General features: G+C 40.6%; 3 protein-coding genes across 3 annotated transcripts in view; 2 read left to right on the top strand and 1 right to left on the bottom strand.

Annotated features, from left to right (window-relative positions):
* Positions 1–44,749: 44,749 nt before the first annotated feature.
* Positions 44,750–66,217, top strand: CLDN10 (claudin 10; the record flags this gene model as incomplete). The annotated part of the gene is made up of 5 exons (XM_083363081.1): positions 44,750–44,969; positions 62,624–62,785; positions 62,932–63,013; positions 63,904–64,011; positions 66,097–66,217. 5 exons carry the CDS (start codon positions 44,750–44,752, stop codon positions 66,215–66,217), a joined length of 693 nt encoding a protein of 230 aa, XP_083219207.1.
* A 2,687-nt stretch (positions 66,218–68,904) lies between these two features.
* On the bottom strand, positions 68,905–96,512 carry DZIP1 (DAZ interacting zinc finger protein 1; the record flags this gene model as incomplete). Its single annotated transcript, XM_083362568.1, has 19 exons — positions 68,905–68,987; positions 69,427–69,586; positions 69,841–69,854; positions 71,696–71,829; positions 72,648–72,701; positions 73,333–73,462; positions 75,536–75,728; positions 76,513–76,658; positions 77,738–77,797; positions 80,827–80,910; positions 81,184–81,237; positions 81,407–81,458; positions 82,449–82,589; positions 83,658–83,720; positions 84,657–84,794; positions 84,943–85,104; positions 86,584–86,711; positions 93,643–93,727; positions 95,946–96,512. 19 exons carry the CDS (start codon positions 96,510–96,512, stop codon positions 68,905–68,907), a joined length of 2,448 nt encoding a protein of 815 aa, XP_083218694.1.
* Positions 96,513–110,522: 14,010 nt separating this feature from the next.
* The window catches only part of DNAJC3 (DnaJ heat shock protein family (Hsp40) member C3), a 31,474-nt gene continuing 16,119 nt past the window's right edge, over positions 110,523–125,877 (top strand). The window contains exons 1-4 of the mRNA XM_083362239.1: positions 110,523–110,674; positions 119,469–119,579; positions 122,560–122,684; positions 124,301–124,375. Coding sequence (XP_083218365.1) covers positions 110,593–110,674; positions 119,469–119,579; positions 122,560–122,684; positions 124,301–124,375 — 393 coding nt within the window. The 5' untranslated portion in view covers positions 110,523–110,592. The remainder of the gene's footprint in view (positions 110,675–119,468; positions 119,580–122,559; positions 122,685–124,300; positions 124,376–125,877) is intronic.

Genomic DNA, 125,877 nt, shown 5'->3' with positions numbered 1-125,877 from the left:
AGGACTAGGAAATTCTTTATACAAATTGTGACTGTCACATTGCAATCACAAGGGCTGTGTGTTTTTAACCTCAATATCCAGAGGACTCCTGTATCTTAATGTGATATGATCCAAAAACTTTTATATTTATGTTAACTCCTGTCTTATCTAATGGGTTCTAAATACATCTGCACTTATCTGCCTTTTAGAATATCAAGACTCCATCAGACATCTTGCAGAAGTCCTTAAGATACTCCATTTCCCACCTAACAAACCTCCAAGTGGCATCAGCGACTCTCTACAAGGATGCAAATGACCAGCTGCCTGCAAGGAATATAAATCTTTCCATTCACCACCATCCAGTCAGAGCTGAAGAAGCTTTTGGATGAGAAGCAAAACGTCTTCAAAGAAAAACAAGAAAGTCCAGTAGCCTCCTGAAAAAGCATCTTTGGGACAACCATGACCTGGATGATTGAGAATGTCCACAGACAACCATTTTTAAAGAAACTGGCCAGTTTGATTTAAGGTGGATCCTATACAAAGACTACATTTAGCCAGAAGGACAAAGCTGATGCAATATTTATAAGCAGCATAATAATATAATATTACATGGGGGTGTCATTGACTTTTCAAGACTAGTGCTAATTTAGGCAATTATAATCTCTGAAGTTAATGGCTTTATACCACAAATATATGCAGGTGTTTTAAACTTGAGCAACTTGGAATCTAGCCCAAGAGGTTGCTCCAGTGGGCCTGTGACGTGAGGAATGGTGCTGTGGGAAGTCAGCCCCCCAGAGAAGGAAATATTATAAGGGCAGAAAAATATATTTCCTAAAAGGATCTTAAAGAGGCAGAAGAGCATGCCCAGTTTTTCTTAATAGCCCTAGGTCTCCCTCCCCCAAGTAGAAACCTGCTCTGTACAAATGCAGATGTAAATCCAGGAAGGTTGCAGCTCCCCCAGCTGGAAGATTAAGAAGACAAAGACCTAAAATCTAAAAGCTCCAGCCCCAGGAAAGCAGGATATGACCTTTGGGACATAATAGGATTAACTCATCACCATCAGAATACCAGAAAGGCACACTCAGACTCGGGTCAAAATTCAGGCCACAGGAACAACTCCAAACGAAAGGCTCCAGAGGGTATAAAAACCCACTCCCTACATGTGCTCAGTCCTTTTTCTGCCAAAGCCATCTTTCTGTCTGGCTCTCCTCTTCAATAAACTACAACCTTCTTCCTAAAGCAGTCGCCATGTTTATTCCCAGCTTGGACTGAACCACTTTTCTTGGACTTTTCTTCCAACAGTGCTTAAAGGCCAAGTGGAGATAGTCATCAGTGGTGAAGAACAGGCAGAGTAGGCCTCTTCTAGGCTTTACCAAGCTAGATAGGATTAAGACTCTGAGTCAGAGGTTCTCCACTCTGCTTTAGAGGTCAAAGTATGTCAAAAGTGACCACGCTTGCTCTGCTATGTATATATTGCTTCCAAGTCCTGTCTTCAAGATACTATCACTATCCCCACCTCTTTTCAGTTACACATCTTTCCCCAGAACTAGAAACTTGAGCCCAAGGAGGTGCTCTAGTGATTGTATTATTGAGGACTATTTCATATTTCCAATAGCAGTCTTCCAGTACTCGAAGACCTGTCATAGGGAAGAAGGGGCTGATTATTCTCCATAGCACCTGAGGGCAGGACAAGAAGCAATGAGTGGAGGCTCATTAGAGGGAGGTTCAACCTGGAACTAAGGAGGAATTTCCTAACTGAGAATGGTTAATCGAATTGAACAGCTTGCTTGCTGGAGTCATGGTTGCTGCATTACTGGAGGCTTTCTAAAAAGATTGGCCAATCTCCAGGATGGTGTAAGGATTCCTGCCTTGGGCAGGGGTTTCAACTGGAAGACCTCAAAAGGTCCCTTCCAGCCCTGTGATTCTATGATTCTATCTATTTTCAATATAGGATTTCCACATGCAACAGTATCCTGTGTTTGATAGGTCCAGTCTAGTAAGACATCTCTTATGTAAGCGTTGGCTTACGAAGTCTTCTATTAAAAAATATTTAAACACATTTGGTCAAACAAATGCCAAATGCTAAAGTGACATTTGGACTCTGCACCTATTTCTTTCTCTTTTTTTAGTTAGAAATTTGTTATGTTTCAGATTAACAAAAAATTAAGCATTAACTGAAAGCTAGAATACAAAAAACATAAAAATATTAAAGAATAACATTCCAGAATTACAAATTAATGATGCTATAAGTTAAATTGGGGGCTGCAACTGAACGATCCCAGTATCTTGTACTCATTGTCTCACAGAGGTACGTGGCTCATGGTGTTAGGTATCAGTCAAATATGAAGAATGACTGCATTTACATCGGCCTTGCCACTCACTGAACACTTGTTTTCATGTAATGTGGTAATGTTATACTAGACAGGCACAAGGGCTTGCTACTTCGCGTTGCAACAGAATAAGCCACTGGAAGTTGATTGGCATCTGTGGAACATGTCGGGAATACAAATCGTTGCTTTCCTCTTCTGTTTCTGTGGGATAGGGGCAATTATTGCAGCCACAGCCTCAAATGAATGGAAAGTCACCAGCCGAGCATCTTCCGTGATAACAGCAACTTGGGTCTTCCAGGGTCTCTGGATGAACTGCGCAGGAAACGCAATGGGTGCTTTCCACTGTAGACCTCATCTGACTATCTTCAACATAGAGGGTAAGCTACCGAGCAGTGCCGCAACAAGTGAGGGGCTCATGAATGCATGGAGCATGATCTCTAGGAACCAATAGAGTTTTACTGGTGCCCTGATATTTTGTAGGCTTGGATCAGGAGAGAGTTCTGCAGGGAACAGAAGCCGAATTCCAGACTGTTTATTACTATTGTGTGTGTGTGTGTGTGTGTGTGTTATATGTGTGTGTGTGTGTATGTATAGATAGATAGATAGATAGATAGATAGATAGATAGATAGATAGATAGATATAGATATAGATATATAGATATATAGATATAGATATATAGATATATAGATATATAGATATATAGATATATAGATATATACATCTTTTGTTCCCATAATCTTTAACTGGGCAAAACAGTGCATCTAGGGCAACAGTTTTTTAACCAAGGTAATTCAAATGGGCTAATTTACAGAATGCATTCAAAATCCAAACCCTATAACTGTGGAATTGAAATTATGGCAAATGTTATAAATCATTGTGATATAAAATTATCATTAAACATTTTATAAATAATACAAAAGATCATAAAACATTTTCTGTAGTCAACTTCTGATGTTTGACTGTGTTATTTAGCTGAACAAATGCTAATTTCAAGGCAGATACATCTCTGAATAACTCCCTGAGTTTTTAGGGACTTTTCAAGTACTTTAGAAGCGCTGCCATTATTGAAGGCATTGAGGAATCTGGTAAAGAAATACCTCTAAATTGATGACCGAAAGGATCACCTGTTGTCTAGTAACTTTTATAATTTCCTCCATAAAGAAGCAGCACATTCAATCTCTTGACCTCTTACAACTGTGCATTTTCTGTCTTACTGCTCAGGATTCAAATGTAAACATATTCAGTTCCATGTACCCTGTTATATTTGCATAGGTTCACAAATGCATATTAAGATGGATTAATGTTGAGGCAGTTGGTAATGGCAGCTAAAAAGTCCCAACAAAAATACAGGTAGCTGTAGTAGAAGCAGACTGCAGTTTAAAAAGAAAAATTACATTCCTCCAAAGTGGTCATTTTGGAAAAAGATTCCAGAATGCACATGCATAATTTCATATAGTTTCACTTAAGGCTCTGGAATCGCTCCACCAATCTTTGCAGGATAGTTTTCTTTGAGAAAATGGTAGCACAATAGACAATACATTAGCACCGAGCTTGCATTAGGACAGGTCCCTTCATGGACTTTCATCAGAATGAGACCAAGAAAAAACAAAAAGAATGGAAATTCATTGCTGGAAGTACTTGGACCCTTTCATTGCATTAAAAGTGTATTGAGGACACAACTTATCTGTTCTGTATTTATTATATTGCCATACTACTGACAGAGTCATAATTTTATGAATCAAATTATACTGTGGCACCTCAAAATTTGACATAATTGTAGAATATGCTTTTGTAGATAAGAAATGACTTTGTCAAGTACATGTACTGGGTCAGAAGTGCTATAAGAAAAAGAAGATAACACAGGTGATGTTTTGGTTCAGAGGGGGTTGAAATAGAAGATGTAGATCAACTTTCCTTTCTCAAATCAATGTGTTTCACAGTGTTGTTGTAGTGGAGAAAATACAGGTAGTCCTCGATTTACGACCACAACTGAGTCCAAAATTTCTGTTGCTAAGTGAGACATTTGCTAAGTGTGTCTTGCCCCATTTTACAACCTTTCTTGCAACAATTGTTAAGTGAATCATTGCTAAGTTAGTAACATGGTTGTTAAGTGAATCTGGCTTCCCCATTGACTTTGCTGGTCAGAAAGTTACAAAGGGGATCACATGACCCCTGTCATAAATATAAGTCAGCTGCCAAACATCTCAATTTTGATCACGTGACCATGAGGATGCTCATGAAAAACAGTCATAAGTCACTTTTTTCATTAAGTGAACGGGCCGACAAATAAAATGAAATGCTTAATTTGCAAAGTACTTATTATGAGTGTCTATTAATTCGTGGGACGCGGTGGCTCAGTGGGTTAGGACGCTGAGCTTGTCGATCAGAAGGTCGGCAGTTTGGCGGGTCGAATCCCGAGTGCCGCGTAACAGAGTGAGCGCCTGTTACTCGTCCCAGCTTCTGCCCACCTAGCAGTTCGAAAGCACGTAAAAATGCAAGTAGAAAAATAGGGACCACTACGGTGGGAAGGTAACAGCGTTCCGTGCGCCTTTGGCGTCTAGTCATGCCGGCCACATGACCACGGAGACGTCCTCGGACAAACGCTGGCTCTTCGGCTATGAAACGGAGATGAGCACCGGCCCCTAGAGTCGGAAACGACTAGCATGCATGTGCGGGGGAACCTTTACCTTATTAATTCGTAGTTTGGTTGGTTGGCTTACTGAATATGGCCACCCATCTCACTTGCATGTACAATTAAAATGGAAGTAAAAATCACAATGTTCCACCATTAAAACCAATTTGAGAATAGTTAAAAGCTACAGCTGAAAAGTTAAAAGTTCGTTCTACTGCATCCAAACAGTTGTATTGGAAGATGAGAGTGAAGATTCGTTCTTCAAGAGTGTGGGTGGGTTTCAAAACATTTCGTTACCAGGCTAGGTAACATCTTCAGCAGAGTTTAGGGGATGTCAGTGTTGGTGTTCTTCTGGAAGATTTATAAAAATGAAATGAGGCTAGATTTTAATTAGTTTTGTCCCCATTAACAATACACAAGTACGTTGCATGAAGATGATAAACTCTGCATAGAACAGGATAACCAGCAACATAGATAGATCACTTATTGGAGTTTTCCCCAAGGAAATCTTTCCTTCCCATTTCAGCCCATGAATAAAAGAAAAGAGCTGTATTTGGGGACAACCTTACAATGGCAATGTTTGTTGCCTTTCTCTGACTCAAAGGACCCAAGCATCTACAGTATAAAAGAAATCCATGTCAAGTCAATTGGCTTCCATTCATGGCACTTCCTATGTATTGAACCTGATACTATTTCCAAAAGTTTCTACTGTTTCCCTATCACGTTCTGTCTGATCACAATGGACTTTTTGCCAGTTAGATAAGAATGTCCATGTTGGCCATAACCAAACATTTATATATATTCTTAAGTACAAGCCTCTGGGAATGAGTTATATATAAAAATCAACATTATGAAGAGATATGCAGCATCCTTGTCTTTCTTTTAAAGTTACGGTATGTAACTTAAATTAATAGTAAATACTATTAATACAACGGTATGTAACTTAAATTAATAGTAAATCATAGATTTAATAATAATGAATAAGTAAATATCCCACTATTCATCTAGAAGGCCAAGGCAACACAGATGGAGATTTTATCAACATCATAACAGTTCTTTGAGATTGGTTGGCTGTTCAGTTAGCTTATTAGTTCCATGTTTAAGCTGGTACCTTTCTTTTGCTTGAGTAAAAACTGGTTTTAACTAATTCAGTAGAGTCATGATTTTATTTCTATTATTTTGGGTAATAAATAATGCTTTCTACGTCATCTTTTCCACACCACTCAAGGGCTTACAAAGAACCTCCTTGTACTCTAACATTTCTGAGACAATGCACTTGGTTTTATCTTTGTTGCAAAATTAAGCTGATGCCGTTTTCTGTAAAACTAGTTATGGGCAAGCTATATCAGATGCTTTCTGATTCTGAAATAATATGGGAAAACAACAGCAAAAATGATTGGCAATACACAAGGCTCATAATCGCAGCCATTGTTTCTGATTTTCTAATATAGTAACAGTTGCCACAATAAAGGAAAGAAACCTTGCTCAACAAATTTTGGAGGAAGGAAAGGTTACAAGTTTTGTGAATAAACAAGAGATTAATTTCTCCTCAGCTGAAGAACCAGTTAGCCCCTTGACCCATTGGAGTTTCAGGGAGGGCTCTTATTTGAACGCAATAATTTATGTCTTCTTCTGAATTGGACTGGAGTGTTTTCCTTCTAGAAGTTAGAATAACATAGTTGAAAGGCATCTTGGAGGTCTTCTAGTCCAAGCATTGCATAAAGATGGGGAATAATATGTGAGGACAGAATGTTTATTGGAATAAACAAAATTGGTTCTATGTAATAACAAACTTGGATGGGAGAGTGGGTCTATTAGGAAGGAAATAAGCTGAAGGTGTGGGAATGGGTTACTTGGGAAAAGTGTGTAGTAAAACAAAAGGATAGGATTGAGATTGAATAGATATTGGATTCGGTGTGGACTAAATAAAGAATTGAGTGGCCAGTGAAGAAATATGCACTGAGCTGGTTTGGTCACACAGAAGTGAATGAGGTCACACAAGTGAATGAGGATAGAATCACAAAATAAATATATGAAGAATGAATGGATTGAGAGGGAGAAAAAAAACAAGACATTCATTTTGGATGGAGTTTAGGTGATCTTCATAATGAAAGCAATGAATGAGGTAGATGAGAGAATTTTGTCCAAGGACAAGAAAGGAACAGAGAAGTAGACCATAGAATTATACATATCGAGAATCCTGTAGTGTAAAAAATCTTAGCTACATTTCCTTTTATTCTGTACTAGACTTAATTTCTTTTGTTTACTTTTTTCCTACGTTTCGTCAATGTTCTTATATAAAAAAGGAATAAGGCAATACTTAAATTTCTGTGAGTTATCTAAGCTTAAATGTGCCGTTACAAGTTAGTATGAGTCTTAGTATACATATCAAAAGTTGAACCAAGCAATTTTATAGCTGGTCCTGCTTTATAGAATGTCCAATCCAATGAATGTTGGATAAGTTAGAAGGACTGCTTTGCCAACAAGATGTTTCTCTCCTGGAGGGCCTTCCCATAAAGCACCTTTTATAGGCAAAGACCTCCTGACATACTCTATTTCAATGTCAATGCCCCCATTATCCACTGTAGAAGGACTACCTTATTTCCAAAACCTCTTTTTCCAATGCAATACTGAGAGATGTTCCAGGTATTCTAGGTAAATATAGCTGTAATATCTAAAGCAGAGAGAAATTTGTTTCATCCATACTGGAGGCAAACCCACCTTTTGTACCCTTCCTAAAGGAATCAGAATGCAGTTATCTGCTGAGCATCATACATTTCTGATTTTGCAATAGTTGACAAATTGTAAAGAATTAGTACATTAAAAACGCATTGAATTGTATTGGCAAAAATAGTATACAGAATCCTCTAAATTTTGTAAGGAAAAATGCATACAAAAATAGGTTTATTCAGGGAATTCCAGACCAAGTGTTACTTTTTAAAAATGTGGGCTGAAAAACTTTCTTAAGTGTTGTGGAAGAATGGGAGAGTCCAAGTTAGAAAAATGAGTCATCATCATCAAATCTTTATTTAGTCATAGACTAGCATGGAAAAGTGAATAATTGAATTTGACCTTCTCAGATGGTTTATTTTTCATTAATATGTATCCATGTTGCTTTACATTCAATAGTTTTATAAAAATTAAAAGGAAATACGTCAATATCAGCAAGTATATTTTTCAATGGCCTACATTTTAGCGAGAGTAGAATAAAATAATATTATTTCATTCAGATGGATAAGAGATTATCTGGACTGGACTGCATATTCAGGACATACCTTCATGAGATATGTGTTGCATAAGAATGAGGGTGTATAGTAGTGCAGGTGAGAGCATGGAACTCCTACATGGTTTTCTGTTGTCCAGCCTGGCCAGACTCTTGTAGCATTCTATGGACAAATATTTTGTGCAGCTTTTATCTTAAGATGTAATATCTGATTAACTATATTAACACACGGGGTGATGTCTTTATAGACTTCAAAAATCAGGGACAGTGGACTTTGTCTACTGTTTTTCAAGTGACAATGATAAACAAATTGTTCCTGGAATTGTATGTCATTTTGAAATGGCCCATTTGTTCAGAAGGTTTCCAAAGGAAATGAGAACTCAAGACTTTAATATTTCGTTTTGCTAATGGAGACAATCCAAAACACATACCTTTCAGGATATAGATATAGATATAGATATCTGGAATAATTGTTTTGTTCTGGAAAACATTTTCATTAAAAAAAAAACTAAAATGGGCCCATTTAGAGAGATTGGAGATATCATGGGTGTTATAACCCTTTCCAATTTTTTTCCCTTCAAAACTGAAAAGAAAAACAATTCAAAACTTTTAATTCTCACCTCTCTATTTGCACTGTTGCTATAAAGCTCTGTGTAGGAAAGACCTTTGCCCAATTTGGATCTTACTGAGAGTCTCAGTATTATTGGTATCTTCTCAAGTAAATGCTTCAAAGCAATGTATGGTATTATCAACCATGCTGGCTCACTGAAGCATTTGATAGTAGCTGAATGCCCACACACACACACACACACACAAACACACACACTAAGCAACTCAAAACATGGGCAATGGGTTTGGAGAAAAAGATTTAAGTTAATCCCATTCTTTGTTACGTATTTAAGACAAAGCCTGATTTACGGGACATTAACTCAGATTTTATTGTGGCCATATAGTTACAGTATCTAAAACTGCTTGCTTATGTCTGATTCTCTTCAAATCCACTGCACTTGATGATGATAATGGTGAAAATTTCCCTTATAGTGTAGGACAATGTTTCTCAACCTTTGCAACTTTGAGATGTATGGACTTCAACTCCCAGAATTTCCCAGCCACCATGGCTAGTTCAGGAACTCTGGAAGTAGATGTTGCCAAGGTTGAGAAACATAGGTGTAGGAGAAATTCTCACCGTATACTCTGTTTCTAAGCAACCGTCTCTGTGGGTCGAAGTTGAACCTGCCGAACATTGCTGAATCTCATATTGTAACATGCCTTTTTCCTTTTCTTTCCAGCTTCTCACATAATCAAGTTCAGTCTTGTTCTGCATAATTTGTCCCAAACTAAGCAGTAGGATTAGATGTCTCATTAAGGAATTAATTCCAGCAAATACATTCCGAACCTGACTTAAAAAACAAACGGAAACTTCATTTCAGATGGGCTAGGTATTAATTAAGTGGCCATGGTGAAACCAGAGGCACTGGCACAAAACTGAAATTAATCTTATTCTAGTGCTTTTTGCCTCTGGGTGGTGAGAACTAGCATCCATAAAATTATTTTAGTGACAGGGAGATTTTTCTGTCTAAAATGCTCCTTCATCACCTGCTTTAAGATTAGGATTTGAAAGTGTGATTAGAAATATTATAATACATTAGGTGAAACCATCTCGAAGATTTTAAATCCTGAGAGCTACACTAGTTAAAAATTATGTAACATACAGTGACTCTTGCTTTCCCAAAAGTATACATATTTGGAATTAGTCATGGTGATGCCTAATGGATCATTAAATTCCTTCCTCATACAATAAAATGCATTTATTTCTGAGTCAGCTATAGCTGTCGGATTCTCTTACTGAATTTACACTTCTTCTACAAATCAGATTTCCCCTAGCCAGACCCTTTCCCCTGTCTACTCATCAAGTGCTTCTGTTTAGGCTTGGTTCACTTCAGCAGCTGGTCAGGACTTTTCTAGTACTGAGCAATGATTGGGAGTAATTTAGAAACAAAGTTATTAATTAGATAATTATTAGGGATCATTTCCTTTGGTATAGTTCTTTTTTAAAAGCCATTAAATATAATGAGCCTATTTGTTGTAATCCCCTGTATTACCGTATTTTTACAAATAACTCAAGGTGGCGAATATATCCAATACACCTTCTTTCTACTTTCTCCACAATAACAATCCTGCGAGGTAGGTTGAGCTGAGAGTGAGTGACTGGCCCAAACTCATCCAGCTGGCTTTCATGCCTAGAACTCTGGCCTCCCGCTTTCTAGTCTGGTGCTTTAACCACTAGACCAAACTGGCTCTCCATTTTATGATTTTGGTGGATTCTGCCAACTTACTCTCAATAAAATCCATGATAATTTCTCTTATATTCTAGAACTCCAATAGCGCTCTGGTCCTAAAAAGAAAAGTTCCATACATGTCTTTAGGGGTGAAAATACATTATTATTATTATTTTAAGAAAACCATGTCTTTTAATAATGTTTCCAGGATTTGTTGGCCTTCTAATCTTTAGAACTTCTTAAATCACCGGATCATAGACACTTTTATATTTTAAAGTACATTGTGCGGAATGTTTACAATTCCAGCTTATTTTGATGACTGTAAACTGGGATGTGAATGAAAAAAAAAACCCCTCAGGATTTGGAATTTAAAAATCCTTTTAAGTCAAACTATAAGAGATTTAATTAATTCACGTATCTGATTGTTTAATCAGTAAACTTGAAAGCACATGTTGTGATTTCAGCTGAACAGTATCTCTGGCTTCCCAGCTACATTCCAGCTTAAGAGAAACAGAATATTTCTCTTCTTAATACACCAAGTTGCTAACTAACTAGAAAAAAATGAAGAGTTGGGAAGGCTTTCTACTACCTCTAGATAAACATTATTATCTTTAGAAGGAAGACAATAAAGAGCCAACCCTATTAATAAGCCAAAGCTTTGTAGGCAAGTATCCCACATATCTCTGTGATGCCCAGTTTGTCAGTTTGGGATGCTTGTTTGCACACAGCCATTCTTCATTCCTGCCAGAATATTTAGATTAAGGAATGACTTTCCAGAATGTTATTTCTGCCTTGATGTTCTTTGTTTTAAAACTGTTTCCACTTTCAGCCTCCTTTTCCCTAGTTTAATTAAGCATTGCAGTATTTTGACACCAACACGTTAACGTAAACTGTACCAGAAAATGTTCTTCATACCATTTTATTTATTTAGTTATATTTATATACCGCCCTATTCCCTGAGGACTCAGGGCGGTTTACAGGGAATTAAAAATCCAAAATACAAAAATTAAGAACCAAATTAAAAAATATTAAATTGACCCTGTACTCAATTAAAAAGAACCCCAAATTAAAAATTTCTCCTCAGTCTGGGCCCGAGAGCTCGAAGAGCCAGGTCTTCAGGCCCCGGCGGAATGATCGGAGGTCGGGGGCAGTTCTCAGCTCCACCGGCAGCTGGTTCCAGAGGGCAGGCGCTCCCACCGAGAAGGCCCTATCCCCAGGTGTCACCCGCCGGCAATCTCTTACCGGCGGGACCCTGAGCAGACCCTCCCTGTGGGAGCGCACTGGGCGAAGGGCGTTTGATGCCGGCAGCAGGTGTTCCCTCAGATATCCCGGACCCAGGCCATGTAGGGCTTTATAGGTAATAACCAGCACCTTGAATTTCACCCGGAGGGCAACCGGAAGCCAATGCAGCTCACGGAGTAGAGGTGTTACATGGGAGTATTGGGAAACCCCCATTACAACTCGCGCGGCCGCATTCTGCACCAGTTGAAGCCTCCGAGTGGTCTTCAAGGGCAGCCCCATGTAGAGAGCGTTACAGTAGTCCAAACGGGAGGTCACAAGCACGTGAGTAACTGTGCGTAGGGCGTCTCAGTCCAAATAGGGACGCAACTGGCGCACCAGGCGAACCTGGTGCACCAGTTGGCCCATTTTGTGGGCCAAGCATTGCTTGTCTTTTCTTAACTATTGTTTAAATAATACAAAGTGTGAGGAGTTTTCTGTGCCTTTTTTCCTGTCATCAGGCTTATCTCTGCATCTGATTCCACGACACAGACCTACAGTTAGCTTAATTCCATGTTAACTACTACCTGTATTAAGTGAGGATTACTGTTATTCTTTGCTTTATAGCATACGTGAATTATTCTGCAGCCTCTGTATTTCAAAGCTAACCAGATGTTTCACATAGGATGACCACAATAATGCAATTAGCCCCTTTTTCATGTGATGCTGTTAAAAAAAGCAGCAAGGGTTGGTTGTGTGGCTGTGGCTGCTATCTGACTTGACCTAACAAAAGCTATTCCAGTTAAATACTCAATTTCTAAAGATCTAAGACTGTCTGGGAATTTACAGACAGGCACTGCTGAATAGGAAGAATGAGCTGTGGTGGCGGAGTGGTTAGAATGCAATATTGCAGGCTACTTCAGTGGACTGCCAGTTGCCAGCAGTTCAAGTCTCAGCAGCTCAAGGTTGACTCAGCCTTTCTTCCTTCCGAGGTCAGTAAAATGAGGACCCAGATTGTTGGGGGCCATATGCTGACTCTGTAAACCGCTTAGAGAGGGCTGTAAAGCACTGTGAAGCAATGTAGAAATCTAAGCGCTATTGCTATTGATACTAGCCCAGTCCAATGCTTGCAGCAGAAGTAACATTAAGGGCAATCTACTTTTAATTAACTAATATTGAATAATAGATCTAAATAATCAGACTCAACAGAAAAAAATAATCTTCATGAAGATATAGGTGAATTCATATCAACTGATAGCATTTATAGAAGTGGCAGCAACTGGGATGGATTTTCAACAGAGACCTAATAAGTTCACAGAAATTCTCAGCAGTTCCTAATTCTTACAGCTGTTTTAGAAGCAGCAAGTCTGGAATCACTGGGCACTTTCCAAATGCATCCAGTTGGACATGGGATTCAGCAAATAGCACTACATGGACCAACAGGATATTTCAGCAGTCCTGTGTTGTTATGTCCAGATATATACTGTATGAAAGGGGATCTAGTTTTCTTTCCCCAGTAATCAACCTTTAAAATGGGAGAGCTGTCTTAGAATTGCTGGGAATACCATGATGCCACAAATACCGTGAAACAACTGGCCAATCTCATCTTCAGTTCAGAGCTAACATTCCTGTCAGAGGAACAAAACATTTCATCTGGGTTCTCACACTGCTCTGTGCCAGATTACAAACAATATATTAAAAGATATAAACCATGGTGTACAAATTGCAATGGCTGTATAGTGGCTAATTATACACCCCCAAGTAGATTAATCTTTAGTGTAATGAGCCCAGTGCATTAGTGCATTTTCACCATAAGGGAGAATAGCTTTTTTTTCCCTCTTCTGGACCAAAACAGGAGTTGGGTCATACCCTGAGATGGGTTAAACTACAACTCCTGTAATTTTCCAGGAAGGAGAACACTGACTGGAAATTCTGGGCATGTATTTCCACAAAATTGAAGAGGATTCAGTGAGCCAGGCTAATAACATAATATAGAATACAATAGCAAAAAATGTGTTGTCTATCTCTCTATCTACACATACCTGCCCTAAACATGAGATGGTGCTATAAAACCATCCTTATGGTGCTCTTGCTGGCAGGAGTGCATTATTCTCAAAGAAAAAGTACCTAGTTTCTTCCTTTCTTCCTTATTTAATTTAGACACCAAACGATTCTAGGCAACTTCCATCAAAACAGCTATAGAACTGGGGAACAAACAGCCAGGTGTGCCTGGGAATCATTTGACATAACAATGGGCTCAGCACCCACCATAACTCCAAGGATGGGAGCACAGCCAGTCTTCAGGACTTTTGGAATATTATCAGAGTAGGAGCTTATGTGGATCTCTGGGAGGATACTGTTCCCTGCGGCAGGTGCCATGATAGTGTGGTCCCAGCAAATGACACCGCGTAATTGATAGGACCCAGAGTGCACCGGTTCTTCCTAACACCACTGGCAGATATTGGGAAGACACAGTTCTTCTGATACTCTATTCATTGAAGGATTTTACAGGTGGCAACAGCACCTTGAACTGCACCCAGAAACAAACTGGCAAGCCATACAGAGGCACAAGGGTGTATGGCCCATTACTGTATGGCCCATTACGCAACATTCTGGATCTTCCAGATGGCTCCAGATGTTCTTCAATGACAGCCCCACGCATTTCATACGGATTCAGGCCAAACCATAATACTTTCTTCAAAGGTTTCTTCAAAAAGATCTTTCCTCATTACTATCCTTTAGATTCCAGACAAAGCCCCATCCTATTTCTTTAGTCTTATCTTAATTAAATTATTTTTGTGGTTTCCTTTAATTTAGTAAAATATTTCATTATGAGTTTTGACAATTTTAATATGTGGATCTGCAAGCAAGTAACTTATAGGCTTAATGTTTTATTGTACAATGTGCTTTTATTATTTATATTTTAATTAATGTTTGTTAAGCCACTTTAGAAAAATCATGCAGAACTTTTCAACAAATGAATAGACCGAGAAAATAAATGAGCAGAAAATGAAGTTTACTTATGTGATTATTAAGTACTGAATACTACAAGTGTGACTGTTAATTGCATCCCTTGAACCAAGTTACAAGGATAAAATAATGAAAAATAGGTGGAGAAAGGAATGAATAGCCAAAATGCATAATCTTTTTTTAATATGCAGAAATCTAGTCAGAAGCATATTCTTTGGATTTGTTGCCCTCTAGTGGTTTTATTGGAAATGTATTTCTAGACTTTATAATTTAAGATTTCACACAGGGACCACATAAAATGAAATGGACATTTGTTAAAACCTACAATAAGAGTAGTGAGATAATCTTATTTATTAAAATACAGGTAGTCCTTGACTTATTACCACAACTGATACCCAAAATCTGTGTTGCTAAATGAAACAGTTGTTAAGTGAATTTTGTCACAGTTTACGGCCTTTCTTGCCACAGTTGTAAAGTGAATCACTGAAGTTGTTAAGTTAGGAAAACAATTGTTAAGTGAATCTGGCTTCCCCATTGACTTTGCTTGTCAAAGAATCACAAAAGGTGATTAATGACCCCGGGCACTGCAACCGTCACAAATATGAGTCAGTTGTGAAGCACCTGAATTTTGATCACATGAAGATGAGGAAGCTGTAAAGGTTGTGTGAAAAACAATCATAGGACACTTTTTCCAGTGCTATTGTAATTTCAAATGGTCACTAATGAAATGTTGTAAGTCAAGAACTACCTGTGCCTCCAGAACAATTTGCTGAGTTCACTTATTTATTGTTGTAGCTGCTTATGGTATCTGTAGGGCATTCTTTTATTATTATTATTTTTAAAAGCAATTACCAGAAATTATTACAGTTCTTTCTAAATTACAGTTACTATTTCCATATATCCATACCATCATGACAATTTGTGCTGCCTGCAATGTGTTTCATCATGTTCTCAGTTCCTAAAAAAACCTTCTTCCCACCATTCTTTCCTACAGTGAATCATCTCAGCCTTCTACAAATATATATTTTTTTCTTTTCTGACATTCCTTGGCTCCTGAGCAGGCTTGATCTTAATGCTTTTGTGGGGACATGATCTCCTTTTTCAAAACCTGGGATGATGGTGATGGTGGTGGTGAATGAATGTAATGAAGAGATAAGCAATCTAGAACTAAGGAGAAATTTCCTGACAGTTAGAACAATTCATCAGCGGAATAACTTGCTTCCAGAAATTGCAGATGCTCCAACACTGGAAATGTTTAAGAAGAGACTGGACAACCATTTGAAATGGTATAGGATTTTCTGCCTGAACAGGAGGTTGGACTAGGTTGTTATGATTATGATACTTCAGTATGTTTGATGGCCAGTTTGTCTCATTCTTCTTCTTTTCTTCTGCATTTTTGATGTGCCCCTTGATAACCTCTTTCTGTGCTAACATGCTATTTTGTCGCACCCTACCAGGAATCTTTCATTTTTCCTGCTGTGTGTGTGTTATTCATCTGCACCAGTGTTTTCTCCATTCACTCCAAATAAAATAGAATGAAGATCTCTGAGCACTCCCAGCTTTTAATATCCCAATGCCTCTCCTTCTGCCATTTCACAGAAACATCCCTTGTTAAACATCCCCAGCAATCTCTTTCATAACATTATCATGTCTCTTTGCTTGATTCTTCTTATTTTGACATCTTTAGTTATTTTTATTACAGTGGAACATCTTCATGCCTCAGTGACTGTCTTTAGCAGGTATCTGTCCTACATGCCATTTGAACATTCTGTAATTTCACTGTTTTCACTTGCATTCCCTCTACTTGGTTCCCTGCTGTTTCTGACTTCAGAATGTCTGTCATCCCACACCCCACCTATCTCATGACTTCTCAGGATAACAACCATAGGTTTTATTTCAGTAACTGCTAAACCTAGCTCTCCACATCCTCAAGAGAAGTTCCACTTCAGAAAAAAAAATAAAACTGTAAAAATAAATAAACGGTATGCTAGTTATAGCTTGCAAAGTTCAATTCAGCAATAACCAATAAAACATTTGAACAATCTCTAAAAGTTTTACACTGGTGTTAGAAAGTATGAAATTATTTTTTTTTCCTGAACTTTTCTGCAGGAACTCGGCTCTTTCCCTTTCATTCTTCTCTGCCCAGTCAACCCATCCTGTTTCTTCATCTTAGGAAGAAAAAAAACAAAACTCTGCTTGGGTAGAACTTCTGGCTTTTAATCAAATCCAAGACAGAAGATTCTTTAATTTTTTTTAAGCTTCCAGTGGTTGGGGATTTATTTAATCACAGTTTGCTGAATAAACTTGAAGGGCTACATTCAGGCAGAACCCAAATCATAAATGAGAATGGTGTCTGCAGGACCTCAAAATCAAACATATGCCACGTTAAAATCTTGTAAAATCTTGGTAATGAAGATCTTGGCAAGTATTTAGGGTGTTTGTTACCACATCATTACATGATAATACTCAACAGTTGCAAAGATATCTGCCCTCCTATCAATCAGAATTTATAGAAACACTAAGCCAAAATCAAAGCAATCACATAGGTTTAACCTAATGCAGATGATCTAGGTTTTGTGTGCTAGGAGATAACTATTAATTTCTTTGTTCGGAATTTGTTTGAATGTTCTTTTACTTTTTGCACAATTTTGTGACAACTTTGCTACTACTACTGGATACCAGTATTGCCCTACGTATCTAAAACACAACAGAGATGGACACCGAGCTTAGGGTTAACCTCCAGCCCCTTAATTCCTCCACAAAGATAGAAAAAAAGGCCTGCTGAAATGGAAATTGGAGACCATTAAAAGTAAAATAGATGCCTCTGCAGTTTTGCTCCTTAAATTCTCCCAAAACAAATTCTGAAACGTTATGCTGCCCAATCCAGGGATATTTACAGATACAAAAGGGATATTGCCATCAACTGGAAATAAAGTGAAACATAGTTTAATAAATGTGACTATGGGGGCCTGTATTTGTGTTCTTGTTATTTGCCTTATAACATATTGCAACTTATTCTACCACTTATTTCATCTTACCTTTGCCTTCAAAAAGGCATTAAATTGTATGTGAAATCTGGGAATTCACTGTTTCCTAAATGGATTGGTGTTTTTTTCCATTCAATCCTGTCCGATTCTCAGAGAGTGCCTGGACAAGTCCCTGCAGTTTTCTTAGCAAGGTTTTTCAGAAGTTGTTTGCCACTGCCTCCTTCCTAGGGCTGAGACAAAGTGGCTGGCCTGTGATCACCCAGCTGGCTTCATATCCAAGGCAGGACTGGAACTCGTAGTATCTTGGTTTCCAGCCTGATGCCTTAACAACTACCTCAAATATGGTCTCAAATGGGTAATATCAAATGATGGATCTCTTAATTGAACTAAAACAACATGCAAAAATTGACATTTTATGGAACATCAATAGAATTAGATTGATAAACAGCCTTCTGAGGAGGCAATTGTAGGAAAGATTCCAAAAGTGAAGCTTTACCTTCAACGAAATAAAATCTACCAACACCTGGTAAAGCTTAAAACATTGAGACAAGATAATACTTTCTATTTTTTAACTCTCAGGGTCTCAAGTACCTTAGTTAGAACTGCCCATAGAAGAGTAGTTTATGGCCTTAATGGTGACTGTCTCTGGCAGATGCTTCCTTGACTGATGGTTCCTCTTAGGGTGTGGGCTTGGTGTCATAATTGCTGTTACCTTTGAACCAATTCTGCTTTTGCAATATATAAAAATAAGATTGCTCATTATGTTCCCTCTTGCTCTAGCTTCCGTATATCTCACTGTAGTTTGATCTGACATTAAATCAAACTCATTAAATAAAAGTCTCCTACAAATCCAGACAAACTATAAGTTCAGGAAACAAAATGAACCCCGATAGCAACCATACATCTGGCTTGTGCCAAGCTGAGAAATAATGAAATGGACTGTCAATAACAGAATAACAGAGTTGGAAGGGACCTTGGAGGTCTTCTAGTCCAACCCTATGTTCAGGCAGGAAACCCTATACCATTTCAGACAAATGGCTGTCCAGTCTCTTCTTAAAAGCCTCCAGGGATGGAGCACCCACAACTTCTGAAGGCAAGCCCTTCCACTGACTAATTTTTCTCACCACTGGGAAATTTCCCCTTAGTTCTAGGTTGCTTCTCTCCTTGCTGAGTTTCTATCCATTGTTTCTTGTCTTGCCTACTCTAGTGCTTTGGGAAATGGTTGTCCAATCTCTTCTTAAAAACTTCCCGTGTTGGACCATTCACAACTTTTGAGGGCAAGTTGTTCCACTGATTAATTGTTCTGTCAGGAAAAGTTGCCAGGGACTGAGGGCACCCCATTTAATATATGCATTCTGAGAAGTTGTAAAATAGGTTAAATTTTGCTACACCCAACTTTTTCAATACTTAAAAACAAAAACAAATTCTTTAGGTTAGTCGGGTTTTCTTTGGGTTTACAGCGCAATCAATAAATAGTTGAGGTTTTTTTTCTATGAATGGCTGCTTGGCTGCAACACGTGTTTAGATATTTCAGTTGCCAAGACACTGGAAGCTGGTTTCAGATATTACCATGCCTGATGCAGCAGTTCCTGGTCTTTTGTACCGACCTATTCAGGAGACAACTTATAAAGCATTCCATTATTCACGTGCTGGTCCTAGTCCAGGTATCAAAAGTGAGCACATTCTGTTCTCTCCAGTAGGCCTACTGTTGTGTATGTAAATAGTTAGCAATAAGCCATAGAAGATATTGCAAACACTGTGCAGCTTTGCAAGGTTTAAAGCGGGAAAATAAGGTGCAATCATTGGACGCCACAACCAAGGAGCGGGAAAACAGACAGTTTGTATTGGTTACAGTTCAAACGCTTTCTCTATAAAAGGGTTGCAACATTTGACATTTGACAGTTGACTTTGTGTATTCAATAAACTCGTTCAGTGTTAACCACTCTGAGTCCTCGTCAATTCGAACCAAACAACTGGCGACGAAGGTGGGATCGACAGAAGACCAGAGATTAGGAAGAATTGTCGTGAAGGCGGCAAAGTCTGAGCGAGTCACAGTCAACCGAGCGGCCGCGGCAGAATAGGAAAAAAAAATTCTCCGAATGGCGCAAATCGGGTCATTGAAGGAATTTGACCCTAACTTCCCCGAAGATTGGGAAGAATATATTGGTCAGGTCGAAGGATTCCTGTTAGTGAACGGAATCACCGACGACCGAAAAAAAGCGGCGGCACTTTTGACAATTTGCGGCACACCGGTCTACAGAGTCGCTGTCGGGCTGTGCCAGCCACAACCAGTCTCCAGCGTGCCCTATGCCGACCTCCTTGCAAAACTAAAGGTGCACTTTACTCCCCGAAGGTCCGAACTTTTTTGGCGGCGCATCTTCGAGAAGAGAAATCAGAGACCGGGGGAATCCATACAGAAATTCGTCGCTGCCGTTAGGGAAGCCGCAGTTCGTTGCAAATACGATAATTTAGAAATTAGGATTCGGGACAGAGTTGTGCTAGGCTTACGCGATGAACAATTACAAAACAGAATAATCGCCAAACCTACTGGCGATTTACAGGAAGTGCTCGACGAACTCCTAACGTATGAGTCTACCGGGTATCGCGACCCCCCCCGCAGTAGCATGGCGACAGCACCTGAAATTAACCAAGAGGGCTATGTGGACTGCGGGGAGGTGGATCAGCAGTGGGAGGAAGAGATCGCCGAAGTCTCCAGGCGATTTGGGAAGATGGCACCCAGACAACTTAGAAGCGAAGGGCCCGAACCCGGCCGCCGGCAACAACCCGCAACACCGCAGAGACCACCGACCGGGGCACAACGACCGTGGCGGGACACCGCAACCAGACCGCGCGACAACGACACCCAGAACCGATGCGGCAGCTGCGGCGGCAACCATCCCCGCGCTTCCTGCCGATTCCGCACCGCCAAGTGCAGGGCTTGTGGCAAGACCGGCCACATCCAGGCCATCTGCAGAAACCGCGTCCGGGACTCCCGTCTGAATGAAGTCGATGTGTGGCCAGAGGGTAAGGTAACCCCCAATGCTAGTGGCAAGGAGACCCCTAGATCCCGGGCGAAATTTTCAAACCCAGGGGAGGTGGCCCGAGTCAATCGGAAAAGGCAGGGAAGGGGGCACAATTTTCCGGACGGAAAATTAAAAATCACAGTCCTTCTGCAAGGGGTTCCTTGCAGAATGGAAATCGACTCTGGGGCTTCAGTGTCGATAATTTCCACTGAAACCCTGAAAAAAATTGAACAACTAAGTGGAAAAAGAATTCCACTTAGCCCAACAAATATTCAATTAATGGACTTCCAAAAAAGTCCAATAATCGTAAAGGGAAAGACCAGCCTTAGAGTTAATTTTAAGGGATTTAAGGGGGTCTTAGATGTGGTAGTTACGGAGGGGAATAGGACTAGCTTAATAGGGCTTAATTGGTTTCCTGCCCTGGGAATTTGGATAGGGGGAATAAATTCTGTGATTAAAAATAAGACCCTCGAATCCGTCTGCAAAGAATTTGCAGACGTATTCGATGGATCTCTAGGCAAGTACAAAGGGCCCCCCATTAATTTTAACCTAGACCCCTCAGTAAATCCAATCAGGCTAAAGGCCCGGAGGGTACCTTTTGCCTTAAAAGAAAAAATCGAGGCCGAGCTCGACCGGCTTGTAGGCCTCGGAGTTTTAGAACCCGTTGAGGGCGGTTTATGGGAGACGCCGATCGTCACACCCCTCAAACCCAATGGGGATGTGAGGATCTGCGCCGACTATAAAGCGACCCTCAACATTGGAATGAAAAAGCATGCTTACCCGGTCCCGACGGTGAAGCAGGTCCTCGCCACGATCCAGGACGCCGCCATCTTCGCCAAGCTCGACTTGGCGCATGCGTACTTACAGTTGACTGTTTCCAAAGAGGCTGCAGAGGCGCAAACAATTGTTACCCACAAGGGGGCGTTCCGAGTCCACAGACTGCAATTTGGGATTGCAGCTGCTCCAGGCATCTTCCAAGAAGTGATGGAGAGGACCTTAAAGGGCATACCTGGAGTATGCCCTTACTTTGATGATGTCCTAATAGCTGGAAAAGATGAAGGAATGTTAGTAGAGCGGCTGGAACAGGTACTGGGTAGATTTAGAAAGGCTGGATTAAAATTAAAAAAGGAAAAATGTAGCATAGGGGTTAAATCCACTGATTTTTTGGGGTTCAGGATTGACAAAAGCGGGGTCCACCCTACCCCTGAAAAAATTAAAGCAATAAAAGGGGCTCCTGAACCAAGGAACAAGGCTGAGCTACAGGCCTTCCTAGGCTTGGTAAATTTTTATCACACTTTTGTGCCACATAAGGCTGCCATTGCAGAACCACTGCACAGGCTTTTAGATAAGAAGACCCCTTGGCATTGGCAAGACAAGCACAAAGTGAGTTTCCAGACCTTAAAAGATATCCTTTCCAGTAGCTCAACTGTAACCCACTTTATAGAAAATAGACCAATCTACCTGGCGTGCGATGCTTCGCCTTATGGCGTCGGGGCAGTAATCAGCCATTTAGACACCCAGGGAATGCAAAGACCCATTGCTTACTACTCCCGCACACTAACCAAGGCAGAGCGGAACTATGCTCAAATTGACCGGGAAGCTTTAGCCATAGTGGCAGGAGTTAAAAAGTTCCACGACTACCTGTATGGCAGGAACTTTACAATCCTGACAGACCACAAACCCCTGCTGGGACTGTTTACCACAGATAAACAGACTCCCCAAATTATGTCTCCCAGGATGCTGAGATGGTCCATTTTCCTCTCAGCATATTCATTTTCCCTCCAATACCGACCAGGTAAAGACATGGGTCATGCAGACGCTCTTAGCAGATTGCCCCTTAGCACAACAGAGGAGGACCCTGCCCCAGTGGGACAAGTAATGTCCCTACAAGATATTCCTGATCTGCCCCTAACTGCTAAAGACATAGCGGAGGCAACCAATAAGGACCCCATCTTAAGGAGAGTAATGGCCTGGGTCATGAGCGGTTGGCCCAACGCCAACCCAGACGTAAAATACAGTCCATTTTTCCGAAGGAAGGATGAACTATCAGTTCATATGGGTTGCTTACTTTGGGGAACTCGTGTAGTAATCCCAGGAATCCACAAATCAGCTATTCTATTTGAATTGCATGAAGGACACCCTGGAATAGTAAGGATGAAGGCCTTAGCTAGGAGTCACTTGTGGTGGCCAGGATTGGACCAAGACATTGAGGAATGCGTTGCCAATTGCCATCTGTGCCAACGTTCCAGGCCTGAACAACAACACATCCGCACACATAAATGGGAGTTAGCTAGGAATCCTTGGTCCAGGATTCATATTGACTTCGCCGGACCTTTCCAGGGGTTAACGTTCCTTGTAGTGGTCGACAGCTACTCTAGATGGCTAGAAGTAGTACCGGTCAGTTCAGTAACGGCAGGCAGAACAATACAGGCATTAAGGGGCCTCTTTGCCACTCATGGGTTGCCGGATTTAATAGTGTCTGATAACGGGCCACAATTCACATCTATTGAATTTCAGGATTTCCTCAAGGCCAACTCGATTAAGCATAAGACTTCTGCACCCTTCCACCCCTCCACCAACGGATTGGCTGAAAGGAACGTGAGGACCACGAAGGACGCGCTTAAAAGAATTATTCGAGGTGACTGGCATCAGAGACTAGCTGAGTTCTTGTTGGCCCAACACACAACCCCTTGTTCGGCTACAGGGAAAAGTCCAGCTGAAATGAGGTGGGGAAGAAAAATCTTGACCAAGTTGGACAGACTACACCCCGACCGACTCCAACCAAACATTGAATTTGACATTCCTAACAGAACATTTGAAGTGGGGGACTTGATTTGGGCCAGGAACTACGCCCAAGGGGATAAGTGGATTCCTGGGGTGGTAACTGAAATCTTAGGTCCCTTATCATACATCATTGAGGGGGAAGGGAATAGGGTCTGTAAAAGACACATAGACCAGCTGAGGAAAAGATCTAGTGGGTGTGTGCCAGCTGAGGGGGACCAAAGCTCAGTTAGGGCAAACAGTACAGATAACATTAGGCCTGAAAGTGGTGTAGTGGTGGGGCAAGATGACATATTTCCAGATGCCCATCAACAACAATTCAGTCCAATTGATTGGGAAATACCCCTGCGAAGTAGGCCAGTGACAACTGAATCCCAAACACAACCTAATACACAAGGCAGTACATCTGAAGCCAGTAACCCTGAGCCCAGGTCCAGTAGTAACCAGCATAGTAACCAGCAGCCAAGCAGTCAACCAGGAAAAGGGGCCCCTAGCAGCCAAAGTAACAGATACCCTTCTAGAATACATAGGCCACCAAAATACCTAAAGGACTTTGTAAAGAAATGACACCAACTGGGGGGTAAGGGGTGTTGTGTATGTAAATAGTTAGCAATAAGCCATAGAAGATATTGCAAACACTGTGCAGCTTTGCAAGGTTTAAAGCGGGAAAATAAGGTGCAATCATTGGACGCCACAACCAAGGAGCGGGAAAACAGACAGTTTGTATTGGTTACAGTTCAAACGCTTTCTCTATAAAAGGGTTGCAACATTTGACATTTGACAGTTGACTTTGTGTATTCAATAAACTCGTTCAGTGTTAACCACTCTGAGTCCTCGTCAATTCGAACCAAACACCTACAAAACCTGTGCCTACATTCAGTAGAAGGAAATGGCAAGAATATATTTTCTTACCCTGCTCTTGTGTCTGGCAAAGGCATATGAAAGGGGTGGGGATTTCCATGACACCACAAAGGGAAAAAAAACATAATTGCTGGGTTTTTTTGATTTTGTTATGTGTGAGATTATCGCTAACAGCCCAGACACCGATCCAATTTAAAACAAAGCAAAATAAAATATGATGGCAATATTATTTCCCAAAACAAAGGGCTTGTGATTTTGTTTTCTTGCACTGCTTAATACATTTCACAGGTCTAGCATGTAATCGATTTGGCAAAAGTATATGAAATAGCTATAGCAAAAGTAGCACTCAGAACTTCTGGTTACACAAATATCAGAGGAAGGAAAATAAAGTTGAATATTTAGAATTTTGCATGAATCACCATCCCAAGAAAGACAAAATAATGAAGACTACAAAAACCCTTAAAAGTGATCCACCCAGTTCCTGATCCAAGCATGCTTGAAGTTTGCAAATTCTTCTTCATCAATACAGGTAGTCCTCGACTTACAACAGTTCATTTAGTTACAACAGCGCTGGAAAAAATGAATTATGACCATTTTTCAGAGTTATGACCTTAGCAGCATCCCCATGGTCATGTGATCAAAATTTGGACGCTTGGCAACTGGTTCATACTTATGACCATCATGTGATCCCCTTTTGTGACCTTCTGACAAGCAAAGTCATTGGGGAAGCCAGATTCACTTAACAACCAGGTTGCTAATTTATCAGCTTCAGTGATTCACTTAACAACTGAGGGCAAGAAAGGTCGTAAAATGGGGCAAAACTCACTTAACAAATGTTTCAGTTAACAACAGAAGGCTGAATTGTGGTTGTAAGTTGAGGACTAACTGTACACTAGGTAATTGAATGGAGTTTTTAAAAACCAGTGGATTTTTTTTTTAAAAAAAAACTATCAGTGCTTTAAAACTAGGTGGGGGGTTGCCAAGGAAATGGGTAAAGGAGACAGATAATCCTTTCCCACCCACTTCTATCTCCTTCCCACTTGCCATTTTTCTCATTCAGGACAACCTATTTGCTCCAGGCACTTTCTTCAGCCTTTTTCTAATCTTACAGAGGGGTATCGTGCACTGTTGCAAAAATAAAATACCCAAGTTCAGCCTTAAGCATAGTTTTGCCCATCAGGAGATTTGGTTGAATTTCCTATGCTGAGGGCACTTCCCTATGGGGGGTCTTTGCAACAATTTGGAGTTAGTTCTGGAGCAGCCTGTTCTCATATTGGAAGAGGCCAAGAACTTCAGTTGGTTTATTAACAGAGCCATTGCAGTGCCTACAAAATTGCATCAAAGCTAATCTTTTTTTCTTGAAGCCCTGCAGAGCTTCAGGGCAGCTTATTCTCCCTTGCTGGGAATTTGCCTCACCCCTTCTCTGATCACCCATGCGTGGGGACTCTCCTTTCTCTTCCTTTAGCATTTAACCTCAGCTTGAGGTCAGCAATCTTGAAGATGGTTGTGAATTGGCTGTACGCACCTTTTGAAGATTGGGGAATGGGAAAAGTTTATTCTACCTGAGTGTTATCAGCTCCACACAGTTTAGGTTGCTTGATGGCTCTCCTGGGGATCTTTCTTTACAACAGAAATTAACTAACATTGAAATGTCTTTCCTGCCAGGAATGCTAGTCCCTTACAGTATTTCATCTTTTTGTTTTCTTTTTTTTTAACTTTACAACCTAGCCCATAGTTGTGGGATTTCCTGATGGCATCTCATCCAAGTGCAACCAGATCAAACCTGATTAGCTTTTTTTTCTTTTTAGATCAGCTAGATGCTACTAGGGACGTGGTGGCTCAGTGGGTTAGGACGCTGAGCTTGTCGATCAGAAGGTCGGCAGTTTGGCAGGTCGAATCCTGAGTGCTGCGTAACAGAGTGAGCACCTGTTACTCGTCCCAGCGTCTGCCAACATAGCAGTTCAAAAGCACGTAAAAATGCAAGTAGAAAAATAGGGACCACTACGGTGGGAAGGTAACAGCGTTACGTGTGCCTTTGGCATCTATTCATGCCAGCCACATGACCACGGAGACGTCCTCGGACAAACGCTGGCTCTTTGGCTTTGAAACGGAGATGAGCACCTTTACCTTTACCTTAGATGGTACTATCTGAGCTGGGCTCATATAAATTAAAAACAGAAAGGACATATATTGATGTTTTCAATTTCTAATAATTAAGGGTGAGCTCAAATGAGGGTGATATGCTGTAAATTGGTATAAAAGTAATACTTTCCTTCTCATGCAAAGATCAAGACCTTCATTATGTTTAGCTGCTTATGAAATGATGAAGGGTCCAAACATGGAGTTCCTAAACCAGGACAAAGAGAAGGTAGGGTTTGCTTTGAAATCAACACATGATTTCTTTGAAGTCACTTCTCAAACACTTTTTTGATTTGGCTAAAAACAACTAAAATTTCTCAACTGAGAGGAACATTCTTGAGGGAAGAGACTGCCAGATGTCTTCTCGGTTCTGTATATCAAATGCCAATATTTATGTAATTTCAATAAATAGGTGTTTCACTGTACCTAAATTTATTTCTCTCTCATTTTTTATCATACTGGCTGGGAATTCTAGAATTGTAGGGTCACACTGGGAAAATTACTATCGTGCTAAGAACTAAAATTTGAATGTGCAGCTTACAGCTGCCACATTTAAGCCTCTGCCTGACATGTAACAAGATCTTTGCAAACTCTCTAACCCAGAGATATAATGTGCACTTCATGCAATTGACAAATATCAAGCACAGTTCTTATATGATTGTACTGAAATCATAATTCATCCTTTTTGGAACAAGGGATACGTTCAAAACAATACAGGTCGAGAGGTTGAAATGGAGCCCAGTGTTTTTTTTATGACTAAAAGCCAAAATACTGGACTTTGGATTTCATTTGGCTCATTTTGCCTATGTTTATTGGATTGAACTGCTGAAATACTGCTCCTGTACTTGTACTGACACGATAGGCCCCTAAATCATTTTAAAGGACGTTTTTGCAGATCTTATCTGCCCTGTACTTATCATCAGATTACAACCAACAAGATTTTATTTATACTAACTTAATGTAAATCTTGCCAGTATTGCTGAGCCATCAGAAATTAAGAAGGAAACGTTAAAGAATTGCTGTAGCCTTAGGTGACTCTGAACCATAAATATATTAACAATACATTAGTTTTTATTTCTTTCACCTTGAGCAATTTTAGACAGTTCAGAAACCAGTGAAGGTTTTTATGACAGGGAAGTGATCACGTGAGAATTTCACCATTGTTAAGTCACCTCAAATGGCTTATATCCTAGAATAAAACCTAGTTCCTGTGCAGAATTGAGTACAGATAGCCCTCAACTTACAACCACAACTGAGCCCCAAATTTTTATTGCTAAGCAAGACAATTGAGTGAGTTTTGCCCCATTTTACAACCTTTCTTACCACAGCTGTTAAGTGAATCATGGCAGTTGTTAAGTTAGTATCACGGTTGTTAAGTGACTCTTAACTTCCCTATTGACTTTGCTTGTCAGAAGGTCGCAGGTGATCACATATTTCCAAGATACTCCAACCTTCGTAAATATGAACCAGCTGCCAAGCATCTGAATTTTAATCACGTGACCAATGGTTATGCTGCAATGCTCATAAGTGTGAAAAACAATCATAAGTCACTTTTTTCAGCATGACTGTAACTTCAAACAGTCACTAAATGAATGGTTGTAAGAAGTGGTGGGATTCAAATACCTGAAGAACCAGTTCTCTGCATGGATGCCACTTTCAGAAGCCCATTCTGAGCTGAGGAGGCTTCCCAGGCCCAAAATGGACTTCTGGAAGTGGCATCCACACACTTCTGGTGGACCTGAGAGGCCTCCCCAGCTCAGAACAGACTTCCGGAAGTGGTGTCTACGCACTTCCAGCGGTCCTTTCTGGGCCTTGCGAAAAAGGGCTAGGGAATCAGCTGTTTCGCTGAAGTCAACAAAAAATTAGCTAGCCGTTCTACCGAACCAGTGTGAACCAGCTGAATCCCAGCACTGGTTGTAAGTCAAGGACTCCCTGTATTTGCAATCAGAGATTTTTCAATTTTGCATAGGACTACTTTCTGAAACTAACTACTGTAAAAGCAATAATAATTCCCAGGATAGGAAGATGAGACTAATCATGGGTTGATGATTGTAGAAGTGTTGCTATTACCATATTAAAAGTTCAAGCTTGTGGGTGTTCCGTCACAACTGGAAAAATCTACATTAAGCTCACAAGTAATTCCTAATTCTTGTAGTAGAATAGCTTGAGAGTTGAGCACAACAATTTACCTTTCCACTTTGACTTTCAAGGGGTTCATACCTTGATTAGATTACCCTGTCAATCCTTATAACAAGTAGAAAAAGGAACATCTAATAAATACAGTGCATACTGGTTCAGCTTTTCTTCTTGCATAATTTTTAAAATGTGCATAACCAACTCTGGGAATACAGTATACTTAGCTGTGGTTTCATGGTTGTAGATCTGAAGAAGCAAAAGAATATTTTTATTCAGTTTTATATAAAGCTATACAAAGCTATACAAGCAGGTTTGTTTGTTTTTTGCTATAGTGCCCATTAAATGTTGTTTGGGAAAGTATTAACTATGTACCATATCAGAAATCATTTACACGCTGGTCCATGTTCCCTTTTATTTATTAGTTGTGAAAGCAAATGGAGAATAAACTTTTCTTTGTCACTATAAACTCGTTTGATCTTGGCCATCTCAGTTTCACTTCAAACTGGTCTTGAGAAATTGATTTGCTCCATGTTTTCCATTAATAGGTTTGGCTTCCCATGATATGTGGCTTTGTTGATATATGCCGAAAACACATACAATAAGGCTTCAGGCAGTGATCATTAAAAGAAATATAATTCCTAGAATTTGAGGAGTGTAGTGAAGTGGCTAACGCTGATGACAACATCAGTTTAAACGGATAATGCTTAAAGGGATGGGCTCCCAATTGGAAAAGATATTCAAATATTGCATATAATTCATTGTAAATAAGCATAAAATGATCTAAGCTGTCTATAACTGACCAGGGGGAAAATACTGGAATTGTGGTGGGTTCTAGTCACTGAGCTTCAAAAGGGAAGAGACTGTTGAGATTTTTATAATGTAGAGATAGAAAACATGCAAGAATAGCCAACCACCATCAATTTTCTCCTAATGAGAAAAACTTACAATATGCTTGGATTTTTTTTTAAGAAACAAAGGAAGTAAAAGGGAAGTATAAGATTCAACATTCCTCTGTTATAAATTAAACTCCTGGATTATTCATGGATGCTAAAAGCATAAAAATAGCACATAAATAATCTTCATACAACACATAGTTAACAATCATTCATATTTTACAAATCGTAGCAAAAACCGGGAGAGTTTTAAGTGATGTTACACAAATTCATGGAAAAATCTGCTGATGTCTGAAGATCCTGAGACAGAAGCTAGAAAACATGAATAGAAAATGCTATCATGCATTCACATCTGCTTTCTGGTTTCCCAGAAAACATCTGGTTGGATGTTCTGGGAACCAAATATGGAACCAGATATGGCTTCAGCCTATTGTAACAATTTCATTTTTTACTTTGTTTTGGATCAAGAAACTGGACTTCAGAAAAACATTTTTCTTAAAGAGCTATGGAACAAAATGGGAGAAACAAGAGAGTCATGGAGGGAGGGAGCTGCTACCATACAGTTTATACAACCAGTATTTAAAATAAGCATTTCCTTAATATAATTCAATAGCGTATCTGTTCTACATTGTAGCGGTAAAACTAAGATACAAGCATTTATCCTTCCCCTTTAACCTCTACATGAGATGACAGGTCATCATGCAGCATAAGATGCATATCAACAGAATGCTGATAATAGTCGTAAAACCTCTGGCCAACCAATCACACTATCCTGGCACAGACCGAGTTTTTGAAAGCTATAAGGGTTTGGATGGGAGGAATCGGCTTCAATTCAACTCTAGAAAAACAGACTGGCTCTAGGTCTTTGGTCCACTTGGCTCAGATTAGATGCCATATTTGATTTTAGCAGGTGTTGCAGTCTCCTGGACAGGGTTGAACACAATTTGGGAGTCCTCCTAGACTCAAAGCTCCTTCTCAAAGAGATTCATCTAGTGTGCCAATCAGAATCATGGAGTTGGCAGGGACCTTTGAGGTCTTCTAGTACAGCCCTCTGCCCAAGGCAAGAAGACCTTACACCATTCTGGGCTAATCTCTTCTTGAAAACCTCCAACGATGGAGCAACGACAACTTCTGAAGGAAAGCCATTCCACTGATTAATTATTCTCACTGTCAGGAAATTTCTTATTAGTTCCAAATCTGATCTCTTTAATCAGCTTCCACCCACTGGTTCTTGTCCTGCCCTCAGGTGTTTTGTAGAATAGGTCAGTCCCCTGTTCTCTGTACTGAAAGGCAGCTGTTGTGTCACTGCTAGTCCTTCTCTTTATTAGACTAAATATACCTAGTTCCCTCAAACGTTCATCGTACAGTTTAGTCTCTATCATCTTTGTTGCTCTTCTCCATATTCTTTCTAGGGTCTCAGCATCTTTTTTGTATTGTGGTGACCAGAACCGGATGTAGTATTCTAAGTGTGCCCTCACTAGTGCAGTATAGAGTGGCGCTATCACTTCTCGTGATCTTGGTGCTATCCTTCTGTTGATGCAGCCTAAGACTGGATTGGCTTTTTTGGCAGCTGCAGCACACTGCTGGCTGATGCTTAAATGGTGGTCCGCTATGACACCACTTAATCATTTCTTACATTGTTCTGGATCAAGAAGCTGGGCTTCAAGAAAATACCTTCCTAGACTGGGAAGCCTTGCTCATGAGCCATATCATTTCTCAGTTGGATCACTGTAATGAAAGTTGCTTTTCGAGACTCCAAAAATTAAAACTGGTCCAAAGCGCAGCAGCATGCACTGGTTTGGGCACCCCTACTTTGCCAATGTTACACCACTGCTACAAGAGCTTGCATTGGCTTCCAGTTTCTTTCCAGGTGCAATTGAAGATGTTGTTATCCCCTTTAAAACCCTAAATGGCACAGAGCAGAATATTTGTAGGACTACCTCTCCCTGAGGATATCTGCCCACTTGAGATCTGACGGTGGGACATAGGCAGCGCACTTCCTCAATAGCAGCCCCTATTCTTTGGAACATGCTTCCCTCTGAGAACTAGCAGGCCCCCGAACCCATGGCTGTCCAAAACAATGTAAAGACCTGGCTTTTCTTGCAAGCCTTAGTGTGATGAGAATCTGCAGCTTAAGGAAGCTCTACAATTGTTAAATCATTTGTCAGTGCATGCTGTATTTGGGGTGTCAGGAATGTTTTGTTCATTTTTATTACAGTCGGGAGCTACCCAGGTTTATAATGTAAGATAGAGGAAGGAAGGAAGGAAGGAAGGAAGGAAGGAAGGAAGGAAGGAAGGAAGGAAGGAAGGGAGAGCGATAGAACCACCTGATCTTATTTCCTGTCTCTATTATCCACAAATTACATATACTGTATGTATATTACATATTACTATGTATTACATAGAGTATACTACATATAGTGTAGTTGTACATGCAGTTAGCTGGAATTGGTGTGCAGGTTGTATCCCATTGCAAGTGATCTGAAAAATAAATTAGCAAAAAATTACGACGGTGGCAAAGCTGTGCCACTGACCATAAATCCCAAATTGGAATTTAGGATTGCTTTATTAAAATATCCAGTGAATTTAATTTAATAATTAAATTTAATTTTAATTTAATTTTATTAGATTTATATACCGCCCTTTCCCGAAGGACTCAGGGCGGTTTACAGGGCATTTTAAAATCACACCAATACAAAATACAAAAGTTAAAAGACAATTAAAAAGATTAAATTATCCCTGAAAATAAAAACCCCAGTTAAAAATTCTCAACCTGGGCCGGAGAGCTCAAAGAGCCAAGTCTTCAGGTCCCGGCGGAATGAACACAGGTCAGGGGCAGTCCTGAGCTCCATGGGCAGCTGGTTCCAGAGGGCAGGCGCACCCACAGAGAAGGCCCTCCCCCTGGGTGTTATCAGCCGGCAATCTTTTACCGCCGGCACCCTGAGAAGACCCTCCCTGTGTGAGCGCACTGGACGAAGGGAACTTGATGCTGGCAGCAGGTGCTCCCTCAAATATCCCGGACCCAAGCCATTTAGAATATACATCCTGATGATCACAATGACAATCATGCAGTGTGTCCATGATGCTAACAGTAAACACAGTATTTTTGTTGTTGCAACAAAAAGCATTTCTACAGTAAATAACTGAAGAATCACTGCTTTCATAAATGGCTTTTTTTTCAAATAGTGGCCAGTGCATAAATTTATGGCACAATCCTGGGTGGGCTTCAGAGATTAATCGGTACCATGCATTACTACGGTATTTTCTAGTGCAGCTTTTCAGAACTGTAATTTGAAAACTTGACTCGGATGCTTTGAATGCAGAAAAGATGGTTCCAAATGATTCCTACTGCTGTGTAACTATTTGTCCTAAAATTGAACTCCTCAGCTGAATAGGCCAGAAGTTTATTTTCCCTTTGATCTGGGTTACTTAGTGTTGTAATGTACTATATGAAAACACCCATATGGTTTTTCCTCATTCCAATTGCTTCTTTGCCAATTGAGTCTAGCAATTTCTCACCCCATATTGCCAATTAATCCATCAAGTCACATTACAATTACTGCTTTCATGACTGCGTTCAGCTTGGCCAGCATTTCACCTTTTTACTTCTAATCTTTACAGTAGAACATAACAAAACTCTGCTTTCCCACGATCACATTCATCGACTTTAATCATATGAAGAATAATGCTGCACATCTATTATGTTGAAGTAATGTACAGTATTCTCAGTTATGATACCAAATAATTTACGTAGATCTTTTTCAGAAGTTGCTTCTGACCTTATCTTAGCACTATTCCTTTATTTGCGAATAACCGTATTTTTAAAAGAAACAAGATGAAAAATGTTAATGTAAAATCTAAAGTAGAAGTATAACATGGTTTAAAACGGGTGCAACATAGGTTTTTTTTTAAAAAAAGAAAGGAATATTCCCTAGACTCTCATCCAACAATCTAGGAGAAAAAGTAAAATTCTAATCCCATCAAACTGTTCCCATGTGATCCATATATCAAAAGCATAGGATCTTCTCCAAATGACATAATTTTTATACTCTTGGTCCTTCCTAAGATCTTAAATGAAATTCGTGGAGAACAGAAAAACTACTCACCTTAATACATGGCTTTGTTGTTGTTGTTGTTAGTTGCGAAGTCGTGTCCGACCCATCGCGACCCTATGGATAATGTTCCTCCAGGCCTTCCTGTCCTCTACCATCTTCTGGAGTCCATCTAGGCTCACGCCTACTGCTTCAGTGACTCCATCCAGCCACCTCATTCTCTGTCGTCCCCTTCTTCTCTTGCCCTCAATCTTTCCCAGCATTAGGCTCTTCTCCAGTGAGTCCTTCCTTCTCATTAGGTGGCCAAAGTATTTGAGTTTTAGCTTCAGGATCTGGCCTTCTAAAGAGCAGTCAGGGTTGATCTCCTCTAGGACTGACCGGTTTGAACGCCTTGCAGTCCAAGGGACTCGCAGGAGTCTTCTCCAGCACCATAATTCAAAGGCTTCAATTCTTTGGTGCTCAGCCTTTCTTATGGTCCAGCTTTCACTGTCATACATTGCAACTGGGAAGACCATAGCCTTGACTATACGAACTTTTGTTGACAGGGTGATGTCTCTGCTTTTTAGTGTGCTGTCTAGATTTGCCATGGCTTTCGTCCCAAGGAGCAAGCGTCTTTTAATTTCTTGGCTACAGTCCCCATCTGCAGTGATCTTGGAGCCCAGGAAAATAAAATCTGTCACTACCTCCATTTCTTCCCCATCTATTTGCCAGGAATTGAGAGGTCCAGATGCCATGATCTTGGTTTTCTTAATGTTTAGTTTCAACCCAAGTTTTGCACTCTCCTTCACCCGCAACAAGAGGCTCTTTAGTTCTTCTTTACTTTCTGCCATTAGAGTGGTATCATCTGCATATCTTAGGTTGTTGATGTTTCTTCCGGCAATCTTAATTCCAACTTTTGATTCATCTAGCCCTGCCTTTCTCATGATGTGCTCTGCATATAGGTTAAATAGGCAAGGCGACAGTATACAGCCTTGCCAGACTCCTTTCCCAATTTTGAACCAATCAGTGGTTCCGTGTCCAGTTCTCACTGTTGCTTCTTGGCCCGCATATAGATTTCTCAAGAGACAAATAAGATGGTCTGGTATGCCCATCTCTTTAAGGACTTGCCAGAGTTTGTTATGATCCACACAATCAAAGGCTTTAGCATAGTCAATGAAGCAGAAGTAGATGTTTTTCTGGAACTCTCTAGCTTTCTCCATGATCCAGCGTATGTTAGCAATTTGATCTCTAGTTCCTCTGCCTCTTCGAAATCCTGCCTGTACTTCTGGTAGTTCTCGATCCACATACTGCTGGAGTCTAGCTTGTAGAATTTTAAGCATAACTTTACTAGCATGAGAAATGAGTGCAATGGTGCGATAGTTTGAACATTCTTTGGCACTGCCTTTCTTTGGAATTGGAATGTAAACTGATCTTTTCCAATCCTGTGGCCACTGTTGAGTTTTCCAAATTTGCTGGCAAATTGAGTGTAGCACTTTTACTGCATCGTCTTTTAAGATTTTGAATAGCTCAGCTGGAATACTGTCACCTCCACTAGCTTTGTTGTTGGTCAGCTTTTCTAAGGCCCACTTCACTTCACATTCTAGGATGTCTGGCTCGAGGTCAGTGACCACCTCATTGTGATTATCAGGGACGTTAAGCTCATTCTTGTATAGTTCTTCTGTGTAATTTTGCCACCTCTTCTTAATCTCTTCTGCCTCTGTTAGGTCCCTGCCATTTTGGTCCTTTATCATGCCCATTTTTGCATGAAACGTTCCTTTCATCTCTCCAATTTTCTTGAAAAGATCTCTGGTCCTCCCTATTCTATTGTTTCCTTCTATTTCTTTGCATTGTTCATTTAAGAAGGCATTCTTATCTCTTCTAGCTATTCTTTGGAATTCCGCATTTAATTGGGCATATCTTTCTTTTTCTCCCTTGCCTTTCGCTTCCCTCCTTTCCTCAGCTATTTGCAAAGCTTCCTCAGACAGCCATTTTGCTTTCTTGCATTTCTTTTTCTTTGGGATGGTTTTGGTTGCTACCTGTTGTACAATGTTGCGAACCTCTGTCCATAGTTCTTCAGGCACTCTGTCTATCAGATCTAATTCCTTAAATCTATTTGTCACCTCTACTGTATATTCAACAGGGATATGATTTAATTCATACCTGACTGGCCTAGTGCTTTTCCCTACTTTCTTTAATTTAAGCCTAAACTTTGCAACAAGAAGCTCATGGTCTGAGCCACAGTCAGCTCCTGGTCTTGTTTTTACTGACTGTATAGAGCTTCTCCATCTTTGGCTGCAGAGCATATAGTCAATCTGATTTCTGTGTTGACCTTTTGGTGATCTCCATGTGTAGAGCCGTCTCTTGGGTTGTTGGAAAAGAGTGTTTGTTATGACCATCGTATTCTCTTGACAAAATTCTGTCAGCCTGTGCCCTGCTTCATTTTGTACTCCAAGGCCAAACTTGCCTGTTATTCCGGTTATCTTCTGGCTTCCTACTTTAGCATTCCAATCCCCCATGATGATAAGGACATCTTTTTTTGGTGTTAGTTCTATAAGGTGCTGTAGGGCTTCATAGAACCAGTCAATTTCATCCTCTTCAGCACTGGTGGTTGGGGCATAGACTTGGATTACTGTGATACTGAATGGTTTGCCTTGGATTCGAACTGAGATCATTCTGTCATTTTGGGGATTGTATCCCAGTATTGCTTTTCCTACTGTTTTACTGACTATGAAAGCTACTCCATTTCATCTGAGGGATTCTTGCCTGCAGTAGTATACCTGATGGTCATCTGAATTAAATTCACCCATTCCTGTCCATTTTAGTTTGCTGATTCCTAAGATGTCGATGTTCAGTCTTATCATCTTTTTGTCCAGCTTTCCTTGATTCATGGATCTTACATTCCAGGTTCCTATGGAGAATAAATCTTTACAGCACTGGACTTTCCTTTCACCACCAGATAGATCCACAGCTGAGTGTCCTTTCGGCTTTGGCCCAGTCACTTCATTCTTTCTGGCACTACTAGTACTAGCCTTCTGCTCTTCCCCAGTAGCATATTGGACGCCTTCCAACCTGAGGGGCTCATCTTCCAGCATCATATCTTTTTGCCTTTTGGTACTGTCCATGGGGTTTTCATGGCAAAAATACTGGAGTGGGTTGCCATTTCCTTCTCCAGTGGTTGCCATTTCCTTCTCCATTTTGTCAGAACTCTCTGCTATGACCTGTCCGTCTTGGGTGGCCCTGCATGGCATAGCTCATAGCTTCATTGAATTACGCAAGCCCCTTCGCCACGACAAGGCAGTAATCCATGAAGGGGAGCAGTTTCATGAAAACATAATTAATTATCTTCCATAATTAACTGTTCTGACAATGTCTGATATCTATTAAAATGGTATATTGTATTTTTAAATATACACAAAATAGAACAGTAGGAAAACTTATTTTAATATACTATCTACAATTTGTGGGCTGCCATAGTGGCTGTAGACTGTTGCACCTACAGTCACTAGTGACTAAGATATCACGTCTGAAAGATTTTCACAGGTGAAAGCTAGTTTAATTTGTTTACCGTTAAATTATCTGTTCTATCCCTCAATGGATCAAGTTTATATTAAGATGGAGAAAAATACAATTGCTATAGGAAAAAATTGGCTTCACCAAAATTTGGCTTCACCTGTTGTCAGAATAAGAGCAACTAAAATAGCTGTAGCTAGCTAACGTATGAATATTTGATATGTTGGTTTATGGGCATTACCAGTTTGCAGTTACACAGTCTCCATGCATGTAATTATGTATCATGGAATTTAAAAAGCATTAGCAAATCAAATGGAAATCAGACTAGGAAACTAAAGATATCTGCTGACTATAAAAGAAGAAACCTATTTCTAATGCTATTTGCAAGATAACTATGTATAATCACTTGCCGTTAGATCTGTCCCAGCTTGGGCATTCAAGAAAGAAAGACCCTCAACCCCATGTGTAGTGAAAGGTATACTTTTACTGATGCCAAGTGATATGGCATAGCAAAGCCAGTGTCACCTCTGCCTGGTTTGGCTTGGCACCTCACAGGCATCCTGCCATTAAAGGCTGCAAGTGGAGGGAAGATGGAAGGGCAATAAAGCTCTGTGTGTGTGTGTGTGTGTGTGTGTGTGTGTGTGTGTGTGTGTGTGTGTGTAATGGGAAATAGGGAGTGGGGAATGACAGATGATAAAGACCAGAGCAGCTGGATCCACTTTGTACCAGCATCCCAAGGCCAGGCGCTTTGAGCAAATATGAGGATTACGCCCCAATCATCTCTGCATTCTCAAAACGTTTTAGTGAGCTCTGGTTGGCTGGAAATGGACTGGTGACGGAGAGAGGGATGGGCTGCAGGCAAACCTTTCTGTATCTTTTGTGTGCGGGAAAATTCTGAGCTAGCCTGCCTTTACTGCAGCCAACACCTTTAGTAAAAGAAACCTTTGCTTTAACCAAGTGAAGTCAAGGGTCTTTCTCTCCTAAAGGATCAGATTGGGGCAGGTCTGACAGTCAGATCTGAGGATTTCTTAGACCCGGTAATTTTCTTTCCTCCCAAGCTCTCCCACCTTGGTCATCTTGGAAGTGTTCGTTAAGGATCAAATTAGGTGTTTTGGTAACAGTTCCAGATTTTGGCGCTTCTTTGGATGGGCATTCTACACTCCATTCCCAGGCGCATGTCTCTGATTCTCTCAAGCTCTGCTCCGGGTTGGCACCTCTGGTTCCTTTCATTCTGTCATCCCCCCTCCCCATATCCCTTGCTTCTCCCTCCCTCCTTTTATGGCAGGATGCCATTGAAGCAAAACAGGACTGAAGTGATGGAATGGCAGACCTGACACTTGCACTGGCTTGAAAATTCCATGTTAAACAATTTTCCTTTTAAAAGTGTTGCATTAAATATATAGTTTTCTGGTCAAAATCTCAGGGAAACTAACCAAATCCCACATTTAGGGACTTTTATCTTCATAGATACCTATAAACTGCACTGACTCCTAAATCTTTAGTTTGGAAGACCATGTTTCTGATCTGAAAAAATACACTATAGTAATTTTTAACATTGGGCATCAAGTAAATTTAATAACTATTGACCCACTGTGATGCCCCTCTAGCCTTGTCCCTGTGGTCTTGGTCTTTTTAACAGTTATTTCATATAACTGATGTCTACTAGCTGTGATATATCAGGATATGAAAGAAAAGGAGTTACCCTTTGGTTTAAGGAATCAGCCAACGGCATGGTACCAGGCATTGTTAATAGGCCAGGGGTAGGCAACCTTGGCTCTTTTATGACTCGTGGACTTCAACTCCCAGAATTCCTGAGCCAGCCATGCTGAGGGGAAAAGGAGAGGTTTCCAAACTGAGCCATGCTGGCTCAGGAATTCTGGGAGTTGAAGTCTGCGAGTCATAAAAGAGCCGAGGCTGCCTACCCCTGTCATAGGCTTACCATTCTCAGGATCAAAGCCTCTCCTTTTCCCACTTCTTAAATGCTAGGAATGTTATTTTTCATATCTTTGTAATAATACCTACATAGCCTATGATTGACTCTGCACTCAAGATATGGTGGTGTTAGATGGCTTTAAAAGGGAACTGGACAAATCCATGGAGGATTTATTTATTTATTTTTATTTTTATTCCATTTATATCCCGCCCTTCTCTGAAGACTCAGGGTGGCTTACAAGCTTAGCAGTAGCCTTCATTCTATGTATATGCCTGCTTATTAGGGCTTTCACACACACCCCCAAGCGGCATTATTACAAAGTCAGCTTAATTGCCCCCGACAATCTGGGTCCTCATTTTACCTACCTCGGAAGGATGGAAGGCTGAGTCAACCTTGAGCCTGGTGGGACTCGAACCTGCACTAATTGCAGGCAGCTGGTGTTACTTAAGGAGGCATTAGCCCACTGCTCCACCAAGGCTCATAGATGATAGTCCCAAGGATGGGACTATCAACATCTGTTTGCTACTCTGAATATCAAATCCTGGGGTGTGATTATTAGTAAAATACTATGATCCTCCTGCCCATTTTTGTAAGAATCTCAAATGCATCTAGTTGGCCACTGTGGACCACAGTATATTAGACTAGAGGGACAACTGGCCTGATATAGCAAGGCGTACAAATGCCTCCTTTTCCAGTCTTGAGAGTAATCTTTTCCTGATCTTACTTTGAAAGGAACTTTGAAATTAAAATTTCAGATTTCAATAACAAATTCTCCGGCAGAATATTTTGACAAGGATAGGAGTCCATACAGTGCATGACTGAAGAAATTATGGCCTTCCAGATCAGACATGTCAAACTCACGATGTCACGTGACCTCGCGCAACGTATCGGGACTGTTTTGCCATTGCCGGCAATGGGGTGGGCGTGGCTTCCGCATGATGCATCCGGCCCCTGGGCCAGCAGTTTGACACCCCTGTTCTAGATATAGCTGGATTTTAACCAAACCATATTTCAAAATATTCTAAACAGAAATAAACATTAATTAAACTTGGGTCAAGGTGGGCAAATGGAAGAAAAGTGGTTTCTCTTAGTCATTAAAATTACCTGCCTGATTTAGATATTATTGTTGTTATTATTATTATTGTTCATCCCACATATAAGTAAATTAGTGATAAGAGGTGGCACTAATTAAGATGTCATTTTTCATGAATGGAAATGTACATGTGCTTCTTTGAAATCATAAATTGGATCAAATATTTTATTCTCTTATGCATTTTAGTGCAATTCTCTTATTTTTGGGTGATATTGCTTTGCAAAATTAGAAAAAAATGAAAGAAATAAAATCATCCCACTTGAACTTGCATGGCACATAAAAGAGTTTTACTCTGAGGACAAGGTTTTTTTTTAATTCCCATTTCCCGCCCTTCTTCGAAGATTCAGGGCGGCTTACAATCTAAGCACAAATCAATGTGCTTAGCAATAATAATAAGTTATAAGTTATATAATAAGGTTTACTTTTCTGAATTCTCTTCTTCTCTCGTCTAGCGTAACTGCAAGACTTGAATCTTAACCACAATTTATAGAAACAAAACAGTTTTTAATGTCTATTTGAGTTTTAATAAAGAGTGGCACTGAGCAGAGGCAGAGTATGTTTTCTTTTTAATGAGTAATCAGTGGCAATGGAAAATATTATAAGCAGCTGTTAAGCTAGGAAACCTAACTTCTAAGCAAATTTCAATCACAGGACTTGCCTCTGAAATTAAACATTGTTTTGTATCCCTATTCATGCAGGCATACAGTGTTGTATGTATTGGTGGAGTGGGGTGGCTAGGTGAATGAGAGAATGGTAATCTAGTTTATAATTCAGGTTTGTTTTATTTAGCTCCCAGATCACTTACTGAAAGTGTTTTGCTTCTTTCATTCAGAAGGGAGCTTTGTCTAATACCCTGTTCTGTTACGTTCTCCTTTACAGAATTAAACAAACTCAGTATAATATACAGAGGCCAACTTTTCAACTCAACTCATAATCATCCATCTATTCTTAGCTAAGGGCTCTAAATATACCCTAAAACAGGGCTACTTCAAGTAGTCCAAAATAGAGGATAAATGAAAAAGAAAAACCAATCTGGAGAACAACAGCCGTGACGACCCTAATCTATTTACCCTGGCAAAAGAACAAGTAGTATTGTCATCTGTAATATAATTGATGAAAGTAGAAATGGCTGCTAGTGAATTTATTCTTGAAAAAAACCTCTATTGACTTACATCTTTTGCAAACTAAGTTGTTCTGCTGGACTCTCTGTTCAGCGATGCTGGAGAGCTTACCTGGTGTTGGGTGGAATAAGCATCTGTCGTTGTGAAAATACAGCTAAAGTTTATAAAGTGTCACATATTCTGTGAGAATATAATAGCCCATTTTCTGGCTGAATGTTTTCATGAGATTTACACCTCCTCTCTGATTATTTGCTGCTGTGAATTTGACACAGGACTGCAGGTCTCAAATGGTTTCACTTGGAGATGCCTTCCTAACCCAAGTGCTCCACCTTGGCTGAATTTCTTCATGGATCTCGGTGGGCCAAGGAGAAGCTCTGGCCCAGAGAGGAGCCAGCTTGGAGCCCAGGCTGGTTTCTGCCTTTGTCTGAACCTGCAAAAGGCTGGCTGGTCACAGTGCTGGGAAAGTTTCAAGTAACAACCCCGAAAACCAGGAGAATGGCAGGCCTGCCCCAAAGAGTACAGGTAGTCCTCAACTGGTGCAGAATGCGGCCGCACGAGTTGTGATGGGGGTTTCCCGATACTCCCATGTAACACCTCTACTCCGTGAGCTGCATTGGCTCCCGGTTGCCCCCCCGGTGAGATTCAAGGTGCTGGTGATGACCTATAAAGCCCTAAATGGCTTGGGTCCGGGATATCTGAGGGAACAGTTGATCAAGTTCCCTTCGTCCAGTGCGCTCCCACAGGGAGGGTCTTCTCAGGGTGCCACCGGTAAGAGATTCCCGGCGGGTAACACCCAGGGATAGGGCCTTCTCAGTGGGTGCGCCTGCCCTTTGGAACCAGCTGCCAGTGGTGCTGAGGACTGCCCCCGACCTCCGTTCATTCCGCCGGGACCTGAAGACCTGGCTCTTCGAGCTCTCTGGCCCAGGCTGAGGATTAATCTTAATTTTAACTGGGGTTTTATTTATGCAGGGACAAATATAATTTTTTTTTAAATTTGTTTTTAACTTTCGTATCTTGGTTTTTTAATCACCCTGTAAACCGCCCTGAGTCCTTCGGGAAAGGGCGGTATATAAATGTAATAAAATAAATAAATAAATAAATAAATAAACTTACAACAGTCCTTTTAGTTACAACAGCACTGAAAAAAACGACTGATGACCATTTTTCACACTTATAACCATTGCAGCATTCCCCAAGATCAGTTGATCAAAAATTCAGATGTTTCACAACCGACTCATATTTATGACAGTTGCATTCTCCTGGAGTCATGTGATCCCCTTTTGTGACCTTCTGACCAGCAAAGTCAATGGGGAAGCCAGATTGATTCAGAGACGGAACTTGTTAAAGATTGTATGATAAAGTGGGCTCAGAATTTTCAAGAAGTTATTACAATGGATACCTGGGAAAAGATCTGGGTTAGAAATGTAAAATTTACACAGGCCCAAAATTTAAGAGAGAATTTTTATAAAATGTTTTATAGGTGGCATTTAGATCCAAAAAATTTAGCAAGTATGTATCCGAACTGCCAGCCTAAATGTTGGAGGTGTGGTTGTGAGGATGCAACGTATTTTCATATATGGTGGACTTGTAAAAAGGTTAAAGCTTTTTGGATTAAAATTTGGTGGAATATGCAAAAAATATTTAAGAAAAGGATAAAGTTCTCTCCGCAACTGTTTTTATTGGGTATTGTTGTGATTCAGGGTCAGCCTGTGGGTTCGGCAGTTGGGTCGGACGACTCAGAGGAGGAGGAGGAGGGTGTTGAAGACCTTGCTGAGGGGGTTGAAGATCTTGCTGATGAGAGCCCTCAGCCAGGCCCCTCCCACTTGGTCACCACGGAGACACAGCTGTGTGAGCCTGACAGCGTGGATGAAGATGACCCACAGCTGGCCCTGTTCAAGGACGCCCGACGCAGGAGGCAGTCAATTAGGAGTAAACAGAGGAAGGCAATGGGGCTCCTCGGAAGGAGGCAGAGAGAAGCCACGCCCTGAACTCTATATAAGGGGAATGTGTGGGAGGGCTGGTTTGCAACCGCTTGGATAGTTCCTGTTTCTTAAAGCTCCTGTTTCTTGGTTTGTCTTGTTCCGTTTGTTTTTGTAGCAATAAATTTGGCAGGCATAATTCCAGCCTCTTGCCTTCTTGTAAAAGGGGTTGTCCCTGCCTTTTCTGCAGGGCTGGTAGCAGGCTGGTACAGAACAGGTATTATTACAGATACCACCGTTGTAGATACTAAGTTGATGTTGAATTTAATTAGGGCAGCGAGACTTTTAGTAGCGCAATATTGGAAAAAGGAAGAAATGCCGACTATAGAAGAATGGACTTTAAAAGTTTCTAACTTGGCGGAGATGGAAAAGATTTCAGCGTATTTGAAAGATCAATCGCAACAGAGATACACTGTGGAGTGGAAGAGATGGATTGATTATATTCAGAATAAATATGGGACTAAAAAGTTTCACTTAGCATTTGAATAAGTAGCGGATTTATCTGATGTATAATTAGCTTGTAGTTATTTTACTAAGAGTTAAAGTGCGATAGAATTTAATATTTTATTGTTGTTTGCATATTTTAGATTATGTTTGTTTGTATTTCTATACCCTGTATTTAGCTCTAGGAAGTCGGGGTGGGGGGAGGGTTGGGGAGGGTTGGGGAGAGGGGAGGGGGAGGGGGGGTTTGTATTCAAAAATGTATTGTAAAACTTTTCAATAAAAAAAATGGGGAAGCCAGATTCACTTTAACAACCATGTCCCTAACTTAACAACTGCAGCGATTCACTTAGCACCCGTGGCAAAAAGGATCGCACAATGGGGCAAAGCTGACTTAACAAACGTCTCACTTCGCAATAGAAATGTTGGGCTCCACTGTGGTCATAAGTCGAGGACTATCTGTATTTGGGGACAGCGGAGCGAGGGAAAAGCACCTACCTAGGTCCCGGACACACCTGTTTTACCTATTTGCACACAGTTTCTCTACACGCGCATGATAGACATCTTGCCGTGTGGGAATCTCACCCCAACCTGCCGCCAATATTTGAAATGGGTCAGGCGCGACCCCGTCCTTTTCCTGCGCGGATGCAATTGAGGAAGAGAAGGCCGCTGCCGCCGCCGCCGCCACCCCTGGTCGCTTCTGGCTGGGCTGCCCAGACGGGCCCGCCCTCTGCTCAGAGGGCCACCGTCGGGCTCGGGGCGGAAACGCGGGCAGTGAGCGCCGAGGGCTGGCAGCCCATTTGGAGACACGGGTCTCTCTCTCTCTAGCCCAGCGTTTCCCAACCTTAGGAACTTGAAGATGCGTGGACTTCAACTCCCAGAATTCCCCAGCCAGCTACGCTGGCTGGGGAATTCTGGGAGTTGAAGTCCACGCATCTTCAAGTTCCTAAGGTTGGGAAACGCTGCTCTAGCCGTCGAAGCCGGTCCTGCCCGCCGGCAGCGCCACCTCACGGCCGGGATTGGGCGGGAGGCGTGCCTCCTTCCCCCTCCCTCTCGGCCCGGAGGATGCCGCGCGGGTGGGAGCTCGGCGGGGCCGCGGCCGCCGGCTGTGCTCAGTCGGTCGGCCAGCGGAGCTCAGGTAGAAGGCTCGCGCTACCTCGCCGCTCCGCTCCGCTCCGTCCCGTCGGCCATGGCCAGCGCGCTCGTCGAAATCCTGGCTTTCCTGCTGGCCATCTCCGGCTGGGTGCTGGTGTCTTCCACGCTGCCCACCGACTACTGGAAGGTGTCCTCCATCGACGGCACCGTCATCACTACGGCTACTTTCTGGGCCAACCTTTGGAAGACCTGCGTGACCGACTCCACCGGGGTGTCCAACTGCAAGGATTTTCCCTCCATGCTGGCGCTGGACGGTCTGCAAGGCTCCCCTTCTCTCCCTCCCTTCCCTTCCCTTCCCTTCCCTTCGCTTAAGCTAGTGGTGTCCACCCTGCCTAGTGGAAGGGCGGCCCGGCGGGGTTCCGTATGGTGGGCGATGCTCTCCTACAAGAAGCGGGGTGAGATTTGGGGGGGGGTGTCCATTCAGCCACCGAGCGATTGGCTCCAGCCCCTCCATCTCAAGTTTAGACTATGATCACGGGAATAACGGTGTAATATTTGCTCCCCTGTTGTTGTTGTTGTTGTTGTTGTTGTTGTTGTGAGTTGCGAAGTCGTGTCCGACCCATCGCGACCCTATGGACAATGTTCCTCCAGGCTTTCCTGTCCTCTACCATCTTCTGGAGTCCATTTAAGCTCACGCCTACTGCTTCAGTAACTCCATCCAGCCACCTCATTCTCTGTCGTCCCCTTCTTCTATTGCCCTTAATCTTTCCCAGCATTAGACTCTTCTCCAGTGAGTCCTTCCTCCTCATGAGGTGGCCAAAGTATTTGAGTTTTAGCTTCAGGATCTGGCCTTCTAAAGAGCAGTCAGGGTTGATCTCCTCTAGGACTGACCAGTTTGATCGCCTTGCAGTCCAAGGGACTCGCAGGAGTCTTCTCCAGCACCATAGTTCAAAGGCTTCAATTCTTTTGCACTCAGCCTTTCTTATGGTCCAGCTTTCACTGCCATACATTGCAACTGGGAAGACCATAGCCTTGACTATACGCACTTTTGTTGACAGGGTGATGTCTCTGCTTTTTAGTGTGCTGTCTAGATTTGCCATGGCTTTCCTCTCGAGGAGCAAGCGTCTTTTAATTTCTTGACTACAGTCCCCATCTGCAATGATCTTGGAGCCCAGGAAAATAAAATCTGCCACTAGCTCCCCTGTTACTTGATGGCTTTGTCTCCTTATCGTTTTGAAGTTGATAGTGTAAGAATTGGCTGAGGATACAACCATCCTTTGCATATTTAGAGATGTGAAATCCTGAAAGAAATGTCTAAAAATTGTAGTGGGTTAATTTTCTTTTCATTCTAGTTAAGGTTCTTTTGGAAGAGAACTTGTTTCTTTCTAATTATCGTCTGCTTTCCTGATCATCCTCTTTCCTAAAATGTTAATGTATGTTTGCCTTGGTTTGGACTTGAGTTGCTAATGAACAGTTGCTTTTGGCTCTAAAGCTGCACTTGCCCACTGAAGAATCTCAGGAATTTGCCTGTCACAAGTTCCTATCTCAGTGCCATGGATAAATCAATACAAAACCAAACATCTGAAATGTCGGTCTTTTAATTACAGCTCTTATACAGGTAGTCCTCGACTTAAAACATTTCATTTAGTGGCCATTGAAAGTTACAATGGCACTGAAAAATATGACTTATGACCATTACGACCTTTGCACCATCCCCAGAATCAAGTGATCAGAAGGTGGATGCTTGGAAACTGTTTCATATTTATGACCTTTGCTGTGCCCCAGGATCCTTTGATCCCCTTTTGCAACTTTCTGACAAGCAAAGTCAATGAGCAAGCCAGGTTCACTTTACAACCAGATTACTAACTTAACAACTGCAGTGGTTCACTTTACAAGTGGCAAAAAGTCGCAAAATGGAGCAAAACACACTTAACAAATGTCTCATTTAACAACAGAAATTTGTGGCTCAATTGTGGTCGTAAGTCAACTGTAACTGATTGTAGCTGATTTTAAAAATTCTTTAAGGTGTCCACATCTTGGAAAAAAGGGATAAGATCACTTCTGGCATGCCAATCTTGCCAAGGATGTTTTGATCACTCGTTTCCTCTTAGGTATTGGCAGATAGGCTGGGAGGAGCAGGAAGACGGTGCAGCTCAACAGCTCAGATGAACGAAAGGTGCCTTACGCAGTTGGCTTTTCTATCAGAGCTCTCCCATGAATCTGTCAAGGACCAGTTTGTTAGAAATGATTTACCCATGTAGAGTAATTCACGAGCTCCTCATTTCACCCAGAGATTATAGCTATGTTCAGATCCCTCCTGCAAACTCTTTTTGTGAGACCCATTTAGGAAATCCCTATAATGGATCCCTTGATGGTTGCCAAGTTCAGGTCGACTTACAACCACAATTGAGCCCAAACTGTCTGTGGCTAAGTGAGAAATTTGTTAAGTCCCATTTTATGACTTTGCTTGCCACATTGCTTAAATGAATCATCGCAGTTGAATTAGTAACACAGTTGTTAAGTGGCTCAACTTTGCTTGTCAGAAGGTCCCAAAAGCTGATCACAATACCCCCAGGATACGGCAACCGTCATAAATATGAACCACTTATCAAGCATCCGAATGTAAATCATGTGACCGTAGGGATGCTGCAATGGTCATAAGTTTGAAAAATGGTCATAAGTCACTTTTTTCAGTGTCGTTGCAACTTCAGTCACTAAATGAACTGTTGAAAGTTGAGGACTACCTGTATTTACTGGAGCTGGAGCTGAGACAGGGAAAATATAGCTCCTGGAAGAAATTAGCCTCAAGGCCCCATCATTACTACTCATAATCCCTTACCCCAAAATTGCATTGCTAAAATTTTATGTGGCTAATAATTATCTGATTTTCTGTCTGTTGGGGGCAATACTTAGATCATATATTTTAGTTTTAAATCGTACCTCCAAGTTATTGCTTTGGATAGTGAGATTATTTGGATAGTGGGATATCAAATGATAGATAAATAGATAGATAGATAGATAGATAGATAGATAGATAGATAGATAGATAGATAGATAGATAGACAGACAGAAAATTCTAATTCTTATTCTACCATCGCCCTAATTTAAGAGAGTGCACTCAAAGTAAACAGCCTAAAGTCCCCTCAAAGCTGAAAACTAGGATTGGTTGATAAATGAGGATTAACCTTTAAGTTGTCATATGAAAGGGAAATCCTTCCTTACTATTCTTCTTGGTGCAAAATATTTTAATTTTGTTTTCTAAGAGCCATTCATTTTCAATCATAAATAAGTGATTAATATGCTGATTATTTAAATTTAGTTTAGCTTAGCATTGAATAACTTACTCAGCTTTTGTATTGCCAGAGGTAGAGATAGTGAAAGTTTATGACAGTCTTTGAAATATTAAAATAGCTGCATAAATTTAAATGATTTTTCCCCTTTTATAGGATTAAATATGAAGATATTAAATTTAAGTAAATATTAATTTACTACCAGCTGTAGCTCCTGCTACTAATATTTAAAAATTCATTCCATCTAGATTTAACCACCTTTATTTCAGCAAGAGTTCACAATGTAAGAGTACTGTACTTAATTTTTAGATTTTTATTTATTTTTTCACATCACTTATAAGGAATATTGAGAATCAGCTATGTTGTCCACAGGTTATGCAATCTAATTTTTTTTCAGGTAAGACTATAGGCCTTTTATGGCTTGGCACCTGGTCTACCAAGTTGCAACCAGTATCAGCGCAACACACAGGTAGTCCTTGACTTACAACAGTTCATTTAGTGACCATTTGAAGTTACAACGACAATGAAAAAGTGATTTATGACCATTTTTCACACTTACGACCATTGCAGCATCCCCATGGTCGTGTGATCAAAATTCAGATGCTTGGCAACTGACTCATATTTATGACGGTTTGCAGTGCCTTGGGGTCATGTGATCAGCTTCTGCAACCTTCTGACAAGCAAAGTCAATGGGAAGCCAGATTCACTTAACAACCGTGTAACTAAACTGCAGTGATTCACTTAACAACTGTGCCAAGAAAGGTTGTAAAATTCATTTAACAAATGTTTCACTTAGCAACAGAAATTTTGAGGTCAATTATGGTCATACGTTGAGGACTATTTGCATGAGAGTAGGCAGGGAAATACGACTTATAGTCCCACATTTCTGAGAGGTTTGGGGATTGAAGCTAGAAGCAGTACACAAGAATTTTGGAGCTGCTTCTTGTTAAAGATCAAGCTGTCCCCTCCTTGTTAGCTTTTAGGAAAATGTTAAAAACTGAATTTTTGTACAGAGTTTTTTCTATAAATCTATATTTGACATCTTGATGTTTTTTCCCCTTGCTTGTTTTTTTACCTTTATTTTTGTTGTTATATTTAATAAGTGTGTTATGACTTTATCCATCTTTGTTATTGCGATTGCTTTTTAATCTGACGGTGGATGTTTTAATTTTTGTTTTATTGTACTCTATGTGAGTTGCCAAGAGTTGTTTGATTACAGCAGTGCAAAGGTTTGATTTGTAAATACATAAAAGGCAGAGGCTTTTTGTTTTAAGATTTCTGTGTAGTTTAATTGTCCATCAAGAAAATATTCAGGCTATAAAAAGACAGGCTGTTATGCTGCTGGATAAAATTTAGAGGCTGAGATTTTTCATGATCCGAACACCACCACTATCATTTATAAGGTTACATACCGGTAATACTGTGCAGTACAGAGAAATATTTAAGCATCTTAGTAAAGCATCTGAGCTATTATTAATTTTCTTTTTGTAGTAATATGGAATTTAGATTGCTCTCATTACCATGGCTAAAAATTAAGAGTATGATTTGTGTTCATGGATAACAAAAATGTGCTGAACAATATATTTTTCATTACGATTTTCAGTCTCAGCACTTGCAGTTTATGTCTCTTGGTTTCTTACCACGACACATTTCTCTTGATATATTGATAATGCTGGCATCAACTTAAACACAGTCACCACCAAATTTTAATGAAGCATTTTTGTAAGGTGATGCAACTACTTATATATTAGCATTTTGAAAGATCTGTCAAAATTGATGACAATTAAATTGTAGATAGGAAACCAGGAAATAAATGAATGGATCCTACTTTTTACTCATTGCTTACTTTGGTTCATATTGGTTAATGAGGATTTGGCTCAGATACTCTTTCCTTTCTTTTGCATGCAGATGTTCTCATTATACTGGGAAATTGTATCAAAATATGTCCCAAGTTTATAGCACCAAATGTAGGGGCAGAATAAGACAAATCACAATTAATTTATAAAACACTAACCAATATTGTTTTATGGAATGTTTGCTTGTAGTAATGTTTTAAACAGAGGATTTACTTTTACTTACACAGCTGAACTAAGGCACAAAGTGCCTTTCTTTTCTTGAAGGTAGGTACGGTAAATTGCTTCCCACATTTAGTAACTTGTGTTGATTTTTTTCCTCACTTTAAGAAAAAATTATAATTTTCAGGAATAGAACTTCTCCATAATTTAACAATATAGTTTTGATCCTGGTCTCCAGGCAAACAGAAAAACACTTAACTTTCTTTTGTATCATTTCCTGCAGTTGTCTTTTTTTAAGACTGCACATATTTTTTTCCTCAATCTACCCTTGTAAGATACAATTTTAGTCACCTGACCATTCTTACTTTGCCCTCTTTTGCATCTCTTCATTTTCCCCCCTAAATATTTGTTAAAATGTGGCAGTCAGAATTACTCAATTTTATGTTACTTACCTTACCAGCAGAGAATAGAGTAAAACGTGTGGTAATCTGGAAAGCATGTATCCTTGATGCAATATATCTCTGCTCTTTTTATACCCCATGCTGACCTAGTTACAATTATAGTTATAATTTCCACAATTCTCTTTACTGATACTATTGTAAACCAGGAATTATTAAGCATTTTTTCTAAAACTGTTCTTTAAAAAAAACTCTTTCCCAGCCCTTTTCTATAGCTAGTAAACACATTTTGAGCTTTGTTTCCTATTGCATCTTACTCTAGCTTCTTAGATGTATATTCACTCATATCTTTTTCTAATCATATGTCACTTAAATAATTTTGGTTTTTTATGTACTGGGACTCTCAGAGTCAAAAACAATGTTGGAAATCATTGTATAGTCCTTTGATTGAATAATAAAATGTGTACAATAGTGTCTTCTTCTAGATGCAATCACATTTGTTTTTTTGTTTATTTATGGCTTCTGCCACTGCCTGGAGATGCTTTCAGGCAAAAGGAATGTAGTGTTGTGTTAGTTTTTAGGCAGATTGACCCTTGCTATTTTGTGATACTATGAACATTGTCCTCTGTTTGAGAGGTAAAATATAGAGGTCTTCACCTCATCCTTAGGGTAAATTTGTGAATTCCCAGAGAAACTATGTTTGTGAATCAGAGACTTACCTAAACCTTGAGCCTTGAGGGGAGGACAGAACACCTGGAAAGAAACTCAGTTTCTTTCATCTGTATAAAGAAGGAGAGGCAAGCACAGTCTTCTAAGAGTTTTACAAAACAGAATTTCTGCAGGTGCAGTTTTATTCTCTCCTATCTGAAAACTTGGATTTTATAAATACAAGCGTCAGAGTGCAAGTGCAGTACAGAATTCTGCTCAGAAGGATTTATAATCTGATGCTTTCCAGATATGTGTATTATAAAATGCGTATTAGATTCCTACTAGCATGTTCATGAATGGTTGACAGAACTCGTAGTCCTGCACACCTGAAAGTTACTGTAAAATTATGACTTGCCAAGACACATCCTATCTCTGACAATTCCAAACTACATAGTGCAACCATGTGTTCTACTTTCGGATGGCATGCTTAACTCTTAACAAAACTGTAATGTTTAAGAAATTGACCCAATGCAGCCAGTTGTGAAGGGAGCCAATGAGTGAATGGAAAGCAGTAGTGCAGTTCATTCACCACTTACGTTTTGATTAAATATGAGGTAAGATCCAAGCCAAATTGTAGGAGTAAGAGCCAGCATAAGAAATTCATTTCTAACTTTATGAAGTCCCAATTTATATTTGATAAAGAATATAACATCATGTTTCCTTTAGAATCCCAAAAATCTAAGATGAAGTGGATGATGGGTAGAGATGTCTCTTTATAAGCATTGTAAGCATTTTAATTCTCTCAAGTATTTAACTCTCCAGTTGCTCTAATGTTATGAATCTAGTATTGTTTTTATGATTTCATTTTGTATATTTGTATTCTGTTTCACTTCCATGTAAACAATTTTATGCTGGCTGAAGGGCAATAGAAAATACCTAAAATGAAGAAACAACAAGCATCCTCAAAGTCCTGGGTAAATGAATAGGTTTTATCAATTTAGCATACTTAATCCATTAAATTTACTCTACAAGTCAATTTACACCTGTTAAAGCTTTTGTCTTGCCATTCATGGCTTTGAGAGATGGTAGATAACATCTCCTTCCAAGATCTTGTTTGATCTTTGTGGGTTTAGTAGAATGTTTTGTTGAACTGTTGATTGTATCATCTGTGGTCTTCTGGACTAATATCCTCCACTTATATTAATCAGTCACGCTGTTATGTAATTGAGAATGAGCTCTTTTTGTTAGCAGGTTATTCCTCAGAAATCTCTCAAAAGTTGAAAAAAATTCTTCAGCAGTAATAGCTAGCTTATGATATGATCATTTTCATGCTAGAGCAGAGGTCTCCCACCTTTCTGGGCTCAAGAGAAGGAGAGCAGCTTCAAAACTGGTGCACGCACATGCACACAGGGCCATGCACACCAGCGGCACTAGCAGCCCCGTTCACGCATGCAGCATGCATTGGCACCATGCACATGTGTGAACAGCCACGCCACCCCAGGGCGGCTAGTGGCCTGTTCATGCATGTGCAAATGGGCCATGCAAGCCACATGGGTTAGCAGCACATGTGCAAACAGGCTGCAGACACCCGTCAGTTCGCACCCACGCACATGCACAAATGGGGCCAAGGGCGTGAGTGGGGGGAATACACACCCATGCATGTGCACACCAGCCAGCCGTTTCTGCGGCCTGCTAGCCAAGAGCTGGGCCGCAGGACCATAGGTTGGGGACTTCTGTGCTAGAAGACGATTAGTTACATTGGTTAAAGTTTAATGTTAGAGTTTTATTTGTGTTTTGTTGTGCTCACTGTTATATGAAACTTAATCATAGATTTTGTGTATTCATAATAGTGTGAAAATAATTGAAGCATTAGAAATAAACAACTTATTATGATTTTGATCCTTTTGTTTGTAAACACCTGTAACTTTATCTTTCTGGATGTGTTTTACAAAACCAGTGATGTAAGAACTGCTACTGGCAGAGTTGTAAGTATAGCATGTAATAACCGCGTAACTCATATTGAGTTTCTTAATATATGGAGTGATAAAAGATGATGTCCAGTTCTCTCCTGGATCCGTTTACGTGTATAAACTGCAGGAATGTTTTGTAAGGTGGGATTGGGTGCTTATCTTTTGGCCACTCCAACAAAGGGTGCCAGCTTCTTTCTTTTTATTCTCATTTATTGTTAAAGAAAGTCATATTACTTCTACTCCCAAGCTGGCACAATTAACTTCAGTTTTGCTTTAGAGTCTATCTAGAGAGCCAGTGTCAGTGATCATTTTATTTGGGGAGGGAGGAATAAAACTTTTTCTCGTCAACATATTTTTTTTGTCTGTAGATAGTCTAGTCACTAGTGTCAAGCTCCGCAGAAATCAGTTCAAATGAGTGTAAAGCTTTATTGCAAGCTTAAGCTGACTACAAGAATCTGAGCTACTAACAGTCAAGGGAAATTAGCCAGAGATAAGAGAGGCATTCAAGGTGGGCTGGACTTAGATCTCTTGTGGGCACACAGGGATTCATGACTGATGATGTTTTTGACCCCTCCCTCAGGTTCAGCCTGGTCATCTCCTACATCTAGGGTCTTGACATTGACAGTACAGTCAACTGATGGGAGTATACACTGCATATGACACACTATTGCTACCATAGAGAATAAATTAGTGGAATATGTTTCTTTTCAAATTGTAGAATTAAAAAGTGTCTAAACAGATACTTTCTAATTGTGTTTACTATGCCTTTTTTTAAAAAAATGTGAATATAAATGAAATTCTGGCTGCTAGCCTCATTACAAGACTAGCTTTTTAAAATGTGGGTGAAATCCTGTGAAAAATTGATTTAATATGATTGATATTAAGTTAAAATTAATACAATACAAGTGGGGTTCAGAAACATTTGGAGACTCTTCAGGTTAAAATACAATGAAACACAAGGGCTGCACTAGCTGTGCTTTAAAAGTCCCGGTGACACACACACTCCAGAAGCGAGCACATGAAGATTTCAGCAGCTCAGATTTTTGCAACCTAGATAGGGTAGCTCAAAATACATACATGATACATGTAAATGCGTATAACTACATAGGTACAGATTTGGTAGTTCCGCAAGTATGGCAGTGAGATAGCAATTAGAAGCACCATGGCTGGTTGTTATATCCCCAGTAGGGAGAATGTATCACCAAAGAGCGAGGCTAAAAAGCTGTGATTTCTACCCAGCTTACTTGCACTTATAAGGATTGCTCCATGTATTGAATTGGCTGGGCTCCTCTGCCATATTGTTCATATGGGCACCTTCCTTCCTTCCTTCCTTCCTTCCTGTCCACTTGAAGCAAACTGCCTCTGGACATTTGATCAATCCTGCTTTAACACAGGGGCTGCACTTATGGTATAGTGAACCACGTTGAACCAGAAAATACTCAATCACATTTTACTTTAATATTGTGTGAATCCAGTCTATATTGTTAGCTAATGGTTCAGTGTGCCCTATGAATTTGATTGGATGAACATTCTGCACATTCTTTTCATACTGGCCATGTGAATCTGGTATGTTTTCCTTGTGAGAACTAATTGTGTCCTTCCTTCTTTACTCCTTATTCTGTTATTTGTGAAAAATCACATGCTGGCATGTAAATGGTGGGTGGCATCCATTTTGTTATGCTTGGGGTAAATCTTTACCATTTTGCCCAGGAAATACAGCTATAAATTACCTTGAAAGGACCTCTGGGTAAATAACTTCATGCTCCAGCACATTTAATGTCTCAATTAGCTACTACCAATGCCAATAAATTGAATGTGTCGGAAAATAATGACTTCCGTGGCTAATTTTGATCTATATAAGTACCCAAAAAAAGTTACATTGAAAGATTTCCATTTTTAGTAATAAAAACTAGGTGTAGGTAACTTTTCACTTCGTACGGAATCTAGCTTAACAGCCATGTCCAATGCTCCATCAGGTATAATGGTATTTCCTGTGTTGTTTCTAATATAGAAAAGCACAAAAAATTAAGAATGTGCTCCAGGCCTATATTTATGGTTGAAATTAGGTATGTGCATTTACAGTTAACTAAAGGCCTTTTTAAACAACCATGCCTCAGTATACAACCCTTAATAAAATATAAACCTATAAAAATTTAAATAATGGGGAATTTGTTCTGAAATGTGTTTTTTCTGCAATGGCACCATCATAAAGAAAAAACCCAGTCTTTTAAAAACAATTATTTTTGTTCATTCTGTAACAATTTAATATAAATAAGATAAATGAGAGAAGATTAGTGCTAGAAAAAGTGTCACTAGCAAATTTTCTAATATTATGCTGGCCAGTTTTGGCTTGTTGATTTGGATGTCAAAATGCAGATCTTTATACAAACAACACTCATATTTATTGGTGGAGAAATGGGAATGGCAGTGCATTTCTCTAGATAGCCTTTTCTGATGGGGTGGGGGGTGACTTTAAGGGGTGTGTCAGAACTGCAGGATATGAAGTATTGGATGGAACGTGGCCAAAAACTAAACTTGATTTAATTTCATTTGTTATTCATTAAAATTAAATACAGCTAATGACTACTTTTCAGTTATAGATTTAACAATTTTCTGAATCCATCATATTTTGATCAAGGCTATACTCAAGACCATTGGAGCAATCTGCAGTGGTGGTCTTAGACTGTGCAACTCTAATCTAGGCTGCCCCATTTACATTACATTTCAAGCTCGCTGTATGAAGTGATTCTGTTTGCAGTATTTACACATACAGATGTTTCTGTGAAGGGTGGATCTGCCCTCTTTCTTAACATTCTTCTTCTTTTGCACCAAGAACCACAATCGCAGGGCACAGTTAACATGGTCCTGTAGCCTCCTTTTTATATTCCTTGAATGGGTGGAGGAGTTTCTGAACATCCCCCCCCTTATTTTAATGATTTTTTTGGAAGAAATAACTGAGAGACCCTACTACCCCAGGCTTTTAACAGCTTCTGCGCATCAAAACAATGAAGTGAAGCTTTCACTTTACCTATAAGGGAAATGATTTCAGCATTATAAGGGATAAAGTAACAACAATAACAATAAAAGTTGGTACAGTCATCGATCAGACTCAAATAATGGAGAGAAATGTTTTATCCTCTTGATGTACAAAGAGAAATATATCCAAATTAGTTGTCTTGTTCCATAATGGTGATCTGATGGTGTAACTTGGCAATTAGATAATTTTGAGCTCTCTGTTCACCATAACAGTAACCTATGTATTGGTTCGCCCAGGTAACTTTAAAAAGGTATCTGTAGTAGTCTTTATATCATGTCAGAATATGGTGGAAATATAGAAAATATGTCCTATTGCATTTCATAACCTGTCAGATCTGCCATCATCAGCTTTGCTGGCATCCTGTCATAATTTGTTGTGGGGTGGGGTGGGGCGGAGGAAGGAGGCAATTGGCATGTGCAGAGTAGAGATGAGCAAGGCGGGTAGAGTGTGTGTGACAGGTTTGATGGAACCCAGAGGTGTGAGAACCGGCCTATTTCAGTCTTCAAGGACACCAAACCTGGTAAAAGAATGTGAATTGCACGCACCAAACATCCGAGCTGTTCCCTAAACACTTATACAGCATGATATTGGACAGAGACAAGGGGGGGGGAGCGCCAACAAGAAGAGGAAAATCTGTAATGCTTTGCATGGGAACCTTAGATCTAGCCTTGCTTTTGCTGCAAGCCACTAATCCTTAGTAAAAGAACCTATCACTTCAATCAAATGGAGTTGAGGGTCTTTCTTTCCTAGGGGTAGGTCTGGGGTAGGTCTGACATAACACTGGAACCCTGGAGATTTGCTCCACCTGCTCTTCACGCCTGAGCAGGAGAGAAGTTCCACAGCTGTGGAAGACCAAGGACTCTCTTTGGGCAGGAAAGATTAAGATATGATCAGATCAGATCATCTTTATTGTCATTTTTTATTGTGGGCACAAGGACGCACATCAAAAATGAAATTTAGCTGCCCACTCTCAAAGTGAGACACATACATGACACCCCCCCCAAAACATACTACATACAACATACAGTATGTATAGACCCACACCCCTACATATACATAACAATAAAATATTAAATACTGTCCAACCTGAATATACAACAGAAGGAGGAAGCCTGAGAGTTCACAAGGTTAATAATGTATGGAATGAAACTATGGTTAAATCTGGATGTTCTGCTACGGATACCACGAAGCCTCCTCCCAGAAGGTAACAAGGAAAACAGGTCGTGAAGAGGATGAGTAGTGTCCCAGATAATCTTACGGACCCTGTTCAAACAATACTTCTGTGCTATGTACTGGATGGGAGGGAGGGAACTGCCAATGATCTTTTCGGCCATCCTCACCACTCTCTGCACCGCCTTCCTGTCCAAAGAAGTGATGCTTCCAAACCAGACTGTGATGCTGTATGACAGGATGCTCTCGATTGTCCCCCTGTAGAAAGTGGTCAGAACAGGGGAAGGAAGATGAGCTTTTCTCATGCGACACACAAAGTGCAGGCGCTGCTGTGCCCGCTTCGCCAGTTTCTCACTGTTGAGCGACCAAGCCAGTCTACTCATTAGCTGCACACCCAGGAATTTGATGCTGGTAAGCATCTCCACAGGTGAATCATTAATGCACAGAGAAGTGTGGCTGTGCCTGCCTTTTCTAAAATCAACAATGATTTATTTGATTTTACCTGTATTTAAAACTAGGCTGTTTTCTTTACACCAGTTCACCAACCCCTCAACCTCCTTGCGATAAGCTTCCACATTGTCATCATGAATAAGGCCCACTACTGTTGTATCATTGTGAACTTTATAATATGGTTGGTGGCAAACCTAGCACAACAGTCATGGGTCAACAGGGTGAACAGCAGCAGACTTAGGACGCAGCCATGAGGAGAACCTGTGCTCAGGGAAATGGTATTAGAGGTATTTGTTCCAGCTCGCACATATTGGGGCCTGTTGGTAAGAAAATCCAGTTGCACAAAGGGGTGTTTAAGCCTAAAAGGCCCAGTTTGTCTACTAGATGCTGGGGAATGATTGTGTTAAATGCCGAACTGAAGTCGACAACAACAAACACACATGAGTATTTTTTTCCTCTAAGTGCTTCAAGCTCAGATGGAGAACGGAAGAAATAGCATCCTCCGTAGAGCGATTTGGTTGGTAGGCATACTGAAGCGGGTCAAATGCTGGCAGGAGGCTAGATACAATAAAGTCCTTTATCAGCTTCTCAAAGCATTTCATAATGGTAGATGTCAGTGCAACCGGACGATAATCATCGAGGCCTGTAATTGTGGACTTTTTTGGCACTGGCAAGATGATGGCTGTCTTAAAACACAATGGGACCACTGCCTGCTGCAATGAGAGATTGAAAATATCTGTGAGAACACAAGCCAGCTCATTTGCACAATCTCTAAGGACACGTCCAGGGATGTCATCTGAGCCTGCTGATTTCCAAATGTTAACTTTCCTCAGTGTTTTCTGGACAGAGGTGACATCAAAGCTTAGCACTTGCTCATCAGGATGGGGCACAGCGTTCCTAGCAGGAGTGCTATTTGATGTCTCAAATCTACCAAAAAATGCATTGTTTGTTTAGGAAGTCCGTGTCGTCCTTTACTCCTTTTCCACTTAGCAATGTTATTGCTATTGCTTTTTAAAGATCTTTTATAACAGGGGCATTTGTATATCTGTATGTTGCTAGATAATCTCGTAAATCTGAATTCAGGCAACTCTTGAACTCTGAATGAAATTTAATCTAAATCACGTTATCAATATGGATGCAGCCCAAAATTGATCATAGATAAATTTGCTTAGAGTTACTGACAAGAACTACCGATAATCTATATGGTGAAGTAAATGAATGCACTATTGAAAGTTCATTTAAAATTATGAAGCAAATGAAGATATCAGGAAAAAAAATGGGTATTTTGGTCACTGTTAAGAAAACCGTCTCCCACTACCAAAATTAGCACTGAGAATAGTACAGAGCATTGGCAGGAAACAACATGAAAATTATCCCACCATCTAAAAAGTAGCTATCTTTCTTGTGGCCAAGTCTGCTTAGAACAGATCCATTTCTTGAGTAAGGAACAGGGAGAAAATTGCTTTTCCTTTTGGTTTGCTCTGTGCTGTCAGTGTGATACAGAGAATGCCAAGAGATAAATTGAACTTTGAGTAGGAAACAACAGAGAAACAGTAGGGACATGTAAACAGAAGAGAATATGGGAACAGTGATTATTTCAGTTGTTTGTATTTGGATTAAAAATTATTTTATATTTCTTGCATTTGTACAAACATTAAATCAATAATACTGGCTGGGCTTGCAGTATCACATCAAGCTGTGAATTAACCTACTACATTTTAGAACACAGACCATAGAATAACAGAGTTGGAAGGGACTGTGGAGGTCTTCTGCTCCAATCCCCTGCTTGAGCAGGAGACTCTTATACCATTTCAGACAAATGGCTGTCCAGTCTCTTCTTAAAAGCCTCCAATGATGGAACTCCCACAACTTCTGAAGGCAAGCCATTCCACTGATTAATTGTTCTCATCATTAGGAAATTTCCCTAGTTCTAGGTTGCTTCTGTCCTTGATGAGTTTCTATCCACTGTTTCTTGCCTTGTCTTCTAGTGTTTTAGAAAATAGGTTGACCCCCCTCTTCTTTGTGACAGCCCCTCAAATATTGGAACACAGCTATCATGTCTCTCCTTGTCCTTTTTACTAAAGATACCCAATTCCTGCAACCATTCTTCACGTTTTAGCCTCTATCCCCCTAATAATCTTTGTTGCTCTTCTCTGCACTATTTCCAGAATCACATCTTTTTTATGTTGTGGTGACCAAAACTAGATGTAGTATTACAAGTGTGGCCTTACTAAGGCTTTGTAAAGCAGTACTAATATTTCACATGATCTTGATTCTATCCTTCTGTTAATACAGACTAGGCTTGGCTCTAATTTAAGTGATTGTCCCCTTGGACTTCAAGATCCCTCTCACAGTTACTAGCATTGAGCTAGGTTTGATCAAGTTTATTCCTGTACAGTTGGTTTTTCTTGCCTAAGTGTAAAAACTTGTCTCTACACTGAATTTCATTTTGTTATATAGGGTCCAGTGTTCAAGTCTGTTGAGATCCATCTCGATCTTGAGTCTATCTTCTGTAATCTTGGCGATTCCTGCCAGCTTAATGTCATCTTCAGGCCTTTTATTCCCTCATCTAGATCGTTTAAGAAGATATTGAAGAGTACCGGGCCTAAAACTGAACCTTGGGGTACCCCACTGCTAAGTTCCCTCAGTGTGGGTGTAGTTCTGGACTACACATTGAGTATGGTTAGTTACAAATCCATCTGGTGATGGTGCTGTCTATCCTACATTTTTCTAGCTTATCAAGAAGTAGATTGTGGTCTACTTTGTCAAATGCCTTCCTGAAATCTAAGTATACAGTACTCTATCCACAACATTTTACTGGTCCACTAATTTAGTCACTTAGAAAAGGATTAAATAAGATTTCTTTGGCATGACCTGTTTTTGACAAACCCATGTTGGCTTTGGGATATAACTTTGCTTGCTTCTAGGTATTCACAGATCTGCTGCTTGATTATCTTTTCCAGGATCTTCCCAGGTATTGTCAATGTGATTAGTCTGTAGTTTCCTGGATCTGTTTTTCCCCCCTTTTTTGAAGATGGGAACCACATCAGCTCTTTTTCCTCTGGTAGTTCCCAATGCTCCAAAAACTTCGAAAGATATGGTTTAGTGGTTTTGAGACCATGTCTGCCAGTTCCTTCAGAACTCTGGAAAGTAAACCATCAGGAACCAATGATTTGAATCCACCTAGAATTAACATATGTTCTCTTACCTTTTCCTTGCTTATTTTAATTTGCATTCCTAGTCTTTCTTTTACGGTTCTGTTTTTGGTAGGTTAGGCTATATTTTCTCTTCCAATTAGTCTAATGCTTGCGTGGAATCCAAGGCAGTGGCTGCATTCACATGACATGCTTATTCAATTTTTCTGGATTTGGACAGCACATGGAATCCTAACATAAGCTAGTCCTAAACTGTCCTTACCTGCTGGATTTGCCCAATATTATGGACCTAATGTGGCTAGCTTCTGGTTCAGACTTATGAGCAAACACAGATGGATAGTATCAGGATAAGTAACTTTAAATTTCTCGCTGCTGCTGCCCTTTATTGCAAAATATCATGTAAACCCAAAATTTAGAGTAAATAAATTATAGGCAGGTGTACTGTATTGTACAACAAAATCTCTCTAGGGTGGGATGCAAATGCAAGTAGGGCTGGAGAAAAAATTGTCTGCTTAGTTTCCTGCTGTTTGCAAGTTACCTACCATTTCCCAGGTTCTTTGCCTCTCTGGACTTGTGCCTTGAGTTCCCTTCTGTGCTTTCCTGCTGGCTCAAAATACATATGACTTTTTGATCTGACAATCTAAAATCACAGAATTTGCAAAAAAAAATACAGACAGGGCTAAAAAATTTTATTCTTTTATAGCAGTATTTTTATATTGAGAATCTCTTGCAAAATACAGAGAAAATACCTGACTTTTATGAATATATCAATTACATTCTATGTTATTGGAACTTGAAAAAGGGATCCCTCAACGACTAAATATTTACATTGCTGAAATTAAAAGTAGTTATCTTTGAGCTTATGAGCTCACTAGATTTTTAGGACCACTGTTAATAGGACTGTAACGGTGGGGGGGGCACATTTCAGCTTCTTAAACTAATGTAGATTTATTTCTGGTCTTTTGTTGCTTCATTTGAAAACCACTCATCAGTATTAATTCAATACTGTAGAGTGCAGAACAGACAGAAAGAATGAGAAAAGATATAAATACAATGGGAGCTTTTTTTTCTCCTCTGTTTGAAGGCGATCACAATTTGGTCCCCTAGTATGGTCTACCTACTGCAAATTCCTTTTCCCTTCTTTTTAAAGACTATTTTATAAGCAGCTATAGCACCTTGCAACTGCAGGCTTCAAAATAATTTACCCAATTTGTATCAGTAACTTGAAATCTCTTCATATAAAAATAATAAACCACTTTTCAGTTGAGCAAAAATGTTTGCCAGGGCTTGTAATAGAGAATCAAATGTTTCCCTAAATTTGAAGAATAAGTCCCTGAGGTGTTAAATTCTGATTAGCACACAGGGATAGTTTGTTTCTGAACTTTTGTGCAGTTGATCAAAAGCAACCATTGAGTGATCCTTTGTTACGACATGGGTTACTTGGTAGGGTTTCTGCAATGTCCTCTTATAAAAGATAGATAGGATGGATATATACACGTAGATTGGTGACAATCTAAGCACTGACACAGTGGATGTTGCTAAGATCACTGAACCAATATGGTGTTAACAATAAAGTTGGGAGCACTTTTATTTCTAGTACAAACTGGTGTATTCAGATTTACACTGCCCACTGTATCCTCTCCCACCTTTCCTACTCTGCTAGGTACTGCTGTGTGAATTATTGCAAAAATCTGTAAAATAGGGTGGAGATTTGCATTAACAGGAGTTCACCTAATTAGAAGGGAATAAGAAGACTTATATATCCAGGTGACCTATACTGCATTGAAAGCGCTTTGAACGTGGACATCGCTCCATTTTTTTCCTTGTATTTTCAGGTTACATCCAAGCATGCAGAGGACTCATGATTGCTGCTGTCTGCCTTGGATTTTTTGGCTCTGTATTTGCGCTGATTGGGATGAAGTGTACAAAGGTTGGAGGCTCAGACCAAACTAAAGCTAAAATTGCTTGTTTTGCTGGACTGATCTTTATTCTTTCAGGTAAATATGATCAAAGCTGTGATTTTCTAGGCAGATGAAATTAAGTAGGAAAATTGCTGTTGATTTCATTAGTTTGTAGATTCTGGTTGATGTGTATTGAAGCATTTCCAGATATTAACCTGTTCTGCACTTGATGCATTTTTTAGGACTGAGTGCATTGACTGGTTGCTCCCTTTATGCTCACCGAATAACATCTGAGTTCTTTGATCCCACATTTATTGCACAAAAGTAAGTCCAGTTGAAAAAAACTGAGGTAGGAGATGCTTTACTTGCTGTTTTGCTCCATCTGCCTGGTTCAGAGGAACCAGAACTAATTTTACCCACCCAAAATAAAGTTTAAAGTGGCTATAATAGGAATAAAATAACCACTGCTGCCTTTTGCATTCCATTAGTATGTCAGTGATGTTAGAATGGAAGATTACAAGGCCCATAGGCTTGAGATGGATCTTCCGGTCTTTTCAGTACAGTAGTTAAAAGAAACTAACAAAAATTAAAGTAACTTTTGCTCTGTTTCTGAAGTTAAACCGAGAGCCGATTACCTATATTCTAGGATCCTTTTCATCTTTCTAGTTATTGCAACCAAAACTAAAACATTTACAGCAAATGATCTAATTCTGTACAAGTTCAGCGTGCCCACAATATACTGTATTTACAAGCGCTCTCTTTGTGACTCAGCAAGGAGTAAATGATTAGTCTATTATAATTACTCAAATAGTTGATTGTTATTGTTAAATTATATGCAGCAAAGCACCAGTATTTTTTTTTATTGCAGGCAATTTAGGAGCTCTTTCCTTGTAAATAGATAAACCCTGGAAAACAAGACAGTAATTTCTCCAACTCTTAAGAATTGGAAGAAGTGAAGAGGAAATTAAACCTTCAATGCCCATTAGTAGTAACCATAATTCAAATGGCTTGCTTTAGACAGAAGCAATGCTTGCCATGCTTACTGATTTTGTGGGGAGGCTGAGGATTGCACTGGAAAGAGCAAAATATTTAATTAAATTTTTGTTAATACAATGAATGTCTTTATTTAGCCTTGTAAACCCTTCCTATCAACTAAATAAAACTGATTTGTTCATTAAACTATTTATTAAACATGAATTATCACCTACCTGCAGGTACGAACTAGGAGCAGCTTTATTCATTGGCTGGGCTGGAGCATCACTTTGCATAATTGGTGGCAGCATATTCTGCTTCTCCATTGCCGAAAACAAACCAACTCAACGGTACAGACAACTGCTTTTATTAAAATTAATATTAAGGTAAAGGTAAAGGTTCCCCCGCACATGCGTGCTAGTCGTTTCCGACTCTAGGGGCCGGTGCTCATCTCCGTTTCAAAGCCAAAGAGCCAGCGCTTGTCCGAGGACGTCTCCGTGGTCATGTGGCCGGCATGACTAGACGCCAAAGGCGCACGGAACACTGTTACCTTCCCACCGGAGTGGTCCCTATTTTTCTATTTGCATTTTTATGTGCTTTCGAACTGCTAGGTTGGCAGAAGCTGGGACGAGTAACAGGCGCTCACTGTTACGCGGCACTCAGGATTCGACCCGCCAAACTGCCGACCTTCTGATCGACAAGATTAAATTGTAAGAAGTAGCACTAATCCAGTCTGCAAATCTTTCAGAAATAACCCTAGTCAATAATCAAGAATGATTACCGTAGTTGAAAAAAGGATGAATTTAAAAGCCCTGTTTTTTAGGGGGAAAAACCTGGCAGACTCTGCTCATCTTTGTAAGATTTAAGCATAGGATTAGAACTCATGTAACCCAAGCTGATGATTTATGCCATGTAAGATGCTTAGTGCTTCTTTAAAAGAATGCATGTTGCATTTTCAATGCTTTTAAGATGCATGAATGCGATGACTCACGCGTTATGTTTAAATTTATTGGGCATTTTAGATTTATAATTGTGGAATCACTTTCCAACTACCTCCCTTTATCTTAAATAGTACCAAGGCAGCATTCACTAGTAGTCCTTACTTATCCTTCCAAACTATCTTTTTTCATTCATCCGTTGTGGAACCTTAATTTTTCTTCCCAGTACACAAAATACGAAGTTGAGACAAAATTGGGTTCTAGAAGACGTAAGGGACAGTGCAGTAATGCATTTGCTGTGACTTTACCTATTGTGTTGAGAATGCTGACAATAAAATTAGGGTTGGAATAGGAACTCATGAAGGGTTCTGCACTTTCCAGCATGAGCTATGTGTAATCGTCTTAATTTGGGAATAAATCCCCTAAATTACATAGGATTGACTTCTGAGTAAGCCAGCTCAGGTTGTCCTGTTTTGACATACAAGTACATCTCAAAAAATTTAAACTCCATAACTGAATTGAGTGTTTTAAGGACATGGAGGGGGGAAAAACGCATTGATTTCATGATTATTTGGTCAAATAAAAAAAAAAACACCCGAGGCTGCTAGCATGGCTGAAAGGATAAGAAACGGTTGCTAAGCTAACACTTTTATTCCCTTCTGAAAATGAAGTGTTAGATTCTGAACATCAGATGACAGGGTCCCTTTCCCAGTTTTTAGTGGGAAGCAATTAAAAATATCTGCCAAGGGAAGCTCTGTGACATTTGGGGATGTTCCACAGGCCATCCTCCACTGTGTCATCAATAATAAGGTAACAGCCACTTTCCCTGGCTTGGCCATTAACTCATGTTTTTAGCATTTGAACCTGTAGGGCTTTGACCGAATGACCTCCATGGTATGGTTATTAAGGCAATTTTAGCTTCCCACAAAGTGATACACAACACAAGAATATTCTTCAGAACACACCTACCGGTATATTTTTCTAGGTTATTTGATTGTAAGCTCAAGACTGCTGTATAAAGAATCTTTAGTAAGTATTCCTACAGCAGTTTTGAAAATTGTTCAAATTTCCACCCTGAACTTTTGGTTACACAAAGCTTAAAAGTATTAGCACTATTCATGTTAAACTGTCACTCTAAAGAATATTGAGACTTGACCACAAGTAGCCTCCTGAACTGCAATGTCTGAAAAGTTTTTACCCACCTTGAACATAATGGATGGGTACAATACTGTTGTTGTGATTAAGGTGCGAGTACATGCAGCCCCTGCAATTCGTTCAAACAGCCATGTCTTTTTCTGGGACCATAAGGCAACTGTGGGAGGTTCCTGGAAATTGATGCTGCTGCTTTAAATGAGCTGCAGAGTGGCTGTGCTCATCCTTCCTTGTATTCCAAAATGTCTGTCTATAGTAAAACCTAAAGCACAGAGCAACCCCATAACATTTTCCTTTCAATATTTCTTGCTATTTAAATGAGCTCTAAACTTTCTCGTGTTTCAGGATGGTTTATACATACAACGGACCTTCTTCTGTGATGTCTACTCGAGCCAAGGCCTACTCAGCAGATTTTAAAGGATCCAAGATGCCTCCAAAACACTTTGACAAAAATGCCTATGTGTAACTGGATGGTTGGAGGAATCTTTTTGTTATTAAAAATCATACCTATGTGCTGTCCATTCACAGAATGATTTTTAAAAGTGGCTTGGTATCTTGAGCATCAGCAGTTTTATAACTATTTTGTAAATGAACTTTTGTCTACTTGATGTAAATTTTCTTCATAACTTGTTTTAAGATTTATACTTATACTAGACATAATTTATAACTGAAAAATAACTGGCTCTTTTTTGCTTTCTGTAAAAAGAAATATAAATGAAGTCATTTTAATTACAGCCAATATTGTTAGGGATCTTCAGAATCAAACATAGCAGTTGCAGCTTTTAAATGGATCCATCGGTTTTGAAGACCTGCTTTTAATAACTTGGGACCAGTTTTAAAAGCATATTAAAACAGATTGAGATAAGCTTCAGCAAGATCTTAGTAATCAATCATGAAACACCAACATTATTTTAATTCCAGTACCACAATTATATGGATTAACACCCCCCACCCAAATACCTCTAACACAAAACAAAAATTTTCTTCCTCAACTTTCCACAAGGTTAAAATTGGAATTTTGGATTTACATAAGGCAGCTTGTGTTCTACTAGGTATCATGAGCAGATAAATGTCTCTGTGTCTGAGAAATTCTCTCTGTAGTTTCACTTAATCCCTCACCTGCAAATAGGTTGATTTAAATCAGGGCAGTCTCAGGTATTGATTGAAACAATCAACTTTGTCCCTGAAGGTTTGTCATATTGCTCTAAAAATTGCAGTTCTCATCAGACCACTAAAATGTACAATGTAATATACATTTGATTACATCATTTTATTTTGTGTAATTTTTGTTAGATAATGTGATTTAAAAACTAGGTAGTATTATTATTATTATTTTGGTGCCTTCTGGTCAGAGTTAATGCCTGGCAACTGCCTGGATTAGTCCTGCAATTTTCTTGGCAAGGGTTTTGGAAGTGGCTTGCCCTTTGCTTCCTCTTCCAAGGACAGTGTGTGAGTGACTGGCCCACATTCACCCAGCTAGCTTTGGGCCTACAGCAACAACTAAAACCTGGTTTCTAGCCTGGTGCCTAACCACTACACTACACTGGTTGCTATAGTATTATAGTGAGGTAAGAATCGCCTTTTCCTTGTTTTTCTTCTATTAACAAAGCTTCACTGCCGTGATACACATTATACCGTTAAAGACCAATCCTATCTTGAGTTTTTATAAGATATGAAACCCATTGAAAGTTAGCATGCTCCACAATTTTTTTTTACTAGAGAACAACACTGTACATTTAAACATCAGTAAGAAGATGGAGGAATGGAGCACACACATGCTGGTTTCCAGATACACTTACCTGTGCCTAGAACTAAATACAAAATGTTTTGGGAAAGAATGAGGTATAAGAAAGGAACACAGCCTTTTAGTCATTTTTATGAGACCAGAAATGTAGTTTTGGTAATTATTTTGGATTAGAAGAACATTAAGAACTTTATTGTTTAGCTGGTTTAAAATAAATAATTTTATTTTTAAAAAAATCTTATTATTTTTATGCCCTCTGTTCCCAATTCAGTTCAAATTGTACTCGTTGAAGGGTTGTTAAGGGTTACTAGGGCTCAATCTATGAAGTACATTGAAGTTATTAAATGCCCTGAAACACTGAGATAGCATCTGGTGTGGTCATTGATCCACCTGTCCCCCTTGGGCAGTTATTTCTGCATGCTCAAGGCAAAAGGCAATTTCGCTCTTCATAAGAAGAGGCAGGAGGAGACAAAAGCAGGGTCATATTAAGCCTTCTCTTACAGGCTTGATAGCAATGACAGATGAGCACAAAGGCCAGGCAAGAAGTCATGTTTGATAGATTACAAAACACATAATGAATGTGCTCAATTTAAGTTGCTGCAAAGCATTTTACTGCATCTTTCCTATGCTGCTTCAACGGATCCCCAAGTAGAGTTCATGTGACCTGATATTATCCCTAATATTCCTGTGCTCACCAGGTGGCAGGATTCTTACACAACTTCTTTACCATTAAGGAAATCTGCTAATCTTTCCTCAAAAGGAGGGGTTACATAGAACGGTTACATCAACAGATGCAGTTGGTCTTTTGGGTAGGGACCTTCAGAAGTTGTGCAGTGAACTTTCAGCTCGGGTGTTACGCCAGAGGAAACTGAATAGTTTTGCAGTGTTTCCTATCAGTACGGCTTTACAAATCCTTAGTAAGACCTGGAATACTGCATCCAGTTTTGGTCACATTACAAAAAAAGATGTTGAGATTTGGGAAAAAGTGCAAAGAAGAGCAACTAAGACGATTAAGGGCATTAAGGACAAAAACATATGAAGATTGATTAGGAATTGGGCATGGCCAATCTAGAGAAAAAAAGGAGAGACATGATAGTAGCTGCATGGAAGTGCCAGGAGTCAAAACAAAGCCATCTTTTTCCAACGTTTTAGTTGTCCTGGATAGCATTACAATAAAGATATGTTTATATAAGGTCTTTTTATGATTTAAATATGTGTTGATATTTTTAAAAAAGAGGACAGTATGAATTGGTACAATACTTGTTCTTCCAGGAGAACTAGCTGGAAGTAATTAACAGCTCGCTTTTGATTAAAAGGTAAAATTTTGGACACAGTTTTGTAAAGAAAAGTTCCTTGTTAGTGCACCATAAGAAAAAAGGACCGACATCAGATTAAACCTCCTTGCACATTCAAATAACTGAAGATTCGCTCCAATCTGTAACAGTGACCAAGCTGCTTTTCGGTGAGGTTGAGATATCTGCATCTTGAAGTCCTATTAAAAAAGAAAAATGCAGTTACTTTGAAAGATATTCATTGAGAAAGATGCTATCATTCCCTGCCACCTATTGTTTCATATTCTTACCCTTAGAAAAGTTCTCATTATTATCCAGTCTAAATCTTTTTGGAAAAAATGCCATCTCCCATATGCATAGTTGGCCAATGTGGGAACTTTTCAGCTTTGGAATCAGTGCCATTGGGCAAAGCTAGGAAATGTGTCAAACTGTCACCAACCTCTCAGTGACTGCCATGGGAAGAGTTGTACATCTTGTTGCCATAGGAACTCTTTCTTCTTTAACACTAGGCTGTTGTGCAACTGGTAGTAGTCTATGTAAATAGTATCCACAGTCACAGTAGATGTATGTCTGGATTAAACTTCCCTTTTCAAATTGTTCAGGGAAAAATGTAACACAGCAATTCTAGCATGAAAATACCTTCATCCTTTATTGGTTTTCTCCATTCATGGGTCACTGACACAGCATATGGACCATTCTTTTCAACAGCACATACATTCTTATTTTTCTCATCTTTCCAAGGTTTTTCATCTTCCAGAGATGATAAATCCCAGTCGTCCTCATCTTCAATGCCTGTAAACTATATATATATAAAAAAGAAATAACAGCAATTTCTTCAACTTAGGAAATGTTTTAGCAATATTTCACTGAGCAGTTATTCTCAATCCTTTTGAACGTAGCACAGTAGGATGAAAGAGATATATGAAATTATTAAAAGAAATTTGGAATTCTCAGGACTAATACAGAAAAACAATGGTTTTATTTTCCTGCTCTAAAAAAAACAAATTGAGAAGACAGTATAGAAATGCGTAGAGTATTTTCTTGATTCATTACTAAACACTGTATCACTGTAGGAAAAAATTGTTATTCTAAAAAAAAACAGTGACCTCTACTGAAAGGAGTAAAAATGAGTAAGGTGAAAGAAAGAAAAAACACAATAGTCTATCAGATTTTACAGTTGGAACACTTTAAATTCAGCAATGTTAAAATGTTTCTACTAGTACCTTTCATGTACACTGGAAAGTATTAAATGTGTTTCATTCTCCATTGAAAGTAATTGGAAAGTATTAAATGTGTTTCATTCTCCATTGAAAGTAATGTTTCATTAAAGCTGCATTAAGAATTCCACTGGATACAAAGGAATACAATCATTCTGTAGGATTCTACTGCTGTGAACTTGATTCTGGCAGTTGTTTGCTAGGAAAAATCTTAGTAATAATACGATCAGTGTGACAGTGGAACCAACAACCATAGAAGCTGTTGGATTTCTGGCACTAGATGTACTGTATATGAGCAGAGGCTGGAAATGTTAGGGATTTCTGCATGCAGGATTCTGGATCTGATGGTTTGAGTTGCCTTTTGCAATCGTAGAATTCTATGGTTATCCCAGGTCACATTGGAGTCAAATGAAAACATGTACAACAGGATCACAAAACATTTAATGGGACAGTTTAGAATCTTATTTGTAAAATACCTTTACTCCTTGTGCACATGTCTGAATAGATGCTGAACCACCATTAGTTTCTCCAATTTGTTTCCTTTCCTTTCTTTGGCTTAAGAGAAACTTTTCCATTTCATCCATTTCATTTTGAAGTAAAGAGCCTAAAACCCATCAAGACAAAAGACAGGCAGTTTATAAAACAAATATCTGAAGACACAGTGACAATGCCTGCTGTGCTATCAACATTTCCTCAACAAGACTTAGTCCAGAGATTAACTGTACAGTTCTTTCATCCACCCCCATCCTTCCTCCAGGATCTCAAGGGGACATACATGGCATAACCTCCATTTTTTGTCTACCACAAAAACCTGGTAAGATATGTTAGTCTAAGAAACTGATCCCAAGTCACCCAGTAAGTTTCCAAGGCTGAAATCTGGACTCCCTTTCAAAACAAGCTGCCCTTGGCCATGCTGGTTTGGGTTGTGAAACTGCACACCAGCTGGGTGATAAGGACAGTTTCTACTTTTGCGCCCAGCCCAGGTTCTGCCCCTTTCGTTCCCCACCTTAAACATAGCTGGTGCTGCAAGAGAATGAGAGGAGCCTTGTATGCCATCCCAACAATCTTGTCACATTGCTGTAACATCTCAGCTTCACTCATGCAAGAGAGAAGCCTTTGGGATGCATACACACCAGCCTGCCTCTCGCACAGCCTGGTTTCGAATAGACCACAGCCTGGTAGTGGGCCACAGCCTGGGAGGTTGGGGACCCCTGTTCTAGACATTATGCTACTGAAACAAGTCATCCAGCAAAGTAGAAGAAACGAACAGTTACATGCAGAGATTAGCAAATTTTGTAGGCACCGCTGCATTATCACCCAAATCTGACCAGGAAAATTAAGTAAATTAAAATCCTGAGATTAGACTTTATAAAATAGACTTTGTAAGACCCAAGATCACATACAATAATGATGAAATATTAAAATAACTTGTCCATCTCACAAGATTTCAGTCAGTTTGTAAAGTTGTAATTTGGTGGTTTACATGGATCATTTAGGTTAGATATTGTTTTTCAGTTCTCTGACACGGTTCATCTGCTTCAGCTTGCCAATCTTTATAAGGCAATTTCTCCTCCCCCACGAGTGCCACATATTTTTAGCTTTCCCCCAAATACTGCCCACATAATTAGCTTTTGTACTTCTGCTTCTGGATGGCTTAAGATCTACTTCATCTTCAGGCATGTTTATATCACTCCGATATGCAAATCTTGGCACGTTGTCTTTGCTGTGGCCCTTGGAGGCCTTGTGCAGAGATAATTCAGGTGAGATGTAGGAGTGCCTGATATCATTTTCCTCCACTTCCTCTTCTGAGCTAAATGGAGGAGTTCTGGGAGAACAAAAATTCATCTATGAATTTAACCTGTTCCAGTTACAGTAATTTTAAAAATATAAACTAATTTTCTATAATAAAAGTAGAATCTATCACACATTATACCTAAGACAGTTCCTTAGGAACTCTCTTATCAAAGCAAGGATAATTAGGAGCTGTACCCATTTCTGTTGAATATTATTTTGGCATCAATAGGCAGATATATAACTATTACATTGTAGGAGCAATGAAGCACTAAATTTTAATCTAGAGTAACACCAATTCTACAAAAATAAGAATTAACTAAACTATTTTTTTTACTCTTTAGGCAGCATTCTATTTCAGCCTTTTCCAAAGTATTGCCCTCCAGAGGTGCTAGATTAACTCCTTCATGATTTTTGGTGAAATAACCTGTATTCCAGCTTCTTTCAAAGGCACAAGGTTGGGAAATGCTGATCTACAGTAAATGTAGATTTTAGCCAATCAATTTACTTCATTCCATTCAAGTTAAAAGATGACCAAAAGTAGTTGACTCATAATCATTGGTTGATCCTGTTACGTATAATATTGAATGTAATTTATAAAATCAGAAGTATGCAAATAGCATTTGAGGAGGCTAAAAAAATCAGAAGAGGATTAACAGATTTTTGATCAGAGGCAAAATATCCTGCCCAACCTTCTGCTCCCCTCTCCTTTTTGCTCTGTCCTAACTTCCAATCAGCCAACACTACTTCTTTAAAGCAAAGTGGTACATCCAATTTGTTCCAAAATTAATATTGGTTTTTATAACAGAATTCTTATTTCAAAGCACGCAAAACAAAATGAAGGCAGCTTACTCAGTACTAGGTGGCTTTCTAGAAATTTCATCCTTCAACATATTCTTCTTGATTCTGGAAGGAAAGGAAAACAAGTAATTGCAGCTTCTTTTGGCTAGGAAGATGGATATTTCATATATTGGCTATTTATTTTCTTGCATTTCCTCACTGGCTCCATTGGCTTATAGATTTGGTTTATATGAAGATGAAACTGACTACAGGAAGTCTTCGGCTTACGACCACAACCAAACAACATTTCTGTTGCTAAGTGAGACATTTGTTAAGTGAGTTTTGCCCCATTTTACGACTTTTCTTGCCAGTTGTTAAGTGAATCGCTGAAATTGTTAAGTTAGTATCTCAATTGTTAAATGAATCTGGCTTCCCCATTGACTTTTCAGACTTGGTTTCACTTTTGATCGTACTGATACTTTGTAACTAATAAACATGTTCTTTGAGGAATTTTCAAGCCTCCGAGTTCTGCTTTATTTGTCTCTGTCTGTCAGAACCATGACAAGTAATTCCACCATTACTTCCTGATCATCAATGGGCCACTCAAGAATTGCCTGAACCATGAGATGGGCAGCAAGTAAATTTGCTTGAATGAATGAATGATTGAATGAATGAATGAATGAATAACCAAGAAGACAACTCTTAAAAGCCTCCCATAAAACATACAATTATATCTTACCTGAACTTTTTAACTTACTTTGGGGTTGATATGCTTTCAACAGGCAATTTTCTTTGCATGAGTGAATGTTTGGCAACGGAAGAACGTTTTACTGGCTTGGGCAAAACAGTGGGTAAAGAAGTTCCTAAGCGAGTTGTCTTGTGTTTAGCTGTAAAGAAATGATAACTAAGGAGAATCCAATGTTATTTATAGATGGCACTTGCCACCAGCAAGACTTGCAAAAATGTTTAAAAACATGTCAGACAGATGTGGGAAATGCAAACATAAGTCAGGCACTTATTACCATGTTTAGTGGACATGTGCCAAAGCAAAGTGTTATTGGAAAAAGATACATGCTTGGCTAGAAAAGATGTTGGGAGTATACGTAGATTTTAAACCTGAACTTTTTTCATTGGGTATGATGCCAGAAAAAACTGATAAACAAAGCATATATTTGACTTTGCATATTACAATAGTGGCAAGAATTATATTTGCGCAGTATTGGAAAAATGAAGAAATACCAACAGACGAAGAAATAATTAAAAAAATATTAGAATGCACAGAGATGGATAGACACTCTAAGGCTGAAAGAAAAAGAAGTAATGAATTATCAAACTTGGGACTTATTTTATCAATGGCTAGAGGAAAGAATAAAGGATTAGGAACTAAATATGCATTAGCGAATGTAAACTCAGACAGCATGTTTGTTGAATAAATACTATTGAATGTATGGGGAAAAAATCAATAAAAAAAGGGGGGGGGGAAGAACACTTTTTACAAAATCTTCCAAGCAAGTTACCAATCCAGTGATTTCCTAATACAAGCCCCCAATATTCTACTTGATATATACAAAAAAGATGTTACACTTTATAATGTATTTTAGGGCATAAGTGTTTAGATTATTAATCTAGGCACGGCAACCCTCCTGGAAACTAAGGCATTTTTGCAAATAGACCTGCTGCAGTCAGTAGAGGAGAAGTCAGAAATCAGGAACAAATATGAAGAGAGCAATTGTGCCTTTTAAGTATTATAGGATTAAGTGCAATTTTTATATTCAGCACATTCAAAATTGTAGAATTGCCTTGAAAAACTGTTTGAGAAATTCTGGGCAAATTCTACAGAAAATGCAAACTCACCCTTAATTTTTTTGCTAAACAATGTTTCCATATATGCAATTTTCTTGTATACTGTTATCAAACACTATTGTTCCCGTTGATTGTAACTGAAAAGCATTACTGAAAAGAAATTTTAACTGTTCAACTGATAACCGGTTAATCACCTTTTTAAAATTACAAGCAGGTTGCATTAGTGCAAGTTCAAATAATGTGATAATTTCTTCAGCACAAATTATAAATTCATACTAGGTCATGTTTAATTATGAACCAAAACTCAGTGTGAAGCTAGCCCTCAAGCGCAGCTGAGGGCTTTAGACACTAGTTAATCGTGTGTGAAATATAGAGGAAAGGGAAAGGAAGATTCCATTCTAGGAAAGCTTAAAAAAAGAAGTAATTTTGAAGAACTACAGTATGGCGCAGAAGAATATAGAAGATAGCAGTTCCACTTTGGACATGGTTTTATTCCCCAGGTTGTCCTTTGTTCACTTCTTTATTTCCACTTTTACCACTTCAAATGTCAAGTGAAATACAAAGTTCTGGTTTTTGCTTTTCTGGTGGCCTCAACAATTGTTAATTGATGAGTTAATCGATGAGATCTGTCTATCTAGATCAGTGTTTCTTAATCTGAGCAACTTTTAAGATATGTGGACTGTAATTCTCAGAATGCTGGCTGGGGAATTCTGAGAGCTGGAATTCTTAAAAGTTGCCAAGGCTGAGAAATGCTGATCCAGATGGTAAGACAGGAATTATATTTAGAAGATTCTTGTTTTTATTTTGCTTTCTGTAACTTCTCTGTGGCCTTATTAAAAATAAAATTGTTAAGTGTATTCTTTTAATCTTTATTGTGAATATTTCCTTAAGAAAACATAGAAACATTCATGCTGATAATTTTTCATTGTCTATGTCAAGCTGGAACCAATTCCATATAACTTGGGAAATGTTTAAATCTGAATGATAGGATCATTTCATGGGATTTGTGGTTAGCATTAACTGAGATGTGCCTGTAGTCAGTAAATCTAAGAATTTTACAGTCATGCTGCACAAACAAACTGGCACACACTTATTTACAGGCAACAAAATTAAACTTTTAAATCTGACCCCCCCAGAGCATAAACAAAAGACCATACCTTCTGAAGAAAGATGAGGGTTGGAAAGAAATCTGCTGCAAGATGACCTTTCAGCAACTCTGAAACTGACTTGTCGTTCAAGTTGCTCTCGAATGTGTTGAATGTCAGGCAGTTGTTTCTTTCTTTCTTCTCTAGCGGACTCAACAGATATTAAGACTCTGTTCAGATGATCACTTGGGATGCCACGCACGCCCTGGGTAGGACGAATTAACGAACATTAGGAATAGTTTTATTTTTTTAGGAAGTATAAAAATTATTCTTGGGAAAAGATGGAACAATTAAGTCACTACTACCTTGACTACTTTTTTTTTTACAAATTTATTAAGTTTTACAAAGTACGTAAAAACTAACACAATGATGAAGTGCAAAAGAAGCAAAGAGAAGGGGAGGGAGGGAGGGAGGGAGGGAGGGAGGGAGGGAGGGAGGAAGGAAGGAAGGAAGGAAGGAAGGAAGGAAGGAAGGAAAAAGAAGCTTCCAATTTCTTCTACATCAAGGTAAGTACGTTTATATTTAGTTTTATTTCATGATTACAAAAAAAGAGCTCACTTTTTTCTATTTTCAAGATTTTTCTAATAATCAAAGTCACAAATCACGAGTGCATATTTTCATGCAAAAAGTCTACTAGTAATATATATATTTATTTCCGGCTGATTCAAATAATAGATGTTTCTCTTTTGATTAGAATCAGTTTAGTCATCTCTGCAAATTCCATCATCTTCATCAAACATTCCTCCATTGTGGGTAGTTGAGCCTTTCCACTTTTCAGCATATAATAAGTCTTGTTGCAGATGTACATCACTACTTTAGAGGCACTGACTTCTGTGCTGAGATTTGGTCCGTCACCTTTTTCCTATTCAGAGGCAATATTTTGTGTGACATAAGGTTCAGAATGTCAGGCAGGCACACCTGAAGTGTGCTGGCTTGAAAAAGACATTATAATTCCTTCACTCATTTGAACAATTTAAAAGTGATCTTACGGATTTAATTCCCAAGGATTCCAACTTTTCTGCTAGGGTCTGCTCCAAAAGAGTTCTCAGTTCTTTTGTTAAAGAAGGATCGCTCTTCAAGGTATTTATCGTATGAGATTTATTCTTTCCTGTTTGGGGCACTTGCTTTTCTATTTCTGAAACAAGCCAGGTATTTTTCTTTAAAAATCACGGCATAAAATCAATACACACTTTATCAAAATATTTGCAGTGTATTATGCACTCACCTGAATTTTCTGCTTAAGAAATTATACTGTTTCTATCAGTAGTAAAGTAAAACAATAACTTAACTTTAAATAGAACTGGACCAGTTTCTTTGGTCACAACTCCATTGGACAAATCATGTTATGCATTAGGTATCAGTTTAATTATAGATACAGTAAATCCATGAAAAGTTATTTATGATCGATTTTAGTGGACCTATTCTTAAGAATAATTTTCAATTCAAACCAATGTAGGTAAACGTAATGTGATCATTGAATCTTAATAATACTAGTTCACTGAATATAATTTATCATCCACACTGTTACTTATTGTGTTTGCTAGCAATTTCATCTATGTTTTTTTTCTGGGGGATCAATCTGTAGCCAATTATTTGAAAACTACTCTCATCACAAATGATACAGAAGCTTGAATAAATAAATAACCTTAATCACTGACTCTTGTTCAGAATGGTATAAAGCAGTTGGAATAGACGACTGTCAAGGTCCCTTTCAACCCTACAATTGAATTGCACTCCCTGAATGCAACTGTAAATCTTAGATCGGTATGAATAAGACAGGAGGTACGTTCAAACAGTCACACAAGCCAAGAATTGTATCAAATGAACTACAAGGAATTCTGACACCCCAAAATAAAAACAAATTCAAAACCAAAGGAACTGATTGGCCCCCTTCCCCTAACTCAATTATCTGTATGTGTAAGAAAGTTCATGTGGAAGAGACACACCTTGGTTGGACACAAGGGATGAATAAAACAGAATCCTGGAGGGAATAGTGGTGAACATTAATTGGCAAAAAGGCCAAGCAATAGGAGAAACTACTTTTCAAAGGGATCACAGAAATACTGAGGCTATCTGAAAATGTTGACGCAAGACTTTTTTGTGTCTTCTGCTAGAAGAAATGTGATATTGCTCTCTGTCTCTGACTCTCTCATTCACACACATAATGCAAGAAGAATTTAGGCCACAAAAAGGTCAACTGATCCTGTTGATTACCTTTTTCATTCTCTGGAAGCTCCTCTATGGGCTCCAGCATGGGTATCAAAAGGGCCTGTTCTAATATCGAGGAAACACACAAATAGAAGCACAGACAGATAGACAGACAACATAAAAACAAGTAAAGATAAGGCCCAGAGAATGAAAACAATTCAAAAATTTATGGAAAGGTACCAGATGCATGTTTATTTGGTGATTAAAGCCCAATCAAATGCAATTATTCATTATCAACAATGCAAATTGCAACCTGCCTCCAACTACATGCACCTGGCAAAATATTTTTTATCATTTACAAGTGGTTTTCAACCGCTAATCACAAAGTACAGGTTAAATGTATAATAGTATACAGTATTTGGGGGGGGGGTTAAATCATAAAAAGCCATGAAGAAATTTGCTTTATTTTTTTCCTCCTACCATCATATTATACAACAGATATAAGGACTTTGTCCCTACAGCATATATAGATATTGGGGCAGTGGGGAGACACATCATTTCAGTCAGGTTGCAGAAGCAGTCAGTTCAATCTCTACTCTTAAGGATGTATTAATCAATTCCTAAGTTACATCTCCCAATAGATGTACAGTAAGCCATAACAGCTATGTTATTCTGTGGTACAATTCTCAGTACAGTTCACTGAAGCTTTTCTAAATTGGATGGTTACTTTAGCTTGGCTTTAGGATTTTCTCAATAAATGTAAATGAAACTCTTTGGCTATTTCAAGCTTACACAGGGTCCCTGTGCTTATAGCACAACACTGATCTATCAAAGGAAGTATCATTTTACTAGTAGCAGTTCAAAGCAAAGTGAGAAATTATATCCTTAAAAATGTAATGAGAAAATCCTAAGGCCCAAGCTAAAGTAACCATCCAATTTAGAAAAGCTTCAATGGACTGTACTGTGAGTATTATATCACAGAATAACATTGCTGTCATGGACATATAGCAGGGGTCTTCAAACTTGGCCCTTTTATGACTTGTGGACTTCAATGCCTGGCTGAGGAATTCTGGGCGTTGAAGTCCACAAGTTTTAAAAGGGCCAAGTTTGAAGACCCCTGGCATATACCATAAATCTTCACAACTGGTTCTTATTTACACTTAGCTAAATTTAAGGTAACCAATGAACATTTAAGATTCTCCTCTTCAGTTTTCCAGCTTAAATATAAATCAAGAAGCCAAGTGGACACTATTTTATATGGAAGAATAGTTAAGCCAACTTGTGCCATCTACCGAAGCCATTTCCCTGCTCTATGGAACAACCAAAGTTCCAGTGATTATGGCAGCTATGCTCACCAAAAAAACCCCATTCAAACCTCTACTTGGAATACCTCAGTTTTTGCATCTACCTATCTTAATATACTAGCTTTTCTAGGGAGAGATACTGTCATTATAAATCTAACTTTTGCCAACTGATTGTAATAAAATGTCATCAAGAAATTCCACACTCTGAGTTTGCCATTCTCCTTCAAAATTGCACACAGAAGTCTTCAGTATGGCTACAGGTACATGAAGATCACCTGGATGCTGGGATAGCCCCATGTCCAAGGACATGTTTTTTTTCCAGCTCAGGCAATGATGTTAAATAGTCTTTCCCCAAAACAATCATTCCTCTAAAAATATCATTCTATCAGAGGGTAAAAATGCAACCATACTAGACTCACACCTATAATGTGGGAGAGTTGGGAATAATGCATGGGCACAACTTAAACCTGGTAACTTACTATTTGCACCTGGTGTCAAGTCACAAGCAGGAAAGGGTTGTTGCCACTTGCAAATTAAGTTTCTTCATTTGTCACCTAGTTTGTCATGGATACCTATGTTCATACAGATTTGATTTTAAAGCAGTAACTATAAAAGGCAGGAGGAATGTAAAGGTGCAGGAAGAGAGGCATACAGAAGTAGAAAGGCTTTCTAGTACTTAAATAGGTAATCACCAACAGAATAATTCAGATCAAAACCCAAATATGTTCAAATTGAATAAGGAATGCTAAATACTGAAAACTTTGAATACTGATAATTTAGACATTTTTGTAGAAATATCACAGGTTAAATTGCGATTCAAAGGTAGCTTTAAGAAACAGTATCTGCTATTACAAGTAATGATCTAGATTTATTTCGAAAAATAACATTGATACCTGTACAAATTGAGCAGCTACTAGCAATGACAGATAAAGATATTCCCCACATCTTAAAACTTCCTATCCAAACAATCCAATTATTTGAAATGGCAATATCATGTGATACAATTCCTGGTGCTGAAGGAAATTATACTTCTATAATCATGAGCATTACATATGGGTTTGTAGAAAGATCACATCTTACAGTGCTGTAATTTATAATGACACACTGGGCATTTTGTCTCGTGATTCCACATAAATTGTCTAAAACTGGAATTGTCCCTGGTTCCACATAAAAATGGCGCTGACAAATTATCATAGAAAGGCAAAAGGCAAACTAGCAAGGCTGAAATGCAACCAATTCAACCGTAAAGTACAAAATAGAAATGCAGTTTGTACCCTGAATATACAGTAAAGCTAGTCCATTGACTAGCTTTAGTTTCTATTCTAGCAACATAGTTTCTATTCTAGCAAAAACCCATTTTATAGCAAGCAAGCAATTAAGGCAAAAAGATACATAACTTGCTCTGCTCCACAGCTGAGCGTTAAAAGTACAAATCTGTTTATTCCCAGACTTCTCTTCTGAATATAGCTTCTCTTTCTATCTTACCAGTAAACCCACTCATTTCACTTCCTCCCCACACTCTTCATTTTCTCTTTGAGAATCATCCCTTTCCAAACACACTCGTTTCTCCTTGAAGTGCTCCTGGGTAGCCAGAAAAGCAATTAACTGTTACAAATGAAATAATTTCCAAGATCCTCTCAGAGCCTTTTGCAAAATGTGGGTGATGGTTCTGCAGGTATAGCAGCACCTGGGAGCACTCTGTTGCTCTCTCTCCAGCTTATCCATTTTCTCACATCTCTTGCATATTTAGAAACCTCTTGAAATAAAAGACATTTCAATTAGGTGTTTTTTAAAGGTTCTCTTGTTACAAACTTCATTCAAGGTGCTCACCCCAGTTTAATATAAACTAACCTTGGACAGCAGATTCTGGATGCTCTTTTGATAACAGTCTTACAGCTGGGAGACTGGACTGACTTTCTGCTTCAATTTCAAAATCTATTGAACCAGCCACAAATTAATTTGATTACAACAAAGTTTTATGCTCTTAGTTAAAAATCCTTCAATTTTGATTTTTAGTAGAAACAATTGTTGTATGGAAATAAAATCTCAGCAAGTTACATTTATGTCAACGAATACAATAACTGATCTTTCTAATATATTTCAAGAGAGATTAATGAAAAAAGATTGTTCCATTAATTAAATTTAGTTATTTATTATTATCCCAGAGGACAATAATTAAGAATTTGCATGTCCATTACTGAAACCTACCATGCATGGATGACAGGCTTGATTTGGGCTGAACGTTTTGCGCTGAAGCTTTCACTAGAACAAAAATGTGAGAGGAAGTAAGTGTCAACCTTCCCATTATAATAAACTGCACATATTTCTAAACAAGGGTTTTTTCCCCCTGCAAAACCAGTTTTGTAATAATTTTTTTTTAAAAAGTATTTATGGCACGTTAAATTCTTTCTTCCTTAAAATTCCCACTTACCTTCGGATAACTTTGAGTTTTCTACTGGTTTTTTTGAAGCCAGTTTTTCTATCTGAAATTACAGGGACGGAAAACAATGGACAGAGATGCAGAAATGAGAATTTGCTTATACATCTTAAGCATCTGCCATTTTGACAGAGTAAGGCTTCCAGGTAGGTGACAAGGCTTCATGCACAGACAAGAAGCCAATACCTCCTCCCTGCACAAAGTCCCCCCCTCCAGAGGAACTGCCCTTAATTGGTCCCAGACATAAAGACAAGCACATACAGTAGATGGGAAGAGAGAGACTATTCCTTGCTATAATGACCTCCATGTTGGCTCAATATAGTACTGTCAAGCCTGGACCGGTGGCAAAAAGGACCTTTTGTCACGGTCAATTGCAATTATAAGTAAAGTCTCCTTCACAAGTTAGTTCTGGTGACTTCATGGCCATGAGATTTCCTGACAGTGGTCCATTGAAATTCTAGCTTCTGAATCCATCTCCCTAAGTTTATATTGCCCTTTTCTGCACATTTCCTTTCTTTTTTCTAATTCTTTGAAAAGCAATGCCCAGATTTATTTATTTATTTTTATTTATTTTAATCCCATTTATATCCCGCCCTTCTCCGAAGACTCAGGGCGGCTTACAATCTAAGCACAAATCAAATGTGCTTAGCAATAGCCTTCATTCTATGTATATGCCTGATTATTAGGGCTTTCGTCCCCCCCCCAAGCGGCATTATTACAAAGTCAGCTTAATTGCCCCCAACAATCTGGGTCCTCATTTTACCTACCTCGGAAGGATGGAAGGCTGAGTCAACCTTGAGCCTACATCTCAAGATGCAGAACCTGTATTCACCTTTCAGCAGCCATGTTCTACTGCTAACTTGCAGCTGCCTTAGTACTAAAGGAGCATGTAAGAACGCAAAAAGAGAAGTGTAGAAGGATAGAAAATATTTACTTGTGTATTAACTGAAATTCCATCCAAATTTTTTTATATATAAAAAGGGCCCTTTGCTCACACTCCCGGCATTTTAGAATGGCACCATTACACGGAACAGACCTGATGTTTCTGGGTAATAATAAGATCATTCTGTTCTTGCAGCTTTTGTCCTAGTTCTTCTAGTCTCTTCTTATAGAAAATGTTGCTCATATTCAGATCCTCAGACACTGATGCTTTAAGCTTCTCAATTTGAGATGTGAGCTGAACAGGTCAAATATGGGAAAAGTCTATTTAACTGGAAACACTCTCTTTATCTTATATGTATCTTATTATATATTTATAATATAAAATAAAATTACTGGTTTAATTTTCTTCCTCCCAGCTTAATGGTTTTTTGTTCATAAAGGTTGAAGGCCAGACTCTGCTCCCCTTCAGCTCTAGGAAAATAGAAATATATCCACTATGGAAAATTAATTAAGACATTTTCCTTTTAGGAGAAATAATTTAGATCTACAAAACAGGCTTATTTTCTTAAGGAGTTAGATAATCCATTAATTTATTATACTTTTGTGCTCTTTGGTATGGTTAGGCAACTAGAGAGTTTCAGGGTGTCTATATTACTCAACAGGATGGTGATGACACACAGATTGTAGCTGTCACAATCAACCAAAACCATTATTATGGCATTATGGCCATAATAGGCTGTATAGTTTGCAGTGGTAGTCTTTCAGAGAAAAAGACAGATATCCTGATACCAAGTGACACTTTTTACACCATTCCACATTTCTCCATTTTGTAAAACTCCTTTTCCTGAGTGTCCCTTACACTGGAAGCTAAAAAAAATATGCAAGGTAAGTATAAATTTTGGCAAAATTCCTAGGTTTACTTTGTTTGTGATTATCTTATAAACCATGAATATATACGCCTATCTTATAAAATATGAATACACACACAAACCAATTTTTACCCTAGACTTTCTGTAGTTCTTTGAACCTTTGTCATATATAAAGCACTTCAGTGAGGGAAGATATTTCTCCATTGGAATTCTTGGCTTTAGCAGTTCAAATGTCAGATAAATCTGAATTTAACTGAAAAGGTTCAAAGTAATTCTTGTCATAGCATGCTTCTGCATGCTGTAGCTTATTTTTCAACAAAAGAACTGAATGCGAATAGCTTCATGTAGTTTTTCAGCATGGAAATCAGTGAAATTTTACATAATCTAAAGTGGATTTTAAATAGCCATTCTGAATGGTTTATCATGTTTTCCTGTAATAAAGATCCTTTTTTGTATTATTTATTTTTATGTAGGAAACTTTCATTCAGATTTACCTGATACTTTTCATTTTCATGTTCTTCTTGAAGACCTTGTACCTTAGAAGACCACTTAGCTTCCTACATCAAACAAATATGATAATATGAATAATGTCTTAATTTTATAGTTTAACTTTGTTTTATTGAAATCCAAATTATCAACTGGTGTCAAACTCACAATATAAATAAAATCCCAATATGAACAGCTGCACCAGAAAAGCAGCCATGGAGGTTAAAAGCTGTTGATACTAGCATAACATCATTATTTGTTACACAATATTAAAAGACGAATATGTTGTGGCATATACTAAGAAAGTAAATTTAAATGAGTTATCTGAAACTAGAACCATACTGTGAAATTACTTTTGCTTTCTGTGCCCAAGTTGATTGCCTAGATCATTTCATGTTCATGTTGGAGCTACTGAGACAGACGACTGCTTAGTCTGAGACCACAATAGACATTATGAACTAATTTAGTTTGTAATTTTAAAGTATGTGATCTTAATAATGCACCTGGCTCTGGGATTCTAGAATACCTATTTATCAAAAACCAAATTCCAAGCATTTCTGGAAAACATTGGGGGGAGGGGGAAGGATAAGGATATCTCAGTGGCATTAAGAGGGAATCTCCATTCAGATGAAAGAAGACAAACGTTCTGTCCAACCCAGGTATACCTTATGCCACATTCTAGAACAAGATATAAAGCTGAAACCACATTTACCAATTTAAAGCACAAATGAGTCTGAATCTGGAAGAAAATACATTAAAATAATCTGAACATTCCTAAGAGATCTAATTCTGCCTTCACTAGCCCCATTCCTCAGTTGAATTGTAATCTCAATCATCCCCAACCAGTGTGCTTATTTTTGGATTTAATAGGAACTGATAGGAACTATGTTCAACTTACAGGGAGGTGAGGGAGGACAATATGCAGATAAATTCTGTCTCCCTATTTAACCCAGATACTTGGAACCTGGAGTCTGAAGTCACAGTGCCTGACATTTGTATTAAATTACCTGTTTTTCAAGAAGCTGCATTACATTCTGAGGATCCATAGCAATCTGATGTTTCTGATCTATTAATTCAGTGGCATCTTTTAAAGTGCCTAAATTGGATTTCAGATGTTGGTTGGATTTCTGCACCTCTAGCAAATGCTAATAGGAACACAACAACAGCAATAGTAAATTCAAAGTTCTCTTTGAAAATATAAATAAGCTGGCATATTCTGCTAAAAAAATATAAATCACAATGAACTGCAACATTTCTCTATAGAGTACACCATCCAATTTCTCAGCTACTTACATTTTTTAATTCTGAATTTTTTGCAGTTAATTCTTTAAATTCCTTCATAAACATTTCTTTAACCTTCTCAAGTTCACGGGCCAATTTTTCCTTTTCTTCTTCTTTCCATTTGTGAAATAAGTGCTGAATCTCCTCCTCTTTGGATCTGCGTTCTTCATATTCCTGAAATTGAATGGAGAAGCTATTTTTAGAATTCCAGAAAATCCTTTTCTACAATTCCTGTCTGTTGATAATGATGCTTATTCCAAACCCATAAAACCTTATCATAACTTAGTGTAATATGTGGATTATAAAATATTCCAATCTAATTACAGGATTGCTGATCAGTGAAAAATGTGGTAGTTTGGATGCTACTTATTTTCATATTTGGTGGACTTGTAGAAATATAAAAGCTTTTTGGATTAAAATTTGGTGGAACATTCAAAAGATTTTTAAGAGAAAGATAAAGTTTACTCCACAATTATTTTTATTGGGTATTACAGACTGTGACACTAAAGAAATTAATCTGATGTTGAATTTAATAACAGCTGCAAGGTTATTGGTAGGGCAATATTGGAAGAAGGATTGTCTGCCCACTATAGAGGAGTGGACGATTAAAGTGTCAAATTTAGCAGAAATGGCTAAGATTTCTGCTTACTTGAAGGATCATTCACAAGAAAGATACATTTCGGTTTGGAGAAGATGGATAGATTATATTCAGAAAAAATATGGGACTAAAAAGTTCCATTTAGCTTATGAGTAAATTTTAGATTGTTATTGTTATAATTTAATTTTTTTCTAGAAATTGGGTATTTTAGAGTGTTGGTAATTATGTTAAAGGCGGGTTAAAGTGTATTATGTATTTGGTTTTTTATATAGTTGATTAATGTTAGTTAGATTATGATTACTATATATTTGTAACGCTGTAATCAACTTTTGGAAGTGGGGGAGGGGGGTTAGGGGGGGTTGGGAATGGGATAATATTGTAACCTTTTATAAAGCTTTTCAATAAAAAAAGGTTTGTAGGGAGACACAATGGAAATGGTGGTGTGTGAAAATGTATATCCTTTTAAGCTGGCTCATTGCTAGAACAAATTTTCGATAAAATCTATGGGCAAGATAGACAAGTGGGCTAATGCCTCATTAAGTAACACCAGCTGCCTGCAATTAGTGCAGGTTCGCATCCCACCAGGCTCAAGGTTGACTCAGCCTTCCATCCTTCTGAGGTAGGTAAAATGAGGACCCACATTGTTGGGGGCAATTAAGCTGACTTTGTAATAATGCCGCTGGGGGGGGAGAAAGCCCTAATAAGCAGGCATATACATAGAATGAAGGCTATTGCTAAGCACATTGATTTGTGCTTTAAATTGTAAGCCGCCCTGAGTCTTCGGAGAAGGGCAGGATATAAATGGGATTAAAAAATAATAATTCTTTGGAATTTCCCAAAGAAAGTAAAAAAGAGGTCCAGATTTTATATGTAGCCATCAGGTCTAAGATAGTCAATGGTCTTTTTCCATCTACATATTTCACTCTGTAAAGTGTAAAAGTATTAGACAAGGCTAGTCACTTTCTGAATGTTGATATTGGTTTAGACTTATAATCTTCATTAGTATTGTATAATTGATGGGATCTTAAAATTGAGTCATACAGAATATGCCCTACCTTAGACAGTTTGACTACATGGGCGTGTTGCTCAGCTTCTAATTGAGACCTGGTAAGTTGTAACTGCTCCTTCAGTTGGTTGATCTCCTCCTGCAGTTTATCAGTCTGTGATTTTTTCTTTTGATTTGCTTCAAAGAATGTATAAGAGTGATAGTGCCTGTTAATTCAGAGAAGTGCAGTTCTACTTACATGTACATTTGAAGCATTATTTCTTCATGTGGATTATAATACCAAGTACTTCCTCAGTACATTATCATCTAAAGGATGCAACAGGTACTCCTCCAAGCTACTTTAACAGTAAACATTCTGTAAAAGCTACACAGTACTTTTATAACCATTAGTTCAATGTATTTGGCAAATACTAACCTGCAAGAAAATTCCTCATTATTGTTTTCATTTCATTATCACTTTTTCTTCCAAATGCAATATACCCCAGACACATTCCAGGTCAGAGTGGATCCTTCTATATGTTCCTGTACTACAGCTCACACCTTTTTTCACATTGAACATGCTGACTGAGACTGCCAATAGTTCAGGAACATCTAGAGGGCCACAAGTTTCCAATTCTTCTTTTTGGAATGAGGAACGGGAGGAAAGGAATAGGAATAACTTCTTCCTGAGCACTGTTGAACTCCATCTCAATTAATAATAAATAGATGTATTATCCAATCTTAAAGCATAATCACCATGAGTGAACAAATAAAAGAAACTATATTTGACATATTCCTTTTCAACTATTTTGACGAATTTCTCATCAGCCACAATGCTGAATAATTTTTATGACAGACATCCTGACAAATCAAACAGATTCCCGACAAACCTAGCAGACAACTTTTTCTCCCAAAAAGTAGAGAAGAGAACTAGAGGATTAGCCATATTGGATTTAATTCTCACTAACAGAGATGAAATGATAGAAGGTGTTGAAGCCACAGGAACCTTGGGGGGAAGTGATCGTGCAATCTTGGAATTCAACATTCTGGAAGCACAAGCAATAGAACACAGTCAAACTAGAGTCTTGGACTTTAAAAGAGCTAATTTCAATAAACTTAGAGAGAGCTTGGGAAGGATTCCATGGATGAGATTCCTAAAGGAGAAAACAAGAAGCTTGGGAAATTTTGAAAAGTGAGATAATAAAGGCCCAGTCCAGCACAATACCAACAAAGAAGAAAAATAACAGCTTTCAAAAGAAACCAGCATGGCTGCATAAAGAACTCTCTGATAAATTGAAAGATAAAAAGGACAAGTATAAAAAGTGGAAGGAGCACATAACTAAGGCAGAATATCAGCAAATAGCCTGAGCCTGCAAAGATGCATTTTCTGATGAAGTGAGGAAAGCTAAGGCTCAAAATGAACTAAAGCTTGTGACCAAAGTCAAAAATAACAAAAAAAGCTTCTTTCAACATGTAAAAAATAAGAAAAAAGTTAAGGAAATGATTGGTCCATTAGCGGGGGAAAGTGCCAAGAAGGTGACAAGCCAACAGGGAGAAAGCAGAACTATTTAACTCGTTTTTTGCATCTGTCTTTACACAAAGGGAAAAAACAGTGCAACCCATAAAAAACAGAATAGAAACACAAGTTAAGATAGGCAAGAAAATGGTTAGTGAGCACCTGTCCAGCCTAGACGAGTTCAAATCACCAGAACCAGATGGATTACACCCCAAGGTTCTCAAGGAACTGGCAGATTTGATCTCAGAACCACTGAACTATTTTTTTCAAAGATCCTGGAGCACTGGGGAATTACCAGAGGACTGGAAGAGAGCTGATGTAGTTCCCATCTTCAAAAAAGGGGAAAAAATAGATCCAGGGAACTTCACACCTATCAGCCTGACATCAGTACCTGGGAAGATTCTGGAAAAGATAATCAAACAATGAATCAGCGAACACCTAGATCAGGGGTGTCAAACTGCCGGCCCATGGGCCAGACACATCACAACAAAACCGCACCCACCCCATTGACAGAAATGGGAAAAAAGCTCTGATACGTCACGCAACGTCACATGATGTCGCGAGTTTGACATGTCTGACCTAGATGCAAACAAAATCATTACCAAAAGCCAACATGGGTTTGTCAAAAACAGATCATGCCAGACAAATCTTATTGCATTCTTTGACCAAGTGACAAAATTAGTGGACCAGACGAATGCTGTGGATATAATTTACTTGGACTTCAGTAAGGCATTTGATAACATAGACCACAACCTACTACTTGATAAGATAGAAAAATGTGGGTTAGACAGCATCACCACCAGATGGATTTGTAGCTGGCTGACAGGCGGTACTCAGCATGTGTGGTGCTCAATGGAACTGCATCTACATGGAAGGAAGTGTGTAGTGGGGTGCCCCAGGGCTCTGTTCTGGGCCCAGTGCTCTTCAACATCTTCATCAACGATTTGATGAGGGGATAGATGGGGAACTTATCAAATTTACAGACGACACCTAGCTGGCAGGAATAGTCAATACTCCAAAAGATAGGCTTAAGATACAGAAAGATCTGGACAGACTTGAACACTGGGCGCTATCTAACAAAATGAAATTCAATGGTGAAAAAAGTAAGGTTCTACATTTAGGCAGGAAAAACCAAATGCACGGGTATATTATAGGGGGTATCTTGCTCAATAGTAGTAACTGTGAGAGGGATCTTGGAGACATAGTGGACAATCACTTAATATGAGCCAGCAGTGTGCTGCAGCTACCAAAAAAGCCAACACAGTGCTAGGCTGCATTAACAGAGGGATAGAATCAAGATCATGTGAAGTATTAATACCACTTTACAATGCCTTGTTAAGGCCACACCTGGAATACTGCATCCAGTTTTGGTCACCACAATGTAAAAAAGATGTTGAGACTCTAGAAAGGGTACAGAGAAGGGCAACAAAGATGATTGGGGGACTGGAGGCTAAAACATATAGGGAATGGTTGGTGGAATTGGGTATGTGTAGTTTAACGGAGATAAGGGTGAGGGGAGACACGATAGCAATATTCCAATATCTCAGGGGCTGCCACAAAGAAGAGGGAGTCAAGCTATTCTCCAAAGCGCCCGAGGGCAGGACAAGAAGCAACAGATGGAAACTAGTCAAGGAGAGAAGCAACCTAGAACTAAGGAGAAACTTCCTGACAGTTAGAACAATTAACCAGTGGAACAACCTGCCTCCAGAAGTGGCAAATGCTCCAACACTGGAAGTTTTTAAGAGAAGACTGGACAGCCATTTGCCTGAAATGGTATAGGGTTTCCTGCCTGAGCAGAGGGTTGGAGTAGATGACCTCCAAAGTCCCTTCCAACTTATCATCATCATCATCATCATTGTATATAAATAATCTGTGATATTCTCAATCAGTCTTCAATTGAAACACTTTGAATCAATTAGATCCCTCCTTCTGCCAAAAATTCAACCCTATAGAGAAAAGCAAATATGTATAATGAATATAAGAAATGTTAAAATGCAGATGTAGGTTGCATAAATCCGTATGACCATTAGATGGCAGCAAATACTTTTTTGCAACCTAAACTGTTAACCTAAATTTCTCTTTATCCATAAAAGCAACTGGATCCTGAAAAGGCAGTTAAGCTCCTAAATATCACATATGATAATCTATTTTTGAGCTAGTTCCTTAATACCAATCCACTGCAATTTAACCAGTCAGAAACTGCAGTAATTGGAAGAAAACAATTTGTTGAAAAAGTAGTATACAGATAGAATGTCTTCGATTTACTTTTGCTTTATGCCAATACTTTTAAACTATGTCCAATTATGTCCCAGAAAATTATATCCAGTTATATCACAGAAAAAAATATCTGTTACAGTGCAGGAAAGGAAATTATGCCCAATTATCCAAAAAACAAAAAGAAAAGGAGTAATAACTACGTCATGCTAGGATGAAGTTTTAAATGTTTTTGATTTTGGAACCACCCAGTAAGTTGACATTATCTTTATTTCCTTTTATTAGTGGAATCAACCTAGAATTATTTTTTAATGTTACAATTTCATAAATGTAAAGTCATCCTCAGATAAGAAGGAATGTTTTGTAAAGCATTGCTAGGTAAGTAGACCTTTTAAAGCAGTGAATACACTGATTCCATATAGTCACATATATTATTTCACCATCCAAGATCACTTTATTCATATATTGTAAAATATATTTTTCATAATATAAATGATCCTCAACTTAGTCACAATGACCGTTTGCAGTTCTGATGGACTCCCCAAAATCTAGTTACTATCCAGTTTCAAAGTTCAATGCAGCAGCTTGCACTCACATAACTGATTTACAATGGCTTTGCTGAATCCTACATTTACTTCTATTTTCTAGAAAAAAAGCCTATAGCAAACAATAGATTTGCTTAATGACCATAGTGTTTAATGACTACTACACAAAAAGCTTGTAAAATTGGGTCAGTCATGTGATGACCTGCTTTATTTATTTATTTATTTATTTATTTATTTGTTTTTATAAACCGCCCTTCTCCCGAGGGACTCGGGGCGGTGTACAGAGTAAGGTAGGCAAACATAATGAAACAGTACTGAAAAACAATAAACAAAACAAACTGGGACCCCAATTAGAGCTATCAGGCCAGGCCGGACTGCTGGAATAGGTAAGTCTTCAAGTCGCGCCGGAAGGTGCGGAGGTCGGGAGCCATCCGGATTTCAGTTGGTAGGCAGTTCCAGAGGGCTGGCGCACCCACTGAGAATGCCCTCCCCCTGGGGGCCACCAGCCGACATTCCTTGAGCGGTGGCACCCTGAGGAGGCCCTCTCTGTGGGAGCGCACAGGACGGTGGGGTGTTGACATTGGCAGAAGGTGCTCCCGTAGGTAGTCCGGACCCATGCCATGTAGGGCTTTGTATGTCATTGTTAGCACCTTGAACTTCACCCGGAAGGCAACTGGAAGCCAGTGCAGCGCACGGAGGAGAGGTGTGATATGGGAGTATCGGGAGGCTCCCAAAAGTGTCCGTGCCGCTGCACTTTGCACCAGTTGAAGCTTCCGAGTGGATCTCAAGGGCAGCCCCATGTAGAGAGCGTTACAGTAGTCTAGGCGAGAGGTCACAAGGGCATGGGTGACTGTACGTAAGGCATCCAGGTCCAGATAAGGCCGTAGTTGGCGCACCAGTCGAACCCGGGAGAAGGGCCCCTTGGTCACAGCTCCTATGTGATCTTCCAGGGAGAGCTGTGAGTCTAGGAGGACACCCAGGTTGCGGGCCCTATCAACAGGGGGTAGTAACTCATCCCCGATGTTAAGGGATGGGATGCTCTGAGTAACCTGGCTTGCCGGTACGTACAGCCATTCAGTCTTGTCCGGGTTCAGTTGAAGCCTGTTCCTCCCCATCCATTCCCGGACCGCTTTCAGGCAGCGGGACATCACGTCGAGGGCATCACTGATGCTGTTTGGAGTTGAGATGAAAAGCTGGGTGTCATCAGCATACTGATGGTACCCTACTCCAAAGCTACGAATGATCTCACCCAGCGGTTTCATGTAGATGTTGAACAGGAAAGGCGAGAGAACCGACCCCTGAGGGACTCCGCAAACGAGAGGCCTCGGAGTCGACCTCTGTCCCCCTGCCAGCACCGACTGCGAGTGACCCTGGAGAAAGGAGGAGAACCAACGCAGAACCGTGCCTCCCACTCCCAGTCCCCTGAGGCGCCGCAGCAAGATACCATGGTCAATGGTATCAAAAGCCGCCGAAAGGTCTAATAAGACAAGGACAGAGGAATAGCCCCTGTCCTGGGCTCTCCAGAGATCATTCATCAGAGCGACCAATGCCGTCTCCGTGCTGTAGCCCGGCCTGAAGCCCGATTGGCACGGGTCTAGATAAACCGCTTCATCCAGGACCTGAGGAAATTGGTGCGCCACCACGCTCTCAACAACCTTCGCAAGGAAGCGAAGATTGGAGACTGGACGAAAGTTATTCAATGAGGATGGGTCCAAGGTGGGCTTCTTGAGGAGAGGTCTCACCACCGCCTCCTTCAAGGTGGTGGGGAAGTGACCCTCACTCAGAGAAGCAGAGATGACCGCCAGGAACCAGCCTCGTGTCCCCTCTCGAGCCGCATAAGCCAGCCAGGAAGGGCACGGGTCCAGTAAGCATGTGGAGGAGCTCAACCTCCTCATAATCCTGTCCACTTCCTTAGGAGTCACAGGATCAAATTCCTCCCAGATGATGTCGACAAGACTGTCCATGTCTTGTTCTTCCAACTCAGCCCAGTTGGAGTCCAGGCCGGTTCGAATCCGAGCAATTTTATCCAGCAGATATTGACCGAATTCCTCGGCTTGACCCTGCAAGGGTTCCTCCCTCACCTCTTGGTTCAGTAGGGAGCGAGTCACCCTGAACAAGGCAGCCAGGCGATTATCTGCGGACGCGATGAGGGTGGAAAAGTAGTTGGATTTTGCCACCCTTATCGCAGCGAGATAAGACCTGGTGAGGATTCTTAATCGCAATCGGTCGGATTCGGATCGACTGGATCTCCAACGGCTCTCTAGGCCCCGTCTCCGACGCTTCATCTCCCGGAGCTCCGCAAACCATGGGGCTCGCTGGGATCTGCGCCGGGTCAGAGGCCGCATGGGTACAACTCGGTCCAGAGCCTCCGTGGCTGCCTTTTCCCAGGCTTCCACTAAGGCATCCGCCGAGCTGTGAGCAGGGAGTGCATGTGCGTCCCCAAGCGCTGCCTTTATGGCTTTACAACCATAATGACTTATGACCTTAAGTGCCAGACTCAATTACGGTTGTAAATTGAGGATTAGCTATACTGGAAGATCTTTTCCTCTGATCATAATTTTTCCCCCCGAAGTCATTAAAAAAATAAAACTTACAATTTTAAAAAACTAAATTTAGATAAGTTTTATATATACACACCGTACAAAGTTCATTTGTACAATTCAACTTAATAAGGGCCCTAGTAGGTTCTCACATATTAGCAAGAAGTAACAAACGTGGATTTCCTCTCTAAACAAAGTCTCCTCATTCTCTAAATAGCACCCACTGCACTTGTTTGCTTTTTTCAAACAAGAAAAATTATGGATTGGATGTCAGTTTTGAAATCTATTTATTTATTTATTTATTAAACACTCACCAGTGACTGGTTCTTCTGAATGGCGACGCTGCAAATGACTGTGCAGGAAGGAAGAGTTCACAAAGGCTTTGTCACAAAACTGACACTGTAAAATAAAAGTTTGGTTAAACAACACCTGCGGAACAAAGAATATTTATCTCTGTATATTTATCTTTATGTCTGTATGATTCAATGTTTGTCATTATTTTTAATTGCATAGTTTTGCTCTGAAAACAACTGCCATTTGAGCAATTTAATGGTAGTAGTATGATGCAAGGAACTCAATCCTCAACCAAAAGGACCGGAAAAGACTTCTGATTAAAATATATAAATATTAAATTACAAATATGCTTTTAAAAGTACAATGCAGATAAAGAAACTTATTTCTTCTAAGTTACTACTGGTGACAGCTACTGGCAGTACCCAGCTGATGTGGGCTAATCTTGAAAGAATCCTTTACGGGATGGAAATAGAATGGTAACTAGACAATTCATGCCCCATTGGATTTATTACCTGAGCATGAGGATGCTGCAATGGTCATAAGTATGAAAAACAGTCGTTAAGTCATTTCTTTCAGTGCCTTTGTAACTTTGAACGAATGTTGAAAGTTGAGGAGTACCTGTATATTATTATCATGTAGATTCAAGCTAGCTTAATTCACACTATATTACACTTAATTAGGTTATGGCAGATGAAACTGAGTATTGGACTGTAGGTTTCAATTCTGCTGTAATGTACAAAAACTACCCAGTAGGGGCATTATAAAACAATTCAGAAATGCCTGAAATTCTGCCAGTGGAGAAGGTAAGCAAGTCAACAATTCTGTACAACTCTTTAAAATTTAGAGCAGAAAGAAGCGACAGATAGGATTAGCCCACTTCAACGAATTTAAGAAATTTAGGAGAATCGCATTACTGAATGTATACAGGGCAATGATTCACTTAACAACTGTGACCAGGTCATCAAATGAGGCATAACTGGCTTAATGACTATTTCCCTCTCTTCAAAAATAGTCTCCAATACTTTATTATTGTTTTGCTTTGTTTACAGCATTTGTTACTCTTAGGTATGAGAGCAAAATCAAAAGACTAATTTGTAGGGGGCTTCCTCACAGGCCAATATTCAGAATGGTACCTTATTTGATACCATCCATACTGAGTTCAAATCACCAAGCTCACAAGCAAACCTATTCCAAAAAAAAGGGGGAGGAGGAGGAAGAGAAAGAAAATGCTGTAATCCTGCATTCATACAGACACATCAAAATCACAATGGCCTTTCGGTGGACAATCATCTTTTATGTGACAGTTGTCTTGACAAGCTGGCTGCCATGGGGCTTTTTTTTTCCTTCCTTTTTTTATTACCTCCCAGAGCTGGCCCCAAGAAGTAACCGAAGCAAGGCCTGCTTAGCTTCCCAACTCCACCCCAGCAGGCCATATCCCACCTCAGGGGTCCTTGGTACTCTCAGGGCTGGCTTGTTTTCTTGCAGACATTTCATTAACCCAGGGGTCTTCAAACTTGGCCCTTTTATGACTTGTGGACTTCAACTCCCAGAATTCCTCAGCCAGCTTTGCTGGCTGAGGAATTCTGGGAGTTGAAGTCCACAAGTCATAAAAGGGCCAAGTTTGAAGACCCCTGCTGATTAACCAAATCAGTTCAGAGAGACAGCAAACCTGTATAGAGTAGCAAAAGTTTCTGAAGCTGATTTATTAAATATTGATTTTGATTACACAGGTTTTCTACATGTATAGTATGGTTTATTTCTGATTTTACTGCTACATTCCTCAAAGAATCAGAATGCTATATATATGAAAATGAATGCAGGATAAAAATGGCAAACTAAATCAAACTATCCAAATAATGCATACTCTACATTAAATTAACATTGAAATCATGTTGTTCATGAGATTACAGAAAGCGCTTTGAGAAATCTAATGTCAAAAACCTCCTTCATCCAAACTCTTTCCTAATGGAATCTTGAGGACAACATATATCATGGGAATAGGGCAAATCCAGTTGAAATCTGCTGGATGCACAGACCTCTACCCTATGGATAATTTAAGGTGGGATTACAGGTTTGCTGTCTCTCTGAACTGAGAGGAAACCCGACTGCTTATTCAGGCTGATGGTGTTACCCCAGCGTGGGTGAGGAAAAGTCTGCAAGGAAACAAGCAACCCCAGAGAACACCAAGGACCCCTCAACCAGTCAATCCTTGAGCTACAAATCTTCTCCTTTGTGAAAATATCCCACCTCCCCAAACCCATCACTAGGCGTCCCATGGCGATTGGGAGTCAAACGCCTTCCCCCCCCCCCCCCGCCAGCCCACCTGGTGATAGGTGGCCCCGGCCTGGAGCACCATCTGCTGAGTGGCGATCATCTTCTTGCGGCGTTTGCATTCCTCCTTGAGCAACTGGATCTGCTGTGCCCCGCGGGCCACATCCTTGGTCAGCAGGTCGCGCTGGGCATCGGCGGAGCGGAGCAGTTCCTGCCCGGCGCGGACTTGGGCGCTGAGGTAATCCTGAGAGTGGAGGAGGTACTCGAGGCAAAGCTGGGCCAGGCGCAGGAGCTTGAGCAGCAGCGGGTCGGCGGGGCCCCGGCAGTGAGGGCAGCGCTCGCGGCCGGCGTTGCAGAAGGTGACGTGCTCCAGGTGCTCCTGCAGCACCGCCACGTTCACCTCGGCCGCCACGCGGTCTACCTCCACCGTGCTCAGCCGACGCCAGTCCGGGCCCTCGTGCCTCGGACGGAATTGGAAAGGGGGCAGGACCGCTCCGGGCGGCGGGGAGGTCGTTGCCGCCATCCCAGCCAGCGGCTCCGCCTGTTGGGACAGAAAGAAACCGGGGTCCCGCACCGCCACCTGCCGGGGGTGACTTCGCCGGCCTGGCGGGCGCCGCATGATGCCTCCCGGCCCGGTTGCCGCGGCAACCGAGACGGCGTTGCCGGAGTATCACGCGCGAGGACGGGGGTGTGTGTCCCGGCTAACGGCCCACGAACGTCTCCCCCGACCCTCGCGGCGAGTGCGGGTTTTTCCCGCCATGACATCCTCTCCTTTTCAGCTCTTGCCAGCGGGCGGGTCCCGCGCTGCCTTCCCAGAGGGTTTCTCAACCTCAGGCGCTTGGAAGGCGTCCGTGAAGGCCAACGCGCCTTCAAACGCCCGTGGGTGAGGAACGCTGCTTCGGCCACGGAGCTTCGGTTTCAGCTCCTCGCTGCCAAGCCGGGCTGAGGAAATCTGGAGGCCCGCTGGATGGCACCAGAACGAGGCTTGGAAACTCCCTCCCTGCTGCCTTTTTATCCGGATTGTGAGGTATTCTGAATCCAAGCCGTTGTGCATTAATTAATCTCTTGATACCATTAGGGATCCAGACTGTTAGGGGCTCCAGGTAGGCTTCGGTTGGCCTACCTGGCAGAGGGGGAAAAAATCACACAGATTTAATCGCTTTACCAACTCCCTGTCATAAAAATAAATCCCGTTGCATTAGAGCAGGGTAGTTTATTCCCTGGCCATCCAAAGTGTCCCAAGTAGGAGGAATCATTGGTCTCTACTTAAAAAGATTTGAATCATATGCAAGCAAAATTGCCAGTTTCAGTTTTGGCACATCCAAAAGTAAGGGTAAAAAGAATAAATAAAAGCAGTTAATTTTTGGTTACCCACTGAGACTTCAAGAAAAAGAAGGCGCAGAGGAGTTGAATTCAAGCAGGGAGATTTTCACTGGATTTCATTGTTTTTGGAAGCCTCACTCTTCCTGTAAGCACCCATTTTGCACTTGCAACCCTATAATCACTAATTTGCAATTGTTATGGGAGTTGCAATCCCGTAACAGTGCATGCCCCTAAAACGGGGGGGGAGGGGGGAGGAAACCACAATACTATTTTTTATCCAATAAAAGCTCACGTCGAAAATGCCAAATGAATATTGACACAACATGCAGCTCAGCCTACAGGGCGCATTGCTCTAATCGCGAAGTAAAAAAAAAAAGGCAATGCGATTCGAAGCATTCCTTTCCCGCGAAGTTCGGAAAGCCAAGCGAAGCCAGCGAGAGGACATGGTCGAAATCAAGCTTTTATCCCAAAAGCCAAGTCCTGTTGCAAAAAAAGAGCCAGCGAGAGAGGGAGGCGAGAGCCGGGGCTCCCGGGCTTTAAGAGAAGAAGCAAACGGGTTTCCCGCCACCCCCGCTTCCCTCCTGGGCTCTGGCCGGGTTAAACACACACACACACACACACACACACACACACACACCGCGATTTGATCGCCAGCATTGAGCGGCTCCCCTTCCACACACACACACACACACACCGCGATTTGGTCGCCAGCATTGAGCGGCTCCCCTTCCACACACACACACACACACACACACACACACACACCGCGATTTGGTCGCCAGCATTGAGCGGCTCCCCTTACACACACACACACACACACACCGCGATTTGGTCGCCAGCATTGAGCGGCTCCCCTTCCACACACACACCCCGCGATTTGGTCGCCAGCATTGAGCGGCTCCCCTTACACACACACACACACACCCCGCGATTTAGTCGCCAGCATTGAGCGGCTCCCCTTACACACACACACACACACACACCGCGATTTGGTCGCCAGCATTGAGCGGCTCCCCTTCCACACACACACCCCGCGATTTGGTCGCCAGCATTGAGCGGCTCCCCTTACACACACACACACACACACCGCGATTTAGTCGCCAGCATTGAGCGGCTCCCCTTACACACACACACACACACACACCGCGATTTGGTCGCCAGCATTGAGCGGCTCCCCTTCCACACACACACACACCCCCCGCGATTTGGTCGCCAGCATTGAGCGGCTCCCCTTACACACACACACACCGCGATTTGGTCGCCAGCATTGAGCGGCTCCCCTTCCACACACACACCCCGCGATTTGGTCGCCAGCATTGAGCGGCTCCCCTTCCACACACACACCCCGCGATTTGGTCGCCAGCATTGAGCGGCTCCCCTTACACACACACACACACACCCCGCGATTTGGTCGCCAGCATTGAGCGGCTCCCCTTACACACACACACACACCCCGCGATTTGGTCGCCAGCATTGAGCGGCTCCCCTTACACACACACACACACCCCGCGATTTGGTCGCCAGCATTGAGCGGCTCCCCTTCCACACACACACCCCGCGATTTGGTCGCCAGCATTGAGCGGCTCCCCTTACACACACACACCCCGCGATTTGGTCGCCAGCATTGAGCGGCTCCCCTTACACACACACACACACACCCCGCGATTTGGTCGCCAGCATTGAGCGGCTCCCCTTCCACACACACACACACACACACCGCGATTTGGTCGCCAGCATTGAGCGGCTCCCCTTCCACACACACACACACACACACACACACCGCGATTTGGTCGCCAGCATTGAGCGGCTCCCCTTACACACACACACACACACACACACACACACACACCGCGATTTGGTCGCCAGCATTGAGCGGCTCCCCTTCCACACACACACCCCGCGATTTGGTCGCCAGCATTGAGCGGCTCCCCTTACACACACACACACACACCGCGATTTAGTCGCCAGCATTGAGCGGCTCCCCTTACACACACACACACACACACACACACACACACACACCGCGATTTGGTCGCCAGCATTGAGCGGCTCCCCTTCCACACACACACACACACCCCGCGATTTGGTCGCCAGCATTGAGCGGCTCCCCTTACACACACACACCCCGCGATTTGGTCGCCAGCATTGAGCGGCTCCCCTTCCACACACACACCCCGCGATTTGGTCGCCAGCATTGAGCGGCTCCCCTTACACACACACACACACACCGCGATTTGGTCGCCAGCATTGAGCGGCTCCCCTTACACACACACACACACCCCGCGATTTGGTCGCCAGCATTGAGCGGCTCCCCTTACACACACACACCCCGCGATTTGGTCGCCAGCATTGAGCGGCTCCCCTTCCACACACACACCCCGCGATTTGGTCGCCAGCATTGAGCGGCTCCCCTTACACACACACACCCCGCGATTTGGTCGCCAGCATTGAGCGGCTCCCCTTACACACACACACACACACCCCGCGATTTGGTCGCCAGCATTGAGCGGCTCCCCTTACACACACACACACACCGCGATTTGGTCGCCAGCATTGAGCGGCTCCCCTTACACACACACACACACACCGCGATTTGGTCGCCAGCATTGAGCGGCTCCCCTTCCACACACACACACCGCGATTTGGTCGCCAGCATTGAGCGGCTCCCCTTACACACACACACACACACACACCGCGATTTGGTCGCCAGCATTGAGCGGCTCCCCTTCCACACACACACACACACACACACACACACACACACACACAAACCGCGATTTGGTCGCCAGCATTGAGCGGCTCCCCTTACACACACACACACACACCGCGATTGGTCGCCAGCATTGAGCGGCTCCCCTTCTACACACACACACACACACCGCGATTTGGTCGCCAGCATTGAGCGGCTCCCCTTCCCCGGATGCGGCTATCCACCCAGGCCAGGGGTAAGCAACCTTGGCTCTTTTATGACTCGCGGACTTCAACTCCCAGAATTCCTGAGCCAGTTGAAGTCCACCAGTCATGAAGGGGCCAAAGTTTCCCCCATGCTGGCTCAGGAATTCTGGGAGTTGAAGTCCGCGAGTCATAAAAGAGCCAAGGTTGCCGACCCCTGACCCAGGCTATCCCCTTTCGCTGGGATCTCGACTCGCTCGCCTCACCTGGATCAGCCGACGTTCCAGAGAAGCGGCTTCCTCGGCTGCCCAACCCCGCCTCCTGCTCTTGCGCATCCCCCCGCTTTAAGATGCTCGGGCGTTCCGCAATTCCGCCTGTCTTTTCCCCCCTTCCTCCCGTTCCTCCAATCCGATTTATCCCCAGGCGGGGGAGGAGCAAGCGGAGCAAGCCTTGGTCTGGTGGCCGGGAGAAAGACCGGCACGCAGAAGAATCAAAGCAGCTCTTTCTTGTTCCTCCGGGAGTAAAATTCCAGAAGTGTGGCTGGGACTCGCTTGGGATCCGCCTTTCGTTACCGTGGAAGCAAAGCGCGGCCAGCTGCAATGCCGCGGGGTTTGTAAGAGTTGGCTTTATGCAGAAGAAGCCACTTCGGTGCAAACGCGTCCCGAATGAATCGGTGCCTAGATCAGGGGTCTTCAAACTTGGCCCTTTTATGACTTGTGGACTTCAACTCCCAGAATTCCTCAGCCAGCGTGCCTGGCTGAGGAATTCTGGGAGTTGAAGTCCACAAGTCATAAAAGGGCCAAGTTTGAAGACCCCTGGCCTAGATGGTACAGTCAAGCCACGCTGTTCGTCAAGACTCGCCTTTCGGGGCAGCCGTGCAGAAAGGGGGCTGCCTTTCCCTTTTTCTGCATCGTCTGACCCACAGGCTGTAGAGGCCTCAGCCAAATATTGTCAAAGTGAGACACTGCTCAGCTTCTGAGCTCGGGTAGGCTGTCCACCAGATGCATCAGCAGGATCAGGGGCAGGGCTCCGAATGCACAGTTACAGCCACCATCTTGACAATACTGAAGCCCCCCCCCCCCCACACACACCCTTGGATTATAAGAGACAGCTATGCTGTTGTGTGCAAGGATGGGGGGGAGTTCTGGTGATATCAGTTTGGTCAGGCTGTAATTAAAGGGAGGGGCTGCGTAGAGGGGGAGAACCTCCCTAACATTAAGCCAACCCCTTTTTCTGGTTTTATGTGTAATTGCTGGGAGGCATAAGTAAAGAACATTAGGAGTGCGGGCCTAGAATAATATAAATAAGTGGTCCTTGATTTAGGACCACAACTGAGCCCAAAACTTCTGTTGCTAAGCAAGACAGTTGTTAAGTGAGGTGCCATATTTTATGACCTTTTTGCTATGGCTGTTAAGCAAATCACTAGTTGTTAAGTGGACATATAGTTCTTAAGTGAATCAGGTTTACCCCACTGACCTTGCTTGTTGGAAGCTGGCTGGGAAGATTACAAATGGTGATCACATGATCCTAGGACAATGCAGCTGTCATAAATGAAGGCCAGATGCCAAGTGCCTAAATTTTGGGGGGGAGGGTATGAATTTTTATTTATTTCCAAGGTTAAAATACAAATAAAGAAAAAAAAATACAATACAAAAAAAGAATGAACGAAAGAAAAAAAATGTATATGCACAAAACACAAACTATGCACACAAAATGTCTTCCTGGTTGAATACTGATATATTTCAGTGACAACAACCCCCCCTTGCAAAACAGGTTCACATCAATATACAGTATGAAAAATTTCTATATACCAACAAATGAATGTTGAAATGAATCAACCACACCTTGATTTCTTAGGTATCAGTGAACTAAGAGTGGAACTGGATACTTTCAGAAAGAACTACTGGGACACAAACTGCAAAGCCTTTCATATCCAGAAAATGTATTACAAGAAGAGTTGTTGAGTTCAGTGTGGCCAGTGGCCAAAATGTAAGGTTCCAGGCCCTTACTTAAATTTGAGACACCATTAAAAGTCTAATCAGGCAACTCAAACAGGCTTCTTGAGGAAACAGTGCTTTAATTGATCAAATTAAGCAGCTGGGTGGCAAACAATCTGTAACGCTGGCAGAGTTACATCCAGAAGTGCCACACCTTAGAAAGTTGGAAACATTGCTTTATAAACTTTGTTAGCCAACGAAAATCAAGCAACAGAACCATTACAGCCTTGGTGGAGCAGTGGGCTAATGCCTCCTTAAGTAACACCAGCTGCCTGCAATTAGTGCAGGTTCGCATCCCATCAGGCTCAAGGTTGACTCAGCCTTCCATCCTTCCCAGGTAGGTAAAATGAGGACCCAGATTGTTGGGGGCAATTAAGCTGACTTTGTAATAATGCCGCTTGGGGTGTGTGTGAAAGCCCTAATAAGCAGGCATATACATAGAATGAAGGCTACTGCTAACCTTGTAAGCCGCCCTGAGTCTTCGGAGAAGGGCGGGATATAAATAGAATTAAAATTAAAAAAATTAAAAATTATAAGGAAGACATCAATCATTCCTGTACACTCCCTTATTCCCTCCTTCAGTACATCCCATCCATGTTTCCCACACTTGCATGAAATTTGTCCCTGACCCAAACGCTGATTACAAAAGCAAGATAGGAATAGGCTACACAATTTCTTTTTGTTCCAGTTACAGAACCCTTCAGAATAGTACTAGTTGGACTTGAAACACATAATCAGTTGTCATAATCTTTTAGCTCAGCCCCTCAGATTATGCCAAATTTTCTGATCTGGAAGAGGATAGCGGTGGCTTCTTCCGGAGCACCTCATCACCATTCTCTTGGGTCATCACATGTTCTCCTCCTGCACCTCTCTGCAAGTCTGCTGTCTTCATGTCCTGTCTTATTTCAGATCCCGTCCGACGAAGCACCCAAGGAGTGAAACCGGAACGGGAGCTGGTTCTTCTAAGCCGTGTTTATTATCCACATAAACGTTCGCTCAAAGACAAATGAAGTCAGCGTTGACTTTACAGCACAGTCAACGCTGGTTAAATAGCCGGCAAGGCTAACTCCCACCACCACACCCTAATTTACACCACCACGCCCCCACCCTACTTAAACCCCGCCTCCCATGGTCCCCTCCTTTTGGCTCCCGTCCCACCACCAACGCAGTCGGTACGTTACCCCCCAGCCTAAGCCTCCCTCGTTTCCCCCAGAGTTCTGCCTTGACTCTTCTTTCCCCTCACCACCCCAGACCGCCGTGAGCTGCTCGCTAAACCCCTTCCCGACCCACCGGTTGTCTCTGTCACTCCTTGACCCACCCAGGCACCCATTCCTGCCCTGCGGCTCGGGCGCTGGGCAGCCACCGCCCAGTCCTTCGCACGGCCCCTTCCCGGCCTGTAAGCAGCCCCTGTAGCCCGACTGGCTGGTCTGCGGCCTCCCCAGCTGACAGGCGGCCCGCTGCTGCACCGTTCTTCTTGCTGGCCCATTCCCCGATCCGTCGGAATGGCGTGGGCGTGGCCAACCGTCTCTGGAACCCGGCAGCATGGAGAAGAGGCGAGGAAGCCTGCGAACGACTTCGCGGCCTGGTAAGTCGCTCCGTGCGGTTACCGGGTCGCTGGGGAGGACCGCGTGCTGACCCGGCTCTCCAGGAGACGACGGGCGACGGCAGGAAGTTTTGGGGCCCGGTGGGTTGCCGCGGGTCGACGGCCGACGGCGGGAAGTTTTGGGGCCTGGTGGGTTGCCGCGGGTCGACGGGCGCCGGCGGGAAGCTTCGGGGCTTGGTGGGTTGCCGCGGTCGCCAGAGCGCTGGGGAGGGCCGAATGCCGTCCTGGCCCTCCGGGAGATGACGGGCGCCGACGGGAGGCTTCGGGGCCTGATGGAGCGCTCTGCGTGAGTCTGGCGGCGCGGTGAGTCACCCCGCGGCCGCGGCCCGTCCGAATGTCGGGCGTGCTCGGCCCGACATCTTAGAGGATACTGGCCCAAAAAGGAAATAAAAGAGCTAAACAACCCATGGCCCACTGGGTCACTGTTTCAGAAGTATTTCCTTACCTAACACTTATAAACCCTTGTATAATTTTTGCAACACTTGCTGCACCTCCTTGCATCGTTGTACCCCACTGCACAATCTCCCCAGCCCTATACGGCATCTCTTGAGCAAACCTTAGAGAGATCCAACCTAGAACTAAAGAGAAATTTCCTGACAGTGGTAACAATTAATGGAATGGCTTAATCTCCAGAAGTAGTGGGTGTTTCATCAATGGAGGTTTTTAAGAAGAAACTGGACAGCCACTTGTCTGGAATGGTATAGGGCAGGGGTAGGCAACCTTGGATCTTTTATGACTCGTGGACTTCAACTCACAGAATTCCTGAGCCGGCTGCCTACCCCTGGTGTAGGGTTCCCTGCATTTCTTCTTCCCATTTTAGATTGAAGCCATGTTTAGTTACTCTCCGCTTTATTAACAGATCTTTCCTCTCTATCAAGATCATCTTCTTTACTATACACCAGGGGTGTCAAACTGCTGGCCCACAGGCCGGAGCGTCACGGAAAAACCGCGCCCAACCCATTGCCGGCAATGGGAAAAAGTTCCGATACATTGCATGACGTCACGTGACATGTCTGCTCTACACTCTCCTCTTCCACCTTCTCTCCTGAAGGTCTATATGTGGGATTTGCTCTGCTCTATTATTGTTGTTGGCAGAAGCTGGGACGAGTAACAGGCGCTCACTCTGCTACACGGCACTCGGGATTTGACCCACCAAACTGCCGACCTTCCGATCGACAAGCTCAGCATCCTAACCCACTGAGCCACTGCGTCCCAACCTAGCAGTTCGAAAGCCCGTAAAAATGCAAGTAGAAAAATAGGGACCACTACGGTGGGAAGGTAACAGCGTTCCGTGCGCCTTTGGCGTCTAGTCATGCCGGCCACATGACCACAGAGACATCCTCGGACAAGTGCTGGCTCTTCAGCTTTGAAACGGAGATGAGCACCGGCCCCTAGAGTTGGAAACGACTAGCACGCATGTGCGGGGGAACCTTTACCTTTACCTTTATTGTTGTTGTTGTTGTTATCATAGTGAATAAAATATAAAAAATTAAAACAAACAAAACAAAAGAATATATTCAACCCTAACAGCAACAAAAAAGAAAATAAGTGTACAAAAAAGAGGAAAAAGTCATCAATTAAATTTAACATTAGGATCCACCCTGGCTGGGTGCTGAAAGAAAAGAAAAAGCAGTAAATTTTCCTCTCCTTTTACAATATTGATTTGTAGTTCAAGATATATTTGATTCATCTCTTACTATGTGGATAAAGTTATTATTAATCCAAAGGGAAATGTCCAGCTATATATTTTTCTAGACTTTTCAATATTAAGGTTTTAAACTGATGCCTTTTTCTGAAGAGTTTCAGTTGATATATCTTAAAATATTTGGGCTCCATCTTCACCACAATATATGTTTTCAATTGTTCTAGCCTTTGCATAGCATTTATAACATAATAGTGTGAAAATTTAATCATAATAATAATGGCTCTAGTTTTTTTAATTACCCAAAAGATTATAGTGCCCTATCTGGTCCACACTTTCCATGTCTTCAGGACCAACAATAATGTCTGGTAATAACTAATTTAGCCAATTTACCTGAAAAAAATATAGCCTGTCAGCATAATTCTTTTTAATCTAAAATTGCAATAGCAGTTGGCATTCTCTAGATAAAATACAGTAATATTTCACATATATCTTAAGATTGTCTTTTCATTACCTAAATTGTGTATGGATTCCATTCAATGACTTAAAAGTTTTATTTGTAGCCTCACCAAGATTACTATGGTGAAGGATAACTTGGGGATTTCTTCTTGCAATGGTTTAATTACTTTTGATCAATTTTTTCAGCTCAGGAGATATTTATTTCTACTGGTGAAAAAGAGATAGATTCATCACCTTTGTGTTGAAAACTTCATGATTGATTATTCCTACTCCTCTGAGGTCTCTGAAGAAAGACAGGTACTACGGTATCTGCTTTCATTTTAGAAAACTAGGATGGTAATTGTTTTTAAAATCAGTTGTTTTTTGGTAGAGACCCCAACAATAAACTTTATTAGGAGACAGAGATGTTTATTTTCACTGTAGAGCTCAATTCAAAAGAGGAGAGCATGAAAAGCCAAACTAAGTCATAATTTCTATCAGTGATGCCTTCCCCCTTTCCCCACTGTACTGTTAAATTTTACCATAATTCTTATGGAAGCCTAACATTAACCCTAACTTTATCCAAATGGCAAAATAAATATTATCCCGGTCAACAATATTTTTTATAAAGTTTTATTTTAAAAAAAAATAGAATTCAATAGTAATCATCCAACAAAACGTGTTGTCTGAGTATCTTATTCACTACCGTAATACAAATTAAATTCCTAATCCCTAAATCTTTTCTCTAAGCATTGATAAAATACGTCCCAAGTTTGAAAATGTTTTGTTTCTTCTTTTTTCTTTCAGCCTTAAAGTAAGTCTGTCCATTTCCGCAGTCTAGTATTTTTTTAATTATTTCTTCTTCTGGTGGTGTTTCTTCGTTCTTCCAGTATTGTGCAAATATAATTCTTGCCGCTGTTGTCACATGTAAAATCAAATATGTACTTTGCTTATCAAGTTTTTCTGGCATTATACTTAGTAAAAAAAATCAGGTTTATAGTCTATGTGTTTAATATCTTTATCCTATCTCACTGCTGTATCTGCTTTCATTTTAGAAAACCAGGATGGTAATTTTTTTAAAATCAGTTGTTTTTTGGTAGAGACCCCAACAATAAACTTTATTAGGAGATGGAGATGTTTCTTTTCACTGTAGAGCTCAATTCAAAAGAGGAGAGCCTGAAAAGCCGAACTAAGACATAATTTCTATCAGTGATCCCTTCCCCTTTCCCTGCTGTACTGTTAAATTTTAGCATAATTCTTAGGGAAGCTTAACATTAACCCTAACTTTATCCCAATGGCAAAATAAATAATATCCCGGTCAACAATATTTTTATTTGTATTAAATTTCTATCCCCCAATCTCATCTAAATGACTTTGTCCAGGGTCCAGTCCAAGCTGGAAATAAACAAATGGAGACTGCTTTATAAAGAAGGTTGTAGTTTATTGCAGAGGAGAGCCAGACAGAAAGATGGCTCTAGGAAAGCTGACTACATTTAGTAGGGAGTGGTGGGTTTTGATACCTTCTTGAGCTTTTATTTGGGAGTTGTTCCTGTGGCATGAACTTTGACCTGAGTGAATGTGCCTTTCTGGTATTCTGATGGTGGTGGGTTAATCCTATTATGTCACAAAGGTCATATCCTGCTTCCCCTGGGGCTGGGGCTGATGACTGTTGGATTTTTTGGTGTGAGAGATTGTTGATTCTAAGGATTTTTGTTTTCCTAATCCAAGCTTCCTGGCTCCAATCTTTCTGACAAGATTATCACATCTGCATTTCTGCAGACCTGGTTTCTGTTTGGGGCACAGAGACTGGGGGGGGGGTCTGCCTTTAAGATCCTTTGGGGAAATATATTGTACCTTTTTAATATTTCCCTTCTTAAATGAACAGTGCAAAGAAACAGAAGAAAACAATAGAATAGGGAGGACCAGAGATCTCTTCAAGAAAATTGGAGAGATGAAGGGAATGTTTCATGTAAAAATGGGCATGATAAAGGACCAAAATGGCAGGGACCTAACAGAGGCAGAAGAGATTAAGAAGAGGTGAAAAAATTATACAGAAGAACTATAGAAGAATGAGCTTAACGTCCCTGATAACCACGATGAGGTGGTCACTGACCTCGAGCCAGACATCCTAGAATGTGAAGTAAAGTGGGCCTTAGAAAAGCTGACCAACAACAAAGCTAGTGGAGGTGACAGTATTCCAGCTGAGCTATTCAAAATCTTAAAAGACGATGCAGTAAAAGTGCTACACTCAATTTGCCAGCAAATTTGAAAAACTCAACAGTGGCCACAGGATTGGAAAAGATCAGTTTACATTCCAATTCCAAAGAAAGGCAGTGCCAAAGAATGTTCAAACTATCGCACCATTGCACTCATTTCACATGCTAGTAAAGTTATGCTTAAAATCCTACAAGCTAGACTCCAGCAGTATGTGGATCGAGAACTACCAGAAGTACAGGCAGGATTTCAAAGAGGCAGAGGAACTAGAGATCAAATTGCCAACATACGCTGGATCATGGAGAAAGCTAGGGAGTTCCAGAAAAACATCTACTTCTGTTTCATTGACTATGCTAAAGCATTTGATTGTGTGGATCATAACAAACTGTGGCAAGTTCTTAAAGAGATGGGAGTACCAGACCATCTTATTTGTCTCTTGAGAAACCTATATGCGGACCAAGAAGCAACAGTGAGAACTGGACACGGAACCACTGCTTGGTTCAAAATTGGGAAAGGAGTCCAGCAAGGCTGTATACTGTCACCCTGCCTGTTTAACTTATATGCAGAGCACATCATGAGAAAGGCAAGGCTAGATGAATCAAAAGTTGGATTTAAGATTGCCGGGAGAAATATCAACAATCTAAGATATGCAGATGATATCACTCTAATGGCAGAAAGTGAAGAGGAACTAAAGAGCCTCTTGTTACGGGTGAAGGAGAGTGCAAAAGTTGGCTTGAAACTTAACATTAAGAAAACCAAGTTCATGGCATCTGGCCCTCTCAATTCCTGGCAAATAGATGGGAAAGAAATGTTGCTCTTCTCTGCACTCTTCCTAGAATCTCAAGGTCTTTTTTTTATATCATGGGGATCAGAACCGGAATTAAATTTGCTCCCCACCCACCTCACCTCGAGGTGACTCTGGGTTGTTATTTCAAGTATTGTCTTACCAAGGCAGTATAAAAAGGTAAAGGTTCCCCCGCACACGCGTGCTAGTCATTTCCAACTCTAGGGGCCGGTGCTCATCTCTGTTTCAAAGCCGAAGAGCCAGCGCTTGTCCGAGGACGTCTCCGTGGTCATGTGGCCGGCATGACTAGACGCCAAAGGCACACGGAACGCTGTTACCTTCCCACCGTAGTGGTCCCTATTTTTCTACTTCCATTTTTACGTGCTTTCGAACTGCTAGGTTGGCAGAACCTGGGATGAGTAACAGGCACTCACTCTGTTACGAGGCACTCCGGATTCGACCCACCAAACTGCCGACCTTCTGATCGACAAGCTCAGCGTCCTAACCCACGCGTCCCTAGGAAGGCAGTATATAACAGTAGTAATACTTCACTTGATCTTGGTCCAGGACTGCGACTAAAACGCGACTAATTTGTTACTCGATCTTGTTCCATCTGATTTCAATAATGAGCAGTTATTTCCTAGGATAACAACCTGCTGTGGGCTTTAATATAGGTAGTTTTCAGTGTTTTCCTTGCGCTCAGTCACAAGAAGAATCTCTTGGAATTCCAAGATGCTCTTGTCCTGGGGAACTTTTTTTTTAAAAAAAAATAATCCCGTGAAGGTTTTCTCTTTTTTTTCTCCAGTCGGAAATATCGTTCATCCTGCCGACTATAGAAGAATGGACTTTAAAAGTTTCCAATCTGGCGGAAATGGCAAAGATCTCAGCGTACCTGAAAGACCAGTCGCAACAGAGATATATTGTGGAGTGGAGAAGATGGATTGATTATATCCAGAATAAATATGGGACTAAAAAGTTTCATCTAGCATTTGAATAAGTATTGATGTGATATTTAAATTGCTTGTAGTTATTTTATAAGAGTTAAAGTGCGATCGATTTAATATTTTATTGTTGTTTGCATAAGGTAGATCAGGGGTCTTCAAACAATCTTCATACAAACAATCATAATCTTCATACAAACAATCTTCATACAAACAATCATAATCTACCTCAGGGTTCTTCAAACTTGGCCCTTTTATGACTTGTGGACTTCAACTCCCAGAATTCCTCAGCCAGCAAAGCTGGCTGAGGAATTCTGGGAATTAAAGTCCACAAGTCATAAAAGGGCCAAGTTTGAAGACCCCTGAGGTAGATTATGATTGTTTGTATTCTTATACCCTGTATTGAGCTCTGGGGAGGGGGGAGGGGGAGGGGAGGGAGGTGTTGAGGAGGGTTGGGGAGAGGGGAGGGGGTTGGGAGGGGTTTTGTCTTTTTAAAAAAAAAATATTCTAAAACTTTTCAATAAAAAAAAGGAAATATCGTTCATCCCCCGCGTTTTACACAGCCGCCAACGAGCAGGATATACGTTCGGAGGAAAGTGAGGGCGCCGTTTCGTCAGCTCAGCTTCATTTGCCCTTAACGCGCGCGCGTTCCCAGGCCAAAGTGGGCGGAGACATTTGACAGTAGCCTCTCCTGCTTTCCACGTTCCCCTTGCAAGAGGCAGGACGGCGGGCATGCCAGCCAATCAGAGGCTCCCACGACCCACCCCGGGGATCCTGCTTTAGAATGTTAAAAGAGTTTCTGAATTCCGAGGTAAACTTTCCAAGCGAGTTCGGCGGTTGCGCGCGTTTGAGTCCGCGGGCCGTCATGGTTTCTCCTCGGGCTTGCATTAAGAAGCTTGGCTCGACGCTTCCGTTGCTGTTGGTGCTCTGGGATCTCCACTACGAGGGTGAGAGGAAGTTTTCCCTGCTGGGTTGGCGGTTGTTATCTGGGAAGTTTAGCTGCTTGGGCGAGAGAAGAGACTTCGGGCGGAGGCAGGAAGGTGTGTGTGTGTGGTGGGGTGAGGGGAGTTGGTTAGAAATCCCCTCCGCTGACTGGGGTATAAAGCGCATGCATTATAAATCTTCCTACGAAGCTAAAGAAGAAGATGGTAGAGCAGGGGGTCTTCAAACTTGGCCCTTTTATGACTTGTGGACTTCAACTCCCAGAATTCCTCAGCCAGCTTTGCTGGCTGAGGAATTCTGGGAGTTGAAGTCCACAAGTCATAAAAGGGCCAAGTTTGAAGACCCCTGTGGTAGAGGATAGGAAGGCCTGGAGGAACGTTGTCCACGGGGTCGCGATGGGTCGGACACGACTTCGCAACTAACAACAACAACAACAACATGGAGCTAAAAACATGGTCTCGCTTAGGATAATTGCAAACGTTGGGGGAGGAGGTTAACAGCCTTCCTTGTAGGGAGGGCCATAATGAAACTCCCTTGGAAAGAAACGGAGAACTCACGAGTGTTTCTCAACCTTGGCAACGTGAAGGTGTGTGGACTTCATTCCCCAGCCAGATAGGACTAGATAAATTTTTTAGATTAATTATTAGATGTTAAACGTTGAATTAAACATTGATATTTAAGTATTAAAGTTAAATATTAGCGATTTGCTGGCTGGGGAATTCTGGGAGTTGAAGCCCATACCTCTTCAAGCTGCCTAGGTTGAAAAACATTGGTATAATATATTAAACTACAGAATAATAATAATAATAATAATAATAATAATAATAATAATAATAATAATAATAATAATAATAATAATAATAATAATAAAAATATAAGTTGGAAGGGAAGTCATCTAGTCCAGCCCCTTGCTCAGGCAGGAAACCCTGTACCACAGGTAGGCAACCTTGGCTCTTTTATGACTCGTGGACTTCAACTCCCAGAATTCCTGAGCCAGCATGGCTCAGCTTGGAAACCTCCCTTTTCACTCAGCATGGCTGGCTCAGGAATTCTGGGAGTTGAAGTCCACGAGTCATAAAAGAGCCAAGGTTGCCTACCCCTGCCCTATACCATTTCAGGCAAATGGCTGTCCAGTCTCTTCTTAAAAACTTCCAGTGTTGGAGCATTCAAACCTCTGGAGGCAGGTTGTTCCACTGATTAATTGTTCTACCTGTCAGGAAGTTTCTCCTTAGTTCTAGGTTGCTTCTCTCCTTGACTAGTTTCCATCCATTGCTTCTTGTCCTGCTTTCAGGTGCTTTGGAGAATAGCTTGACTCCCTCTTCTTTGTGGCAGCCCCTGAGATATTGGAACACTGCTATCATGACCCCCCTCATCCTTCTCTTTATTAAATTGGACTTACCCAATTCCAGCAACCGTTTCCTATATGTTTTTCTACTTTTGGTGGGTGGTGTTTAATGATATTAAAAAGGTTCATGAAGAGGGGGGTAATGAATTTCCCCAAGGGAGGTGCTGTCCGTACAGGAAAAGCTCAAAATATCCTAATGGTAGTTACTGTTCTCATGAAACTAGGTGATCCTTAGAAAGTTGGCATTTGCAGGCATAGTCCCAGGACCATTATACTAAAATTAAAATGTTGTAGCTTACATGCTTATTTACTCAGTGGCTTTTATTTCTCGTGAATTGTGTTTAGGAATTCCGCCCATGAACTGGTCAATGCCTATTGTCTGTTTTGCTGAAATCTGCCCAAGTTTCCGAAATAATTAAATCAACCATTTGGTGGACCAACAAAATATTGTGGACATAGTAGTACACATGGAGTTCAATAAGGCATTTGACAAAGTAGATAACAGCTTATTTCTTGGTAAGACAGAAAAATGTGGGATAGAGAGCATCACTACCAGATGGCTTTATTTATTTATTTGTAAAATTTATTAGCCACCCATTTTACGGCACAGTAACTCTGAGCGGCTTACAATATTAAAAGATAGAACTATAAAGCTTAATTATTCAAATACAATACTATGAAAAATCAACCTAGCTAAAAAGATGGGGAGGGAGTATGATGAAAAGGGGGTGTAGTATCTGTTATTAATCTATCAACTACCGCCAGTGTGAAACCCCTTCATAGGAGCCCCAAGTCAGCTGGTACAGCCAGGTCTTAAGTCATTATAGAAGGTAAGGAGGATAGGAGCTGACCTCACGGGGGGGGGAGGGGAAGATACGATGTTGCGATGTTGCAAAGGACAGGCGCAAGGGCAGAGAATGTTCTCCTAGATCACGGGTCGGCACTCCGCGGCTCCGGAGCCGCATGCGGCTCTTTGAGCCGTCTCCTGCGGCTCCCAGCCGCCCGGTGCACGCGCACCTCTTCGAACGGGCAGTGGTGTGCGCACACCTCTCCAAATGGAGAGTGGCACCGCCCGTTTGGAGAGGTGCGCGCGCACCTCTTCGAATGGGCGGAGGTGCATGTGCACCTCCCCAAACCTTTGGAGAGGTGCGCGCGTACCTCCACGCGAACGGGCAGCGGCGCCGCTCTTTGAGAAAGCTGCTGCAGCACGTTTGCAAGCTGCTGAAAGTGGCAGCTCTGCAGACGGGCCGCGGCAGCTTTCCGAACAAGCGGCGCCGCTGCCCATTCCGAGAGGTGCGCGCGCACCTCTCCGAACGAGCGTAGGTGCACGCGCACCTCCGCGCGAACGGGCAGCTGTCGCGGCACGTTTGCAGGCTGCCGAAGGCGGTAGCTCTGCAAACGGGCTGTCACCATCGCGCAACTGGGAACCGGTTCCATCACACATTAAAAAAATGGCAACCGCGCACGTCTGCGCATGCGCAAGAAAAAACCATTTTGCGCATGCGCAAAACGTTTTTTTGCACTTGCGCGTGCATGGACGCACGCACGCGGCTCCCTCTTTTTTTATGTGTGATGGAACCGGTTCCCAGTGGCTCTTTTCCTTTTTCAGGTTGCCGACCTCTGTCCTAGATCCATCCAGCCGAAATACCCTGGCTGATGGGACCCACAAGCATGCTGGCACAGATGGGGTGGGCCAGTCCCAGTGGGATGAGACGGTCCTTCATGTAGCCTGGACCCATGTCATAAAAGATTTTAAAGCAGTGGCCCCCAACCTTTTGAGCACCAGGGACCGGTTCCATGGACAAAGGTTTTTCCGTGGACCAGAGGGGATGTGGTTTTGCATGCTGCCTGCATCCCACAGATGGGTCTTCACTTGTTTGTGCGGCCCAGTTACTCGCGTGCTGCGGACCAGTGCTGGTCCACAAACTGTTGGGGGGGGTTGACCATGATCAAAAGGGCTCTAAAAATGTGACTGTTTCCCCAAGCTTGGGCTTGAGTGGGTGGCAGGTCATATTTGAGGGTTTAAGGATTGCCATTCCTCTAGCACAGAGGTCTCCAGCCTTTCCAGGCTCGAGGACCGGAGAGAAGGAGAGCAATTTCAAAATTGGTGAGCGTGCACACAGGGCCACGCAAACTGGCGTGGCACTAGCATGAGTGGGGGTAATGCACGGCCACATGTGTGCGCATTTCTGCGGCCTGCAGGCTAAGAGCCCGTGGCCTGGTCCCGGACCACAGACCATAGGTTGGGGACCCCTGCTCTATCACCAGGGTATTTTGTGTTTTAATGTTAATTGTATTGTATACTTTTACTGTATGCTGTCAGAGAATTGGGCGGCATTAGAATTAAATTTAAAAAAACTTTTTTCGCTGGCTGTATGCAAATAAATATAGTTGGATAATTGCAAATGTATGTACGAAGTTGTAGCATTCTCAATATTACAGTATTTGAAAGTTTAGTCTCTTATTTGCTCTCTCCTTTTTATGCAATGGCTCCCCATAGAGGTAGAATAGCATGGGTTGCAGTTGTTTTGATTTGGTTGTGAAAATATATTTTATCCTGCAATAATAACTTAATAACACAGTGCTATATTTTTGAGTTTAGAAATATGGACTGTTTTCTTTTACCATAGGTACTAATGTATGTTTATTCTGTTGGATTTTATTTTAAAAATATGCTTTGACCTTAAAAATGGCTTATACATATTTAAGTACATAAATAATTCCTAGTATTTTGTTTTCCTGAAATATAGACTGTATTAAACATTCAATTCAGTTCAGTTCATTAAAGAGAGATTCCACCTGGAACTAAGGAGAAACTTCCTGATGATGTGAATAATTAACCAATGGAACAGCTTGTCTCCCGAAGTTATGGGCGCTCCATTGCTGGAGATTTTCAAGAAAAGATTAGACAGACATTTATCTGGAAACTCTTGCCTTGGGCAGGGAGTTGGACTAGACCAGGGTTTTTCAACCTTTTCACCCATTGTACCACTTTTAGGATATGGCAACATCCGAGTACCACCAGTCGCCTTGATGACCAAATTTGATGACCAAAAAAAAAGGAAAAAAGTGATGAAGTACAGGTAGTCCTTGACTTACAACAGTTCACTTAGTGACTGTTCGAAGTTACAATGGCACTGAAAAAAGTGACCCCCAAGCCATAGCCGAGCAAGACATCTGCCTGCCCGCCCGGTGGCACTCTTCCTCCTGTCCAAGGTTTTCATTGTTGTGAGCATTTCTTTTGAGGATTGGCAGTGGGGGTGTGGGTTTGTGTGTTTGGTTTTTATTCCCCCCATCTGCTGGGTGGTTACAGCAGGTTTTGATCACTTCACATGACCCTGGGACAGTGTGACCGTCATAAATATGAGTTAGTTGCCAAGCATCTGAATGTAAATCACAAGACCCTGGAGATGCTGCAACATACCAGCTGATTGGTGCTTCTTCTGGGCTCAGAAGCACCAGGATCAGCGCTGAGCTCCAGCTGGAGCCTTCCACTGAGCCCTGATAGCCCCGAAGATGCGCTGATCCTGGCGCTTCTGCTGAGCCCTGACAGCCCTGCAGCTCCAGCCATCTCTCCCTCCGGCTTGTGCGGTGCTGCCACCGGTTCAGCTCATTCCCCTCCCCCACTACCACTTCTAGGATGGCTGCATAGCACCTGCCATGTGCCAATGTACCACAGGTGGTACGTGATTAGAAGACCTCTAAGGTCCCTTCCAGCCCTATGACTCTTAGGAATCAAATTATGTCATTTATATCTTGGCCTTGATTGGTGAGGGACTATATTTCATAAAGTTATGAAGATTTAAATTAAAATTGACTTAATCAAATAGTATTAAAAGTAAATATATCTAATTAGTAGTAACTGTGAGAGGGATCTCAGAGTCCTAGTGGACAGCCCCTTAAATATGAGCCATCAGTGTCCTCAAGTGCCAAAAAGCCAACACAGTGCTAGGCTGCATTAACAGAGGGATAGAATCAAGATCACATGAAGTATTAATACCACTTTACAATGCCTTGGTAAAGCCACACCTGGAATATTGCATCCAGTTTTGATCACCATGATGATGTAAAAAAGATGTTGAGACTCTAGAAAGGGTACAGAGAAGAGCAACAAGGATGATTAGGGGACTGGAGTTTAAAACATATAAAGAACGGTTGCTGGAATTGGGTATGTCTAGTTTAATGAAGAGAAAGACTAGGAGTGAGATGATAGCAGTGTTCCAATATCTTAGGGGTTGCCACAAAGAAGAGGGAGTCAAGCTATTCTCCAAAGCACCTGAAGGCAGGACAAGAAGTAATGGATGGAAAATAACCAAAGAAAAACAACCTAGAACTAAGAAGAAATTTCCTGACTGAACAATTAATTAGTGGAACAACCTGCCTCCAGAAGTTATGAAAGCTCCAACACTGGATGTTTTTAAGAAGAGACTGGACAGCCATTTGTCTGAAGTGATATAAGTTTTCCTGCCTGAACAAGGGGTCGGACTAGAAGACCTCAAAGATCCCTTCCAAGTCTATTATTGTTATTGATTAAATATATCTCACAACTTTAATCATTTTTCTCTTCTATCGCAATTGAATACTCTTAATTTACTGACAAATTTGAAGGGATGCAAAGATTCCATTAAAATTTTGATGGAGGAGTTCATATCTGATGAACTTTCAATCAATGAGTTCAGAATTGGTATGTGGGACTGCTCTAATTCGAAACCTCACTTCAGATTGTAGATGAAAATAGATTCATTTTTCTTTATATACACAATATTTTTTCATTGTAAAGCTAGCACATACTGGATAGCACTGGTTAAAAAAAAATTCTTGATAACTGATGTAATACGGCTTCCAGCTTTTTTTCTATCCATGATGATACATGAAATGGAAAAGAAAAGTATATTGACAGTTGAAGCTTATTGAATTTGTTGAGCATTTAAAAAGAAAAAGTTATACTCACTTCAGTATGGTACTTTGCATTTGAAAATCAGGGGAAAATCAAAAAATAAAAAAGAAAGATAGTTTCCTAACTTTCCTCTGTTCTATTTTGATTTAACTTGTTTAGATCTATAGGTATGTATGTTTGCTAGTATTGGTTTTTCATTGAAATAACGAATTTTATATAACGGGACTATTATTTCATGGGCAGAATTATTTGTTCTATTGTATTTTATAATTCAGTCTGAAGCCATTTCAGTCAACATATATTTTAATTTGATTTGTTTCCTGAATGTTACGTTACGTTAGTTACGTTAATTTAGTCTTTAAATTTATGCCTTCTGCTTTTCCTCGTACTGTATAGCAGCTGAGATGAATAAAAAGGCAAAACATCAAAGTATATACATTTAAATATAATAGTATAAAAATGCAAGCAACCTAGTTAAAACTTGCATGGAAATCAGTAGAAAAGGAAAAAAAACAGATCTGTTAGAATTATTTTTTTTACTGTTGATTGAGAAGAAGTCCATGGGATGATTAGTAATGGCTTCCTTAGAAGGCTAAAGTGCCTTGATTACATGCAGTCAGTGGCCATCCATTGCGTTCCACAAATGCTAGTGGGGCTAAGAAGAAAGCTTTAGACAAATGTGTAGCGCCTTTAAATGACTTGCAGTTGAACCTAAGAAATTATATTGTTTATCATTGTGTAGGGACTGAAGTTGAAGGATTGGTTGTGGTATTAGTTCTATGAAGAGTAATTCATTTATGCCATCTGCCAGTTGAACAAGTATGTGATGTCCATATATGAAATCCAGAGGGGTTCTGTGTATGTGCATGCATATTGGAGCCCAGACACCGAGACATGTACAGTATACGTTGAAGCGTAAATTGATGTATTGACCAATATAGTACTCCCAATGAGTAATGCTATACTAAAGAGGAGTAAGATCACAAGTCGTCTTTATTGATATATACAAATATAGTAATAATAATAACCACAATAATAATAAAGTTGGAAGGGACCTTGGAGGTCATCTAGTCCAACCCCCTGCTAAGGCAGGAAACCCTTCATGAGTCATAAAAGAGCCAAGGTTGCCTACCCCTGTCCTATACCATTTCAGACAAATGGCTGTACAGTCTCTTCTTCCAGAGTTGGAGCATTCACCGCTTCTGGAGGCAGGTTGTTCCACTTGTTAATTGTTCTAACTGTCAGGAAGTTTCGCCTTAGTTCTAGGTTGCTTCTCTCCTTGACTAGTTTCCATCCATTGCTTCTTGTCCTGCTTTCAGGTGCTTTGGAGAATAGCTTGACACTCTCTTCTTTGTGGCAACCCCTGAGATATTGGAACACCCCTCATCCTTCTCTTCATTGAACTAGACATACCCAATTCCAGCAACCGTTCCCTATATGTTTTAGCCTCCAGTCCCCCAATCATCTTTGTTGCTCTTCTCTGTACTCTTTCTAGAGTCTCAACATCTTTTTTACATCATGTTGGCCAAAACAAGATGCAGTATCATCCCTTCCATTTGATTGGTTCCATTTTAATTAAGCAGAAACAATATAGTAATAGATCAATATTGTTACAGTAGTGCAACCTTTATTGATAGGCTTTATTTTCATGCATACTAAAATATTAATTGATGAAGTGAATAGGTTGGGGAGGAAGGTATTTATCAGCCCCCTGGAAGCTGTGGAGATGCCTAGGAACCCTACGGGTGAGCCTGAACACCAGAAAGTGAAGAAGAAGGCTGCTGGGAACATGGATAATCTTCAGGCACAAGCAGAGGGAATGGAGGCTACTTGGCAGTCTATTGGGAATGCTGGGGATGTGCTGTGTGGGAGGTGGAGATGCTGCTGAAGCTGCTGTGGCTCAGAGGCCCTGGAGTGGCCACAAGAGGCTTTTTAATTTCTGCACCACCTTTGGACTGCTGTGACCTGGGCTGGTTTGGTCTTCTTGAATTATGTCTGTACGTGTGTGTGTGTGTGTGTGTGTGTGTGTGTGTGTGTGTGTGTCCTGAGGGCTACTCTGGAGGGAGGAGGAAGGTTGTGGGTCATGTCAGGAAGTGGCGGGCTTGGGGATGGTGTGCTTTTTAGGGTTTTGTTGACAGCATTGAAGCCTCTGGTAGCCTGACCGTTCTTGCTGGGCTTTGGAATTACTCAACCAGGGATCTTCCCTGGGGGTGTCATTCTGTCCCTTCGGAGTTTGTGATCTTTCACGCTGACGATAGGTGACAAGTGGCCCTGGGCGTTCTTTCCCTAGAAGAGCTTGGGCCCCCGAGCTAACCAAGTGCCAGGATGGTTGGGTCACTGTGGGACAGGATGGGTTGTTGTGGCTTGCTTGCATGTTGATTCTATCTATTGATTGAATGAGGAGGAGGGACCAAGATGTGGAGAGAGCTGAGAGGGCAGACAGGAACCTCAGGATGGTAGATAGGGCATGGTAGATCATTGGTTATTTTTTTATTTCCATTTTTTGGGAAAATGCAGAAAACCCAAAAAACCTTATTTTTTCTTTTTCTTCCTACAGGAGTACAATGTGGCATAAATGCAGAAGTAGAAAAGCAGCTTGAATTGGGGAAGAAGCTGCTGGCAGCTGGGCAGCTGGCAGATGCCTTGTCGCATTTCCATGCTGCCATTGGTACGTACCTGAAGACCGCTGAGTTTTCCTTCTAAATAAATGGTTTTTGCTCTCTCTAGTCTTAACACCGTTATTTCTGGTATTAGTTTTTGCATACTCCTCACTTAAAATCTAAGTAAGCAACAAAAGTATTCACTTCTAGATGATTTCAGGAAAGTCTGTGGTTTGTTGCGTTCATCTTTATTACCATTTCATTTATTCTTAGAATATAGATCAGTGGAACTAAAGTTAGTAATGGTTTTGTTATAAGTTCTTCATGGCAGAGATTAATTGTGGTTTCAGTGGATTCTAACCTGTGCAGACCAAATTCTAGTTTCCTGCTTGACTGTGGAATTCACCAAGTAACTTTGGGCCATATTTCAAACTCCTATGGTGAAGATAAGATAAGGGGAGATTTCCTAAAGCTTTGTCATGGAATTTTTTTTATTATATTTTTTATTAGTTTGTTTAAGTTTACAATTCATAAATGCTTATTAACATATTGTCTGGGTCTTAGCTTAATAATATATAATAAAATCCTAATCTCTACCTCATTTTTCCAGCCATGGGTAAAATACATCCCATATTTGAAAATATTCTGTATCTTCTTTTTCTTTAATCTTCAATGTGAGTCTATCCATTTCTGCACATCCCAGTATTTTCTTAATTATGTCATCTTCAGATGGTGTTTCTTCATTTTTCCAATGCTGTGCAAAAACAATTCTTGCTGCTGTTAATACACGTACCATTAAATATACGTTTTCTTTCTCATATTTTCCTGATATTATACCTAATAGAAATAGTTCTTAACATTTTTCTTAACATTTTTTCTAACCAAGTATGAATTTTTGTCTAAAATTTTTTTGCTTTACAGCATGTCCACTAAGGTGATAGTATGTGCCTGGTTTTTGCCTACATTTCCAACAATTGCTAGACATATTTTTAAATATTTTTGCTAGTCTGGCTGGTAGTAGGTGCCATCTGTAAAACATATATTTTTTTTATATGCAGTTGCCATTGTTATTTTATAATTTCTTTCCCAGAGATTTTGCCAGTTTTCTAACTCTATTGTGCCCCAAATTTTTAGCCCATGTTATCATTGTTTCTTTTACTTGTTCATCTTCCATCTTTAAGCTTAACAAAAAATTATACAATTTCTTAATCAGTTTTTCGTCTGATGTTAATAATGCCTGATCAAACGGCTGCTCTTTTATAAAAACCATATATTTGTTATCTTTCTCATATCTCGTTTGTATTTGCAAATGAGGCCACCATGATAAATCGATGCCTGATTTTCCAACTCTTGTTTAGTTTTTAATTTTCCTTCCATATTCAAGATATCTTTGTAAATTACAATTTTCTCAGGATTAATTAAATTTGGGTGAGCGAAGGCTTCCATTGTTGAAAGCCGCCCTAGAATTTACATATAAATTTTCACTTTTACCTTTTCCCATATCAAAAATTAAGCATTTCTTATATAATGATTTTGACAGTATCTATGAATTTTGTTCTTCCCATACCATAGAAAAGCGTGCAATCTCAATTGCAAGTCATGCCCTTCTAAGTATAATAATCTTTTACGTCTAAGGGTAATCCATTCCTTTAACCGTGTTAATGCACATGCTTGGTAATATAAGACCCAGTCCTGGAGTCCAAAGCCTCCATTTTCTTTAATTCTTGCAAATTTCAGTCTAATTCTAGCTTTTTTCCCCTCACCAGATAAATGTCAAGGAATAATTTCTAACTTCCTTCACTAACCTCTAGTGAAGGAGTTCAGTGCCAGTTCCACTGTCGAAATTTCCTTATTGTTAGAAGTTTCTTCTAACATTCAGTTGGAATTTTCTGAAATCCAATACTCCATTTTTTTTTATTTCGAGAAAATAGGTCTTGGTGATAAGTTAGACCAGAGTTTCTCAACCCTGGCAACTTTAAGATGTGTGGACTTAAGCATCCAGAATGCTCGATCCAGCATACTTACCCATAAGTTGTTGTAGGAGAAGATAGTCTATAGTAGAACATCGTTTGGAAAATTGCATGTGAGTGGGATGCTGAGTCACTGCCATTCTATCATTCTTCTCTGCTGTTGGATGCTTCGACCATTTTCTCCATTTGCAACTCCAGTCTTTAGCAGAGCAGAGATGAGAAATAGAAAAAAGGGTCTGGTAAACTGCAAGGGGAATAAGATACAGGGAGGAGAGTTGTAACTGTCTCTTGTAATATCTACAAACCTTTGTTTATGTATTAAGAAGTAGATACAAGAAAATAAACATTTTCCATTGTTGATTAAGTATGGGTATTTTTTTAAAAAAACAACAACAGTTTATTAGCTGAGTTTGTATAGCCCACTAAACTAAACCATTTGTAAAGTTGTGACTGAGTTAGAGTTAAGGAAAGACTAGGATCATTGGTGGGCTTATATATTTTATTAATTGTTCCCCTAGATAATACAAGTGTGAGATTAAAATTAGGGGTTGCGAAACCTGTTCTTGCTGAGAATTGTAATTGCTGAAAGAATGTTTTTATATTTGATTTAATATTCTAACTTCTCAAACAGAAATTAAGTGAAAAGGCTGGTGTAGTTTTGTCAGCTACATGTTAAAGTCTTATTAGCAGGGATGGTGAAAAGAATGCTCCCTTACTGACCAGTTATTTGGTCTTCAGCAAGGGAAAGATGTAGAATCTAAAACCAAATTGTAAAATACTTTTCCACATATGTGAGTCTATAGTTAGAGATTGTAAGCTGTAGCATGCAGGGGCTCAACTTCCTTAAATACCCACTTCTGTAAAGCCTTTAAAAGCAAGACTGGTATTTGATGTTCTGTGCATACTGCTGTTAAAATTTCATTACAGTGCCTACATTGTTGGAAATATTCCTTCATTGAGTTATATGCAATGTCACACACATACACAAATTGTATTCCTCCTTGTTGCTTGCTCCATTCTCTTCAAAGCTTTGGCTGACTTAAGGCTATGTTCTGATTGCTACTTTTTTTTCTTGCAGAAGGAGATGCTGATAACTACCTTGCTTATTACAGAAGAGCCACAGTATATCTAGCCATGGGCAAATCAAAAGCTGCCATTCATGATTTAAGCAGGGTAGTTGAATTAAAGCAGGATTTCACATCAGTAAGCAGTACTTTCCAAAGATTCCTTCGGGGTGGCTGGAAATGGCTTTTGGTCTTCATTTTTCTGTTGCCTTTTAAATGGGAGTCAGTCTGTCTTTCTGTTTTAGTAAGTGGTATAATCCAACAGAAAACCTCAATTATACCACTTGGGGGTGATTAAATATAGGCTGAAATTCTAGCTGGGGAGACAGGATTTCCATAGTACTAATTCAGCAGGTGAATTTGCTCCGATTACTTCAAGGAATATTAATTCCCTTGAAGATTTGGGGACAAAGTTTTTGGCATAGCTACAAATTGCTGAAAATATGTGCAGATGGATTTTTAAATCCTTTTTAGATTCTTAAGTAGCCTTTCCCCATTGTAATGTGATATACAGCACTATTTATCTCAATGACACTATATCAACAATAATTACAATATTTCTATTGCTTACGAGGTGTATATTTTTAGAAACATAATACTGATGCTATAAAACATTTGAATAATGAAGTAACACTTTTTAAAATTGAAACGTTCTGGAGATACTGCCCTTTATCTCAATATTTAGAAATTTTATTGCTGACAGCTATATTTTTAGATTTGAATCTTATCTAATATTCAAATGGTGATCTAGATTTTTTTTACAGTAGCATACAATAATTTATTCTATCATTACAAGTGCAGGCATTTTTGTGTGCATATGTTTCAAAAAATCAGTTTGGTGGCTATACTCCGGATAAAAATGGAGCAAGACTTTGATCGTGCAGCTGCCATGTTGACTTTTTTGACCCCTTATGTCTCTAATCAGAAATATTTTTTCTCTCAGCAGTAATGATTTTGACATTTATTTTGGAGTTTCAATAAGACAATAATTTGAGAGAATTTCAAAGTAATCATATGCAGGATCCATTCACTTGTAAATCCTTTGTTTAAAAGAAAATGATAAAACCGTGCCTACATTTGCAATTATACCCTTTTGATTTTGATATAATAATGTTATATATTAAGTATTCAATGTTTGTAAGCCACCCAGAATTACCTCTACGGAAGATGGACTGCAAATGAGTCTAATCAATACTTTTAAAAATTTATGTGAATGTCCTTTTTAGCTTATCATGGCTCAGTGGGTTAGGATGCTGAGCTTGTCGATCAGATGTTCGGCAGGTCGAATCCCGAGTGCCGCGTAACAGAGTGAGTGCCTGTTACTCGTCCCAGCTTCTGCCAACCTAGCAGTTCGAAAGCACGTAAAAATACAAGTAGAAAAATAGGGACCACTCCGGTGGGAAGGTAACAGCGTTCCGTGCGCCTTTGGTGTCCAGTCATGCTGGCCACATGACCATGGAGACGTCCTCAGACAAGCGCTGGCTCTTCGGCTTTGAAACGGAGATGAGTCGGAAACGACTAGCACGCATGTGCGGGGGAACCTTTACCTTTACCTTTAAACAATTCCATTGGCAGTATTAATTTCTAAGGAGCTACGCCAACCTGTCTATTTGCCCCTCTTGTCCCATGAGCTACTGAAGACAGGGAGATCTGCACCATTTATAGACCTCCTTTAAAAGTTATTCTTTGGAATACCTCAGTATTAATCGGGCATTTTAATCACAGTGGTGGTTTTTCTATTACCTTTTTTTTTAGGCACGACTACAAAGAGGCCATCTGCTGCTTAAGCAGGGAAAGCTGAATGAAGCTGTAGAAGATTTTGAAGGCGTGGTAAGTGAAGTGCTTTCGCAAGGCGTGATTGAAGTAGCAACTGTGATAAAAGAATATTAAGCACTGAGCAGGAGACCCTTATATCATTTTAGACAAATGGCTGTCCAGTCTCTTCTTAAAATCCTCCAGTGATGGAACACCCACAACTTCTGAAGGCAAGCCGTTCCACTGATCAATTGTTCTCACTGTTAGGAAATTTCTCCTTAGTTCTAGGTTGCTTCTCTTCTTGATTAGTTTTTATCAATTTCTTTCCTTGACTTTTAGTGCTTTGGAAAATAGGTTGACCCCCTCTTCTTTGTTTCAGCCACTCAAATATTGCAACTGTTATCATGTCTCCCCTAGTCCTTATTTTCACTAGAAGAGACCTACCCAACTCCTGCAACCATTCTTCATATGTTTTAACCTCCACCCCCTCCTAATCATCTTTGTTGTTCTTCTCTGCACTCTTTCCTGAGTCTCATCATCATTTTTATATTGCGGTGACCATAAGTGGATGCAGTATTCCAAGTGTGGTCTTACCAAAGCCTTATAAAGCTGTACTACCGGTATCACTTCGCGTGATCTTTATTTCTGTCCCTCTGATAATGCAGCCTAGGTTGTGCTATTTCCATATAGCACGCTTTTATAGTATTGCATTTAGAAAAGAAGAATTTATTATCAATACAGTTGGTAAAGAGATGTTTGCTTTGTCGTGAATTTTCTTCAGGTCAGGTTTTTTTTTTGTTTCTTTGTTTGTTTTATTTACTCCTTTATATCTTTTGCATTCCCAATATTCTCATGCCTAATTTTGATATGAATATTTTGCATGTACTCAACATGTCTCAATATAAAACAGTCAAAATGGTTCTTCTCCTGATCCTGCACTTACTGGAGCTCAGAATTCAAAATAAATAATTAGGAAGCTAAAGACTGCTCGTTCTGCCTTGAAATAAAAAAGAACAGATTTTGTTTGTCTGTTTAATATTTGTTAAATATTATGTGACTTATTTGGTTTTTCTTAACAGAGCAAATCTTAGTATAGCGAGAAGATATATAAAACCTTTAATGAGAAAACTAGAATGATATTTTGCTAAATTGCAGCCCGGTATATTTCAGGTACAATTAGACTATTTAGAAAAATAAAATTACCCTTCAGAAGTAAGAAACGATGGGATTTGAAAACGGGCGCCCAGGTATTTACTTAAGCTTCCCAGGTGGCAATATTTTAAAAATACATCATCAGGAGAGAGTTATTTTGAATATATTTCGAAGGGAATTTTTCTGTTTGTTTTCAGAGTTGTTTGTAGAAGCCCCATTCCTTATATAAAAATACGGAGCAAGCCTGCATTGTGGTCTTTTGTACATCGAAGTCATAATTCAAACGGATTGCCAATTGATTTGCTATGGACTGGCCAGCCCCTGCTTGGCTGGAAACAGTGCAGGGTTGGTTTTAAAAGGGGCTCAGCCTCACAGCTGGCTGGCAGAAGAGTTTCTAGTTGCTTTTCCCCCTTTTAATCCCATCA

The sequence above is a fragment of the Vipera ursinii genome (genome assembly GCF_947247035.1).
Source record: "Vipera ursinii genome assembly, chromosome: 4".
Taxonomy (NCBI): domain Eukaryota; kingdom Metazoa; phylum Chordata; class Lepidosauria; order Squamata; family Viperidae; genus Vipera; species Vipera ursinii.
Note: the sequence above shows the minus strand (reverse complement) of the source record. Positions and strands in the feature narration are given on the sequence as shown.